At 40.6% G+C, this 104,414-nt stretch overlaps 4 protein-coding genes and 1 pseudogene across 9 annotated transcripts; 2 read left to right on the top strand and 3 right to left on the bottom strand.

Annotated features, from left to right (window-relative positions):
- Window positions 1-3,372: 3,372 nt before the first annotated feature.
- Window positions 3,373-30,098, bottom strand: TMF1 (TATA element modulatory factor 1). Of its 2 annotated transcripts, none has more exons than XM_080914555.1 (17): window positions 29,854-30,098; window positions 26,732-27,933; window positions 24,348-24,451; window positions 23,281-23,407; window positions 21,369-21,474; window positions 18,441-18,583; window positions 17,783-17,949; window positions 17,206-17,362; window positions 14,289-14,381; window positions 13,821-13,977; window positions 11,816-12,008; window positions 11,107-11,176; window positions 10,836-10,928; window positions 8,688-8,816; window positions 8,298-8,450; window positions 7,016-7,141; window positions 3,373-6,117 (listed from the first exon to the last, which is right to left on the bottom strand). In XM_080914555.1, exons 1-17 carry the CDS (start codon window positions 29,993-29,995, stop codon window positions 5,974-5,976), a joined length of 3,306 nt encoding a protein of 1,101 aa, XP_080770681.1. In that variant the 5' UTR covers window positions 29,996-30,098; the 3' UTR covers window positions 3,373-5,973. The 2 variants fall into 2 exon arrangements, with proteins under 2 accessions (XP_080770681.1, XP_080770682.1); XM_080914556.1 differs by having other exon boundaries at window positions 3,374-6,117; window positions 8,688-8,789.
- LOC308419293 (heterogeneous nuclear ribonucleoprotein A3-like) lies at window positions 19,109-20,152 on the top strand (annotated as a pseudogene). The gene has a single exon. The product of its transcript is annotated as a heterogeneous nuclear ribonucleoprotein A3-like (transcript).
- A 4,012-nt stretch (window positions 30,099-34,110) lies between the features above and the next one.
- Window positions 34,111-54,045, bottom strand: UBA3 (ubiquitin like modifier activating enzyme 3; the record flags this gene model as incomplete). 2 transcript variants are annotated; one of them, XM_080914757.1, is made up of 18 exons in its annotated part: window positions 34,111-34,953; window positions 35,413-35,467; window positions 35,557-35,620; window positions 35,723-35,823; window positions 36,136-36,217; window positions 36,301-36,337; window positions 36,790-36,843; window positions 39,582-39,695; window positions 39,798-39,900; window positions 41,397-41,552; window positions 41,827-41,891; window positions 42,866-42,909; window positions 45,339-45,419; window positions 47,584-47,666; window positions 50,202-50,282; window positions 51,964-52,084; window positions 53,760-53,801; window positions 53,987-54,045. In XM_080914757.1, the coding sequence occupies 18 exons, from the start codon at window positions 54,004-54,006 to the stop codon at window positions 34,868-34,870; spliced, it is 1,389 nt and encodes a 462-aa protein (XP_080770883.1). In that variant the 3' UTR covers window positions 34,111-34,867. The 2 variants fall into 2 exon arrangements, with proteins under 2 accessions (XP_080770883.1, XP_080770882.1); XM_080914756.1 differs by lacking the exon at window positions 53,760-53,801 and having other exon boundaries at window positions 53,987-54,006.
- A 5,631-nt stretch (window positions 54,046-59,676) lies between these two features.
- ARL6IP5 (ARF like GTPase 6 interacting protein 5) lies at window positions 59,677-80,432 on the top strand. The gene is made up of 3 exons (XM_080913949.1): window positions 59,677-59,896; window positions 76,952-77,169; window positions 79,591-80,432. Exons 1-3 carry the CDS (start codon window positions 59,721-59,723, stop codon window positions 79,761-79,763), a joined length of 567 nt encoding a protein of 188 aa, XP_080770075.1. The 5' UTR covers window positions 59,677-59,720; the 3' UTR covers window positions 79,764-80,432.
- Window positions 80,433-86,265: 5,833 nt separating this feature from the next.
- LMOD3 (leiomodin 3) lies at window positions 86,266-98,434 on the bottom strand. Of its 3 annotated transcripts, none has more exons than XM_080914788.1 (4): window positions 98,281-98,434; window positions 97,525-97,840; window positions 92,667-94,061; window positions 86,266-86,593 (listed from the first exon to the last, which is right to left on the bottom strand). In XM_080914788.1, exons 2-4 carry the CDS (start codon window positions 97,816-97,818, stop codon window positions 86,567-86,569), a joined length of 1,716 nt encoding a protein of 571 aa, XP_080770914.1. In that variant the 5' UTR covers window positions 97,819-97,840; window positions 98,281-98,434; the 3' UTR covers window positions 86,266-86,566. The 3 variants fall into 3 exon arrangements, with proteins under 3 accessions (XP_080770914.1, XP_080770915.1, XP_080770913.1); XM_080914789.1 differs by lacking the exon at window positions 98,281-98,434 and adding an exon at window positions 97,942-97,994; XM_080914787.1 differs by lacking the exon at window positions 98,281-98,434 and having other exon boundaries at window positions 97,525-97,991.
- Between the last annotated feature and the right edge of the window lie 5,980 nt (window positions 98,435-104,414).

Here is a 104,414-nt window from a genome sequence, read left to right as displayed (position 1 = left end):
TTTTTCATTCTGAGCAGTTGCTGCCCTGATTTTCAAATGAAACTGAATGAGACACTTTCTGGTAGTGAAAATTCTGTAGATTCCGTAAACTGTTCAAGTTCACGGCTACTCTTGTTTAATTTTTATGATTTTACTATTTCATGATTACTTCTACTCTGCTTGTTCAGGTGATCATGATTACGTGTATGCGCATCTGCCATTCTTTTCCACTCTTGGCACCTTGCAGTTCCAGCATGCCTCCTGGAGCATGGTAGAGAGAATCATTAAATTCTGGTTCAAGAGCTGACAAAGAGATGCCTCAGAGTTTTCAAAGCACTTGCAGATGGATCCCAGGAACCTACCACAGGAGAGAACCTACTCACTCACCTTGTTCTCACGCCCTCCTATATAATACTAATAAAGACCCAGCTTATATTGATTAATGGTGCCAAAATTAACATGCTCAGATGCATAGGGTTCACAAGGCTTGTGTGTCTTATAAAATTTAAGAAGCTATTACAAGAACTGAAACCAGAACTGGTGGTTCCGGCATGCATTTCAGCTACTCCACAGGCCGAAGCAGAAGAAAGTTCAGGACACCAGAGATGGAGATGAATGCTTGGCTGACATGTGTAAGAGCCCCAGGGTCAATCCCAGTAACAAACAACACACACGGACAGGGCATGTCAGGGAAGGCCTTTCTTTAATCCCAGCTAGCACTTTGGAGGCAAAGGCATGTGGATCTCTAAGTTTGAAGCCAGCTTGATGTAGCAAGTTCCAGACCAGCGAAGAGACACTGTGTTTTATGTGTGTGTGTATAATTTATATTTAATATGTATATTCATAGTTTAATAATTTAATGTTTATAATTGGTTTAATATATATCCTAGTCAGTATGTTAATGTGTTAACATGTTATTTACATGTGCCAAACATACATTAAAAAACAACACAGTGGTTTTTTAATGAATTTTTACTTTTTTATGTATGGGTATTTTGCACACATGAACACACACACAGCCAAAAGAGGGCATCATATCTGTAGAACTGCAGTTAGTTATCAGTTGCTATATGTGTACTAAGACTTGAACTCAGTCCTCTAAAAGAGGGCCAGTGCTCGTAACTCAAGCTACTAACCACACTAGTAAGCACTAGTAAGCCCACACTAGTAAGCACTAGTAAGCATAGCAAAGGCCACAGAGCCAGGGCATTGTGCAATGGGACCATAGCAGCAACTTTAGAAGGCTTTCACCTTATTTGGTACCATCCTGGTTTTGTTGTTTTTCAGGAAATAGTTTTGTCCTGTTGCTGTAAAACATGTAATTATGGTTATTTTAAGTCAACTCTAAAAGGAGCTTGAGGTGCAATGATACACAGTTAAAAAGGTACATGGACGGAGTAGGTGAAATGTTAGCTAAACACAGACTAGCCTAACTGTAAAGATCAACTAATCACACAGGCATGCTATCTACATGGGGCTTCAAATTCACAGATCCGCATGCAGGGATTAAAGGCAGGTGCCATCACCACCTGGCATAAATTAATATTAACATAAACTCAAATCCCACCAACAGAAAATTGAGTAAAAAAGTCAGCTTTCAGTTTCTGTAACAAACCCCTTCTTGAGCTCCATCTTGATTTTCCTCCTCTCCTCCGTCTCTCCTTCCACTCCTGGACTTTTTTCCCTGCCTATCTATCTTTCCCCTGTCCAATCATGTATCACCTTAACATAAATCTACAAAGAATAACATAAGCGATGTGTTATCTTTTTAAAATCTTTTTATTGTATATTTACATTTCGAATGTTATCCCCTTCCCCTCCTGCACCCCTCCCCCAACCCAGTGATTTGTTTTCTTAGCTCGGTTCCAAAGTGTTAGTTCATAGACTACAAAGATGTCCGTGGCCCAACCAAATGTAAAACTTTGCACTTACAAAAAGTAATCGATGGATGGTGCCTTTCTACACTCCACATTACTGAGTGGAAAACAATGCTATCACTTACCGAAGGGGTACACACAATCTACAGGCACATGGATGTTCATGCACACATACACTGGCACAAATAAACACCCTAAATACTCAGACACACACCAAACACATACAGACACTGTGCACACATACACATCACACCACATTTACAAATACTCATACACATACTTCACAGATGAAATAATATTTAAAATGTTTACCAGAAGGAAGGAATATTAGTGTAAGGGGAAAAGAGATTTTGAACAAAATTTTTAAGATATGAATCAATCCTTGAAAACTGAAATGGGTCTAAACATTCTCCAAATGCTGCACATAACACAAAGGAGCTACTCAAACAACTTTAAAGCACATTTTGTGTCTCCTTAGCAAGAGCTACTTTCAAAGATGGGGAAAATTTAAAAAGGCTATTCTCAGCAGCTGGACAGTGACAATCCTGGCTCTGTGTGACAAACCAAAGTGATGCAGCTACAATGAACAGCTACAGCTGACGCTGTGAGGAAAGAAAGTCTTGGGAAGTCATAAGGAAATTCTGCAGGTCTGAGTGTTCTTGGAAGTTTCAACATCTCTCTTGCACATCTCACCACACAGGTCTGTGTACAAAGGCGTGTGTCTGTGAATTACGGTGAAATGAAATGTATGGGAGGACTTTACATCTTTATTTAAATCAGATCCATGCTTATTTACATTACCTTTCATGTGGAATTAAAGTATCAATCTATAGTTTAAATCATACTTTAAGCCCTTTACAAAATATGTAGTTTTTTAGTTTAAAACTGACCAAGGATAAGAAAACTTGGACCAGCTTTTTTTGTAATGAGAGTGATAAACAATCTCTAGAACATTCTTGTCTGTAATACTAAACAGTAGTAAAATAAGACATGTTACACCCATTTTTTCTTAATTTGGTGGCTTTCTTTTAAATACTACAAATTGTGTGCATCTAAAACATTTTTCTTTTAACTTTATGTGTACGGGTGTTTTGTCTACATCTCTGCCTATGTGCCACTGTGTGCCTGGTGTCTGGGGCACCAGAAGAGGTGCTAGATCCCCTGGGCCTGGAGATTCAGATGGTTGTAAGCCACCACATGGGTTCTAAGCAAGTGCTCTCTGGACCAAAATCATGTGCTTTTTACTAAACATTCAAATAAAACTTTCAATTGACGAAATATTTGATGGAAAAAATACTTCCTAAATATTCTTTACATTTACTTAATTACAAAAACTCAAATTCTTCTAAGTCAGAAATCATCCACACGTAGAATATGTTGAACTGTAACGTCATGTACTTGTACATCCCACATGCTAAATGCTAGTGTTCTCAAGGACGGCCCAGAGGCAGCAGCCTTCACTTGCCTCCCAGGAGGCACAGGGAATGACACCGACAAACATCGGCTCTCTTCACTCCCAGTACATGAGGTTTTTCTTTTTTTTCCCCCAAGAATGGAAGCATCTAGCTGCAAACTATATTATGCATCAGAATATTCTACTAGTATATGGGTAGATAATCTTCAATGATACATAACAAAGAAAATTAATTAAAGAACAACCAATGTTTAATAAGTCTTCTGCCACTTACTGGGTTATTTACAAGAAAGGTATTCAGTACCCCTCATCAACCTGAAATGTACTGAAAGGTCTACGTATAGTCTAGCCAACAAAAAAGCAGTGTGAACATCAGCTAATTTATAGATGAAGCAGATATACATGGTTGCATGTCATTTTATAAATAAGTAAGTTGGCTGGGCAGTGGTGGCACACAACTTTAACCACAGCACTCAAGGACGCAAAGGCAAGCAGAACTCTGTGAGTTCAAGGCCAGCCTGCTCTACAGAGTGAGCTCCAAAACAGTCAAGACTATCTCTCAAAAAACCAAAAATATCAAATAAATAAGTTGAAAACATTTTAAGATTTTAAGTGTGCTAATTTTATTAATGTTACTAAGGACCAAGAAAAATATTTAATGTTGATATTATAACATTTAGAATTTAATACAGGAAATTTTTATTTCAAAATCTTTTCTCTGCAACATTTCCATACTATTTGTTTAAAAAGTATTTTACATTTCCCAAACTACTGGTTTCAAATGCTTGCCAAGAATTTTGAAATTCGGGTTTCCTGTCTTTTCTAACTAAATATTTATTGCTATCAGACTTATCATCTTGCCCCTGAATATTAAAACATTTTAAAGCTAGCAAAAAGTTATGAGGCTTCTTTCTACCACTAAAATATAGAAACTTAATTTTATGACTGTTACTTTCACCAAAAGAACATTTATTCACGCTACAGATCTGAGCACCCACAACAGAAACACAGTAACATGAGAAAAAAACAAGGTCACTTGAAATACCCCTAAAAATTCTCCATTCTGCAAGATGGCTACTCACAGCTGTGTTCTGAAGTATAATTTAAAATGTAACTAAAATTTACAGTTTTTACTTGAAATCCTACCTTCTCGTGGGGGGAAAGACAGTTTTAAGACCCTCAGTGGATGCCTGAAACAGGAGAAGCTACCAACTTCCAGCAAGATAGCCAATGTTGATGCTCATCTTTCCATTAAAGGAAGCACTTCTGGCTAACCTTTACTTCTTCACTTTGGAGCAATAGAAGAACAAAGGAATTACCTGAACACAAACACATCCATACTATCATAGCACACCCAGTAGCTGAGGTGACTCAGTGACTGACAAGGGGTGGGAATGTACTGGACAAACAGAGTCAACCAGTGAGAGTCCAGCAGGCTACTCTGAGCAGCATACAAATTAACATTTATTAGCTTTCTGGGATTTCCATGTATCACTGTTTTCTTTTTTACCCTAACTAGAATCACAAAAAGCAAAAGAACAGATAAAGAGGGACTGTGATAAAAGCAATTAAATAATTTTAAGTAATAAGATCTATCAAAATATTTTACAGATCTAAAACCTGATTAACTTTTAAACAAAGTAACATTTAGAAGAGGGAAAAACTATATTCTAAAGTTATTTTATATCACTCTTTGCTATATTTTTGTTTGTTGAAGGTTCAAGGAAAAATGTTAAACTACACAAAATTATAGTCCCCAATTCAAATGTACTATTACTTTTCTGTTTTGCTATGGAGATTGTTTTAAAACATTCATTTTTAATGTTCTAAAATATAATTGTATGAAACCAAACAAGTAATTTTTAAAGAGTAAGTTGTCTAATTTTAAGAGTAAATTTTGTTAATGATTTTATTGTTAGGTTCATTTAACAGTATAGTAAGATATTTCAAAATTACCTGCTCCTGATGCTACCTACCACAATTTACCACAACCAACATTTCCCACTCCCTAATTAAGCCTAGTTAATATTGAATATTTATAGTTTTCTTTGGATAACTAACAAAAAGCATCCACATTTGTTCACACTTCATTGTGGAAGATATACAGAATAAATTTTTCAAACAAATGTTTTTAAGTTTAAAGTTACTTTTTAAATTTTAGACATGTCAGTGTGACTTTGGTTTATAAAGGAAAACCTTAGTTTATAATTTAGTAGTCACAGGCTTAATAACCTTTTTACTCAAATGTTTAAAACACTTTTAAGAAATATGTTGAAGATTTCAGTGTGAAAGATTTCAAAATTTCAATGTTGACATGACTCTGTAAATCTCTCAATATGTACAAACACATACAAATTAGATACAATTATAGACCCACAATAATAGGAAAACACCAATCTTCTTTCCTAGCTGTACTGATAGGTGGATAAAGTAATAAATCTCTGTGCTGTTCAAGGCACACACACACACAAAAAAAAAAGCTTTAAAAAATAAAAATTTGAAGAACAATTTTAAAAATAAAATTCAAATATTACATAATATAATTTAACTGTAAATATTACTATATACTGTAAAAGAATTTTTAAAAAGTTTTTTACAATCTACAGCAAATCCCAGTTTCTAATTCTGTAAAAGAATTTATTGGAAGTTTGCATTTATATATTAAGTGTTTACATTTAGTTTGATGGGAACAAACTTCACAAGTTAACTGAGCCTTTGTCTTAGGAGTTCATCTATTTGAGTTTTATACATATTTTTTACATCCTCAAGATCCAAGCGAAGTTCCTCTGCTTCTTCTGCTTTTTCTCCATACATCTGCAGAATAGTGTTGTATCTTTGATCCAAATCCTAAAAAAAAATTTATATTTTTTAATCATCATGCAAACATCTACAGTTGTTATAAGTCATTAGAAAAAAATATCACAAGTTGAACAAAAATATAAACTCATCTCTTTAAAAAGTTAAACTCATGGCCAGTCTATCTAGGAATGCAGAGCAAAAAAGAGGAACTGCTTTTCAAAGCTAGATGGAGGAGGTGCCTCGGTGAGGAGGAGCACTTGCTGAGCAAGCATGAGGACCTTGCTCCTAACCCCCCATAAAATGCCATGTGGCCTGTAACCCCAGAACTGGGAGGAGGCTCACTGGAGCTGCTGGCCAGCCAACCAGCCTACCACAAAACAGCAAGCTCCATGCGGTGAGACTCTGTGTGAAGGGACAGCCATTTCTTCTTGCCTCCTAGTGTACAGCCCAGCACACATGTACATAACACACACACACACACACACACAAAAACACTCCAACCATATTTCTTCACTACATGTAGAATTCTCCCCAAATAAGATTTAATCAGTCTCCCTCCCATTAATTGAAGTATCCTTGATGAGGTTTTTTTTGTCTTTGTGATTAACTTGGCTTAAGTATTGCTTGACATTTATCCCACAGAACAAGTCTCCTCTAACATCCAATTATGTTACAGTAATAATGAAACAAACATCAAGTCAAATACTATAAAGGCATACGTAAAATCTTGCTCTTTTCTTTGATTATAACTAAACATTTTTATCTAAATACTTTAGACAATAACACAGGCAACAGACTCATCTTTAACATTCTTTACTCAACTACTAACTCCTTAATTTTCAAAGAAATTACCAAGTTATCCATATGCATTTTATGTAAATTGAGAGTGGTATTTAATAACTAGTTTAAACTATCTTAGATTTATCCCTACGTGAAGAATACTTACTCGCAGCTGAACTCGAAGCTTGGGTATCTCTTTCACTTTCTCCTCAAGTTCATCATTCTGATTGGTTAATTTAACTAGCTCTTCAGACATTATGGATCGAGTTTTTTCTAGGTTACTAATTTCTAGCTGAGAAACATAATCACAAAATGGTTTCAATAAAAACATGCCTTGTTTAATGCTCTTATTAACATAAAAATATTAAGTATGTCATTTTTTTAAAGATTTATTTATTTATTTTATGTGTATGTTAGTACACTGTCGCTGTCTTCAGACACACAAGAAGAGGGCATCAGATCCCATTACAGATGGTTGTGAGCCACCATGTAGTTGCTGGGAATTGACCTCAGGACCTCTGGAAGAGCAGTCAGTGTTCTTAACCACTGAGCCATCTCTCCAGCCCCAGTGTGTCATTTTTTAAAAGATAAACATGTCAATATTAATCCTGAAGCAGTGGGGAAAAAGAGGGCCCCAACTTTCTTTAGAAGTTTATTAATTAGAGGGTTCACTAAGCATGCAAAAATCCAATAATTTGATGCAAAAATGCAACCAGATTTTTCTCTAACAATACACATTTCCATTATTCTAAGTTACTAGAAGCCAAAAGAATGAGAACATACTTTAATGCTGTCCCACCCAGCTGTGCAGGTTTTACTGCTAAGGTTTTACTGCTATCTGAAAAACCAAATGGCACTCTCAAGGACAGCATCCTGGATGATCCTAAGAAGATTATTCAAATGAGAGTGGGAAAAGCTATTCATTTTCAGTGTATAGTTTATCATGGTAAACTCAAACGGCTTTCCTAATCCTCACTCCATAAGCAACACTTCATACAGCTCCCTCCTTTCTGTGTTGCTTCTCCTACGTGTAGGTCGCTCTCATGTCATTCAATTCTTGCAGGGGCGACTTAGAAACGGCTCCTGTGGCATATCCAGCAAGAATGAAGCAAGCATGCTGTTGTTGAGAAAAGATGCTGGGAAGGAGGGGGCCATTCCTGCTCTTAGATAGCCTTAGTCCTCCCTAGGGAAGGCCATGGCACAGGCTCCCAGCATGTCCTAGGACAGAGCAGATAAATCTACCTAATTCTGGCAGTCAGTCAGGTAGAAGAATCAGTCATTTGACTCTAGCTTTTATTATAAATACATGTAACACACACTGTGTTTTACGTATCACCAATTCATATTATTTTCCAATGTGCTTAAAATTCTGAGGAAATGAAGGCTACTACTTACTGAGACTCATTATTTCATGAACTTCTTACAGCATACTTAATTTGTTTCAATACCTGTAAATGACTAATTTCTCCTTCCCTCAGCTTTAGCTGAGACTGCAGATTTTCAATAATGCTCGACCCAGCTCCCATCCTCATAGCTTCATAAAGATTGCTCCCACTGGCTGATGTAGACAGTGGCCCAAATGAATGGTCATGAGACTCATCCTATTCAGTTAAAGAACACAGACAATTAACAAACATTATGTTCCATTATCAAGTTCAAACAAAGATCCTGTTCATTCTTGCTTCGAAATGTCTATGAGTTTCCTCAAAGGGAGAAAAATCATGTATTTTCTTCATTTTAATTAGCACCACATTCCCCAACAAGGTCATGGTGACGCCAATCCGGCAACTGCATGTTCCCTTTAGCATTAATCAAGGATAAGAAATGTAAGCCATTACCTGAGACAGGAAGGATGTTTGCAGCCCTGCCATATCCACTCCACTGATAGAGCTGGACCGTGACATGCTGGGAGTACTAGAAACAGAAAATGGCTTGTGGTCCTTAGGGGGGGAAAAAACTCCGTAAGACTGGGAAGCAAAAAATAAAGGAAGCAAGAACCATTTCTAAAATTAATGAAAATGAAAGTATTCATTGCAGTCTCCATTACATGTTATAGATAAGATTTCTCAAAGCCACAAGTCTCAGAAGTATAGAAAGCATTTAAAAATTAGGAGCTGAGCTGGCCAGATGATCAGCAGGTAATGATGCTTGCTGTCATACCTGACCGGAGTTCAATCAATCCCATGACCCACGTAGTAAAGGAGAAAGAAACAATTCTAGCCTCTAGTCTTCTGACTTACATGGATGGATGTACACGTACACACTCATGTACACACATACACACACACACACACACACACACACACTAAAGTACACATAATAAAAACATTTTAAATTAAAATTTAAAGCCTGATGAGGGCCTGGAGGGATGGCTGCTCTTCCAGAGGTCCTGAGTTCAATTCCTAGTAACCACATAGAGGCTCACAACCATCTGTAATGGCGCCTGACTCTCTTTTGGTGTACACGCAAACAGAACACTCATATACATAAAATAAATAAATCTTAAAAAGACAATAAAAATAATTTTTAAAAATTTAAAGCCTGTCTTGCTCCATTTATATTATAACACAATTTGCCAGGTTTATTTCTTTATTTTAATGGAATCAGAATGCTTTGTCTGAAAAGCCTGCAGAAGCTAACTACACCAAGTTATATAACATATCATCAATTACTCTTAAAGTTGGTGAATTTCTGACTTATCCATTTTATTTTAATGGATTAAAACCAAAAAATGACCAGGCAGTGGTGGGACATACTTTCAATCCCAGCACTTGGGAGGCAGAAGCAGGCAGATCTCTGAGTTTGAGGCCAGCCTGGTCTACAGAGTGTGTTCCAGGACAGCCAGGGCTACAAAGAATGATCCTAACTTTTAAAACAAAACAAAAACAAAATACTTGGGGGTTAAACAGTTGGACAAGCACTTAAGAGTACTGGCTTAAGACATCCAGGGTTCAATTCCAGGCAAGGACATAGTGATTCACAACACCTCTAACTTATTCCGTGGGATTTGATGCCCTCTTGTGGCTTCTAAGGATACTGTATACATGTGGTATGAAGACATACATGTACTCATACACATAAAAAAAAAAGCCGCCAAATATATTCTAAAGGTAATTTCTATTTTTGTGGATTTATTTTAACTTACTGTGTTAACTCTGAGTACATTACAATTCTTTAAGTAAAGGCAACAAATTTTGAAAAATTATCTTTAGGAGCTAAGGAGGTGGCTTAGTGCATAAAGTATGGAAACCAGAATTCAGATGCCAGAACCCATAGAAAAGCCAGGCAAATGTGGTGGCTCCCTATAAGCCCAGTACCCAGAAGGTTGAGATGGGATCCCCAAGACAAGCTAACTGGTTAGAGTAGCTCTAGGTTCAGCAAGAGACTTGCCTCAGTAAAACAATATAGAGAATAACTAAAACACCCAATATCAACTTTGGGCCTCCACATGCATGTTCACAGACACTCCTGCACATGTGCAAACACACATACACACTGATTATTACTGATATTTACACATACCACACTGATACACATGCAAAAAATAAACAACAACAAAAACCTCACTACATTACTAATCAGAAAGATACAACAAGCCAATTCATTCTCAAGTTGCCTTTGGGCCATTTGCTGCATTAGTTTCAGTGATCTATCACAAAGTTTTTTAAATTTCAAACATTTTTAAGTTTTGCGCAGTGGCAGTGTCGTAGCCAATGAGGTTTATCCGAGGCACGATTATTGCTAATTGAAAACTCAAACATTTTTAAAAGTATAAAAGTTTCTATAATTCAAAACCAATCACAGACCAATTTCAATGCACTCAAATGACTTCCAACCTGCTCTCAGGGGACACTGACAGTGCTCCCACGCTCCAGTCATTTCAGAAGGGGAAAACCATTAAGGCATCAGAACCACTAGACCACAGACCAATCCAGTCACCCACAACAGCTTATTACATATTAGCACAAACCAACACAATTCAGTACCTTTTCTTTTAGTGCTTCTTGAGTAAAAATGGTTTTCTTCCTTTCTTGTTCAACTTTCATTCTTTCCATTTCTAGCTGACTACTCAAAAGTGTCTAAAGGAGAGAGAACATCGACATCTTAGATACAGCCCATGGCAACCCATCAGTCAACTGAAAGCTCAGAGGACCAAGTACAAGCTGCCCCTTCACCACTGAAGACACGGTTGCAACTCGCTGCCGTCCCCAGCCATCTCTAACGCAAGCCCTGGGGGGGGCAAACACTAAGAAATACCTTTTCTTTCCTTGTCTCTTCAAGCGTCCTTACATATTCATCTTTTAGGTTTTCTAATTCAACCTGGTACCTAGTAAACCAGAGGGAATTAAACAAAGCAAAAAAAGGTGACAGGACAGACATTCAAACCTCTCCTCGTGTCAAACCCCAGTTACACAGTCAGTAGTCATTTTGTCACCGGCTCAGCATCGAAGGCTTTCCGGCTGACTGTCCCAGACTCAAAAGTTCTACTCACCCCGTTTTTTAAATCAGTACTCAAAAATGAGACATTTAAAAAGTAATTTTAAGTGCTACCATTCCAAGCTCAAATGTGGTAAGAAAGAAAAAAGAAAAAAAAAAAGCAGGGGTCAAGGGTAAAAGTATATACATTATGACGTTATGCAATTTCATATAGATGATTTTACAGGCCATGGCTTTAGAAAAACTGGAAGACTATGTTACATGGCCACTGCTCCCTCCTTCCTTCCCTCCACTCCCTTTGCTTTTGTTGGTGGCATTACCTCTTTTGACTTTACCTGAAAAAACACAATATATGTAGAACATAGTATGCAGTCTCACAAGACTACCTTAACGCACGTCACTAATGACCCTGACTTTAAATATTTCAAAGTTTTCACTTTCAGAACTCCATGCAATGAAGCTAAGACCCAACAAAAATACTTTCCAAACGTGCTTTAAAATGTCAGGAACCACACATAAATATACTCACCGACTATTTTCATCCTCTAGTTTTCTTAATTTATTTTTCTCTGACTCTAGCTGGGCCTGAAGTCTACTGTTTTCCTGTCGTAATAACGAATTCTGTGATTCCACTGAAGACATCTGGATTTTATTGGCCAGGAGTTCTTCTGTAGCTGCACGTTCTCTTTCTACGGCTGCAGCCAACAAGGTCTGTGATTCACCTGATTATACAGGAAGAGAAACCAAACACATATACCAGAGAAAGATCAGTCACCAGGCTGGTTCTGACCTCAAATCTCTACTGAGTCAAGTTTCCAGATAAAGACAAGAAGCCAGCTTGTTCAATGCACAAGTTAGCATTTTCTCCTCAGCACATCGAATTGAAAACACTGTTATTCAGTAACAGGAGAGTGAGTCAGCAAACAGCACTGGGGCAACCCAGTGTCCACCGACAAACGTGGACTAATAAAAGACAAATACAGTAAGAGAAAGAGCAATGAAATAGAGTTCTTCAAAACGAACTTCTGCAGCAGGTGAAGAATGGAGCTCCACTGGTTGTTTACTAGTATAGTTTCATCCCAGCACTGCATACACCAAGCTTGGTGGTGTACATCTATAATCCCAAGATGTGGCAAAAGCAGGATTAGGAATTCAAGGTCATCCTTGGCTACCTAGAGAGTTTGAGGTCAATTTGAGATCACTCTAAGGTCAGTTTGGCTATATGAGACCCTGTCTTATTTATTTGTTTGTAATATAAAAAAGACAAGCTAGAAACTGGAAAAAAATAAACACAAGACACATGTGTAGGTTTAGTGCTTAAAGTACAGACAGAACTCTCAGAAGTGAAACTGTAGGCAGTCTAGTTAAAAATGAGCAAAAGCCATCCACAGGCAGTTAGTTCATCCTACATATGGAGAAGTGGAAAACAAGCACACAAAACAATGCTCAGCATCCGTTCTCATTGGAAAAAAGAAAACTAAGATGATGATACAAGAATTTATGAATGATAAATTAAAACAAAACGCAGCAGAACAGAGAACCGAAAATGCTACCTAGTTTGTAAACAAACTGGATTACTCCCAACAGCTTTAAGCACTGTGGAATATCATTTTTTCTGAAAACTGAACACAATGTTCATATGGTCCAGCAACTGCATATTTGGCCCTTTATCCAGAGACATGGAAACTTTTACACCCACATTCACTCCAGAACAGACATTTACAGCAGCTTTATTCACAACAGTCCAAATCTGGAACCAAACCAGATATCCTTCCCCGAGTAAATGAGGAAATAACTAAAACTCAACAATCAAAGGACTACACTATTGAAATGTTTAAAACCCTTAAAGCTTGTATTTGTTTGTGTAAGCTAGAAGTATATGAATAGAGTAATACTCTCTACTCAGTAATTCCCCTTAGCCAATTTCAATGTCCCAAAGTTTAATTAACAGAACAGGGAAGCTGCCCTGAACCGAACTCAACACTTTGGAGTGATGTTCATTTCAGAAAATAACACTGAGACAACAGGATCTGAGTTGGGCGTCCAGCACGCAGAAAAAGGCAAGGACAGTACATGCCTGGAATCCAACAGTTAGGCTAGCAGAGACAGCCAATCTACCCAAATCAGTCAGCTCCAGGTTCAGTGAGACCCTGTCTCAAAAAAGAAGGTGGAGAAGCAATTGAGGAAGATACCAGATATCAACCTCTGGCCTCTACACATGTACGTGCACATGGGCACATGAATTTTCACACACACATACACATACAAACAAACACACCATCCCCCCCACAAACACAAATGAAATGGCAGGTAGAAAAGCATGTGGCACACTGTGTAAAAAAAAAAAAAAAACTGTGAAAGTCTAATTGAGGTATCCATGGAAAGGGGAAAAGACACACCTAAAGATGTTAGACATGTCATCATTAAAAATGTCAGCATGACATCAGGTGAATTTCAATGTCATACAACTATTCTACTCCTTCACACAAGACAGAAAGTCTTCTACATCAAACATAAAATACTAAAGATGTTACCAAGCCTATCAGAAAGATTCTTCTCTAGCGTCTCCCACGATGATGTCTGGGATCCTAGAGTTGCCTGTAGATTTTCTATCTGCCGAAGCAAGGGTCTAGTTGTTGATGAAACACTTTGACTCAGCTCTTGGTTTCGATTCTCTGCTTCTTGGAGTCTCTGTATCAAAAAATCCTTACTTTATTACCACTGACCAGCAAACCTAAACTATAAATTTTTCCAAGAAAAAAATTATTAGCTATTTTACTTTAAAAAGAAAAGAAAAACAATATTGAATAAACAACCAGTCTATCATGATAAAATTACTTCCATTAAAACTAAATCAGATATTCTCCTTTTTTTTTTAGGGGATCATTTGGTTCACTTAGGCTTTAAAAATTCATCCACTGATAGCAATGCTTCCTATCCAGGAACACTAGCCTTTAAGTGGTCATACTGTTGACCTTGTGCTCGGGAAAGCATGACAATACCTGCTGAAGTTCACTGATCTCGTGGCGTAAGTAATCCTCTTTTCTGGCAGCTGCTTGCTCTGCCCGTTGCAGCGCTAGCCTAAGGTCCCCCACCTGCCGGATAAACAGCACTGTCAGAACATTAGCTGTAACTTCCTACTGACATTTGTGTTGACTTTTTATGTATGACACTTCATGCTAAACAATGAGCACACATCCTGCTCCTTAAGCAATGCCAAGGCTATAAACATATTCACTGCCTAACCAAAAGCACTTAGCCCATAAAAGTATGCAAATATGTATAGCCTGCATAAGAGGGGAGATCAAAACTAGACTAATGAATAAACAAACTAACAAATAAATAAAACTTAGGTACTAAACTAGGGGTGGTGGCACACACCTGTGAGGTGAGTATGAGCCTTTTGATTCCCAGGCCAGCCTAGGCTGTGCAGACAGCTCTGTGCTATGTAGTAGGCCCTATCCAAACAATAAAACAAAACTAAAAGAGAAAGCATGATGGTGTGTGCTTGTAGTCACACTATTTGTGAGTATGAGGCAAGAGTTGTAGGGGACTTGCACAACACTGTTTCAGTACAAGAGCAAGGAACAGAGTGCCACTCACATATGGCTACATATTGTAACTGCCATAACTTTTTAAAATTCTGTGGCATCGTAATTAAATAGTATTTAAATAATCAGAAAATGGTGTCAGTGTCTATCTGGTGGCTGCAGTTGAAGATTTAGTCTGTGGAGCATATGGAGATGCCCTGAAGCATTAGAGGTGAAGGCAGAGCTCTAAACGGCATCAGCACTGTGGTTTGTTTTCAGATGCTGATACATGAGCACAACATTAAATATTACAATCAAGACATAAAACATTTATTTATCCTAACTAGAAAGATTAGCAATTATTAAAAAAAAAAACCTAGAGGGAGATAATGCTAACTTTGTAACACACAAAATTAGCAGTCCTTATATTCCATGGTGGTTTCAAGAATGGCAATCCCGGGCTAGAGAAATGGCTCAGTAGTTAAGAAAGAGCACTGGCTGCTCTTCCAGGTCCTGAGTTCTATTTCCATGACATGGTGGCTCACAACCATCTGTAATGGGATCTGATGTCCCCTTCTGTCATGTAGGCACACATGCATATAGAACATTTATATATTATATACATAAGTAAATGAATCTTTAAAACTTTAAAATGAAATGACAGTCTCATACCCAATTCCTTACTCCATCAATTTTTATTATAATGTATTTTTAATTTGAAAGAATTTTTAAATATTAAATAAAAAATTAGGGCATTCATGTGTGTGTGTGTGTGTGTGTGTGTGTGTGTGTGTGTGTGTGTGTTATGCCCAAGAAGGAGAGAAGCGGGCACTGAGTTATGAGCAGTGATTACATGGCTATGTGAGATCTGGGAACCAAACCTGGGTTTACAAGAAGAGTAAGTGCTCCTAACTGCTGAGTCATCTCTCTAGCCCATTAAAATTTAAAGTGGTAATGTTCTACATATACATATTTTTTCATATAAGGTAGTCTCTTGAAAGTGGCAGGGTGGCAGAAACTCATGGATATGTGGACCACAGCATAATTTCCAACACAAAATATTGAAAGCAATCCAAACCCATCAAAAATATGTCTGAAAATTACATAGCAAAGGGATATAAAACTAAAACTCTCAAGTTTTACTATTACACAACCAGCAGACTATCCTAGAGATGGCTCAACCGTTAAAGGTTAGATGCAAAATCTAAACCTAGTCTAGGAGAAACATAAAGCCAGTTGTAAAGCAATGCAGTGGCAATCTTTCCTGCAGGAGTGACAGAAATACAATGCGCCTGAGTGATTCTAGCAGAAGGTAGACATCTGCAGCCCTGCATTCACAACAGAAGCACTGAAAAGGTGAGGCCAACACTGAGAAATGGCGATGCTTAGACCAGGAGAAGCAACAGGGAGAGTCACACTAAAAGCCAGGCTTTCATTGGTAACGCTTTATCCACCAAATATGTGGGACAAAACCAAACATTAATTGAGGTTGCTGAGAATAGTTTTGCATGTTTTGAAAAGTGCTTAGAAAACTAGATGTCTGTATACATAAGATCTACAGTGCAATGAAGCTGCAGTTCAGTAGGGCAACATTTCCCTAGCTCATAAAAGGCCCTGGGCTAGACCCCCTATACTAAAGAAATCAAACAAAACAAAGTATAATGAATATTTATAGCAGCATTATTGTTAGCTAAATTATACATTGCAAATGTTCAATATATATATATTTATATAAATAATATAATTTCCTTTTCTTTTTTTCCTTCCTCTTATTTTGTTTGTTTATTTAGAGACAGGATTTCTCTGTGTAGCTCTGGCTGTCCTGGAAACCACTCTGCAGACCAGGCTGGTCTCAAACTGAAATATTCACCTTCCTCTGACTCCCAAGATCTGAGATTAAAGGTATGCACCACCACTGCCTGACAATATTTGACAATTTTGTAACCACAGTATGCCAAAATGTTCTTCCTTCATTAGGTTCATGACTGCCGGAAACGTTATGAAAATGTAGAGTCAATTATATAACAGTCTCTTGAAACTATATGTTTCAATTATATGCACATATGTTGCTCTGGCAACAGGATACCTACTTTCATAAAACTCTCTTTCCGCTGGCAGTGAAGGGTTCAGCTTTATTACTGAGCTACATCCCACAACATCATACACTCATAAACATGTACGAAACTCACAGAAAGCCAAGCAATGACAGCATGTTGTGCTCTTCACACACAAGTGAGTTTATATATCGCATAACGCAGTACTCTAAAACTGTCAGTAACATAGTCACAGAAGCCTCCCAGTACTCATAAAAGAACAGATTCACATTTGTTAGTAGACTTTGCAGAAACATACAAATGTATAAAAGTTGGCTTTGACCACTGTTGCCTACCTGAAGCGCTAATGCCTCTTGCTGCTGACGGGCTTCTTCCTGGGCCTTCTCCAGTGCCCCAGAAAGTTCTTCTTTAGCTTTCATCTCACGCCTCAGAGCAGCTTCCTGTACCTCACTGTCCTTAGCAGCATTGGCTTTGTGAAGATCAGTAAGTTCTCTTTAAAAAGAAAATTGATACTTTTCATTTATTAATAAAAGGCAACTGTAAAAGCATACCCTAAACTGATGCAATTTCTATGTACCACAGTAATTTCAAAAGGACAGCAAGCACATCCATACAATATAGTCATTTAATGATCTTATAATTGACTTGCTTTGTCTAATAACAAATGTACTCAGAAAAATCTGTAACTGTTGCTAGTATGCAGATAATAGACAAAAGACAAGCTTGAGAGATTGCTCCACATTTAAGAGCAACAATCTCTTCTGTCCTCAGGCATGTGGTACACAGATAAGCATGCAGACAAAATACCAATGCACAAAAAATTAAAAAATTAAAAAAAAAAAAAAGAAGAAGAGAGGCTTCTTCAACCTCCTGCTGTGCTAACAGACTCTAAACGCTCTGCATGTTTCCTACCTGTACGCACTGTCCAGGGCAGCCTGAGTGCTTCGGCTCTTCTCTTCAAGTTCATCCATGTCTACCTGAAGTCGGCCAAGATCCTTCTCCTGGCGTTCTACCACAGAATTTAGTTTCTTAATATTATCTCTATGTTGTTTCTCAACCTCTTCTTTGCCATCAAGGACCTAGTTTATCAAAACAGGTAAGAACAGTTTTCAGTAAATGATGCCATGGTAGATAATGTACTCCAGAAATCTCTCCACACTGCTGATAGCCTGAATAGAAAATGACCACTGAACACGGCTCTGCTCAAGGTAAGTTTGGAAAGCTGTTCAAACCCTGGCTGAAGAAATGGGAGAACAGGCCTTCAGGGTAAGCGCAGCCCTCTTCTACTTTCTGTTTGGCACCAAATAACTAACACCTGCCTCTCTCATACCTTCTCCAGTGATGGAGTCTCACCCTCTGGAATCTTGAAGCGAAGAAAACATCGTCTTCATGTTCATGTCAAGTATTTGATCACAGTGATATAAGGTTAACACTATCTATTAAACTAAAACCATTTTCTGGCCTGACACCCTATTAAATCATTTTGAAAATTGATACATGCTGCACACACCATGGCCAATTACAGGAAGTAAGATCAATGCATTTTCAGGGAACAATGACTGCCAGTCACCTGTCTTAAATGGTGTAACTCCTCTTCCAGCTCCTTAGCTTTTCTGTTCAGCTTTGCAATAACATTTTCATTGTCTTTGTCTTTAGCTCTTAATTTCTTGATGATGTTGGAATTATGCAGCTGCTGCTTTGAAAGCTTTTCTCCTAGTGATTGTAAAAAAGCAAACAACAGTGAGTGTCAGACCTGCACAGCGCCAGTGTTAAAGCTCATTTGAACAGGAATTACCAACAATATTAAAATTGTCCCATAACAGGATTCTAGGTAACAAGATACTAACAGTCTCCAAACTCAGACTCAATCTCAGAAGATCCTCCTACTACCCCATCCTGGGATGATAGGAGTGTACCTCCATATCCAGCTTACAGCCATATTTTAGAATTGCCTATGTACCTATACTTCCTGCTTTAAAAAATAGGTTCCTAAAAGACAAGGAAGTATGTCATAGCTAGTATTGCACCAAGTAATATCCAATATACTCACTGTTTAAAGGAATTCTTATGTAAGTGTAAAAAAAAAAAAGGTTGGGTAAAAGTTAACTTCAAATTAAGTGACTGCTTCTAATTGTCCTCAATTCTATACCTGCTCTTAAACACATTTACATTCAGTGACTTAAGAAATGTTCACCCCTATATTGAACTCGAGTTGGAAGAGGCGAGTCCAGTCTCAAAATGGGGGGCCATGATCCAAAGGAACCAGAGTAGCTGAGTTCATTGGTGGGCTGAGCTTCGAAACCACAGATGACAGTTTAAGGGGACATTTTGAGAAATGGGGCACACTTATTGACTGTGTGGTGATGAGAGATCCTCAAACACAACGTTCCAGAGGCTTTGGTTTTGTGACCTACTCTTGTGTTGAAGAGGTGGGTGCTGCAATGTGTGCTCGGCCACACAAGGTTGATGGGTATGTGGTGGAACCAAAGAGAGCTGTTTCTAGAGAGGATTCTATGAAGCCTGGTGCACATTTAATGGTGAAAAAAAATTTTGTTGGTGGTATTAAAGAAGATACTGAAGAATATAATCTGAGAGACTACTTTGAATAGTATGGCAAGATGGAAACCATAGAAGTTATGGAAGACAGGCAGAGTGGGAAAAACAGGGGATTTGCTTTTGTAACTTTTGATGATCATGACAGAGTTGATAAAATTGTTGTACAGAATTAATGGGCATAAATATGAAGTGAAAAAGGCCCTTTCTAAACAAGAGATGCAGTCTGCTGGATCGCAGTGAGGTCAGGGGGTGGATCTGGCAACTTTATGGGTTGTGGAGGAAACTTTGGAGGTGGTGGAGGAAACTTTGGTCATGGAGGAAACTTTGGTGGAAGAGGAGGCGGTGGTGGTGGAGGTGGTGGCAGCAGAGGTGGTTATGGAGGTGGTGATGGTGGATAAAATGGATTTGGAGGATGGTGGCAACTATGGTGGTTGTCCTGGTTACAGCAGTAGAGGAGGTTATGGAGGTGGTGGACCGGGATATGGAAACCAAGGTGGTGGATACGGTGGAGGAGGAGGAGATGATGGTTACAGTGAAGGAGGACATTTTGGTGGGAGTAACTATGGTGGTGGTGGAAACTATAATGACTTTGGAAATGATAGTGAACAGCAACAATCAAATTATGGACTCATGAAGGGGGTAGTTTTGGTGGCAGAAGCTTAGGCCTGTGGAAGTGGCTATGGGTCTGGAGGTGGAAGTGGTGGATACGGTAGCAGAAGGTTTTAAAATAAAACAGAAACGGCTACAGTTCTTAGCAGGAGAGAGTGAGGAGCTGTCAGGAAAGCTACAGGTTATATTGAGACAGTCGTCCTAAATGCATTAGAGGAACTGTAAAAATCTGCCCCAGGAGGAACGATGATCCACAGTCAGAAAAGTTACTGCAGCTTCAACAGGAAACCCTTCTTGTTCAGGACTGTCACAGCCACAGTTCGCACATAGTGCAGCTATTGATTAATGCAATGTAGTGTCAATCAGATGTACATTCCTGAGGTCTTCTATCTGCTATAGCTTTGTCTTTTTCTTTTCCTTTTCATTACATCAGGTGTACTGCCCTGTAAATTGTGGTAGTGGTACCAGGAATAAAAACTTAAGGAATTTTTAACTTTTCAAAGAAGAAAAAATGCCCCCCCATTTGTAATATGAACATTTTAAAAATAAAAGAATATTATCATTAAAATAACTGCAATATTGCCATACAATGAACTTCATACAGCCATCAGTAATAATATACATAATATTTAATACTACAGTGACATATAAGAAAGCCGCACATGAAATATACAATCTTAACTATGCATGAAGATGCAAAGATACACAGAAGAAAAACTAGACCTCCAAGATTTAAGAAAAAAAAGGCCAAATAATTAAAAAAACAAAATACAGACACAGTAAAAGTCATCAAAGGTCAAAACCTCACCCATCATACTCAGAGCAGGAACCTTACAGACCATCAATCACAGACTTCAAATGTCTCTGTTTAGTGATGAGCTCTTTTATGACGTTACAAACTTGTAATGGGCAGCACAAATTTCTGTCCAGTTTTTGGAAACTTTAAAAAAAAAATCTTCTTAGAGCAAAAAGCTACACAGCATGTTTTCTTTCAAGGCATCTCACCCCATTCTTCCACAACCATCAGACACTTCTGTAGTGTCCCTTCCTGTTTTTGTTTCCCACTCTCCTATCCATCCCTTCCTGTTCCTCCACACTTTCCCCTTTTCCTTTATTTATTTATTTTTGGTGGGGGCGGGGGGAGACTGTTGTTGTGTTACTCAAGTTTATTTTCACCCCCTGAGCTCAACAGATCCTCCGGCTTCAGTGTCGCTAGGACTACAGGTGTGTAGCACCATACCCAGCTCAGTATCTGTTATTAGGAAATATATTCTACCTATTGCATAGTATTTTTCCTTTTCTTAGACTACTTTTAATAATCAACACTACCCACCTTCTTCCATTAAGCCTTGAATCTGTTCATCTTTTTCCTTCAATAGGTCTGCAGTTTGACTACTATTTAATCGAGTGGCAAGTTCTTCCTTTATGATCTTCATTTCCTAATTTTAAAAAAGCTGTAGTTATCATAAAGAATTATTTTCATTCTAGGTATATTTTTCCAGCCTTCCCGTGTGAAGAAGCCACTCACCCATAATCTCATTCCAAAGATAAAATCTGTCAGTTTAGTCACCCACTTACATAGTTAACATAAGAAAACAGCTGTGAGTACCACAGAAGTCTACACTCATCATTTCTATAAGCAAGCTTTAATATGGAAATATGAGTGAAAACAACTTCCTATACTGTTGTCCTTCAGAATCTCTACACATGTAATCTATAGGTTAGGCTCTGCATTTAGAACAACACACAATACAGGACAGAAAGAGGTTTGTTGGTTAAGTGTCTCAAGTTATTGCCAGTGTCTAAAATGAGCAAGCTAACTTAAGCAACCAAGCATGAGACTTCATGGAAGAGTTCAGAGAAAAACAATAAATTATCATTAACTAAGTATATAGTTATTTTGGTTACATACTTTAAAGTACCATTAACAACATAACCAAATTACCATTAAAAAAAAAGTAGGAAGGGGTCCTGTGAAATGGATTGGCAGTTAAAAGCACTTGTCACCAAGCTGATGAGCTGTATTTGATGTACGGGATACATCCACATGTTTGAAAAGGAGAATATCTACTGTAAATTCCCCTAATCTTTTATGTGGGCTATGTGTACCAAGTGAGTGCACATGCATATATGCATGCACATACACATGCCCACACAGAGAAATTCAACTATGAGAATAATAATAATAAAGTGGGAAAACATCCTAATCTCAAAAAGTTAAATACAAACAGAAAGTTATTAGTAAAAGCTGGAACTTGCATAATAATTAACAACCATAGTTTTTAACAGCTTAAGCATGTAAGTGCTCCTGATTGGGAGCACAGCAACAACAGCTCTTTAACATGAAAACACAGAACATGGCTTTGCTCCCAAAGGACATAAGGCATTCTCTGCAACTAAGCAGGGAAGGAAGACTGTTGTGAGGAGGAGAGGCTGAGGACATGGCTAAGCATCTAACAGCAGAAGAGCATAGCCCCCATAACAGAATTGGCCTCCTAAATGCCAACAGTATTAAAGATAAGGAATGTCAGTGTAAGTCAGTATTACACACACCAAAGGGAGTCACTAACCACTATCAACCACACTTTCCATTTAGACTTAAAGAAGTATACATGTTTGAAGTGGTAGGAAAATAATTCAGGGTACTAATACTTTTTTTAAATGTTCATAGTACCACTTAGATTTAAATGTTGCTTATTCTGATGGAATTAACATTTTTGGTTACCTTGATGGTTTTTGCAAGGATTCATACATAAATTACAGAAAAACCTGTTTTAAAAAAAAACTTATGTAAGCATGTGCGCATTCACGTACAATGATGGAGGATACAGCAGCCTTCAGGGAACTTCTGATTACTGTTCCACATTATTTGTTTTGATACATGTTCTGAACATGAGTCCATCAATTTGACCAGGCTGGCTGGCTAGAGTTTCTAAAGCAACCACCTATCTATCTCTGACCTCCTCTCCCTAGCACTAGGGTTACTGACACCTGCCATTATGCCTGACTTCAACATGGGTTCTGGAGATCCAAACTCTAGTCCTCATGCTTGACCAATGGGTGTTTCAAAGGCTGCTGAGCCAACTCTCCAGTCTCTAAAAGTATTAAAATCTACCAACTTTAATATATCAGAAATCTACAACTTACTTTAATGTTAATATGCTACATGTTTTGAATATTTACTTTTTTCTAATAGCAAAATATAAGTTCATTCATGGAACTCTAGAGTGTTTAATTTCAATTACCTTCTTAGCAGCATCTCTCTCTTTGCAGGCCAGTTGAACTTTCTTTTCTGCTTCTGCAATTCTCTGGGTAAATTCATCTTTCAGGGAAGAAATACTACTACTTTCTTCTTTTACTCTGAACATTTCACTAGATTCAAAATATGTGAGAATGAAGATACTGTTTAACAGGCTAGAGGTAATGAGGTCAGATTCCAAAGTGCAGATGACATTTTTTTTCAGCATATACCACATTAAAATAGAACTGGGTGAAGTCTAGTACCTTTTATTCTGCTTTGTTTTTAAGACAAGGTCCTACAATATAGCACAAGTGTCCTCTCTAAGATCATCCTCCTATCTCTGCTTCTTTGCTGGGATTATATGATGGCATGTGTGCCACCATGCCTGGCCAGACAGTTACTTCATCAAAGAAAAATTACTTGCAAAATTAACTTCATCATATTTATTAGTGTTGGCCAGGACTGAACCCAGAGCTGGGCATGCTAGGAAAATGCGTGGCTGACCACAAACGCGTATCCTCAGCCCTACTAAATTTAATTTTAAGAAACCCACTGGTGAAAATGTCACGAGTATTAGATGTGCAAATCTAAGACAAATTCTAAATCTTTCGTGTCACACTTCCTCAATCATCTCAAAGTTAACCAATTCAGTGTTTACTATAATATTTCAATTTTTACTAAACACAAGTTTTAAATTGCTAATACTAAAAGAATAAGAAGACATGTATGTATATGTATAATATATACATATGAATATATTTTATAAAACATTGTGTCAAAAGTAATATGATAAAGATGAGAAAAAAGTGAACATTAAATATATTTATAACTTCATAATTGTCAGTGACTATAAACAAGTTCAACTGCAAAACATTTTGTAAAGATTTGAGTTTTTTCATATGAACATGTATATATGCTACATACAACCCTGGTACCCTTGGAGTTATGTGGGTGCTGGGAACCAAACACAGGTCCTCTGCAATAGCAGCAAGTGTTCTTCAATTGTAAAGCATCCAAGTACAATGGCCTGCACAAACTTTGTGACATCACTCGGGTGAGTTGAATACTTACTCCTTCAGGTTATCATAAGCTTCCTCTAGAAGTGCCTTTTCTTTACTAAGGGACAATAACTGAGTCTCCCTCTTTTCTAGCTTCTCATTCAGAAATTCAACTGTCTGAAAAAAGAGAACAAACACAAGTCAATCATTTGTGATGCAGGTAAAGAGCTGTAAGAGTCACCTGTTCACAACTCATAAACCAATGCTGAGGACACAGGAGACAGACGAACTCTAACCAGTAGTTAGGAGAACACAAACCAGAGTAAGCAGGTAACTGTGTAAGTCTGGGAGAACCATCAGGCAGTATTTACTTGATCAGCTACCTGACAATGCAGAAAATTCAGCTTCTAGGTACACCTTACAGGAAGCACATGGTTAATATACCAGGCAACATGCATAAAAACATTTAAAGCAGTTAGTTTCTAACAGAAAGAATCTAGGGTAATTTATTTGTATAGCCACTAAAGGAGGAAAATATATAAAATTTAAGAAAAAAAAAGGGTCAAGTAAGGGTTCCAAATTTCTGGTAATGTTTCACATTTTAATTTAATTGTAGCTAGATAGCCCACTATATTCTTATTATTCTTTAACCCAAGTATAATTGCTTTGTACTATTATACACTATACTTAAAAGTTAAAATTAAAAAAAAGAAAACCCTGAAGCATGAAATTAGAATGTTCTAGGATGTATCAGTACAAAGCTAACAGAAGTAACACTCTGAATAGCTTACATCTTAGGTCTAGCTACAGCAGTGATAAACTTAACTGTAAAAGGGAAAGATCAGACTTCCAGCTTCAAGTCTTGTCTGAGTCAGGACAGATTAAAAATCACTTTCCTTCCTAAAGACGCTGAAAACAAACAGTAACTAGTACTGCCCTTGGGGAATTCAAAATACCAGCACATACTCTATGGTTGCTGCTGCTCATTCAAAGTTAGAGCACAGCATTCTGTTCCGGAATAATATTAAATCCAGGGAACAGAACCTGCTGTTTTCAAAAATGTTAACCAAGGCAAAACTGAGCATTCACAGTATATTTCTCCACGTGTTATATATACATTTCAAAAGCCTATTAAAGATGCTAGCTCCTCTTCAATGTCTAAGACTCAGGAAAAACTGATGCTATGGTTTAACATTAAAGAATCAACACTATTTTCTCTTATATGTATTAGAGAGAAGTCACTGGTCATTCCCAGGTTTGACTTACGCTCCTTGGGCATTTCGTTTTCTTATTCATGTAAGATAAGCTATTAAAAACAGCAAAAGTAACATAAGGAAAAACCAAGCCCGAACACTGTAAGAAGTATACTTGTATGGATGAAACATCAACATTAGAATATTAATCACAGGCTGGAGACATGGCTCAGCAGTTAAAAGCACTGACAGCTCTTCCAGACATCCTGAGTTCAATTCCCAGCAACCACAGGGTGGCTCACAACCATCCGTAACAGGATCTGATGCCCTCTTCTGGTATGTCTAAAGACAACTACAGTGTACTCATCTAAATAAATAAATAAATTTTTAAAAAATATGTAAAGTTTTTATATTAAAAAAATATTAATCACAGGAACACATCAACTGTATTTATATAAAACCAAAAAGATAAAATCTAAAATTTCCCATAAATAGAATATACATGCAAACCACTTTGATATAGAAGTAGTACCATTCAGATTGACATTCCATGTTTATCTTCAGGAGAATACATTGTGACATAAACGGTCCTTTGTAAGCCTGATAAGGATGTCTCAGGAAAGGCTCTGCCAGAGCCTTACTGATTCAGATTAAGATGCTTGCAGCTAACCATCAGACTGAGCATGGGGAACCCAATGGAGGAGTTAAAGAGAAAGGACTGAAGGAGTACACACAGGGGAACCCATTGCTCCAGCCGCATATGTAGCAAAGGACATCTTGTCTGGCAGCACCCCAATGTAGGGGGATGCCAGGGTGTTGAGGTGGGAGTGAGTGGGTGGGAGGGGGAGCATCCTCAGAGAAGCAGGGGGAGGGTGCATGGGAGAGGGAAAACCTGGAAAGGGGATTACATTTGAAATGTAAATACATAAACTATACAAAAACAAAAACAAAAAAAAAAAAATCAAAATCAAACCAGTCCTTTGCGAACTAGCAGAAGGATGAATAGAGCATGAAAGAATGTTAAAGTGATAAGGATACAACAATACAGATCAAAATGGCAACATTAAGCTTTTGTATACTATCTACTTATCTACCATAGTTGCTTTGCAAGAACTTCAAATAATTTAACATAATTGTTCATTTTTAGGTCCTTAACTGCTACAATTAAATGATCAAACATCTACTTTTTCATATCGTCACACAGCCACGAAAATACCTGCAACTCTGAAACATACCCCAAAGCCCCCTTCTGTTTTTTACTTACTTTGCAAACATCTTCTTTCTCCGGCGATGCTTTCGGCTGGTTTTCAGCAGCTTCACAGTGATCAGCAGCCTGTCCAGAGGCAGAGTGCCCACCATTTACTGGGGTAGGAGAAGCCAATGTATCTGGCTGTTCACAGTTAACTGGAGTAGCACTTCGGCCACTTTCCTCTAATTCTGCTTCCTCAGAAGGTGCAATTAATGTCTTGTTTCCTTCCTCCTCTTCAGCATTTTCTTCAGTAGATTCCACTACTTTAGTCTTCGGGGCTGAAGGACCCACTAGCACAGGTGCTAAAGCATAGCCTTTGCCTGGCAGTTCGTCGTCTGAGTTGATCTCACTCACACTCCGGCTATCTAGAGACTGCACACTAAACGAGTCTATTCTTTCAAAAGCATCCGATGAGCAGCAACTCTCATTGAGCTTTTGGAAGTCATCTAAGCGGCTATACTCGGGACAAGCAGATGCAGAGAGAAGCTGAAATGAGGTCTGCATGAGGTGAAGACTTGACTTTGCATCCGAAGTCTCTTGCCTCGAACTAGCTGAGCTCTCACTTATTACACTTTCGTGATCTAAGACTTCAATGTCACTGGTGGTGGAGGTGCCCGACGAGAAGGAGCTAACAGGAGGAGATGGTGTGTTGCTCTGTCTGTCTTCATGTTTTTGTTCTTTAGACTCCAAAGCCAGATCCTTAGTTTCTGCTGTAAGAGACTGAGTGGATGTGGGAGATACATCTTCTGTTGTGTTTACATTAACTATGTTTTCAGACACCTTCAATCTCACAGTGGGCACCTTCACCTCAGACTCTTCACTAACAGGTTCTTCATGTTTGCCTTCAGGTACAGGTGAGGGAGTGCCCACGGCTGGAGTCTCTCCCGAAACACACACAGAGTCTCTCGCTCCAGACTCAGCTGTCCCAGAAGTTCTGGACTGGCCAGGAGACGATGATTCTTGTAAACTGCTTTTCACTTCTTCTTCTGGCCGCTGTGATTTAGCCGGAGGTTTTGATACTACTGGGCTCTTCTGAATGGTCTGGACATCTGATGGAGAGAGAAAGGCACTGAAGAAATGTTCAGACTCATCGACTACAGTCCTTTGAACTGGCTTAGTAATTGCTTGAGAGGCTGCTGGTGGACTCTGAGGTTCGGTGCTTGAGTTCAATCCCCAGGGTGAAGTGTCCCATCCTCCACTCACAGGGGGACTTATTCCTTTCACCAAAAAAAAAAAAAAAAAAAAAATCAGTTCATTAAATAAAGCACATTAGTATTCATATTTCAATCATCATCAGTAAGTGGGAAAAAAGAAAGCTTATGGAATGCATACTCTAACTTGGAAAAGCCAGACTCTTTCCTTACAGCATCACTAATTAATTAGTTTCCAAGTTAACTTTGGGTAGAAAAGATTAAAAACAGTGTGGGCTGACCTAAGAGGGTCTAACAAATACAAGGTCAGTCTAGGCTTTGCCTAGCCAAAGCAAGTATGTTATCCCCTATGAATACATGCTTAAAGTAGTGATAAAGGTCGTATAACCAGTGAGAAATCCCAGATACATGACTCATCTCACAAAAACAGTCCAAATCTCCACTAACAAGCACATGGAGTCACAGTACTATCCAGCTGCACAATCATTTTATTCCTATAACATTAGACAATAAGACTTATTATTAGCTAAACAGACAGCAACACTCAAAATTCAACCTGAGATGATGGAGACAGTCTTTTTATGAAATCTTAAACTGATGTGAACAGTGAGTTCTAGTGAATTAATTCACTTTTATTTACTTAATGACCAGTCTGCAAGTTCCTCTCTCTTACAACTATTTTTTTTTCCGAAATATTTTTTTCATGTTTTTAAGATAGCAAAATCACCAAAACTCTGTGCAATTAGAAGCAGGTGAAGAGGGCACACAACTGGGAACTTCCTGAAGAAAAACAAAGCAAAACAAGAAGCCCTTTAACAAAATCTATCCTTTAATAAGATTCCAAAACTACCAGGAATGAAGAGTGCTGGGGAAACAGCTGGGGACAGTTTTACATTTATGTGTTCAGTGTGTGAAAACCAGAAAACAAAGCTTAAAATAAGACTGGGTCTTCGAGGTAGTTAATTAGCATCCGCACAGATACCAGGGTTTAAATTCGCCTCCTGAAAAATGTGGTACAAAATCATCGTTACCTCAAACCCACTTAAACTATACCCATCCTTCAGACCCATTGTCGTTTTGTAATCGAAAACACAACAGGTGATCAATAAAAATAGCATTCAAGAAAGCATATACCGTTCCAGACAACCTGCCCTCAAAAATAAATTATATAGCACTATTCATGACTCAGATTTCATGTGGGACGGGGAATAATGAGTTTCTTTATATTTGAAACTAAACTCAACTTTAGTAACTCCAACTTTGGGGTCCACAAAAAGGTAAGCTACTTAATAGCACGGTAACACGTGAAATAAGATCACGACGTAACGACAATCATACACAAACTAAGATATTGATTCAACTTAGGTCTCGAGTTTTCAACAATGTACAACTAAAACCAGAAACCGAAGAGTGATGAACTACTGTGTCCGTTGTTACACACGTAAAAATGCTCAAGAATCCCTCAGACTTAAAGACACAAGTAACTAAAAACCCTGGAAAAAAAATCATTTCAGCGTATCTGAAAGACCCGATTCTACCAAAAAAGAAAAAAGAAAAATTAAAGAGCTACAGTTGGGAACTCTCGGAACACAAATTCTCTTGGTACTATACGCAGTAGTCTGTGCCTCACCTGGTGAAAGTTAACTTATGCACTGAGTTTCGATTCTCTCTTCTGTAGAACAGACGGTACTACCATCCCTGACACGGTCGTTCTGAGGACGAGGAAGCTTTTTGTAAAGTCTTTGTGCTCATTAAACGCTGCCCGCAGGGCTCCCTGACTAGGGAATTATGGTTCGGACCTAGGACGCTAAGGCGGAAGACGCATAGCAATTGGGAATCTGAGGCTGTGCTCCGCACTTAGGAAGGGCCTGGGGCCAGGACCAGAGCTGGAGCTGACACCTGAGGTCAGCAGGACCGCACCGGGGCCGAGGCATGCGGGACTGGGGTCGGACGGTAGGCAGGAGCGACACCCCGGGACCCGCTTACCCGGCTCGCCGTACGGGATGGCCTCGGCCCAGGCGCTCGGTTCTTCCTCCTGGATGTCCAGGACCCTGTCGATGGACTTCTGGGCCTGGGACAGGGCCTGCTTGGCGAAGCTGGACAACTGCGAGGCATTGAACCAGCTCATGGCCCCTCCCCAGCGCCGGCTCCGGCCGGCTCCGGCGGCCTCAGCGGTGGCCCCGGCCCACCGCCTCCCGCGGCCGCGCGGCGCTCAGAGCCCAGCGCACAGCTGAGCAGGGCCCCGCCGCGCATGCGCCGCCCTTCCACGTACACAACCACCAGATCCGGGAGCCGAGTTCCGCCCTGGCGGAAGGACGGGGGCGGTGGCGTGAAGCCACATCCGGGAGCGGAGAGCAGCCCTTAGTTACCGGCAGACTCTAGTTTCGTGGGTGCTCTCCACGGACGGGCGCGGCGTGCGCTCAGACCTCTGGGAGCGAACGGAGCCGTGCGTGCCTCGCTGTAAACACGGCGACTAGGCCTCACATTTATTTCTCTTGGCACTCAAAGAAGTTGACCAGCTCTCACCTGGCCTGGATGTCTTTGCCTGACTTTATAGGCACCGGTCCCAGGTCCTGGAACATTTACAAATGAAACAACCTTCCCCACATCTGACATCTGAATGACGTTCATCAGATTCCTACGTTAAGAGGTGGGGTCTTTAGGCACTTAGGGGGTCAGGGGTCAAGAGATGATGGCGACACCCCCCCCCCGAAAGAGATAAACACCCTATTAAGAAGTCTGAGTGCCCCCACCTCTCATACCAAGGTCATGCCAGCCACAAACCAGAAATAGGTGCCCCCTCCGCAGCTGTGTTCATCTTCCCAGTCACAAGAACTGTAAAAATCAAGTTTCTGTGTGTGGCCTATGAGCCAGCCAGTTTATGGCAATTTGTAACAGCAATTTCAATGGACTAAGTCACTTGGCAAGCAATAAAATATTAACCCATCAGTTCATACTGTACACCCTGCTTAAAAGATATAGCTTGTATGTTCTCTTGTCCGAACTTGGTCATGGGAGTGAATTTGAAGTCGAAGGCCTTCCCTGTCCAGTCAGCAGCTGTTTGGTTCTAATAATGCTAAAGAAAAAAAAAAAAAAATCTACCAGCATTTAAAGACTAAACATCCAGAGTTTCATCAGCCCATTGTGAAGAAAACCCAACCCTACACAAAGAACCACAGGTACTTAAAGGAATGCTGCAGCTAGGAATGGGAGATATAGTCTTCCCCAGAGAAGATCACACCAATTAGTTACCAACTACCAAATGGTTAGCCCTGAAAACATACAGGCTGATAGGGTTGTACTAATGTACTTGAGAATACATGTGTGTACACATACATTTATATACTTAACAGTTAATTTAAAAAAAAGAAAATTTGAAAGAGAGCAAGAGAAATCTATGAAAAGGTTTAGAGGATGGAAAGGAGAAATGATGTAATTTTATCCCCCCAAAACATTCCCTAGGGCTACCATAGCAACTACCAAAAGGGTGGATTAAAATGACAGAAATGCTTTCATACTTTGGAGCCAGGAGTCTGAAGTTGTTCACCAGAGCTGTCCTCCCTCTGAAAGCTTCATGGAAAATGCACCCTGCTTCTTCTAGTTTCATGTTTGCAGGCAATCCTTTTGTTCCTGGTTACAGATGCACCACTCCATTTTCTGATCTCCCCACCATGTCTCTCACCTCTTCTAATAGGGATGCCTACAATATCAGATTGGTGCCCCTGTATTTGAGAATGATCACACCCTATTTAATTATATCTGCAATGACCCTATTCTCAAGAAGAAAAAGGAAATAAAAGTTATAACCTTAAAGGCTTACGAGCCCTATTCTGGTTCAGGGCTGGCCTCAGTACATTTGTTTTGGAGGGGAATGGCACCCTTAGACCTCTGAATAGGGCACTAAGCCTTTTTCCAAGGGTCACCTAGTGACAAAGAATAACTGAATTAAAATTTCCTTTTGATAATTATTTTCACACATTACAATTTTTCATGTGTCTGACAAGTCATTCTAAGAAGTCTAACACATTATCTGCCTGTTCCCTGAGTGTCTGCTTTTACACTGCAAGCAACTAAGCTTTAAGACCTTTTCTTCTAACAAAAAATCATGACCATGGCAACTTATGCTCTTCCAGGAATTTTATCCCATTGCATTGCCTTTTTTGAACATGTTACTGACCAGCTAGTGGCTAGATGGTGCTTCTGTTGAACCCAGACCCTAGCTCTTCAAAGACCTATGTGTACCTGAGAAGAAAGAAGCATGGGGGTGGGGGGTGATATAGAAAATGACATAGAAAAAGGAACGCCAGAAGACAAAACTGAGCCTGGGGGTGAAACAAAGTCAGGCAAATAAGAAAAGCCAGATCATAAAGCACAGACAAAAGATGAGGAGCCAGAGAGCAGGAAAGCCACAAAATACGGGCACACCAGAACTGCAGCAAGCAGAATTGTGCCTTACGCCAATGTCATGGACTAAGGAGGAGCAAGGAGGTGGTTTTTGTAAAAAAAAAAAAAGTATAGAGTGGGTTGTCACAAGTGGCTGAAGGGGTTGAAGGAGATGCTGGAGGTCTTATATCCTGTAATCTTAATGCTTTTGTCCTTGGACTCTGACTTAGTAGATTTTTGCAGGGCTTGTGTTTTAACCTTAATTTTTCTTATCAATATCATTATCTTTATCAGTCTCTGGTCCAAACATCACTCTGTCAGTTTCAAACGTGTATGTACATTAAAGTATGAAGATCCACAGGAAAAGTATCTTTGCATGTTATACTAATACTTGGTAATTATACAAGTTGTATAATTGTACTAAGGAACCCAATTCTTTTCAAAGAGCTTAGATGAGTATGTAAGGAGAGTTGAGGCCTATTAGAATTCCTGTCACAATACTTCTAAATGCATACTAGGCAGATGACATAAACCTTCCAAAATTATTTTCCAAGCTCTATGATGAAAATATTTTTATGAAGATTATTCCAGCATCTTTATGAAGGAGGCACTCAATGTTAAAAATCTTATCCTTTAAAAAGGCTCAGCTCTTAGAAGGCAAATGCTGGCAGATCTCTGAGTTTCAGGTAAGCCTTGTCTACATAGTACATTCCAGGACAGACAGAGCAACATAGTAAGACCCTGTCTTGAAAAAATAAGGGTGTGGGGGAGGTAGGTTGCTTTGTACACATTTACCTTTTAATGTTTTGGAAAGATTGGGTCTTGTTCGTTCTTCAATAGGAAGGGGAAAAGGGTCACAAGTTAAAACCCGTTTAGACTACAGAATGAGACCATATCTTATTTAAAAAGAAGATGAAGAAGAACAAGAAGGAAGAGGAAGGAGGAGGAGGAGAAAGTGAGGGAAGAAGAGGAAGAAGAGAAAAGGAAGAGGAGGAGGAAGATGAAGGAGAAAGAAGGAAGAAGAAAGAGAAAGAAGGAGGAATAAGGAGGAGGAGGAAGAAGAAAAAGAAAGAAAAAGGAAGGAAGAAAGAAGGAGGAAGGAAGAAGGAAGAAGAGGAGGAAGAGGAGGAGGGGGAGGAGGAGGAGAAAGGAAGAAAGATAAGAGGCTTATTGGAGATACAGCTTAGTGATGGAATATTGCCCTAGTACAAGGCCCTAAATCTGATACTAGAAAGAACCATAAAGAAAAAATTGTGTTAACTCTGTAGCGTTTTGGGTAAAGCATATAAATGTACCCTGTGTGGTTTTATAATGAATTAAGTTTGTCAATAGGGAGCTAGAAACTGGGGTATAGCTCCATGATGAAGCACTTGATTAACATGTGAGAAATCCTAGGTTATATCCCTGTATCATTCCCACACTAGAAAGAAAGCAGACAGATTCCACTCACTAACATTCTGAATAAAAATTGCAACTAAATAAAAACCAAGGAATGAAAATCTGGCACTATTTGTTCCCAAAGTAAAATATTACAACTGCATTTTTTTAGTATTTGTGTTCCACTTTGTTTTAGCATTTTGGAAGGAAAAAATGCATGGTAAGAGAGAGGCTTTACGATAAAAATTAAATCATTCCATTTCATTTACCAATTAGAATGAATGAACCTGGTCTGTACTATGGAAATCACTATAGTAAAATTTTAAAAATTTAACTCAGATACAATAAAAGTCTGGTAATAATAACTCTTAACATTTAAAAATTATTTCTACATGACTATAAAATTATTTACTATTACTGATATACTTTAAAATTTTCAATAAAAAGTAGACAATGTACAATTTTATTAATAAATAGTGCAAAAGCATCAATGATAACTGTTTAAACATTAATTTTCTTTGAACAACCATGTCTTGGTTTAAATTTGTACATACCGGTCTCTGTGGCATTGCAAATAAATACATGAAAATATTTTGTATTTTCATGCACAGGTATGAATCTATAATACTGTTTACAAATTATCATAGACAAGTTAAACTGTAATAATTAATACAGACATGGATAGTCACAATTATATGAGTAGTAATGAAGAAACTGCCTATGTTCGATATACTTCAGATGTTGGGTTGTAAATATTTAATGTTCTTAAGACATAATTCCTCATTTCCATTCAAGGATACAGTTCTATACATGTTGATGCTCAAATGCAAGCTGAGGAATATGCTCTTTGACCATAACAAACTCACAGAAAAGACAGTGTTTGTCCTACTTTAAAGAAGCAATACATTTGTTCATAATCTTTCCTGGAGGCATAGTTTTCCATATTACTAAAATGACAATGCTTACTAGCCCAACCCCCAAGTTCAATCTTCAAGAGAAACTTATAAAGTTAAAAAAGAGTCATTCATTTATATATATATACACACACATACATATATATACATATATATATGTATATATAAAAGTCAAATTCTAGCCACACTAATGCTAACAATGACATCAATTAAATTTCCTTTCTTGGGTGTTCCCCTCTGCCTCATCTTCCCAGCTCTTCAATTCCATACCATTTATAAAGTATATTATTTCTATGAATTTTCCACTGTGTGCAGATTTAGTTTTCTTAAGTAAAATGAAGTTTGAATAGTACAGTTTGTGGTGTGGTGACGTCAGCAACAGCCAGTTCTTGTCCATCAACTAGTCCCAGTTCTAAAATAGAAAAAAATGTCATTAGACCAAGCAAAATTAATACTTTAACAATAACAACAAAAACAAAAAATAAGACATACATGCATATTGTACAAATTATAGCTTTATAGTTCAGAAATGACTTAAAATTTGATTTCTTGGAGTTTTAAATTTGAGATATAAATAATTTCAATTTGGTTGTATTTAATTATGAGTAAATCAAAGTTCAAAGCCAGCCTGGGCTACAAATAAATTCAAGGCCAGCTACACAAAAACATCCTAGCTCCAAACACTAAGGGCTGAGGAAACAGCAGGGATAAGGCACCTGCCAGTCATCAAAGGTTGCCTGATTATGAACCCTGGTACTAGGGACAGACAGACAGACCCCCCCCCACACACACACACACAAAGAGGGGGAGGGAGGGAGGGAGACATAGCAGACATTTACTAAAAAAGAAAATAATTAGTGTATACATTTACCTTTTAATGTTTTGGAAAGATTGGGTCTTGTTCGTTCTTCAATAGACGTTACTGACTGGAAAACAACATTATTTTAATGTATAGCACATTAAGAAAACAATAATATAATTTTCTTGAAAAAAATTAAAAACGAATACTACTGACCTGCAGGTAAAGTGTCCTGTTTTTCCCCTCTAATGTGGCTGTGATAGCTGGGGACTTCATCTGCCTAAATAAAGTAGCAAACACCAGCTATTTAAAGAAATAGTTCTTGCTATTTTAGTGTAAAGTTTAAAAAATGACTTTTACAATATAAACATGCAACACTTACAGAGAAGCACTATTGGTTAGATAATCTAAAACCTCTTGTAGTTTAGCTGACGGGGAAAATTGAATGTTTTGAGGAAGCTGGCTACACGCAGGACAGTTTTCCTACAAACATAAAAGAATAATTTAAGGCACACAAACCAGTCTCGGTCTCTTTTCAAGCAAAGATATGGAAATCAAGTTGTTTTATAATCATGCATATTTCCATGAAAATATTTTTTGCTTTAAAGCCTGTTTTTAATAATTATTTGTTCTAAATTATTAAGCTTTCCAGTATTTACTTACGCTATCCAACAAAAGATACATGTTATTAGCTTTAGTGTCTCAAAGCATAATTATCTTCTAATTCCTAATATTAATATATAAAAGCAAAAACTGTATAGTGAGAAACTTTTTTGTTACGTTTGTGATACTAACCTTTCTCTCTGCCTCAAATGTGTAAGTGTACAGTCCGTCTACATCATTGAATACCAAGTAATTATTAAGGGGAATGTACGCACTGTAATGAAAAAATCATTTTATCTAATTGAGCAAGGTTATAATGTGGATTTATACACACATATTAAAAATCAAACTCATTACCTTGTAGCTATCTTGAAAACCTCAGTGGCACACACAGCTAAAGAAAATAAAGGCATTTGAATTCAGTAAAAATTACATACTTTGAAAGTCAGTGATAAATAACATAAAGTTGTAATTTTATAGAAAAACAGATTTTAAAATACATAATTTTAAAAACATAGGAAGGAACAAGTTTTATATTTATTTTATATGATCCAAACAATACAACTTTCCCTTCATCTCCATTAGATCAATAAAAAGCTAACCCTATGAGTAAAAAGACATGCTAAAACATTCCTTTACTGTGAGCACTTTGTCTAAGAGAAACAGAAGGTCTTGTAAGACATAATGAAACAAGAAATACAGAGGAAACAGGAGCTTTTTTGGTTTTGGGAACCTAACCACGAAGGTATCAAATTCCTAGAACAAAAGTAACTACTGAAACGTCAATTTAGATATTTAGTCAAAATCAAAACAAAAAGTAAACCTGAAAGTCTTTTTTTCCCTTACCTGCAATGACTGCATTTGTAGAAGCTACTGCAGGAATGATTCGTTTTACTACCCCTGAAAAATTTGCCAAATAAAATATGGTCATTTTTTTATTTTCAAGATTTTCAATTAGGTGTAGAGAGACAGGTGTGTGTGTGTGTGTGTGTGTGCATGTGTATATGTGTACATATGTGCAGATGTAGGTGTGGATACATGTGAGTGTAGGTGCCCTCAGAGTCCAGAAGTCTGTCTGATGCCCTGGGGCTGGAGTTAGAGGTGGCTGTGAATAACAAGCACTGTCACCAGCTAAGCCATCTCTCCAGCTCTTTTTAAAGTCCCTTAAGTTAAAATCATGTAATTAAATCATTTAATGTTTTGATTGCAAAATACCATTTTCTGAAACTTGATTTTTCTGGCATTCAAATCAAGAAGTAAAGGTGAGCATAGTTAGGCATGGTGGTGGGAAGCTGACAAAAACACTATCTTTAAAAAAAAAAAAAAAGCAGAAAACTTAAGCATGAACTATCATCTTTCATTCTCAACATTCTGTAGTGTGTGGAATCTTAAGGAACAGTACTGAAATGAAGTCTTTGTAGTCTTCCATAATGACAAAGCAGAAACATAATAACAACAGTGTTTCCTTATACTCCAGGCTTAGTGTGAATACTAAGTATTATTTAATGTTACTGACATGGACATGCTAGTCACACCAAACTTGTTCTAAAAAGAACAAGCTGAGAAATTAAATATGATATCTACAACATTACCCCTAGCAAGTAGAGAAATGGGTTATGCCCACACATGCCCATCCCAGTCTTATATATAGTACTAGACTCTGAAATGCCTGAATAAGTACAAAGTTTCCCAATGATTCTTGATATAGTTAATTCACAAAATGTCACAATGGAAAAACTAAGACAATCTTTTAAAAGTATCTTTCCTTTACCCTACTGTCAATGACCAAATAGAAAAAGCACAGCTCTCTAGCATGACTGACTTTAACTTTCACCTCCATATTCATGTGTGCCATGAACAAACTATCTCCCACAGTACAAAAGGAAGACTTCAAACTGCACTTGAGTTGCTCACTCTAGAGAAAGCACATGAACCTGGAGAATGAGGCAGCACAAGATGTGTTCCCAGCAATCCAGCAGGAGGAGCACAAAGCAGGTTCGGGTAGACGAAGGTGAGAAAACAGGCAGTAGGCATGAACTGAATTGAAGGGATAATACCAGAAAATAGTTGCAGAAAAGAGATGACACATTTGCAGAAAGAATAGACAACTCTTTCTAGAGACTATGGCAAAACTCCAAAAGGGATAAACTGTAACAAGACTGGAACACTGGTCACCAAGGCTGAGCAGGACTGCTCACTGTGAGCCTGTACTAGAGGAGTATATTCAGGAACTATGACTGTGACTGACCCAGCAACCAGGAAGTGGGAACACAGAACAGCCAGGCTTTCGGAGAGCACTTAGAAAGGCCTTTCAGGGTATCTTTGTGAAGACAGTAAAGAAAATCAAGAAGATCTGATAACAGAATGAGACAAATCTAAAAAGGCTGCTAAGGCCCTTGGATTGATCTCTAGGACCAACCCAAAATTAAATAATCAACCTCCAGAATATTACTTCTGTGAGAAAGGGAAGATGGGGAGGGAGAAAGGGGGAAAGAAAGGCATAGCCACTGAACTAGGGAAAAGATATGTAAATTTTAATGAGTAGCAACATCAACAAATGGAAATAGAGTATTAAATGCAAAAAATGAGTGATAAGACATCAGCTCTCCTTTAAGACTATTTCCAGCATCGTATTAGGTATGGCTAACCCTAGAATGCTGTACTGTGGCCTAGGAGATTGCAGGAGGGACAGATAACAGGACTCTGGTCAGAGAAGCACCAATACTTGAAGCCTTGTGACTTACCAAGGGAGTGAGGAATCAGGAAGTTTTGGAGTGGTAAAATAGTAAAATGTGGGGAGAATATGACCACTATGCTCAACCGTTAGAAACTATTAAAGGGGAGCTGGGAGCTGGAGAAATGGCTCATAGTTAAGAGCACTCACTACTCTGCCAGAAGACCCTGGGGTTCATTTCCTAATACCCATATGCAGCTCCCATCTTTCTATAACTCCAGTTCCAGGGAATGCAATGCCTTCTTCTGCACACTGCAGGCACTAGGCATGCATGAAATGCATGCACATACATGCAGAAAAACACTCACATAAAATTTTAAAAATAAAAGAAAACAAAAAGCAATTAGATTATTTAAAATACTAACCAAAACTCAACCTAAGCAAGACACAGTGTAACAGTCTCTGACAGCTCTCAAGAGAGGATAAATTCCTCTTCAGTGAAAGATGAAGTGAATAGTTAGACTTTGAAGGTAAGGGCTCTGTCAATCATACAATTGTATATACAGATGAACCAGTGGCACCCCTCCATCTCCACTAGCTGAGGAGCATGTTTTCTACTGAACAGTTAGCTACTACCTTGGAGTAACTGGAAACACATTGCTTCCACAGTCTTTACTTAAACTTCACATGGATGGCCATCTCTTAATTACTTATCAAGCATTCTTGCCCTAGAACAGTGGTTCTCAACTTTCCTAATCCTGCACCATTTAATACAGTTTTTCATGTTGTGGTGAGCCCCCAACCATAGAATTATTTTGCTGCTACTTCATTCACTGTAATTTAGCTATTATTATGAATCATTACATATGTATCTGGTATACAGACAGCCAAGAACAAGGTTGAAAATCACTGCCATAAAGTATCTCCCTACCAATCCCACAACTATGAGCGTTCACTAACTCACCTTGAGTGAGTCTGTAGGTAACACCTCTAATATTATACTGTGATGCTCGCTCTACAGACTTTTGGAAAATCCACTGAATATGTTCAGGGTCATCTCCGTCTAATGGAACCCCATCTGTTGTGGAGAGACAAATATATAATCACAAAGTAATTTTTAAATGAAATTTCAAAGTGAATAATATATAAAATACTTTTTAAGTCTAGATTGTTAAATTACCTCCAAAAGGCTGTTCTTTAGGCCACTGCAACATCCTCACATACTCGATACAGTGCTCTGGGAGCCTGGGCATAGATGCAATGGTACACATGGGGAAATTGACCTAAAGACAAAATTTGTCTTTCTTAGTAAAATTTAAATTCTGAGCTATTTTAAGATGCAACTTCTAGCTCTGGCTTAGTTCGCAGCATTCATCTCAGCTCTTATATAAGCAAAACACTATAAAGCATTAAGACTTGTATAGTACTAAAAGGAGGTATTAGAGTCTCTCAGGGCTGAGCTGCCTATAAAGACACTTTTGTCCTACATTTTTAGAGCATGTACGTTCAAGTTCTACTGCAGTGAAAAGTACTCAATAAATTCTGAAATGTGAAAAATTTAGTTTTACCTGTATTTAATGTAAAGGTATAATGCAAACCAACACAAAATCATAGAATTAAATTCTAAGTTAGGGCTGGAGAGATGGCTCAGCGGTTAAGAGCACTGACTGCTCTTCCCGAGGTCCTGGGTTCAATTTCCAGCAACCACATGATGGCTCACAACCATCTGTAATGTACTCATAAAAATAAATAAATATTTAAAAAATAATAATAAATTATAAGTTAATATTCATAGAGCTGATAACACTTATAAATCAAAATTGCAACTATTCTTTAAAATAAATACACAGGTTAAAGAGCTCCATCTTTGAAAAGACCATTCTTAATCCTATTTTTAAATTCTTTATTACATTTATTTTGCACATATGTGTATGAGCACATGCTACAATATACATAGGACAGTCAGAAGAAAACTTTTAGCTATACCATGGGGGTCCTAGGAGTGAACTCAGGGTCTTTATCTGCTAAGTCACCTCACCAGCCTTTTTCCTAGTAGTTGTGTTCTCTGTAATAATTACAGTAGACCTTCCCTACTATTTGTGAAAGATATGTGTAAAATTCCAACAAATATCTGAACCCTATGCATATACACTTTGCAGTAAGTTTAACATTAAGGCAAAAAGTATATAAAGAAAACAGACAAAATATAACTTATCTCAACATATAACTTTGTAATTTCTTTTAAATTAAAAAAAAGTAAGAAGCTAGAGCTCAGTGGTTTAAGAGCATTCACTTCTCTTTCAGAAGAACCGAGTTTGGTTCCCAGCACCCATGTTGGGCAGCTAACACCAGCTTGTGACTCTAGCTACAGAGGAATATGTCAACTCTGGTGTCCAGGACCACTGTACTCACATACCTACACACTTACACATATACAGATAATTAAAAGAAAAACACTTAGCAAAATACTAATAAAAAGAAAGTACTAATACAAAACCATAAAAGCAGATCTGATATAAAGTAGCTTCTCTCAAACACAAAAAACTATCATACTTTATACTTCTAAGCAAATTTTATTTTAAATTTTGCTTTTGTTTTGATGCTGAAGTATGTAACTTTTGATCTCAAGCTGTCATCATGGTAAATACTAACCTATACCCTTAATATATATTTAAATATGTTTATTCCCCAATTATAAACCCTAGACACTGACTAGATGTAATAATCAACATTAATTACCACCCAAGATACTAAGAAAGGTAGGAACTTTTCGTATTACCTGTGGTGGGTAAAGTTCCAGAGTGCACTCAATACAAGCAGTCATTCCAGGCAAAATCACTCGGGCATTTCCTTTAAAACCTTCTGTCCCCCCATCTATCAAAGGTACAATGGAGCTTGGATCCAACACACCATCTTCATAATTTAGAAGCGATATCTAGGGAAATGTTTTAAAGGGCTTTAAAAAAGAATAAGAAATGGGAGGGGGAAAAGAAGCAGCAGCAGCTTATTTCCATCAAATTCTAGAAGTCAGTTAGGGACTCAATAGCAATCTATTAGAATGAAGAAATTACATTCCTAACAATAAACACATTTCATTGAAAATCAATGAAAGAAGTAACAATGTGTATATCTAGTTAATTTAAAATTAAACAATTCTGACTTGAAGTTTGTCAAAAGCAACAGCAAAGACCCGACACTGAAGTATTTACCAGCATTCCATTGATCCATCTTCTGGCTATGATAGAGTCTAGGCCACATACAATAATATGAAATTCTACGAGAAGAAAAGAATCCATGTTTAATTTTTGATACAGTCTATGCAGTCTAGGCAAGTCTCAAATCCTCCTGCTTCAGCCTCCCCAGTGCTAGCCCACCATGCCCACCAGGTAACCAGTGCTTACAGACACACTACTGTACCAGGGCTATAGCCGGGACTCACGCACTGTATCAATCTATCACTGTCTGTGGACCACTGCTAGTAAGGAAGGTTTGCCATGGACATTTAGTAGTCATTGTATCTGGTAGAAGCATCAGAATGAAGCAACTGCTTTTAGATGTTCTTGGGCTTCAAAGAAATCACTGAGATAGGAGGTTATTGTCTTCTGTGAATTGTTTTTCTGAAGGAGCTTCATAGCCTCTGCATGATCTTAGTCACAAGGCATTCTTGGGAAATGAGTAAGTCTTGCAGTATTGAGAACTGCCAACAGTGCAGGGGACTGCAGAGGTGATGACCTGTTCCTTCAGGAAACACACACCTTCGACCCTGGGCTCCAGTGTAAGCAACTTGCCTCACTCTAAAAGGTAACAGTCACTAAATATGCTTCTGGGGGCTGCCTGGGGTTCAATTCATTGAGGCTGCTCCCCTGCTTTATCAAGGCTTCATTGTATCTGAATGTCTCTTTCTTCCATCATAACTCAGATTACCAACAAGGGCCGTCTGTGAGACAGGACAGAAAACTTTCTACTTTCTACCCACCTTCGCTGTGACTCTGAAACTGCTTTGAACACACTTTACCAGTTTAAATAAAGGCATGTTTGCACAGTAATTTACCTTGGTTTTTTTTTTTAAGCTAATTTTACTAGAAGCTCCCTACCCTTCTAATCATTCAGTAATTCTTAATTCAAGCAAGCAGCTAGTAGTATCTACTAAGAATCAGTGCTGTGGTGTTTTGGGTACCCAGAATGGGGGGAAACAAAACAACAAACTGGAAGAATTAGCAAGAACTTAGTATCAAGTGAAGAACTTACGTCGGTAGAAAGTGTCATTAAAATCTTGAATCTTGTTGAAATGTCTGAATCCAAAAGTAAAGGAACCTAAGATGCTAAGTTTTAAACTTCTGAAGTGATTTTAACAATGCTATAAGGAACAAACTGTGTTTACTTATCCACACTGATAAGTAAGCAATATGGAATTCAGGAAATCTGACAAAATAAGGTTGTCCCTATTTTCTGACAAAAAAAAAAGAATGTAGGTTATTTTCCTTATTTTATGCATGTGTGTATGTATACAAATGGAGGCAGGTCTGTCTATCTCTGTCTCTCTCACCCACACACTAAATGTGTAAAAAATTTTTTTTATCATTATGGTATTTTTTTGTGAACTTTGTGTTTCTTTTTGCTTTGACATTTTTTGCATTAGGTCTTTTGCTTGTTTAGTTTGTGTTTCAGTGGGGAGAGGCTTTGTTTCTTGGGGTTGGTTTCTTTTTTGAAGAAAGAAAAGGAATATAAAATTGGGTGGTAAGGAAGTGGCAAGGATCTGGGAGTTCAGAGAGGGAAAAACATGGTTAAAATAATATTGTATGAACAGAATTCTTTACAGCAAGAAACACACTACCAAAAAACTTACTTATCTCTTTCCCTCTCCCTCACTCTCTCTATATTCATATACATGTGTATATATGTGTGTGTGTGTGTGTATGTAAATGTATATGTATATATGTAAGCCTTATATAAAAACAATCCAGAAAATTTCAACAGCATTTTCAGCTGCTAATACAATTGGGTGTATTGGGTTTACATACGACATGGATCTCCATTCTGTTAGCTGTGAGAATGAATCAGTCACAAGCACAAGTACTGCACACGTTTAATCTTAGCACTATGGTGTACATGAGAAATTGCAGAACAGCTATGGCTACATACTCTTCCTCAAAAAACAAAAAAGCACAAGTATGTACAAAACGTTTAATTTTTCTAGTAAAAAAAACTTTAATACAAAATGGCACTACTCTAACAATGCAGTATGTTTTCAACAGCAACACAGAGGAACAACATATAATAAGCTTATCTAGACTCCTACTTACAAATGAAGGCATTTAAAAGAGAACAAAACTCATTTCGAACCTCACCCATTAGAACTCTATTCCCTTTGAATGCAGCAACCAGTAACCTAAGAACTGAGAACTAGGTTGAGAAAGAAGCAAAGGAAGCAGTGGAGGAATCCCCACAGGGAAACTAGGAAGCAGCCCAAGATATTCTCTCTTGGGTGCATATCTATAAAACTCCTTTCCCAGGTCTCAACAGTGGGGCCAGATAGAACATGAATAGTTTGAATTGTTTCTTTACAAAGAGGACTGTATTTCTACTTTTAAGCATATTTTCTTCAAATCAATATATATTACCAAAAGCCATAAAAGCAGTACAGAGAAGCTGTACTCTGAATGCTCACCATTTACAAAGTGCACTAGATCAACCCATAGAAAAGCCAACACTGGCATAGTACACAACTACCCATTTTTCTCATTTTTTGTATTTCTGTATGAAGAGTCTTGCCATGTATACCTTGGAGGTCAGAAAAACAACTTTGAGGAATCACTCTCTCCCTCTACCTTGAGGGTCTTGGATCAGGCCACCAGGAAGAGCCTTTAACCACTATCTTGCAAGCCTCGTTCCTTTGAGAGCCTCACTATAAAACTTGGGAAACTGGGACCTATATGTAGAGCAGGCTGATCTTCAACTTGCAGCAATTCTCAAACCATGTGCCACAGCGTGTGACTAAGATCTATCGATGTCCATCTATAATTATACCAACTCCCAGCTTACACCTACTCTTTGGTATATACATTTTAAGTACTTATTTACATATGGCTTCATACATGCCAGGCAAGTGAACTCTCGGTGTGCCCATCTCCAGCATGCTACGTTTTTTGCAGACTTGAAAACCAGTAGTTCTGGATTCCTTGAAAGGATATGGAAAGCAATCTCCCACAGATACCCAGGAATAACTGAACTCTAAATGGGTTCTCTGCTGGCTGCTTTATAAATGTTCTCTCCAGTGTCTAGCCTGTCCTTTAGCCCCATAACAGTCTTTCTCAGACCACAGCCATGAATTTCAATGTGGTCTATGTGCTCTCCATCAAGCCTCAGAACCCAAAGCTGATCTGAACTATTCCCTGATTTTACAGCTTTACAAAATACATCTGAGAATCACCATAAGTACATTTTTGTCCATGAGATAAGGCATAGGTGAAGATGCACTTATGTTTACTTAATACTAAAACTAGAATAAAAGCAGATAATGACATAAGCTATACAAATAAAGTAAAAGTCAAGACATGAGCATAACCATAAGGGAAGACTGGGCTGGAAAGCAAATGATCAGCCTCTCCTCAGTAGAAAGGGGCACGCTGTGGGCACACCTTTTCACCAGATGTGTCCTTTACTAAGCATCTTTTATAATAAGGAGAGTTTTAGAAAAATATTCTTTCCACTGAAAGGATACGGGACCACGTTGCAGTTAGGAACTCTGTCATTTAGGAATTCTGCAGCAACTTCAGCCTTTGGCCTTCCAACATCTTTAGGCCTACAGAAAACATTGTATTAAGTTGTCATCCATAATATGAATTCAGAAAGTCAACATAATCAGTTTCAAAATAAAAAAAATGGACAGCTTATTTATAAAATATTTTGAAAAAATATGAACTAAAAATTTTTTATTATTCTTAAATTTTTATGTGTGGGTGGGTCTGTGTGTGGATGTACAGGTGAGTGAAGATGCTGGTGGGGGCTAGAGTCATCAAACTCATTTCAGCTAGAATTATGGATTCTAGAATCATCAAACACCTGCTACTGAATCTGAATCCTCTGCAAGAACAATCTATTCTCTTAACTGAAGAATCAACTCTCACTCAGCCCCTTAGTAATTTTATATCCGTAATAAATTAACTGCACAGTTACTAAACCCTTGCTGACAGTCTGAATAAATATGTCAGCTCTAATTGTATTTCTTAACTGAAAGTATGAACTATAAGCAGTAGGGTCTCCATCCCCCAAGGTTAAGTATAATAACAGCATGTTCAGTGGCTATTTCCAACCATGACACTTTCTCATAGAGCCTTCCAAGTACACAGCTTGAATTCCAGAACAGCAATCTGCTGTTCGGTTGTTTGAGACAGGATCTTACTGTACAGTTTGGCCTGGTCTTGAGCTTATTTTATAGCCCAGCATGGCCTCTAGAATTTTAAGCAGTTCTCCTGCTTCAGCTTCTCAAATGCTGGTATTATAGTTGGGAACCTCCCTGCCTGCTTCATTGTGTTTATATGCTGGTCTCAGTAACGAGCACACAAAGAAATTCAATCTGGGAAAGAAAGGCCCTTTAAGTGTTACCGGAGCCCGAGGTCCCTAAGCATGGTGGAATTTGTTAGGCTGTTTGTTTTCAGACAGGTATAACTACATAGCCCAACCTCATCCAGATCCTCCTGTCACAGCTTCCTTCTTCCTGAGATTATAAGAATGTACCACTAGCCCCCAACTTCCTTAACCACGTCTTTAAAAACAGAATAAATTTCAAAGACCACAATATTTTCCGGAAACTGAAGTGTGGAAACATCCCTCTTTGATAATAACCAGAAGTTAAGTACAGAAAGACACAAGTGTCTCCTCAAGTATGTGAATATTTTCTATCTCTTCATGGTTCTCAAGGAAAGGAGTCACCCTTCACATATAAGGGTAAGTGCTTCACTGTAACTTCCTGGAACACACATACTCTAAACTTTGAATCCTGTTTCTTTATATCCTTCATACAGGTCAGTATAAGTTTTTTTTTTTTAAGTTAAAAAAAATCAAAATTTTATTTACAATTAGAACTTCAAAGGAAACATTTAATCAGGTCAATTTTTCTCTTCACCGATAGAGAACTTATTCTTTACCTATTTAAAGTTGCTAGAAATTTTATTCCTTGTCCTCATGCATAGAAAAGTACCATAAAATAGAAACCTTGACTGGAATCCCCCATTCAAACACTCTGCACCGACAGCTCTTTACATATGGAAGAGGAAACAGTGAAGTGCCAAGATTCTTATAAATGTATTTTTGTGCTTTTAGGAGTCTCACCCAAAAGAACTCCGGCACGGTTTTAGTGAAGAGTGTTAAATTCATTTACAGGATTAGGGGACTCGACTGCTGCAACTAAGACACTGTGATAAATAACATGGCAAGTCGCCCTTCTAGCATGCCTATGTCAGTTACCTCCGTCAGTATCATTATTATTGGAACCATGTTAGTTATAAACTAAAAGGTGTGGCTTGTTAGCAGTAACCAATCAGTCTATTTCAAAGCTGTAACACATTAAAAACTTGTCAGAAACGAAAAGTACACAAAATGCATATATGTGCTTATAAAACAACCATTGCCTGAATACCCAAATATGTTCTCCAATTTCTAAAGTATTAAAGTAGCACTTTTTGGGGCTGGAGACATGGCTCAGGGGTTAAAAGAACTGTTCTTCCAGAAGACCCAGGTTCAATCCTGAGAACCCACATGGCAGCTCACATCTGTCTGTAACTCCAATCATAGGGTTTCTCTAACACCCTCACACAAACATAAATGCAGACAAAACGCCAATGAAAAAATTTTTTTAAAAAAGCAATTTCTTGTTTTTGTAAAACCCATGTTAGACCCTCAGTAATTATTAAATTGCAAAGAACACATTCAAATGTTTATCAGAATTTTTCAAATAGCACACTTACCTAAATAAAAACTGCCTGTTTAAATTGGAAACATCAATAGTGTCCATGTCTATGACATGGATCTGTCTAAACCCAGACAATGCCTATGGAAAGAAAAGCAGTCTTAATTAGGCAGCAGTCCCCTTTTAAAAGGTAACATAGATTTTGAAAATCTAGGTCCTAAATTCATACATTTTCAGTAATCAATTCTACATAGTTATCCTCTTTGGCTTAAAAAAAAAATCTGTGCAACGTATAAAACATTCAAGAATCTTGCTAAAGAACAGAAGTGCACAAGCACTCAGGTTTAAGACGTCTCTAACAAGCCCTCTGCCTAGAGCCTTTCCTTCCCAATGTTCCTCTAGGACACTGCTCACCCCTTCTGAAAACGGCACCTTTGAAAACCCTGTCCTCACCACCAGGCTTACCCTCGGGCTTTCCTTTCTTCACCCATTTATTACTATCCAACATCCCATATACCCTCCTTCTCTATTTTTCTCCAAAGAAAATCTGAGTTTCATAAACAATCACCTGTTTATATTGTTCCATCTTGAGTCTTTATCACCAAAAATTGTGCATGGCATTTACAAGAGGAAACTCAATAAGCATTTGGTTAACCGGTAATATTAGAGTGGTAGAGTTACAGTTTCTTCTTTTTTTAGAGTGAATCTTTAGGGGGCTTACAGTCAGTGAAAGGGAATTGAGAAAATGCATGTCTTCTATGCTTATATATAAAACAAGCAAAATAATAAATGATAAAATGAAAGGCCAACATTCTGTGTATGTGTCTAAAGGATCAGAATGGAATACAATGGTTCAACCTGTGGGTCATGACCTTCTCACAGGGGTCCCAAGACCATCCTGCATATCAAATATTTACACTGCCATTCTTAACCATAGCAATTTTACAGTTACAAAGTAGTAACAAAAATAATTTTATTCTTGAGATCATGACATGTGAGGAACTGTATCAAAGGGCTGCAACACTGGTTGAGAACCACTGGTGTAATAAACAATCCTCAGATTAATCTGAGTATACTGACATTGCCGTGTACACTGCATTAATAAATCATGGCTTCAAAATGAAAGAAAGCTAAGCCTTAAGGGACCTGTACATGCCTAATGGAAAAAACCAAACAACAAAAACCAATGCCCAAACTCTGCAAACCCTTTCCTTTGGCAATTGTAAGTTTTCACACTAGAACATTCATTTTGGAACACCATACTATTCCATACATACTATTATTGATTTCATTAAGACTTGTCTCCCCAAACTTAAAATTCACTGCAGAGATCACGGTGACTTACAATTCCCATAGAACAGCACTAAACAGTGGCTTAAAACTTTTTTTTAAAACTTCAGTAGGAGCAACACTAGTGTTTCCTAGCAAATCAGTATGATTGTATTGATATCTAAATTTTAATTGCCAGATTGAAGAGATGGCTCAGCAGTTAAGAACATTTACTGCCACTACAGAGGACCTGAGTTTAGTTCTCAAAACCCATATGGCAGCTCAGTCTCTCTAAGGCCAGTTTCAGTCTAACAGCCTCTTCTAACCTCCCTGGGCAGCAGACACCCACGTGGTATACATATAGGCAGGCAAAACACTCATACACATGAAATGAAAATAAACCTTATTTATAAATACATTTAACTCTTGGCAGGACACAGGTGTCTTCCATATGGCTATGATCTCCTTACTATTTTCTACTTTTCTATCCAGTTAGAAACCAGCTATACAGCAACTCTACATTAATTCTTTCCTTCCTAAATCTGTTAAACCAACAGAAATGTATGCAAAGCTATTTCATGGTTATAAGCACTCAATGAAAGCAATTACATCACAACTATGTATTTCTAAATAGCACACAGAAATACTTTTACTAACGGTATCCCAAATCATAGGCATTTATTATCTTATGGTCATCAAAAACAGCCATCTTAGGTCATGCAGGGCTTCTGCGAAAAAGAACACTTCATACAAAGAACTGATGACTTGGGTCAGAGTCTAGAAACCTCACTATATTTCAGGAAAAACAAGGGCGTCTAAATTTTGCTACACCTCAGAGTGTCATTTTGGATAGTGATACAAAAACTCACCTAATTGGGTTATTTGGAGAAGCAAAAGAAAAAAAATAATTTAAAATTACACATTACAAGATAAACTATGGGCTGGAGAGATGGCTCAACAGCTAAGAGCACCGACTGCTCTTCCAGAGGTCCTGAGTTCAATTCCCAGCACCCAATGATGGCTCACAACCATCTATAATGGATCTGATACCCTCTTCTGGTGTGTCTGACAGCTACAGTGTACTCACATACATAAAATAAATAAATGATTTAAAAAAATAAAAATAAAAAAAATAAAAGATAAGCTATTCTGCTATTTAGTTCAGTAAAATAATACTAGGCAAAAGGAAGCAAAAAAAAAAAAAAAAAAAAAAGACTTAATTTTAAGACTTTTAGAGTTCCAAAATAATATTATATATTTTTATTACTGTTTAGACTTTTACTTGCTAAATTTATCCAATAAATGTTCAAGAAAAAAATTAATAACCATGAAATGGAGACATTCTTTATATGACAGAAAACAAAACTTACTTATCTCTAAAAGAATAGAATTATACATATATATTACCAGATTTTTCAGAAGCTCACATCCTAAGCCACCAGCTCCAATGACTAGAACTTTACATGTATCTAACAAGAACTGGAGTGACTGTAACAAATAGAAAGACATATTAAAATCCAGGTGATCACCACAAGAACCATGAATAAAATAACAACCACACAACAGTTGTTGGTGTAGGCACAAAAAAGTCAATTAATGATAAGAAACACACCTGGCATGTTATGAAGATGTAATTACAAATTTTGAAATCCTAATAATTTCAGAGTTTCAATTTTAACACTTTAAATTTACTTCTACTATATGAAATTAAAAGCCTATTTCTAACACAAAAACTACTGTTAGGCCTGGATGACTCAGCAGATAAGGCACTTGCTGCTCTTGCAGAGGACCCAGGTTTGATTCCCAGCACACAGTGGCTCACAACCACCCATAACCCAAGTTCCAGAGAAAAGGACACCCTTTTCTGAACTTTGTGGGCATTTGGCACATGTGGTACACATACAGACGTGAAGGCAAAACACTCATAAAATAAAAATAAATCTAAAAGAATTCTTAAAAACTAGCTCTAGTTATATCTGTTGGTATACCATTTTAAAGGTAATATAGCAAGTTTACTATAATATTCTCTATTTTCCTTCTCCCATTCTTTATGCTTTTTTTTTTAATTTAAAAATTTTTAAAGTGAGAGCTGGAGAGATGGCTCAGTGGTTAAGAGCACTGACTGCTCTTCCAGAGGTCCTGAGTTCAAATCCCAGCAACCACATGATGGCTCACAACCATCTGTAATGTGATCTGATGACCTCCCCTGATGTGTCTGAAGACAGGGAGAATGTATTCATATGCATAAAATAAATAAATATTAAAAAAGTTTTTTAAAGTGTTTGAAGGTCTAGCAAAAACTAGATAAGAGCAATTACACCTTTCTTTAAACAATGAGTGGAGCTTACAAAACTTGAGACATCAGCAAATTCCAGTTCAGCAGAAATAAACCTTGGAAACACTGCTCAACAGAAGTGACAACCTTAAGCTAGTGTTCAGAAACAGTTTCAAAGTACAAGAACATATGTGTAACTATATCCAAAGAAAGAATTACTACTCTGCCTTGTGCTTACCACTAAGGAGGAAAGCATGTATTTGCACAAGCTACTGAACTAAATTTGAGAGTTTATACAACTTTATGAGTAGCCTTTCTGTTTCAAAATCTCTTCAGGGCACAAAAGGTCATATAACACATTACAGTGATTACTTTGTTCCTACTTTGTAATAAGAAAGAAACTTTATCTAATCAAATATTCCCTTCAAGTCACAGTTCAAAATACATATTATACTACATTTTTAATATTCAATTAATTATAGTCAATACTAAGTAAAGATTTCCAAATTAAATTAATTAAGGTATTAAATTTTAATAATGAGTGAGTATATCTTACAGTCTTATTAGAATTAATTTACCACATCAGGGCTGCAATCAGGGAAATGATTCTTAGGAATCATTCTAAACTAGAATTTTAAACATACCAGAATATGATGTCATCAACTTATCCTACTCTTGAAAATGTTTAAACTTATATGAATATAAAAATACATTTCTAGTTATTTACATAAAATCAGTTGTAAAGACTCAACTCAATACTCTTAAGATAAATTAATTTCACAAAACAATTCTATTAATTATCTGTATTATAAAAGCAAATTTAAAAGGAAACGTCTTATTATTTTTGAAATGTAAAACTATTAGAGCAGTTCTTTAAAAATAAATGTTTCTCACTTCAGTGCTTGGTTCGAAATCAGGGTGTGTGAAGGGTCCAGACCGCTCGAGGAACTTCTTTACATGGTTCCAGCGACCTTCCCAGTCTCCAGTGTCCCCACACCCACCATCAACAGCCATTCTGCACAGAACACAGTAAATTCAGCTGCAAAGATCATTATGAAAAAGCCATGCCCTTAACTATTAGGTCTCCCCAAATGTAAAAGTAACCACACACCAGACCTGCTCAAATAAAAAGAAAAACTAAGTTGTGGTTATATTTTTCCAGTTTTGGCTTGTCTGTTATGGGAAAGGACTCTTCGCCTACTTGATGAAATAAATCAGCCTCTACATTCCTAGCTTCCTCAGTACCCAAAGATCAAAGTTGGACTTCCCTCTGTTTGGAATTTAGTCACTCTGAAATTCCATCAACTGTTCCTTCAGTGGAAATAACAAATGCATAGGGTGATGGGGACTTTGAGAACTAATGGTGCTTAAATCTAGTGCTATCTATGGCTCCTTCCAAGTTGGAAAGATGAAATCCACTCAACATTTTAGATGAAATCATCGTTCATATAGTTGTCTCCTCAGAGGGTCCCAGTATTAAAGAAAAACAATAACAACAATAACAAAAACCAAAAACCTCTCTTAATTTGAGGTCCATTTGTTATCACAAAACACACAAAAGAAAATGTTCAGATTAAAATTATGCGACAGACAATCATTACCATCAAGAAATCTTTGAGAACATGAAACTAATAAAATGGGACTCCTCTAAAAATAAAAAACAAAAACTCAAGTGCACTTTGTAATCAGATTCATTCATGTTTGGTTGTGATAAGTTCCCTGTAACCCCAGAGTTTCTACCTTCATATATATTAGTGATATCAAGTTTTTACAAAAGGTTCCTATACACATTGCACAGCTGATGTTCTGATGCACTGATGGCTTCACTCCACAACCAAGCACATTCTAACTTTGAGAAGTTTCCTTAACTGTCAGAAACCTCATCTGTAGATTGCAACTACTTCTGATGGTCATGAGGTAAAGAGATAATCACGAATTGAACTTAGGAACAGTTCTTGGTATACAGCAAACATTCAAACTGTCATTTCATGCAAAAAAAAAAAAAAGGTAGGGAATTAAAAGGTGGAAAAGGACTGTGAACTCTTGCATTTGAAATTCAACCATAGGGAGGGGCATGGAAAAGACCAAAGTATTACTGAGAGGTGACACAGAAATTATTAATTCACCACTCCCATTACAGGAGTATAGATTTTTCCCCTTCCCACGGAGGGAGGGGAGAGAAATCACATAGGCTTGGCCATATGAAAAGAATTTTAAAAACTAAGTATTTGATACAGGTTGTGTGGCAATTGAGAGAGGAAGTGAGTTGCCATCTCCTTTAAGACCCAATTACTTAGCAAAATTGACAAGTTTTAACACAATTCCTGAGTCACAGAGTGTTCATAAAAAGTTTATAATGTGTACTATTGTCTCCGTGTTTACCAAAGACCCAAAACAGGCCTGGTGTCTATTTAGATTTAGATTGGATTCTCTTGCCACAAGGTCACAGCTCTGACAATTTGGGTTGGAGGAAGAGGGGGGGTACCAGGTGGCTTTTGCAAGGAACATAGCTGGGGAGCAGCCGGCCGGTGGCTCGGGCTTGGGACAGGGTCAGAGGTGAGGACGCGCGGCCTGCTCCAGGTACCTCCCCTCCCAGCCCCCCCGGGCCCGCTGCGGCTGGTCCCCTAGGCCTGGGATTAGGGGGAGGCGGGGTTCTCCGGAGAGGACCCCGGCCTCCCAGCAGCACTAACTTCTCAGCCAGCAGCTCCTCTATTCTCCTTCTTTTCTTCTCCCTAAAAGAAAGAGAGAATAAAAGAAGGGTCAGCATCAAGCTCCAAAGAGGGCGCCGCAAGAGTATGGGGGGCGAGGGGACGGGGCGGGGGTTGGGGAACCCCCGGGTTGCAGCGGTGACCGCCCACCGCCGCGCTCTCTCATAACCCAGCCCAACTCGGCGCTCCGGCAAAACCCCGATACTTACGGTTCCTCACCATCCGCCATATTGTTCCCCGCCTCTTCCCAGAGGCCCTCGCGGCGAGCAGGTCCGCCCGGGAAGGGCGGGACTGCAGGTTAATGGCAGGAGGGAGGAGCGGAGCAAGAGCGGAGGGGAGGAGCTCCAGGTAAGAGAGTGAGGGAGGGCGCTGTGAAACCGGACTTTAAGGGGAGAGGCGGAGCTGACGTTTGGGGTGAAGCTTTAAGGAGAAAAAAGCTTAGCAGCGGCAGAGGGACGGTAGACAGGCGCGTTCTTACTAGGCTATTAGAAAGAGCGAGGGGCGGAGCCAGTACTAGAGGCGTGGTTTCAGGAGACCGGAGAGAGGGGTGGGAGTGTCCTCAGAAAGCTAGCTGAACAGCGGAAAGCCGTGGGTAAATTGGCTGCTTAGGCTCCCTTAGGCTTTGCAAGCATTTCGCACTGTAATTAAAATCTTTGATTAATTGTACCTACTTAAATAATGTTATACCATCTATATTGCTGCTATGCCGCATTAACTTAGATATGTTACTATTTATACACTTATATGTGTTGCAAATAATTGCATAAAATGTCCATATATTCTATTTAAAAACTGAAACAACCACCTCAATATGCCAGCGCTTTCCTCCGAGAAAAATGGTGAAAGGAATTTCCGTTTTCCATATATCAGGAAGATTCAAAATCCTTGCCTTTACGGACATGAAGTTTAAAACATTAATTAGGCATAGGGTAAAAAATCTTATTTTCTTTGTGAAAATTCATACTAATACTTTAGTGTCACACCATTCTGCCAGAAAACTATTGTTATACATATATACATCCAGCTAGCTACTATATAGGGAAATAAATGATAGATAAGATAGATGATTAGATATGAAAAATGTAGAGTTTTATTGTATAGCCCATCCATCACCTGAAGGAGTAAAGTATAAACTTTTTAACTGTTCTTCAGGGTCATATATTGTATACAAATGAGTGATTCTGATAGACAAGGAAAGAATAACTTCATATATTTCAAATATATATTTACACAAACATATCTCATTTACTAAAGTGAGATAAAAAAATTTAATATGTAGTCTGAATTGAATTTAAACCCTTACCACTCAGCTATTAACTATGAGACCTTGGGTATTTCCAGATCCTTATTTGTAAAGTGAGAATAACAACATTCATGATTTTAAGATTGAAAATTAAGTGAAATTTTGAGTGGTTCTCAAATATAGTCTTTGATGGGAATCACTTGAAGGTTACATTTGAATGCCAGGTTTGAGTTTTACCACTACTGGTGGTTTGTGGGTGCACTGTTTGAAAACCACTACAGTGCAGCAAATAAAGCTTCCAGGGTGATCATATGACCCCCAGCTATATTCATCAATAGCACACATTAGCTAAAACTTCAGTCAGAGCCAGAAAGTGAGAGAGGGAAACGGAGCCTCAGAAATAGGACAGAAATGGCAGAGGAAGAAGAGAAAGAGAAGGAAGAGGAGGAAGAAGAGTAAGAAAAGAAAATGAAAAAAAGTCTGGAGAGCTAGCTCAGCAGTTAAGAGTACTGCAGCTCTTCTAGGGGACCAAAGTTTAATTCCCAGCAACCACACAGTGCCTCACACTAGCCTGTAACTCCCTGGCACTCAGCACAAAGTGGTACAATGCACATGCAGACAAAACACCCAAAAGAAGATCACAAAGATGTTTGTCCTGTAACTGTGTATCACCATGACTCACCATTTTGACAGCAGACACCAGGTATCATTAGATCTACCTCACTGATTAGAAACAGCTACCGCCATTTGTTAATAATGACAGTGACAGTGGCAAGTGACCAAATCTCCTTACATTTATTTTATTTACAGTGGAGCACATCATAAACTATTAGACATCTGCTATAGTCTATGGCCAGACAGGAATTAGCAGGATGGTGCTTACTAAAATTTAAGTCCCTGTGAAAAAGCCCTAAGAGACTGCTTTTTTACAAAAAGTTTATTTATGTGTATGTATGTATGGTGTGTGTGTGTGTGTGTGTGTGTGTGTGTGTGTGTGTGTGTGTGTTTCCACAGAAGCATTAGCCCCCTTGGAGCTGGAGTTACAGGTAATTGTGAGCCACCTGATGTGATTGCTGGAAATTAACCTCTCATTCTCTGGAAGAGCAGCAAGCATTCTAAATCGCTGAGCCATCTCGGCATTTGTTGCAAGAGATTAATGCACTGAATATCCTCACTCCTACTCCCCCCCACTTAAAAATAGTGACATAGCCACTAATAATAGCTCTTAAACAGAGACTGGAGTAAAGTTGAATCAATGTGTGCTCATTCTCATTTAAAATAGTTGGATGACAAGGTATTCAAATATAGAAAAAACACAACAAATAAAACAGATCAAACCTATCATAGTCCAACCAGAGACAGAAGCATACTCTACAGTTTCAGATAGAAGGGGATGCATCCTCTGAACAGGAAAAACAAAGCAACAACAAATACATACCTCTGTGGATTTTCTTCTTTTATTTGCAGTAATGAGGAATGAACCTGGTGCTCTGTGCATGCTAGAAAAACTCTACCCTTGAGCTATATCCATTTTCTTTTTGTTTTGAAACAGAGTCTCATTAAGTTTGTCCAAACAAGCCTGAATTTGCCATCCTCCTGCCTCAATCTACCAATTCATTTTGACAGCCTTTAGTCCTGAAGTTCTGAGCAGTTGGAAAGAGAAAGTTCTTCATTGTAGCTGTCAGCGATCACAGATTTCTCTAACAGGTGCTGGGCTCTGTGTTCCCTCCCCTCCACTGGACCAAGATGAGTTACTCAGTTTGCCCACACTGATGCCTTTTAAAATTCTTACACTCCCTCCACATTCCCAAATAGAGGCCTGGCATGGCTCTATTTAGCACTCGCCTCACTGTTGAGTAGTTCCTGCACTGCAGGCCCTCAGAAGGCAGAGCAAGGCAAGCACTTCCCCTTTGAGGCTCCCCACAGAGCCTTCTCAGAGGTTGGAAAGGACCTGGAACACCTCCCTGCATGGTACTAAGCAGTCTCAACAGTTTTTTCATTCATTTTATCTATTCAGAGGCAACCACAATGATCAATGGTGTTTTAGTCAGGGTTCTCTAGAGTCACAGAACTTATGGTAGTCTCTATATAGTAAGGCATTTGTTGGTGACTTACAGTCTGTTGTCCAACTCCCCAACAATGGTCAGCAGCAATTGTGAGTGGAAGTCTAAGGATCTAGCAGATGCTCAGTCCCACAAGGCAAGCAGGTGAAGAAAGAGACAGCCTTCCTTCTTCCAGTGTCCTTATGTAGGTCTCTAACAGATGTGTCCCAGATTAAATGTGTGTTCCACCACACCTGGATCTGGGACTTGCTTTGTCCCAGATGACCTTGAGCTCAGAGATCTTCTTGCCTTAGTGTCCTAAGATCCATAGCCTCTATGCCTCAAGATCAGGAGGTGAGCCTCCCAATTCTGGATTGTGGTTCATTCCAGATATAGTCAAGTTGACAACCAGGAATAACCACTACAAATGGTATCATGAAGGAGAAAATTCAGTAGGTGTTTGTTACAAGAGTATAGAAGAGAGTTTTCTGTTTATTTTATTTATATTTATGTTTATTTATTTATTTATAGTTTCGTTAAAACACTATAAATGGGTTGAAGAGATGGCTCAGTGGTTAAGAGCACTGACTGCTCTTCCAGAGGTCCTGAGTTCAATTCCCAGCAACCACATGGTGGCTAGAAACCATCTATAATGAGATCTGATGTCCTCTTCTGGTGTGTCTGAAGACAACTACAGTGTACTTATATGAAATAAATACATTTAAAAAAAAACACTATAAACATCAAGCAGGTAAACTAAGGACTCTGCTAGTTCTTTGTTTTGAGTTTTTTGTTTGGTTGTTGTTGTTGCAATAACGGGATTTGTACAGAGGAGCAGCGTTGCTCCAAAGGCAAGTGTGGATCACTGAACTATATATGTATCTTTCTAGCACTTCTTGCTTTTTATGTTGAACCAAAGTTTTACCAACTTGCTCTGGCTGGCCTTGAATTTACTCCGTAGCCCCTACAAGCCTTCCCCTGCCTCAACCTCTGGAGGAGCTGAGCTTCCAGGTGTACCTTACCTGACGGTTTGTACTGTTTCTGATCACAGTGAGATCGTTAATGCTACATACGTCAAGCACTTCCCAACGATTCCTCATTTAGCCTTTGTGGCAGATTTTCTACCAAGCCCAGTTTACATATGAAGAAAGTAAGGCTGGGGGAAGTTAAGACATTTCTCCACTGGCCTGGAGAGATGACTCAGTGGTTACGAGCATTTGCTGCTCTTTCAGAGGGCCTGGGTTAAAGTCCCACTTCCCACATGGCAGCTGAGAATCATCTGTAACTCCAGTTCCAAGAGTTCTGACACCCTCCTTTTATCTCAACAGGCACAAGGCTTTCAGGTGGGGCGTATACACAAGGCAGGCAAGACATTCATTCACAATAAATACGTACATTTTTTAAAAGGAACAACCTTTCTCCAAAGTACATTGCTGGATTCAGTGACCAGGTTACCCCATACACCAGTGGCAGCAGGAATTTTCATCAAGCCACCATCATGTCCTCAATTGCTTTTCTAGTCAGCAAGGACAACTAAATCTGACTTAGCCTGGAATATGTTTTATTTCTCTTGTTTTAGGGAAAGTTGGTGGTCTTAGTAGGGCACTTTAGGGTTGGTTAAAAATTACCAGCTGCAAATTTAGAAACACTGTACCTTAGGCACCGCTACCTTAGAAGTCTGAGGTCCAGGACACCGAAGAAAACAACCCACAGAATCCACTAAGCAGGGCTCATAGGAGCTCACAGAGACTGAAGCTAGCACAAGGTCTGCATGGGTCTGTGCTAGGTCCTCTGTGGATATGTGGATATGTTACAGTTGTGTAGCTTGGTGTTCTAGTAGAAGTCATAGCTGTGGGAGGTTTGTTTGTTTTAAAGATACTATGTTTTCTTAGGTAAATGTTTTTGGTTTAATATTGATATAAATCGAAGAAACTTTTCTGGCCTGGGAATCCGTGTTTTCACTCAGAAACACAGACCACTTCCAGCAGGTGAAGGTGCAAAGAACCCATTCGGGTAGCAGCAAAGCCATCCGGTACCTATTTGATCGTCAGTCTATAACAGTGGCAACAGCAGCTCAGTAATTTTGCCTCAGAGCAGTAGAAATGGAGAACGAAGAAAACGGCGAGCCAATAATCAGCGGTTTATTTCAGCCAAACCGTCCCTCCCTCCCATTTTTTCCAGATTTCACCCAGTGACTCACGAAAATTGTATGCATGTGTGGGGAGATTAGCAATACTGGACTTTCAGAGACTCTGAGGTATGAGTCTTCCATTCCATTCCACGTAGACTGACAGCTGAGCCTTTTCCCCCTCCCTCCAAGGCAGAGAACACACACAAACGGCGTTTTAAAAGAGATGGTTTGTATTTAAACTGCCAGAGGGAGAACCGACACCACCTTTATTCTAGGTAGGGGATTTCCGCTGGTTACTTCTGGTCAGTACTCTGCTTTACATTTGGTAAAGCCCACAGTTTTCTGTTGCTAACCACTTCCAGCCAATCACAGACAGACCGACACACCCGCCCGCGGCCAATTTCCTGGGCCCTGCGTAGCTCTAACCGCAGAGCCAACCCGAAGGAGCCGCTCTCCGTTTTCATTCAGCTGGTTCCCGTCGCCGCCGCCTCCAGATTCCGAAGGCGAAGCTCGCGAAGCAGAGGAACATGGACGTGAACCTCGCCCCGCTCCGTGCCTGGGATGATTTCTTCCCGGGCTCTGATCGTTTCGCCCGACCTGACTTCAGGGACATTTCCAAATGGAACAACCGGGTAGTGAGCAATCTGCTCTATTACCAGACCAACTACCTGGTGGTGGCTGCCATGATGATTTCGGTCGTTGGGTAAGTGGGGTGTTCCGCCTGGAGCACCTGTCCCGGGTCAGGACATAGGGACCCCAGGATCGCGAGACGCAAGACTGGGTCCATGCGGAACGCCTGCTCTGAGCTCTCGGGAAGTGGCCAACCCAGTGGAAACTTGTTCTCAGGGCGAGGCCGCAGCTGTCTGAGGTCCCTTTCTTTCTCCTTTTTGCTCTAGAGGCTGAGACTTGGCAGGGACCCTGGGAGGGAAAAGGTGAGGGAAACGCTGAGAACTTGGGGCAATGAGAACTATCCCCTCCCACGTCCCCCGCGCTGAGGTCAGCCGCCTGTCAGATGTTTGTAGCACAGTGGCTATTTTAAAAATAAGAGAAAGGTATCGTAACCTTGTCCTGGGGCTGCTTAGAAAAGCCTGGAGTGACAGGGCGTGGGCCCAGGGCTGTGTTTAAGTGACCTCTCTGTCTAATGTCTGTCAATACTGCACCTGGAGTTGAGCCTCAGCTCAAGAGGGAGCGAGTCTTCTGGTGGCGCATCTTCCCCTGTGAGGTGACTCTCAATGATACCCCCTGACATTTTCCCCCAGAAGTTGCCAGATATGGTCGCTTTAGCTTTGCTCCTTAGTCTGGGGTCTTAAACACATCGGAAGGCCCTTTCAATGCTAGTTAAAAATGTCCCTGTGATAAGTAAGGTTATACCTGAACATTCTGCCGCACATACACATTTCTGCACCTGTTTCCCCAGAAGCTGCATTTCCTTGTAGTTTACCCTTTAAAAATGTTTCTCCCACCTTTTAACAAAGTAAATGGTTATATTTGCCATTTTATTATCTTTTATGCAAATTTAAATAGAAGACTTTAGAAAGGACCCTCTTGCCCTAAAAGACGTCCAGTTCTACGGTTTCTCTTTCAGAACAACCCAAAGAAAAAGAAAACGCTGCTGGGGGGGGGGGAACAAAACAAAACAAACAAACAAACAAACAAACCCGAAAAGGAGAGAGGAGAGATTCACACTCTGGTGCTTAGGAAGGGGTGAGTGATAAGGTGCTGTCTTAAGTCTGCCTGAGGTTAGCTGGCTTATTTACTTAGCTACCTCTGGGCACTAGACCCCATGCCAAGCTCTGGGCACACCAAGATGAATCAGACTTGAAGTCTGGCCTAGAGCCACATGGCATTCGCTGAGCCTCAAAAGGAGCAAACTCACGGCCCAGCGGAGACTGGCAAGCTTCCCCATTTCCGGGCGTGGTTCGGAGTGGGCTCCAGTTCTCAAATGCGGGGAGGTCTTTGCTGTGTATGGCTGAAGGAACTGCCAACTCTGGGGATGGCCTAGTATGCAGAGGACACAGGCTCTAGTGGACTCTGACTAAACTCGCAGCTGAGGAACCATTAGTCAGGGAAAGAAAGCCAGAGGCAGCTGTCTCTGAACCTGCCCCAAACTGTGCTTCTTTCTGAGAAAAACTTCAGAGTCACTTCCTTAAAATAAAAGGCTCAGCCAGGTACTGCAGCTGGTGCACCCCTTCAATCCCAGCACTCGGGAGGCAGGCAGTCAGATCTCTGTGAGTTCAAGGCCAGCCTAGTCTGCAGAGCAAGTCTGAGTATAGCCAAGGATACACAGAGAAACCCTATCTTGAAAAACCAACAAAACAAAACAAAAGAACTCCAATAATGGGTTTACATCTCTTGTAAACTTTCATTTTCTTTTCTTCCTCTTTTGTGGTTATGTAGTTTAGGGGTAGGTTATCTTATCTTAAACAAAAAGGTTTGACACAGCAATCAAATAGACAAGGAAAAAATAATTTCCCCTCACCTCACACTCAAAGCACCATGTGTCCATTCTTCACAGTCAGCTCTTAACTAAAGATAGCACACTCATTATGGTCTTAGGCCACTGACCTAGGCAGTCTGGGATCTTCACCTTTCTCATTTCCATTTCTCATAGAACTGTTAAGTGTTAGCCACATCTTTGAAGATAAAGAGAAAAATGCCTGATGTTATATTTACAAAAAGCCAGGCTGGGCACTGTAGCTCATGCATATAAACCCAGCACTCAAGAGGCCGAGGCAGGAGGATTGCATGAGTCCCAGACCAACCAGAAATATGAAGTTTTCTTTATACACTAGGATAAATTGGGCCTCCAAACTTTGGTTTTTTTTCTATGCATCTCTAAACACTTTCTAGCTTTCCCCACAATTTTTTTTCTTTCTTTATAATTGATAATAACGAACTCTTACAGAGGACTCTGTGAACTAAGTACTTTGCAAAGTACTGTGTGTGTTAAGTATTTTATTGCATTGTGTCGTACAGTCCCACGACTACTATTATTATTTTCATTATTAAACCTGACACTCAGAGAAGTTGAATGACATACTTATAGCAACAGACCTGGGCTTGTCCCCTTAACTACTGTGGCATCTCCCTGGTAGTCAGGAGGTTTAGAATTATAGTGCCTGAAAGGTTGAAGGAATCCAATACCTTTGGGATCAGAGAGCATGGCTGGTTCTGGAGCATTCCCCATTCTAAACAGAACTGTCCTTATTGGGTGCTGCAGTGAATGGGTGGGTCTGGGCACTACTGGGAGCTGCTTATCTAGATCTGCTAGTGGGTCAGAGTTTCTCATGATGAAGTGATTCCCATCCCTGTGGCCAGGCGGCCCCTTGGGGACATTGGATTGCTCTTGTGGTCCTCTATTGTTTCGGATTGGCTTGGCTGAGGATAGATGTGGCTGGGTTTTTTGTTTTGTTTTTCAGATCTAAGTATGGGGGAGGGAGTACACGCTGTGGCTCCAGAAGCACTAGGAAACATTAGGCCAAGGTGGAGATTAAAAGGGGTTAAGATATAGATAGATATCGGGTCCAGACCAGACAGGGCTTGGGGGTGGGAAGTTAGATCTTTAGTCAGGGCAAGGCAGAGCATGTTTGTTATCCCAGCAATACGGAGGACAAGGTGGAGAGTTGACATCAGCATGAGCTACATAGTGAGTTTCATGCTGTGTAACAAGACTTCATCTCAAAAGGAAGAGGAAGCTTGGTCTGAGTCCTAAAACCATAGTTTTCTTCAGTACATGACTTCCACTGTGCATCTCAGATACTGTGAACTCCTGCTGGTCCTTTCCTCTTCCCTCTCCTTCTTCCACTACTCCTTCTCCTCCCCTTCCTTTCTCTCCTCCTACTCCTCAGTCCCCTCCTCCTCTTTTTCTTTCTCTTCTTTCTCTTTCTCTCTCCCTCCTCTTCTTTCCCTACCCTCCTTCTCTCGTCTGTCTCTTTAAGTAGTGTAAGTTAGTAGTCACGAGCTAGATGAAGTGTGTCAGAATCCCAGCTGCCAGGCAGTAGCTGTGAGCTCACTGCCTCGTCATCACAGCAGCACCCACCTCACGGGCCTGCCCAAAGACTGGCCCGCATCCCATAGGTAGTGCTTTCAGAAGATTGCCAGCCTCCTCATTTCTGCTGCACAAAATGTTACTTATTTTTTATATCACTGTTAGTGTTGACAACTGGACGGCTCAGAAACACAGCTTCTCTAGACTAGTGACCTCCACCACCAGAGTCCAGTCTGGGTCTGTCCATTTCTGCAAGACTCGGCTTTGGTATCACCTCATGGCAAAACCACTGTCCCAGTGTCCCTCATTGCCAGTGTTAATCTGTGCCTATCACTTTTTGTTACCAAAAGTCTTTTGTGTATACATATATACAAGAAAAGAAAGATGTTTGAGATCCGAGACCAGAAACTATCCTCCCATCCATGACAAGAGCATCCATGCATTAAGATACTATGTTTACATCATGCATGTCAACAGACATCGTCTTAGTCATTGTTTTATTGCTGTGAAGAGACACCATGACCACAGCAACTCTTATAAAAGAAAGTATTTAATTGGGGCTGACGTGTAGTTTCAGAGATTTAGTTCATTATCATCATGGCAGAGAGAGTGGTGTCACACATGACCCTGGAGCAGCAGCTGAGAACTACATCCTGATCCACAGGTCCATGGGGGTGGGGCACAGAGACAGAGGCTGAGCCTGGCCTGAGCTTTTGACACCCCAAAGCCCACCCCCCAGTAACACTTCCTCCAAAAGCATCACACCTTCTAATCCTTTCGAAGGTGTTCACTCCCTATCTGAACATTCCGATATAAGACTATGGGAGCCCCTCCCATTCAGACCACCACAGCAGGCTTTGCCATAGTTTTTGTTTCTCTCTGTTTTGTTTTTCCAAAGTAAAAAACCACAGGCAACAATTAATTACACTTGAAACCTTAGTACTAAGCCTGCTCTACACTTTAGCTGTGGGTGATGATTTATTTCTGTGTACTTGACGCAAAGCCTACAGGTGTGAACTGGAAAAATCTGTTCAAAGACTGGGCCAAGGAGTGATAGCAGTTCATACCTGGGAGTTTATCAGAAACAAAGACTCTCTGCCTCCTTTCTGACCTCTTGGTTTGTATTTTAACAAGGGTCTAGGAGGATTCATCTTCACAATAAAATTTGGTCTCGTCTGACTCAAAAACAAACAAAACGCTGACATTGCATTAATGACATAATTAAATGGCACAGTGACTTATGGCAATGCCACTTTTACAGATTCTAATTGTATTGGTTTGTTGCTAGCTTCAGAAATCTGTTCATTGCCCCCCCCCAACTCTCCAAGTGACTGTGATATATATACCCCAAATCTGAATGAGAGGTAGGAATTCCACTGAGTACCACACTTTTGGAAACATGAAGGTTTGAGGTCATGCAGCCAATTGGAACCCAAACTGCCCATGGTAGCAGAGGTGATTGCTAACAGGTGAAATAGCTTTTCAATCAAACCACATGGTAAATTTGCTACAGTTCCTGTTTAATCAGATTTAACTGACTATTTGAAAATTACATCATTTTACTGATATGGTAACTTATCCTTCCTGTCATGAAAGCTCGAGTTTTGTATTTTCTGGTGTGGCCTCAGACACTAACCACTCACTAAACTTGCAACTTGTAAATGCTTCTTGCCTACAAGGCACAGGCACACATTTCCCCCTCCCCCCTAACACAGAGCTGTGTCACTGCTGGGTGAATGAGCCCAGGTTTTCTTGGCAGGAATCACTCTGTGTCCTGATCATTTGACCCATGTAAGTGTTAAAGGAGGGTGGGATCAACAGCTGCTACTTTATGCTTCTGGCTTGTCAAGATGGTAAGAAGTTTCTAGAAGGCTAGTAATTATAGATTTGGGGGGGGAAAGTATTAAGGTAATTCTCTTCCAAAGAAGTATGATTCTGTACATACTCAAGGCATATAGTGTCCGTATCTGGTATTAAAAATGCTCATACTGTGCTTTTAAATATTACAAGGAGAAGGAACTGGTTGCCAGTTGGTGAGGGAAGAAAGAGCTAAGTCCTGGGTGCCCTGCATGGGGATATATTTACACATTTGTAGGAAGAAAAGGCTTGACATCTGTGTCCTCCCCTGCTGGCCTCCAAATAGCCCTTGAGGTGCATGGGTTTGCTCCCTTGTAGCTCTTGTCCTTTGCCCTGGCTTTGATCAGCTAAACCAGATCACCTTAGGTTTGTTTGTTTGTTTTTTATATAGTGAAAAGTAGACTGTAAGACAAAAGATTCTTGGATTTTTTTTCATAGACCGTGTATTGCCATACATAGACAGTCAGTGTATAGGACCCTCCACCTATTCCTGTTTGACCCAGGGCCTGTGTACTGACCCTGTTTGTAAGTTTATGCTGTAGCTTTGTTTAACTCTTTTTATTCTACTAGTGGAATGAATGGTAAGAATGATATGAAATGGAAACTAATAATAATTATTTTCATGGTTGCTTGCAAATTGAATAAATTGCAGTCTGTTTATGCTTTAAGATTAGTGTGCGTCAGCGGTTTTTCAATGGATTCTTATTGTGTCGCTTCCTTCATTCACTCAGTGGGAGTGGGAAGATCACCAGCCTTTCAGATACTACTGGGAGGAAGTGGAGAATATGATGCCTTTATTAAGATTATGGTCCAAAGGGGTAGTAAGGTAATGCTGAAAAGGTCAGAATTAATTTTTATACACATCAACTAAACCTACAAAAATACATAACTACAGCCAGATGGTGGTGGTGCGTGCCTTTAGTCCCAGCAGTCAGTCAGGAGACAAAGCAGACAGATCCTGAGAGCAGGCTGGTGTTCAGAGTGAGTTCTAGGACAGTTAGTTACACAGAGAAACCCTCTCTGGGGAGAAAAAAAGGAAAAAGAAATACACAATCACATAGACACATGTCTTAACTCCACTCCAGTGTTGGGAACAGGGGAAAGACTGTTAGGTGGATAAGTGAAAGAATTATTACATTTCCATAATATAATATTTCAATCACAACTCACATCACTTCTCGGTTGAACGAATATTAAGTTGGGTGCCTAGCGGAGCCCTGAGGATAAACACCCTGCCTGCCCAACCCTCCCAGTTTCATCTCCATCCACCCCATCGTGCTTCTTAAAATAGACTTCATTGGGGGAAGACAGTGCAGGTGACGTCTTCTTCTGATGGGTCTTGAGATTTTTCTGATTGCAGACCTTTAAGAAATCTGTCAACATTCAGATGTTTAATCTACGATCTTTCTTCTGAGCTGAGGATGTGGCTCAGAGGGAGAGCGAGCTTTGCACACACAGGGCCCTGTGTTCTAGCTCTTGCAGGCAAAATTACTTCTCATGAAATATCCTTGGTGTCATGTATGTCTCTTGTTCTTCCTGGATTCTGTCACCATTTCTTTTCTGTTAAAAGAATTAGTTTCCCACCCTGCCTGGATCAGAGAATGCTTTTGCAGTGCCTGCTGAGAGAGAATGCCTGTAGTTTGGCTCCCATTCACCAGCTGTTTACTGTAAGTAGGTTTCAAGTGCTTGCTGTGGATAGCCACATGTCTCAGCCTTCCCTTCCATTCACTGGCAGGCAGAAAGGCCATTTGATATAGAAAATGGCATTTTTCATTGCTGTATTTTGCTGTCCAGATGTGATGAATAGGTTGGAGGTTAGTGTGAGGTAAATAAGACTCTTTTTTTTTTTCCTTCTTTTTATTTCTTTCATTTGGGGGGAGGGAGGTTTCAAGACAGGGTTTCTTGGTGTAACAGCCTCGCTATTCTGGGACTCACTCTGTAGACCAGGCTGACCTGGAACTCACAAAGATTCTTCTGCCTCTGCCAGACACTCTGTAGAAGCAAATTTCATATCTCCAATCTCATTAGCATGTGTCCAATCCAACTTCCCTCCCTTGCCATGTGAAAGTTATTCTCAGGTTTTCCTTAATGGACAGTACACTGCTAAAGGCATTCAGGAGGACCAGTTTGTCAATAAGCAAGTGTCTTCTCTCACTTTCAAAAGGCTGTGGGAAGGAGCAAGAGCCTAGGCAGTGAGGAGTATATGAGTGCCATTCTTCCATTTTCTCCAGTGTTGTAGATGATGAAGGCACCCTATCATAGGAAGTGTAAAAGGACTTGCTACAGTCTAATAGGAGTTCTGACCCCATTTGAACTGAGCCTGCGGGGAGGACTAGTTATGGTTACTAACTCAGGTTCTACTGACCGCTTATCGAAGGGAAACTTAGCAAGGCTGGGTGTAGAGAATGCCTCGGTGGGTGACGTGCTTGCTGGGGGGAACATGAGGGTCTGAGTTTAGACTCCTAGCATCCACACGAAAAGAGCAGCCTGGGAACACTGAGTGGGATGAACCTTTGACCTCCATGTACACAGACGTGCACACATGTACGCATACACATAAATAATAAATGCATTAATAAGTAAGCAAGTGGCTTAGTAAACATCAGACAAAACACAAGGGTAAGCAACGTACGCTTTGCTAGAAATGCGTTGAGATGCCCACTGCAGGGGCTGCTGGGGGTAGAGTGCTTCGTTAGGTGGTGCAAAGAGTACAGATACCGTGAATTCTGTGGGCCTTGCTAATTGAACCAGGTAGAGAAACCCCAAGGGTATGTTACTTGGACCTTCTGTGTCAAGAGAGACATTCCCACCTAAACTTTCCTTTGTCCTTCTTGAAGTCCCCTTTACCCTGGTGATCCTTAGGTCCAGGAGATGATGGTCACATATACTGAAGACTAATTTGTGTCTAAAGCTCCTAGTGATTCTTCACAGTCAGATATACTTCTCCCAAACTGGCTGGATTGCTCAGTGGTTATGGCACTTGCAGAGAAAACTAATAGCCTGCGTTTGATATCTGGGGTGGGAGGAGAGAACTTACTCCTGAACATTGTCCTCTGACCTCTACAGCAGCACTGTGGTAAGGTCACACAACCAAATAATAATTAAATGTAATTTCAAAAGATTAAGAAGAAGAAGAAAAAAACCAAAACAGAAATAGTCCTTGCCAGGACAGAAGCGATGTTGGAAAAGCTAAACAGTTTCTGAACACTTAGGGTGATCAAGAGAAACAGAAAGGATCCTCAAAGGACAGATCAGCAGCACACTGATCTCCTGCCTTTGTCCCTGATGTCACAGCCTGTGCTGGTCACAGCCTTCAAAGGCACCGCAGAGAGCCCACTGGCTTGCTTCCTCCCCCAGTCTCATTGTATAGGGGCAATCCTCCCTGCCCCCACTGGTGCTTTTCTTACTTGTCCCTTTAACAAGCTCTGTGAAGAAACAAAGGCTAGAACTATTTCCCTGTCCTATTTAGTGTACAATGGGAATAACTGTGGCTTGTCTATGTTAAGTCTCGTGCTTCTTAATAGATGGCCACAGAAATATGCTGAACTTAGTGAAGTGGTATGAAAACCTGTGAGACTCTTACCTCCTCCCCGCCCCCTCCTTTCATTGACACATCTAATGTACTGTGTTAAGTGCTAGGGCCAAAAAACGGGACATCTCTGTTCCTTATGGAGCTTTCTATCTAGGAGGGGCTAGAGATGTGTTCAGTACTCACCCACTTAGATGTAGCTGCCACTGTGGTAAGGCAGGGAGCGGGAGAGAGGCGTATGGTGTTCAGACAGGCTGAGAAAAGGCTGCAGAGATGAGCCTTAAAGAAGGTTGGAGTGAATCAGGCGGCAGAGCAAACAGCTCCAGGGCAGGCCAGCGGCTGCTCAGAAAAACAGTGAACTCTAGCACTGGTTTCAAGAACCTCCTGAAGCCTGTGCATAAGTGCAGAATCGAGGCATCATCAGGAAGCTGGAGGGGAGGGCTGCTGCATGTCAGGTACAAAAAGGGCCCCTTAGCAGATGTAGACTAAGCCAAATTCTGAGGTTCGTGAGTAGAGAGAGCATCCACGCTCCCTGTCCCAGGGACACACCTCAGATAAAACAGCGCATAGTAATGTGTGCAGGCCTTGTAGAATGTGTAGAGTGCTGTCTTTTAAAAGGCCTTGAGAGGTGACAAAGGACCTGGGTGTGTTCATATCTGCCGTGAGCCCCTGGCTGAGTAAAGACCACAGGAAAACCTCATCTTCTCCTCTTCCGATGAGTCAGGCTCCTCTGGAACCACCCGTCTGAAACAGCTTGGGGGTTAGAAGTCTGCGTGAGGCTGTTTCTGCTTTAGGAAACACTTCTGGGCCTTGTGGGTTCTGTTGATGTAACAGAATTTACCAAAATGTTCTTCTTCTGTTCTGAACCCTCTACTTTCTTTAATTGTACTGGCAGCTTTGCAGTTGGTGGCCTTGGGCATGTTTACTGACTTCTTTGGCTCACTTCTTTGTGATCTGAGGGGCTTCCCAAGATACTCCTAGCTCTAGAACTCCACAATTGGGTGGGATTTTTCTCCCCTGACAGTGTATGCCAAATTTGTAGATCTGGCCAGCAGCATTATGAGGACAATGTTGGGCTGTATTTCACCACAGAGCAACCTTCCTTCAGACTCCCCCCCCCCACACACACACTGGGCAACTGTTCTATTGCTGAGCTGCCCCTCAGCCTCTGCCACCTTCTCCCAGAGAGAAATGATCTAGGAGAGGGTTCCCGTAGTGGAGGAACAGCAAATTGGAATGGACTGCATTAATCACACGGAATGGCTGGATTGTGAAGCCCAGCCCCACCATGTCTCCTTTCCCAAGTCTCTGCCATGACTGGGCCTTTTCACTTTTTTTGAACCTCAGTTTCATCTCATACTGCATAGTGGGATTGTTTTCACTCAGTCTTTAAGATGGCTTCAGAAACTCACAGTGGCATTCTGAATGTTTTTACAACCACCTCAGAAAAAGGTTTATTGTTGGGCAGAATGGGCTAAACTATGTGAATATGTTCATCTCAAATGGAAAACATTGAATAGTTTAACCTGCATAATTAGGTTTGTGTTCTACAAAGAACAGAATCTCAAATGCCCTGCCTATTTTTCATCCTCTATCTTCTTCTAGTAAGTAATTTTTTCCCTTCCTTTTCCTCCCTTTCTTATTATTCGTGGATAAACCAGTAAAGAAACCCATACCCCATGAAAGATGAGAGTCTTATTTAAGGAAGCCTCTATTCAGAATGTGGATTTTATCTTGACGGTGTGACTGACAGCCCAACCATTAGCATCTCAGACCATAACTGCTTCCCAGATTCTTGCACTCATTGGAAAATGCAGTTAGTCTTTCTCTCTGTGTTTGTGTGTGTGTGTGTGTGTGTGTGTGTGCGCGCGCACACACACACACACACATTTGCTTACTTCATGTATGCCTGTGTGTTATTGTGTTACAAGAGTAAGTACTACCAGATCATCTTGCAGGTGGTAATTTGACTGATTTTCAGAATGGAGTTGCATGGACTCTGAATATGGAAACAAATAACTTCTCCCAGTAACTTTGTTCTCCCCACCTCCCCCACCCCCAGCTTAAAGCTTGACTGCTTTCTAATTATAGTTTGTGGCTGGCCATGTTGCAAGCTAAAACCCATTCTATAGGAGCCCTGGCTTCTTTTCCCTTGAGCCTGAGCTACAGGAACAGGTGAAGAGCAAATGTGGAATTGCTTGAGTCAGCTCTGGATTTTCCATTGTTCTTCATCCCAGGCTTTATTTAGACATTGGGTTCAGATCTCTACTTTACTTCTCCAAAGTAAAACAGGAAAAAACAAAAACAAAACAAAACAAAAAGCCAACAACTTTATGTGACTTTTATTATACGCCTTACAAATTTAATGAGAAGTCTAGAAAGACTTTGGTACTTTGTTGCAGACTCGCCAAGCAGCTCTTGTTTGTAATTCAATTGTAAGAGTTTTCTCTAGTTGCAGACTTCCATCCTCGTCTGTTTCTCTCCCCACCATTCATCTTGCTTTTGAGACAACATTTCTTTCTGAGACCTGGACAGACGAGGCTAGCTGGTCACTGTGTCCCAGGGACCCACCTACCTCTACCTCCAAGTGCACACTTTCACACTGGCTTTTTTCCGGGTGCTAAGGACCAAGCTCATTTCCTCAGGCACATTCCTCTCTGGCCCCCCATCCTAGTTCTTTCTGTAAAGTTTGATGTTTGCTTTTTCTTTACAGCCCAGAAACATTTGGATAGGTCCTGGGTTACAGAGATGGCTGTGTGAGAGGATACCTCTATTATTTTTAAATGTCGGATATTTTAAGTTATCCAAGTAGCATAACTGAACAATATAAAAATAAGTGCTAGGCTTGGTGGCCCATGCCTGTAATCCCAGCACTTGGAAGGCTGAGGCAGGATTGCTATGAATTTAAGGACAGATGGACTACAGTGGGAGACCCTTTCACAAAAATACACACACAAAAGAAGGAAGGAATGAAGAGAGGAGAGAGGGAAAGAGAGAGAACAACCCATGATATCCCCACCCACTGTAACTACTGAAGTCTTTTGGTCTAATTTCTTCCAGACACTCACTGTACTGTCTGTCTGTCTGTCCTCTCCCTCTTCCTGTCTCTGTCTCTCTCTCTCTCTGTCTGTCTCTCTCTCTCTCTCTCTCTCTCTCTCTCTCTCTCTCTCTCTCTCTCTCTCTCTGTGTGTGTGTGTGTGTGTGTGTGTGTGTGTGTGTACTAAGAATGACAGTTTTTTAATCCATGGAGGTTCCCTGACCTCTGACTTGTTCAGAAGGACATACTTTTTGCATTGCCTGATTCTGCCTTTCTCAGATTAAATCTTGGAGGATGGTGTTATGTGCTCTTAATCCCATCTCTTGGAAGGTAAAGGCAGGAGGGTCAGGAGCTCAAGGTTATCTCCAGCTAGACAGTGAGCTCCAGCTAGACTGTGCTATATGAGCAACAACAAATGAAATCAAAGCTGGGATTGTATCAGGGGACAAGGTGTGACAGATGAAAATATACAGTAAAATAATAATGACACAGAGGCTGGGTTACTCTGGGCGGCTTGGAACCGGGAGGGAGGGCAAGCAGGCAGAAGAGCCTGGGAGCTGTTGAGTTGGTGGAGGAGGTCAGATGGTCCAAACCCACACACAGAGGACAGACAGCAGGAAGCCAAGGTTGAGGTAAAGACAGAAAAGCCTCAAGGTGGTGTATGAACTCAAATCCAGTAATGCAATTGGAGCGATACAAAGAGAACAGTAAGCCTGGGCTGCAAACTGAGAAGCAGTCGATGTGATAAAGATCTTGGATTATACTTTAGTTGGTTAAAGTGCTTGTTTAACAACCACGAAGCCCTGGGTTTGAAACGAAGCACACACGTTAACCAGGCTCAGTGGCCCACTAGTGTGTTTCTGGACTGAGGAGTTAAGGTCGTCCTCATCTGCTCATTAAGTTTGAGACTGTGGTGGGAGGAGGAAGAAGAGGAGGAGGAAGAAAGAAAGGGAGGCAAAAAGAAGATGTCAATGATAGACATTTCTGCTTTAGGTTATGTCACATACATGTTATGCTAAATCTAACAGAAGGAATGTGTCATTATTATTTTCACCCACTCAGTATATTGTCATTATCTTGTTATGCTACTAATTATAAGCCAGATCTAGTAGTGCATGCCTGTGTACTTCAGCTTTCTAATCATACCTGCGTATATCCCATAGGTATATACCACCAGTGTGGACATATCTCAGTACCTCAGTCTTGGCAAGTTTATTTATTACCTTTGTGTTCTCAGGCTTACAGGGTCTCAGTGTTAAGGATTTTGAGTGAAATAGACAACTGTTCTTGTCCTCTGGGGATGGTGGGAATGGATGCTCTGAAGAGAAAAGAAGGAACAAACAGTTTATTAGATCCATTGTGGTACATCGACAGAGGGCAGGCAGTAGGGAGAGCCCATCTGCACACAGCTGTTCTGAGGGGCTGCTTTTATGGTGGAAGGGGGTTGAATTTCACTGCAGGCGGGCAAGCAGTGGTAGTTCAATGTCACTGTGTCCTGGAGTCATTGCAGTTGGAGCTTGTTGTGGTTAGCAACAAACAACCTGGCCTTGAGCCTGTAATGGTCTTGCCCTGAGTCAGAAGTGGCTCTGAGTGACGATTATCCTAAGCTGGCATCCATATTTTGTAGATGGGGCCTGTTGTGTTTCACCTTTTCTGAAAGATAAGAGGCCTTCTTAGAGGCAACCGATTAAAGTAGCCATGTTCTGTGGTGAGACTGGCTCAGAACAGCAGTTGGCCCCAGAATAGCATTCATAAGTGTCATAGTGTACTTAAGCTATAGAGCACCACTATTACCATCGTCTACTTCTCTGCCTGCTCACACTTCCCCTCCCCCTCCACATTTTAAAGCAGGCTCTTACTATGCAGTCCTGGCAGGCTTGTAACTCAAACTGTAGACCAGGCTGTCCTCGCTCACAGAGATGCACTCCTCTCCACTTCCTGAATGCTGAGATGAAAGGTTTGCACCCCCACATGTTTGCACCCCCACATCCAGCAGTTCTTTGCTTTTCCTAAGTGGAGAGCTTCAGCTTTTTCTAGGCAGTTTTACATTAATTCAAGCCCCCTGACAGCAAGGATAAGAAGCTTTCACTTTCTACTCAAGTGGTTGGTGTTTCAGTAGAAACCGAGCTAAAACATAAAGGAATTTTCATTTGGAAGTGGTACCTAGGAGGCTGAGGCAGGAGGATAGTGGGTTACAAGGTGGTGTCTGGTTACTTTTCTACAGTGGGGATGAAACACCATGATAAAGACAACTGCTTTTTAGCTATTTATTGGGCTTTTGTGTTTAAACTCTTCCAACCCATATTCCACCTTGATTCCTTCCAACTTCCAGCACTAGGTAGGAGAGAAAGAAGATTAGAGGGGAAAGGGGGCATTGACCCCAATAGGCTACTTCCTGCTGATTAGGAGAATTGGGTTCCTTGTGGCAAGTCCAATTTGCCATCAAACTGTACCAGCAGTCTAACAAACCAGCAACCCAGTAAGAGCAAATGCTGCAGCAGCAGGATGAGCTGTGGGGTGGGAGCAGAGAGGCCGTGGGGAGGAGCAGCAGCCACACCAGGCCTTCTCTAGCCTTCCCAGAATTAAACTTTCTGCAGCTGGCAAATATCACGCCCCTGCGGCAAACCATAATCACCTGTGAAGCAGCCGGTTCTCTCACACCTGGCAATAAAAACAAAAACATCCACGTAACTGAGAATTTAAAGACATCAAACATCTCACTTCAGGCAACCTACAAAAGACAAAAATTTTAAATTGGGCTTGCAGCTTCAGAAGGTTAGATCCATGGTGGAGAAGCAAAGGCACAGCAGGCACAACAGCTGAGAGCTCCTATTTGGTTTGGCAAGCAGGAAGCAGATGCCCTAAGAATGCCTTGAGTCCTTTGAAAGCTCAAAGCCTACCCCCTGTGACACCCCCTCCTCCAACAAGGCCATACCTCTGAACCCCTTCCCAATGAGTTCTGACAGGTGGGAAACAAGTATTTGAACATGTGAACCTGAGGGGGCCATTCTCATTCAAATCACGATCTTGATATCGGGCTATATAGTGAGAATCTGTCTCCATAAAAAGGAGGGGAAGGTAGAAACTACAGTGCTGAGTCCTTGTCATTTACAAAGTACTTGTGGTAAATTTCTTCATCCTAGGTTTCCTGTGTTATCCAGAGTCAGGGACAGTTGTCCCATGATGAAAACCTTTGTCTCGAGGACCAGTGAATTTAGAGGCTGTATAAACTCAACCAGGAACACAGGTTTAAGATTTATTTATAATCTTTAGACATACACAAGAGAGCATCAGATCCCATTATAGATGGTTGTGAGCCACCATGTGGTTGCTGGAAATTGAACTCAGGACCTCTGGAAAAGCAGTCAGTGCGTTTAACCACTGAGCCCTCTCTCCTGCCCCCACACAGTTTTGTTTTGTTTTTTTAAACACTCACCTCAATCAAAACCCACTACTTGAGAATCAATAGCTTCTTTGAAGCCACAGTAACACTTAAATACCGTTAAGACTCGATTGCAGAAATTTGGCTAATTAAGCCTCCAACTTGCTCAAATAGAATTACAAAAAGGTAATTTTTTCACAAAGATGCAGTCCACTGGAATCACCAACACTGGACAGCTGTGAAGAATGTTTAGAGTCCTGAGATTATAAGTAACCCAGGCATCCTTAGACAGTCCTTTCTTCCCAATCAGCGATCTGTGGATGTGGGATGACACCACTGCCAGCAATGGTAGCCTTCATCAGAGAATCCAGTTCTTCATCTCCACGTATAAGAAGTTGCGAGTGACAAGGGTAATAGGCTTTACCTTCAAGTCTTTTGATGCATTTCCTGCCAGCTCAAGTACCTCTGCGGTGAGGTACTCAAGGATGGCTGCGCTGCACACAGCAGCAGTCACGCCCACATGTCCGTGGCTGGTGGTCCTAGATTTCAGGTGTCATTGAGTACAGCTCTCAGGGAACTGCAAGCTGGCTTTCTGCGAGCCAGAAACTGCCTTTGTCTTGGCCTTTCCAGAGAGAGCTCTTTTCAGCTTTACTGCCAGCCATCTGTGCTGGAGCTTGGACAAGCGAGGAAGAGACGAGGCCAGGGGGACACTCAGTGAGATCCCGGGAGCCCACTGCTCCATCGTACCAGGATTCACATGGCTATATTTGAATTTCTGAAGTTGACAACCTATGTTGAGGATGGTTGGGGCCTCTGGAAAGTTCAATCAAGGTGTGTGTGTGTGTGTGTGTGTGTGTGTGTGTGTGTGTGTGTGTGTGTGTATGAGTGAGTGAGAGAGAGAGAGAGAGGGGAGAGAGAAAAATCATAAACCAATGTTTCTGTGGGGCAGAAAGATTAGATTATATCAGACAGTGGTTTGGATCACTTACTAGAAAAACAGACTCAAACAGCAGCTTGCTTTAGGTTTTCATGTCAAGGAAGCAGTGGTGGGCAGGGAAGATTATGGTCCACAGAAAGCTTCTGTTCAGCCTCAGTAAGAAGGGTTCCAAAACTCAGTGCTGGGTTCCAAAACTGAAGGTGGGTTCAGAGTGATTGGAGTCTCTTATTCCAGAAGAAGCAAGAGTCACCCCCTTGTTTTGTCCCCCCCCCCCCGTAGGATTCAAATGAATACGCTAATGTACACTGCACAGCCCAAACAGAAATATGACTGTAGACAGGATCTTGCTCATGGAGGTCGTTGTATGATTCCCCCTACCCTATATGTATCCATCATGGACAGATGAATTCATTCATCCATCATTTCTACTAAACATGAAACACTCAGTACTAAAAAATAAATAAAAAACAAAGCAACTGCTCTGCAGTAGTGCCTAGGATGTATGAAAGTAAAACCATCTTAAGAAGATGGGGTCTTCAAATTGTGGGGCTTTAGTAAGACACACTGGCAAGTCAGGTGGGCATCGAACTCTAATGGTGATCTTAATATCTTAGTTCCACCTTTTCCTTTGTTGTTGTTGTTGGTCATCCCTTCTTCTCTCTTCCCCCTCCTCCCCTTTCTCACATTCTCTTTTATTTTGGGGGGTTGTTGTTGGGCTTGGTTGTTATTTTTTTTGAGACAGAGTCTTGTTATGTGATGGAAGCCAGCCTTGAACTCATGATCCTCGTACCTCAGCCTCCCAAGTGCTAGGATTGTGTGGGCACCGTGCCCGGCTATAAAAGAGTCTCTGTTTCTAAGGCTGTTTCTCTATTTAGAATTGGTCAGTTCTGCCTACTTCATAGGTTATGAGTTTTACAGTTCTGGTGTTGATGAAGTTCTTAGTGCATTCTCAACAGTTTTCACCCCTCCTCTTCCTCGCCCCCGCTCCACCTGCTACTGAGCTTGTCATTCTTTGTTTCACATCCCAGGTTTCTGAGCCCCTTCAACATGATCCTTGGAGGAATCATTGTGGTGCTGGTGTTTACAGGGTTTGTGTGGGCAGCACACAATAAAGACATCCTCCGCCGGATGAAGAAGCAGTACCCAACGGCCTTCGTGATGGTGGTCATGCTAGCCAGCTACTTCCTCATTTCCATGTTCGGGGGTGTCATGGTCTTTGTGTTTGGCATCACTTTCCCCTTGTTGTGTAAGTAAACCTGCATTCCTTGACTCCCTTCATTAAAGTAAATGTAGGCCAGTGAGCATTGCATAACCTCTCAGTATATCTAAAACAGTGTCAGAGTCTGCTAAGACAGCACATGAGAGCCTCGAAGTTGCTTATTTCCACAGATATATGCGAGCACTTGCAGTGTTTCCTGTGGCTCTTCTTACACAGATACCACCAACATAACAAATGCAAATCCACTCACATGGCTAGAACTGGTACAACCTGCATGGTATCTGCATGGCGGCTCACAGCCATCCATAACTCTAGCTGCAGGGGACCTGATACCTTCCTCTCATCTCTGCAGGCAGCAGTCATGCGTGAGGTATGCATGCATGCATATGTATATGCATACATACAGGTAAAAGTCTCATACTCCTAGAAAAGTAAATATGTCTGAAAAAAAAAATGACTGCACCACAGTATAAACACTAAATACCATGAATCTGGTAAACTGGATATTTTCCAAATACCTTTTTTTCTAAGTCCTCCAACAGCATGAAATGAAACAAAGATCTGGTTCCAGGTCTCAGCAACAGAGGTCTGGCTGAAACGCCAATGTAGTTGCTGACAAGAGAATGTCCCTTACACTTGAAAGTATTTCACCCACGCATGTGTTAAAGCAAAGAAAATCATTTGCTTTTCTGAGATCTTGTCAGGAGTTAGCGATGGAATGATTCCATTTAAACACACTGCTTGTCAACTGTAGTCCCTTCTCTGCCTGAGACACACCAGAGCAATGAAGTACATCACAGAGTCAAGAGTGTCCATTTCTCTTGCCAGATTTACAGGAAACCAGAGCATCATGGGTCATCCTAAGTGGGCTGTGTTCACTCATCTCTAAGACGAGGAAATTAAGATCAGTTATTCTCAAACTCTGATACATGAGGATCATCTGTCCAAGAACTGTTTGAAAACACGTATTTCTAAGCCTGATTCTGTATGTCAACAGTGGTACCCCAAGTGCCTTATGCTTAAAATGTAGCCCATATCTCTAAAGGTCAGAGTAGTCTAGGAACGTCTAGTTTTCCTCCAAATCTTGCATAGTGTAGCATGGGAATTTGCCTATAGTAAGCTTTTTTGTTTATGTGTTTATTCGTAGTACATATGCATACATGTGCTTCCCCATGTGTGTAAGAATGAGCATGTAGGCCGGGAGTTCACATCAGGTGTCCTCCACCATTGCTCTCCCTTTTATTGATCAAGGCAGAGTCTCTTGATGAGCCACTTGGCTACTCTATCTGGCTGGCTTGCCCTGAGGCTCCCGTTTCTTCCTTCTAAGTGCTGGGGTTGCAGGCTGGCTGCCATGCTTACCTGGCTTTTAGGTTGGTCCTGCAGACTCCAGTCTCACACATTGTACACTGAGTCATCTTCTGGCTTATTTTTAATTTTTAAAATTGCATTTATTTATCATTTGTCCATCCATTGATCCATCCATCGATCTATCCATCCATCTTACCCAAGAAAATGTGGAGGTAAGAGGACAACTTCTTTCAGCATGTGATTCCTGGGGATTAAACTCAGGTCACCAAGCTTAGAGGCAGGCACTTCACCCACTGAGCCATCTCATCAACTGCCCAGCCCTATTAAACAGGCTCTATGGTTGCTTTGTATGTACATGGAACAAATAACTATTATAGATCTCAAAGTGCCTTAAAATACAGAGTCTCTACCCCATTCCCTTAAGGTCTTGGAACAAGAGGTCCATGAAGACGGATCATGGAATCTATTTCACAGTAAACAAGGCTAGGTCATTCCCAGTGACACCTTTAGAAAACATGCCTGGATTCTGGCATTTGGGGACAAAGTACAGATAAACCCAGAATGCAAAAAATGTCCTCCTGGGAAATTGCAGGTAAGTAGATTCATATACAGGTTGGAATCACGTCAGTGGACAGTTATGTCAAATGTCATGTTGCTTAAGTAACATTTGCAAGGTAGGGATTTCAGTAGGAAAAAAGAATGTGACTGCCACATCACAATGGTCTTCACAATTAGTACTGTGTTTCCTTCCACATACACACCAATCTATGTGTGGCTTGGTAAGAAGCTTTATGTAAAGTCTATGTAGCCATCTGGAGATCAGCAAGGCCTGACATCTAAAAGACACAGGTTACTATAAGTGTGAGGGGTGAAAAGAGAAATTATTGGGCTGGAGAGATGGCACAGCGTTTGGTTCTCCACATCTGTATTGGATGTTGGTTCTCCATATCTGTATTAGGTGGCTCACAACCACCTAGAGCTCCAGCTCCAGGAACCACCTCCAGAGGGACCTGATGCTGTTCATAAACCCACAGACACAGACATACACACACGCATGATTAAAAAAAATAGAAATCTTATTTATCTTACATATCTAAAAAATAAAGGGAATTCTTACTTTGATGTTGTCATTTCTTTCAGTAATGTTCATCCATGCATCCCTGAGACTTCGAAACCTCAAGAACAAACTGGAAAATAAAATGGAGGGAATAGGCTTGAAGAAAACTCCGATGGGCATTATCCTGGATGCCTTAGAACAGCAGGAAGACAGCATCAACAAATTTGCTGACTACATCAGCAAAGCGAGGGAGTAGGCACAGCTCGCCCAGTGGCGGGGCCGCCGCGGGAATCCGGTTGCACTTTCCCCTTGTCCAGACCCGTTTTCTGTGTGTGGTTTTGGAACAGAAGGTGCACGTCTCACCACCCAGATATCCAAGACATCATGCATGCACAGGCCCATTGTTAGATCAACGATATGACCCAAGAAGGCCTCAGAAACTGCAAAAATACAGACCCACTCTCCCGTTATGTCTGAAGTGTCCAGTGTTTTTGAAAGAATGTGGATTGGACAGTCATGGTACCATGTATTGTAGGGAATAAATCACTGTAGAACCTGGAAGCAATTTGGAGGACATGAAAATCAGTTAAAGTATAGGATGCAGTGTGTCAGCCTGTTTCTAATGCTGTCTCCTCCAAAATCCCCTAAGACTCTGTTGTGTTGGGTATGTTAGTTTAGGGGTATTATCTTTGTTGTTTGAAAACCAGAGGTGATCTCTGTCACTTTGGCGCCTGTTTGATGTGCAGTGGAAACTGGATCAGCCAGTTTATATTTTGTTTACGAATATGAAGGTAGCTGTTTAGGACAATGTTTTGTTCAATTTTGTAAAATTTTTAAAAGGGTAGTAATATGCTTTCACCAGCAGGTGTTTCTTGCAATCTAAATGTCAACCGCCTGGGGTAGGGTTGGGGGTGGGGTGGTTACAATTCTGTAACTTCTGCTATTCTTGTTAAAAATAAATGAAAATAGAACCAAACTTGAGTTCTGTTTATATAACACACTTTTGTTACTGCAACAAAGAAAAGGTGTCCAAGATAATGATGTTTACATGGTTTAGGTCTTTTACAGAAATTTTTATTTGTGTGTGTGTGTGTGGTGTGTGTGTGAAAGAGAGAGAGAGAGAGAGAGAGAGAGAGAGAGAGAGAGAGATGAGACCAGAAGAGGACATTGGTCTCCTGGAGCTGGTGTTACAGGTGGTTGAGAGCTCTCTGAGGGTTCTGGGAACTGAAGTCAAGACCTCTGGGAGAGCAGGAAGTGCTCTTAACCTCTGAGCCACCTCTCCAGCCCTAGTTGTTTGGGTTTTTTTTTTTTTTTAAGTAGATGAGAGCATTTGAAAAGGAAGAAATGAGAGTGTAGTGTATTAATTCCTCTGGCTCTCAGAGAGGACAGCCACAGTTGATCTTTTGAGTTGCAAAGCTTTCCTAGAAGAACATGCCAAAGGAGTTTAAACGGCTCAGCTAACTCATTGTTGACAGCAAGCATGGCGGCCACATCCTGCATGAGTAGCAGTGGAGTCAGGACGGCGGGAGCATATGTGTTTCACTCCGGTTACCCCTTCAGGGCTCACGTATTTAGAAACAGATGATGCATGGCTGTTGATCTGTTTAGTGATTTCACAGGTGAAATAGAAAACATGTTGGTTTTCCTAACACTGAAAAGATAACTGGTGAGACCTTTTGAAAAGCCCCTGTGTTGTCCCATAACCACCTTGGCAGCTACAACGCCTTATGTTTGAGGCTCCCAGCCAATCTGAAGTCTTGCCTTTAGCCCAGAGCTGCAAATGGCTTTTAGGATCTGTACCATTATCCAAATAGGGAGAATAAAATCAGAAGCATTTTAGTGAGACTTTATTCAGTGAAAACTGTTTTATTAAACCTTTTATAGGTACTTACTTGAAGCTAGAAAAACTGAAGTTTGGAAGAATCCTTTAAACTTACTGTGAGTCTATTATACTTTTAAACCCCGTGATGGTTTGTATATGCTCTGCCCAGGGATTAGCACTATTTGGAGGTGTGGCCTTGTTGGAGTGGGTGTGTCACTGTGGGCATGGGCTTTAAGACCCTGATCCTAGCTGCCTGGAAGTCAGTTCTACTAGCAGCCTTCAGATGAAGATGTAGAACTCTCAGCTCTGCACCATGCCTGCCTGGATGCTGCCATGCTTATGCCTTGATAATGGACTGAACCTCTGAACCTGTGAGCCAGCCCCAATTAAATGTTGTCCTTATAAGACTTGCCTTGGTCATGGTGTCTGTTCACAGCAGTAAAGCCCTAAGACAACCCCTTCTCCCATCTTTTATTCATGCTTTTTGGTTTTTCAAGATGTTTTCTCTGTGTAACAGATCTGGCTGTCCTGGAACTCACCTTGTAGACCAGGCTGGCCTTAAACTCACAGACATCCACCTGCCTCTGCCTCGGGAGTGCTAGGATTAAAGGTGCATGTCACCATGCCTAGCTCATAAACCTCTTCTTTTTTAATGTGATATATCCTGACACAAGTGTCATGAGTTTGTAGGAAGTGATAGCTTGAATTTTAAAAAAGATAGTCACTGCAAAACAGTCAGTAATCAGTTCCGGAGAGGTGACATCTTAGTCTCCTTCCTGGGGCTGTGATAAAATACTCTGACAAATGGAGCAGGATGAGGTAGAAAGGACCAATTATTAGGTCCTGATTTATTGATCTATTTAGTGATTCTTACATCACTGCCTATTTGCTGACAGGATTCTGCTGCTTGAAACAGAATGACCTGGAAAGACAATTGAAACAAGGGATCATTGTCCTTACCAGCCTGCTGACTGGCACTTCTGTAAAATATCCCTTGCTTGCCCTATCCCTCCTGTGGTTTAAGCGCTTCCAAATGCTGTGACCCTTTAATATAGTTCCTAAAGTCAGAGTCACTGTTTTAGAGACTAAAATGAAAATACAAACTGGACCCAGGACTGAGGTGTTTCACGACATGTCCTGGTTTCTGTTCACTGGTGACATCTCCTTTCTTCCACTCCCATTGGTATTAGAGGGATTATTCCACAAAGATTCCTGCAACATTCCTGTAAGTTAAGAGACAAAGGTTTGTGCTAGCTTACAGTTCAAGGAAGGTACCATCATAGTAGGCAAGTCAACACAATAGGAGCCTGACATCACTGGATGTACTACACCCACAATCAGAAAACAGGAAGTGCTATTGTCCAGCTCCCTGTTTCATCTAGGGAATGGTACCACCCACAGTGGGTGGGTCTTCCCACTTTAATTGTACGTGATGTAATCTTCCATGGGTGTGCTCAGAAGTCCATCTCCCAGGTGATTTTAGATTCTATCAAGTTGGTAATTTAACACTATCAATCACATAAAATAACAGAAAAAAACATGGTATATAAATACTGTATTTTTCAATTTTTTAAATTGGTCAGAACACAATGTATGGTAACCACTTCTCTTCTACTGTGTGCTTTCTGGAGACTGGTTGTGAGCCCTTGGTAGCAAGCATGCTTACTTGTTGAGCCATCTCACTGATCCTAATATTATCTCTTAACACAAGTTAAAATCTCTAGTTAAGACTGTAGATAGACAAAAAGCACAGTGAGAACTGCTTCCTCTCTTTGTGTCTCTCTCAACCTTGATTTGATCTCTGGGGTCCATATAAAGGTGAAGGGAAATCTGACTCCACTGAGGGGTCCTCTGACATTTCCATATGCCATGACGTGGATGTTCTCACACATGAAGCCAAAAATAACATTTTAAAAGGGGATAACAAAGCTGTTATTGGATGGCTATTTGATGACTTCATGAAATTCTTAGGCAAATGGATGGAACTAGAAAATATCATCCTGAGTGAGGTAACCCAGTCACAAAAGAACACACATGCTATGCTCTCTCTGATAAGTGGATACTAGCCCCAAAAGCTTGGAATACCCAAGAAACAAGTCACAGACCTTATGAAGCTCAAAAGAAGGAAGGCCAGAAGGTGGATGCCTCAGTCCATCTTAGAAGGGAGAACAAAATACTCATGAGAGAAAATACAGGGACAAATAGAGAATCAGGGACTGAAGAAAAGGTTATCTAGAGACTGCCTCACCTTGGGATCTACCCCATATGCAGCCACCAAACCCTGTCACTATCGCTGATGCCAAGAAATGCTTACTGGTAGAAGCCTGATATGGATGCCTCCTCAGAGGCTTTTCCAGAGCCATACTGATGCAGATAAGGATGCTTGCAGCTAACCACTGGACTGAGCACAGGGATCCCAATGGAGGAGCTAGAGGAAGAACTCAAGGAGCTGAGAGGGTTTGCAACTCAATGGGAAGAACAACAATATCAACTAGCCAAACCTTCCAACGCTCCTAGGGACTAAAACACCAACCAATGAGTTCACATAGAGAGACCCATGGCTCCAGTTGCATATGTAGTGGAGAATGGCATTGTCTGGCATCAGTGGGAGGAGAGACCTTGGGTCCAGTGAAGGCTCATTTCCCCAGTGTAGACAAATGTCAGGACGCTGAGGTGGGAGTGGATGGTTGTGAGTGGGAGCATCTTCGTGGAAGCAAGGGGAGGGAGAGGGGAAAGGGGGAAAGGGGATAACATTTGAAATGTAAATACAAAGAATATTCACTAAAAAGGATAATAATAAAATAATAAAGTTGCTTAATTGAAAACTTCATAAATTTGTACATTTCTGTATTCTTTACAGAAACCGAAAGCCCACGTTTTTTTATAACTTGTTCTCCTATGATATACTGTTTCCAGTTTGTTCTCAATCTGTGGGTCTTGACCTTTGTGGGTCAGACAACCCTTTCACAGGGGTTGTTTAAGACCTTCCAAAAACACAGATTTAACATTACAATTTATAACAGTAGCAAAATTATAGTTATAAAGTAGCAAGAAAACTAATTTTATAGTTGGAGTGTTGTGCCGAGAAGCATTTGTGAACCTCAAAAGAGCACCAAAGAGCTTCACTCTGATGTAAATCAGCCCAAACTCTCATCAGGACAGGGTTTTATGGGAAATGGGGGTAAGTGGGGATGCCCAGCATGGCAAGCATCTAATTGAATGCCGAGTATAAGCCGACAGGTGGGTTCTCTGAAGCAAGCTGTGAGCAATCATGAAGGGTCTGAAAGTACATCTGAAACAATCACACTAATCTTTGATTAGCTGTTGCTAGGAAGTAGCTTGGAGTAACTCTGGCCAAGGACAAGCCTCACTAGTTTAGTGCAGGTTGAGTTCTCAGGCTATTTTTTTCTTTTAAAATGGAGACTGGTTCCAAGATGGAGTAGGTTTGGTCTCAGGGGCAAGGGGGTGTCACAACATGAGGAATTGTGTTAAAGGGTCACACAGCATTAGAAAGAGAACGCTGTATTAGAGAGATTCTCTCCTGGCCCACTTTGCCTGCTCTCTATCACCTGGTTGTTTAAAGGGAAGAGAAGGAAGGTATTGTTTTCTTTCTCTGGTAAAGAAAACAGAAAGTACAACAATACAAAACAAACAAACAAAAAGACAAAAACAAACAAAAAACTTAAAAAAAACATCAAAACATGATTTCCTAATTCCTGTATTCTCATTACTTCAAAAAAAAAAAAAGTTCACTATTTCTGTGCATCTCCTAACTATAACACATAACTAAGGACTGTGGAAACTTGGACGGAGGGAAGGAAAGGACTCGGAGCTGTTGGGAATGTTCCTACAGAGGGGATAGAACCTGGTATGTGGTTGGGAGACTGGGCGGGCCCTTCATAGATGGTGGATGTCTTGGGTTTTTCTATGGAACCGTCAAAGAGGACACACACTGAATGTGTAGGAGGGTGTTCTATCAGGAGCGGTATGAGACTTTCAAGGGAAGAGAATAGATTGGTTCACCAGGGCCAGGTGACAGTGTTCTGAAGCAGAGGATGAGGTGTGTAATCCTGTTAACATGCTTCGTTAAGAGGGGTTTTGAAGAGACTCTGTGTGTGTGTGTGTGTGTAAAAACTGCCAATTACTGTGTTATTTATCACCCCCACATTTTTATCTGTAAAACAGCATGTTGTCTGAAGCCGTCCCTAAGTTTGGAATCACAGCAGGGTATTTGTATGTATGAAAGGTTTGCTTTTCTCCTCACTTTTTCTGATCACACTTTGTTTTCCCCACAGCATGCTGCTTGCACGCTTTGCTTCTAACAGAAATCTGTATCAGAAGAATACCTCAAGACATCACGGAGTCAGCAAGGATGCTGAGCACAGTTCAGGCTGATTAATCTTCTCGGATAGCTTATCTGGATTTTGAACCACCTACGAGACTCACTTGTGGGCACATCTTGGGGGACTTTCCAGAGAGGCTGAACTGAGGAGAGAAGACTGACCCTGAATGTGGATGGAAACACCCCTGGCCTAGGGTCTTAGAGCAAACTTCACAAGAGGATGCCACTGAATACCAAAGCTATCGTCTCCCTCTCCTTCCTGAGATGAATGTGACCAGCTACTTCAGGCTCTGCTGCCACGCCTTGCCCAGGACTCCATGATAAAATACACCTTCAGTCCATGAACCACAGTAAATCCTTCCTCCCTTAAGTTGCTTCTGTTGGGTATTTTGTTACAGCAGTGAGACCAGTGATTAGCAGAGTGAGAAGAGGGGTTTTCACTGGTTCTCCAAGAACTAGCAAAGAGACCTTTATTCCAAAAAGCTGTAGAAGGCCTGCCAGGCACCCACTTCACGTGATTTATTCCCTTTCAGAGGCCATTCATTGAATGACAATTGAGGAGATGGGTGGAGAAAAAAAACTGGGAGTGGGGTAGACAGTTAACATTTCCATCATGTTTATTGTTACTCACTAGAAGAGATCCACAGTAAAGTGTTTACCAAAAGAGCTTAGCTTCTGCTTCTAGAAGCACCTCTACAGTTTTCACCCCAGGCAGTCAAACTCTGAGAGGAAGAATGTGTTGCCTGTGAACATGATCTTCTGTATCCTCGCCCTTCCTCTTGGGCTTGTGTCTTCTCACAGCCCGGTTGGAGTCTCGGTTCCAGTTCCGTCCTCCGCACTGTTAGTGGAACAGCCTCCAGCTCCCATCTTGCTGTTCTAGATGATTCTCTGCCTCTTACTCCAGTTCCTTTGGCAGTTGCACCTGCGGTTTGAGCATTCGAAGAAGAAGAGTAAAAATGAATCCTGGAAATGTAAGAGCTGTAAAACGAAAATCATAAAATGTACATGTCTTGATGCCTGCAGACAGGGTTAGAAATATTGGTTGCAGAGCTCTCAAAGTCACTGTTTGGAAGCAAACGAATCAATGCCACTGTTCTGGGCATTTACCAATCCAGGGCTTGATCAAAGGTCCATGAGCTTGTAGGGAAACGGATCCCAGAAGCAAGGGAAGCTCAAAGCCTGGTGTCTGCCTAGGGTTTACTAGCTGCTTGGTGGGTGCTAAGTATCCTGCTTCTTGGCTGTGAAATGTCAGTAACCCAGTCCATAGTGTAAGAGATCAACTTATATAATGGGAGTGAGTGATAAACAGGGACAATTACTTTAAAAAACAAAAACAAAAAACCAATTCTTTCCCTGTGCCTGTCCTACACCAGCCTTTCCAGGAGAAGGAGGAGGAGGAAGAGAAGGAGGAGGAGGAGGAGGAGGAGGAGGAGGAGGAGGAGGAGGAGGGCTCTGAGCAGACAATGACTTTCCTGAGGTCACAAGGCTAGCACTGCTGGAAAGACAGTTTGGCTGTAAAGAACAGCTCTAGCAGACTACCAGACTTCATTTCCCAGATCTAGAGGATGAGAAACCCTCTTCTGGCCTCTCCAGACACCTACACTCACATGCACATAGCCTCACACAAGCATCTACATATAATTAAAAATGATATGTGTTCTAGGGGCTGAGGAGGAGACAGCTTCGTTGGTAAAGTGCCTGAGTGGCAAACGAGTCAGATCTCTCCAGACAACATCTAAAAAGCCAGGTGTGATGGTGCCTGCTCACAGTCTGAGCCTTTGAGAGATAAACACAGTGACCCAGGAGGCTCCCTGGCCGGCCTCCCTACCTGCATAGCAAACTTGTCAGGCCAGTGAGGGGCCCTGTTTCACAAACCAAGATAAATAGCTCCCAAGGAATGATGGTTGAGATTGACCTCTGACTTAAAAATGTGCTTACACAGGCACAGGCACACGCACACGTGTGCTATCGCACACCGTCTATCCTTCTTGAAGCACATTTCTAAATATTGTTTGGTAACCTTTAAAAATAGAATATATCTCTCAAAACCGAATAAAAACAATCTAGGTAAACACCACAAGGACAAAATAACCACAAAAGAGTCACATCTGTCCAGCTCCAAAATCTACATTCAGTTTCTGTTGCATAGCAACAGCTTCAAGTCTAGTCAGTTCTTAAAGGGTTTTAAGTGGCGCTCTGCCTTAGGAGGTGACTTGTCCATCATGTGTGCATTTTCCAGAAGATGCTGACAGTGCTAAGACGATTGGCGTTTGCTAACAGCTGAGCATATTTTCCTCTTCCCTGCCCATGTGCATCTGTCGGAGTGATGAGCCCTTGTGGGATCTGCTTTCAGTCAGTTCTTTGGAGAGGAATGTTTCACAGTGTCCTGCCCTCCACAAGGGACATTCCATATTCTCTTCAGGCCAAGCAGAGCAAGAAGAAACCAAGGAAAAGATGACTAGATTTGATGTTTTAAAAAAATCAAACTTGAGCTCAGTGTAGTGGCACATACCTGTACCCTCAGGACTTCAGAGATGGAGAGAGGAGAAACAGGAGTTCAAGACCAGCCTTGCTACTCAAAACAACGACAGCAACGAATTTTAATAAAAGGTTAAAATAACATTACAAACAGGAGAAAACCAATTCCTGTTACTAGTAGGAGTTCATTAATTTAGTAATTTTTAAATGTATTTGGGATGTATGAGTACATTCAGCTTTATATAGAGTGCTCGCGCGCACGCGCGCACACACACACACTCACACACACACACACACAGGGATACTGGGAGATGTGGCAGGATTGTAAGATTTATCTTAGATGGTTATTTAAGATGTTATCATGAATCTGGCTATGGACCAACACCACAGTGGGTATCCAGAACACAGAGAACAGACATGCATTAAGGAATTTGAGAGAAGTATGCTGTGTCCAGAAGAGGCTTAACCCTGATTGTGACAGATGATATAAAAGAAATTCCAGATGAAGGTAGTTCCAGATAAAGATATAGGATGGCACTATTGCTGGCCTGATTTTGTGTCTAGGAAGTAGTATTTGAATAAGACTTGGAGCTTGTACCAATTTCAACAGGTAGAAGAAAAGATCGCTCGAGGCTATCATGCCCCAAGGATGCTGTAAGGTTGTCAAACTATGGTCCCTCAAATAAGTAGCATCAATATCACTGGGAACTTGGTCAGAGGGGAAACCCCCAACCTAAGACCCACTGAACCGGAAATTCTAGAGAGGAGCCCAGAAATGTAAAAAAGATTCTGATAATATATTTTAGAAGGATTGCATATTTTTAAAAACCCTTCCCTATGAATATTGGGGGAAGGCATTGGCTTTTGTCTATTCTTCTGGTTCTATTTATTTTTCAAGTAAGTGAAAAGTCATTGGAGGTAAGTCCAAGACTTTTAAAGAAGAATGTGTGAGAGGGTAGACTCTCCATTGAGATGAGGAGCAATGGCGCAAGTCCTACACAGAGGAGCCTGGTCTGAGGACAGGCTGAAGGAAGACACTGAAAACCCTGGATTATCTGAAGAGGACAAAAGTTGGGGAACTGGCCTTGATTAAGTTCTACCCAAACAAGAAGAGAAGGTAGTGAAGAGGCTCAAAAAAGGACAGAAACCAAAGGCCCTGGAGAAAAACAAAGAGTTTTATAAACAAAGCCAAGTGTGGGCAGGGACAGAGATGAGTGCTCAGATCTATCATCTTACACTCTGAAGCTGCTGGTGTGCCACAGGGGCTCTGGTGAGCCGTGGCTGCACGTGATGCTGTCAAACTCAAGTCTTTCTGGAGAGAAAGCTTGGTGATGCTGTTCCATTGCTGACTTGGCTGGGAGCAGTCTACCCGTACAGGTGAGCCCAGCGTGCAGTGGAGTGCATGCTATAGTCCCCTGAATGGCACAAGAACTTGACTTTGCTCCTTATGCACTTAGCTCCAGCGAATTAAGTGGCTGGATCTTATCTCTGCAAAAAGTACAAAGGATTCTCTGTAATGGTAGGTGGTAAGTGAATCATAAACGTTTTAAAGAAAGATTAAAGAAAACGTTCATTTGTGGGGGAGGGGGAACCATGCGATGTTGGCATCAGAGTTATTGACGTCTATTAATGAATAGGGAAATGAGTTGATTCTTATCTAAGAAATGCACTTTCTTGGACAAGACATTAAAAGCAAGAGGGAACTAAAGAATTCTTCAGGAAACAATAAATATGAATGAAGCAAGATGACTGGGGGTTAGTTGTACACAGGAAAAACTGGAGAGGCCATGACCCAGCCCATAGAGAGGCTGTGGTGCAGAAGGAACTAGATGGAGAACATTTGTCTAGCATGTTAAAAGTCTGAGTTCAATTCCCAGTAAAACATGCATACACACACACACACACACACACACACACACACACACACACAGTATTAAAATTGTGTTATTTTTCCCTCATTGTTGCACCTATATTTCAGATCACAATACCTTCCATTTCTCCTCTATAAAGTGAACCTGGTTAGGTCTCCTTTGACTGACCAAAGGCATACCTTTGTGCGGGCACTCATGAAAGTGCCATTGCTAGTGTTTATGGCAGTCGCTGAGTCTAAGATGTAGCTTCCTGATGCTTCAGTCCCTCGGGTATGAGGAAGCGCCTTGCAGCTGAAGGTGTTTACGGAAGCTGGCCACAGGGAAGCACATGCGACCATTACCTCCAATGAGCCACGTGCCTTGGGCTCCCTCAGGGATGTCGGCATTGCATTTTAAATAATGACAGCAAATGCGGGGAAAGGTGATGGGCAGAGGGAAGAAGTCTGTGCTGGTTTTGAGGATCTGTCTCTGTAATATTATTTCAAAAGACAAGATAAAACAATTGAAACACTTTGAAAAGGTTGCTTTATGGTCTGGCCTTACAGCAGACATGTATCCTACGGGAAGAAGACGCGGAGAGGTGGGAGCATTTAGATGTTAGTGAAGCTTGTCTGCGCTGTTCTCAGAGTACTTTCTAGAACTAAATAGAAGTCATGGGGGTGCAGTGAGATAGATATGTGCAAGAAGATACATTGTAGCCTAGGCCAGGCAGGGAAGAGGAGCTGTCAGCAGGCAGAAGAGCAAAGCCTTTCAAAGCACATGTCCATAAGCAAGGCCTGTGGTCTAAAAGTATTCCTCTTTTAGCTTATTATTGCTGATATTGCTAGTAATAGTCGTAGTTGTTGTTGTTGTTTAAAGAATGGCACTGGGGGCTGGCTCAGAGTAAAGTGCTGACTGTGCAAGTATGAGTTCAGATCCCCAGGACCCACATAAAATGTTAGGTGTGGTGGTGCATTGCCTGTAGCCTCCATGGTTTGTGCCTTCCAGAGTCAGATGTTTGCTCGATGGTCACTTGATCTCCTCTCCCTTTACCTTGGATTTTTAAAACTCTCGTTGCTTTTAGTGTATGATTTTCTGAGTATGTAGTACCAAGACAGCTTGACTATTGTCCACCCATGACTTCAAAGTGACAGTTTTTACAGACAGTGCCTTACCTACCCCAGCAGAGGTCTGGCTTATGTCCCGTCCAAAGGCAAGCAGAGGATGGCTGTCTGACCTCATGTGATTCTACGATGACACCTGTCCTAGGACCAATCTAGCTCTCTCCAAACTACAGATGAAAAACATCTTTGATGCAGGAAATGGGACAATGACAATACATTTCTAGGCAATGGGAATTCATGACATTCCTACACGCATATGTGAATAATAGCAGTTACCTTAAGATTAGATAGCTCAGTAAAGCTGGGGAAAAAATATCACAAACTCACATGGGTATTTATTTTCCATATCCTGGAAAAATGGAAATCTCCATGATGACATAATAATATATTGACTATGTTGTCAACACAATCTTAGCTCAATTATATATATAATTATATATATATTTAATATATACTTATATATTTGCATAATTATATATACTTTATACATTTAATAGAATGCATTATATTATGAGTTGCATATCATCTTATATAAAATAATATATATTTAATGATGTCAAGTGTGAATCAATATGACCTATGGACATCGATTCTTAGACTGTACTAATGACCACAGAAAAATCATTTCTGCAACCTAAGCTCAGGTAGTAAAACCAGCTCTCTAATCAGCTTTATCACAGACTTTTATAGGGACACTATAAATATTAAAACCGAAATAATAGTCAAATATTTTAAACTCCATTGGCTCATGAAAATAATAACCTGAGGTTTGCCATTTGGCTGGCTACCTAAAAGGCAAACAGAAATGCATTTGCAGGTGATCCAGCTTCTTCTGCTGATGAAGAACCAAGTCCCTGGAACCCTTATTCCAGATACTTACAAATATGTTTAATTTTCCCCCCTCATTTGCTCCTTCAAGGAGGCTCTGGGGGTCTCTAATCCTCAGCTCTAGGTGCCTAGAATGGTTTGGTTTTTACATATGCACATCAAAGATTCAAATCGGCATGCTAAGTAAAAGTGTGACACCTCAAAACTGAGTTTTAATATCAGCAATACCGCTCCCTAGTGGCGCCTGCTAGACATGCTATTAATTTCCCCAAATGGGGAGAAGTGCTAACCTTCTAGAATTCCTATGATTAAATGAGTCAGCTTATTACATGTATGCACTCCACAGAACTTAGCTGCAGGTATTACCATCACAGGGCATATAAGGGTCTGTCCCTAAGAGTAACTAGTAATTTAACTGTCTTGGTGTTACACCTCTGCTTACCAACAATCAAGACCCCAGGGTGTTAAACTAATGGGGTTGGGGCAGGGGATATAGCTTATTTGGTAGTGTCCCTGCGTCGCATGCACTTGCCTAGCCCTGGGCTCAGTCTCCACATAAACCAGGCATGGTGGGTACACCACCCTCAGCTACCTAGCAGTTCAGGTCAGCCTGAAATACATGAGAGCCTGTCTCAAAAATAAAATATAACATCAACAAGAGGGAGGAGATGAAGGAGAACTGGGAAGTTCATCATTTCTCCCTCCTGTTACTTACAGGTTTTAGGTAGGCGACGTTGCTGTGTCGGATGTCATTCAAGAGCTGGTCTCTGGGAGTGATTTCCACCAGTGGCGGCGGCCGATTTCTCGGCACTGGCTTGAGCGTTTTTATTACATCTTTGAGGTTGGTTTTCTCCTGTGCCTCTCTGGCTTCAGGCATTCGAGATTTGCGCTGAATTCTCTTCAGCTTCACCACCCGGAAGGAGTCGGGGTCCGCCTTGCACTGTGGAGGTTGGGGCGGATTTTTGATCATTTCCTTTCTTGCACCAAAGGGGACTTCTTGAGCAGAGAGGGGTCGCCCAGGCGTAGGCTGGAAGAGCTCCTGCATTCTGGGATCGGGCATGGGTCCTCCCAACCTCTCCCACATCCCAGGGGGCAGCCCCAACCCGTTCTCCAACATAGCTATCAGCTTTCTCTGTTCTTTTAGTTGCTGCTGCTGCTGTTCCTCCTGCCTTTTCTGTCTCCGTTTATCCTGGTTCCTGGTAAGCAGATTCGTCACCACCATCCTGGGACCCGGAAGCTCGAAATGGTAGCCCATCTTCAACAGGGTGTTGTTGGCCTTCAGAAGCCTCGATATTTCCATTTCGGCGTGGTGGCCCAGCATATGCCTCTGGTTGTGAAACCGAAGTTCAGTCAGAGTTTCATTGAACTGGAGGCACCTCATGATGGCCACGATGCCCTTCCCGGTAATGAAGTTGGACTCAACGTTGAGGGTGGTGATGCTCCTGTTTTCACGCAGCATGTTGGCCAAGGCGAAAGCTACACTCTCATCTGCGCCAACGTTGGCTAGACTGAAGCTTTTGATGTGCTTGTTTTTCTTCATTGCGTTGACAAAGTCCAGTAACATTTCTTTGGGGATATTTTCAATGTTGTTCAGGTTGAGTTCCGTCATGTCAGGGTCGTTCTGTCGGACTCGTCTCAAGCTTCCGTCCAGGTCTGTCTGGTTCCCTGAAGGCCGTGCACTTACCTTCAGAAAACTGGTATCTAGAGCTAACTTCTTAGGGTCTAATTTGGCTATTTTCTTCTCACTTTTTTCTTTGGTCTCTGGTGTGTCTCTTTGTTCTGCTGCTGCTCTAGTGACTGGCTGCTGGCAGATGCTCGTATTGTTGCGGACTTGTTCCTTTGCTTCAATTTTTTCTCTGTTGGATTGTTCGCCACCTTCATCCTCTTCATCTTCATCCTCTTCATCTTCATCCTCTTCATCTTCATCCTCTTCATCTTCATCCTCATCCTCCTCTTCATCTTCATTGTCACCTTCTGTTTCTTGTACGTTGCTACTCCCATTTGATTCTCTTTTCTTTGCAAGGATTTCACTATTGAGTTTTTCTTTTAAAAACTGGGGCATGTTTTTAATGGCTTTGTCTCTTACTTCATCCTGTTTTTGAGTGTTTTCCTAAAAGATAGATTCACAACAATTAAAATTCATAGCAGTGAAGAAGTACAAAATGCAGAAATGTCTACTGGAGTTTAAAATATTTTTAGGGGCTGGAGAGATGGCTCAGCAGTTAAGAAATGATTGCTGCTTTCAAACCAGAGTTTGTTTCACCTCACTGGCTGCTTACAACTGCTTTTAATTCCAGCTCAAGGGATCTGTCGCCGTCCTCTGGCCTCCTTAGGCACTGCATTCAAATAAACTAAGGCTAATCTCGCACAGCAAAGCACGTGCTCGAAGACACACACACACACACACACACACACACACACACACACACATGATTAAAAATAAACAAGTCTTTCAAGAATATTTTTAGGGCTGGGGAAATGGTTCAGTGGGTAAAGTACTGGCTGCACAAGCGTAAGAATCTGAGGACCCACGTTCAAACTTCCATCACCCACATGAAATAAAAGGGAAGACAAAAGATGGAGACAGAAGAATCTCTGAAGGCTCAGGGCAGTTAAGCCTGGCACACAGTGGACATTTAGTGACTAAGAGACTGACTCAAAGAAGTGAATGCTGTGACTGACATTTGAGGTTGTCCCCCCCCATTTCCACCCCCCTCACACACACACAGGCACACATGCACACTCATACAAGATTTTGTAAAAACTTAAAGCCAGGCATGGTGGCCCCCGCCTTTAACTTCACCACTCTAGAGGCAGAGGCAGGTAGATTTCTGGGTTCTGGGCCAGCATATGGTCTAAATAATGTGTCTCTTACTCCCCAGACCCACAGAGAGAGACCCTGTCTCAAAACCAAACCAAACAAAAACTTAAGTGAAAACCATTTTAAAGGCTGGAGAGATGGCTCAGTGGTTAAGAACACTGACTGCTCTTCCAGGGGTCCTGAGTTCAATTCCCAGCAACTACATGGTGGCTCACAACCATCTGTAAATGTGATCTGATGCCCTCTTCTGGTGTACAGGAAGACAGCTACAATGTACTCATTAAATAAATAAAATATTTAAAATTAAAAAAAACTTTAAACCATTTAAAACAATTTTAAGAGAAATAACTCAATTTAATAAACCTTATGTGTAATATTATCCCACATATGTATACATACACATTTATATATGTATAGGAAAAAAACTTCTAAAATTACTCTCAAATTCCTGTTTCTGTTTTTGTTTTTCTGAGTCAGGAAGGTAACCCCTGGAAGAAGTAAAGGGTCTGCCAGGTGTCTGTACTTGTGCTGTGTGGCTTTCGGTTTTAAGTTTGCCTTGTGTTGCTGATACAGAGGACCCCGCAGTGAGCAAAACAACCAGGTAAGGAGGGACTTTTGCAGAGACACACTTGGGGTTGTGCCCAAACATACATACATATGTATACACACATTTCTATCCTACACACCCAACTGCCCGTACTAGGGCATTTTACATTGTCTCTAGATCACCTAGTGGCTACTACATGTAATGTAAACAGGGACACTGCTTTGTTTATAAAAAGAAAAAGAAAAGTTTGTTCAAATCCAGTCCACGTGGCAAATAAGTACATCTTTCTTAGTGTTTTCAGTTCATAATTCATTGAATTCAAGGATGGAGAGTCCCTGAGGATTCACAAGACCAAGGTGTATTAAAAATAAAAGCCAGTCAATTTTGCTTTCAGATTCTATATTTTTAAAAGCTGGCTCTTAAAACATATTTGGAAATGATACAGATGTTTTAACCCCTGTATCAAAGCCTTTGCTTCATGTGTAGTTGAAAGGGGGAGCGTTTGTACTCCACAGAGCTCTGTTAGAAAAGAGCTCCCTGCTGGGTGGTGGGACACTCCTTTAATCTCAGCAGTGGGAGGCAGAGGCAGGTGGATCTCTGTTTCAGGCCAGACTTGTCTACAGAGCTAGTTCCAGGACAGCCAGCTACAGAGAGAAACCCTTGTCTCAAAAAACAAAACAAAAAAGGTTCCTTATACCCTTCCTAAAGTATCCTCTGCTCTCGTAGACATGCATGACGTCGCCTTTCCTGGGACTATGAGATCTGACATGCTGCGGGCGAATGAGAGCACGCTGATAATCCGGAGTGTTGAAACCTTGTTTTTAAAACCCCGGTCTGGATCCTGGCTCTGGGAAAAGCACCTTCATTACTCACTAGTCCCTGAAGCAAAGCACCTTGAGGGAGGATGCCAGCCTTAAAATGGAACAGGATTAGGGTGAGATTTACAGCTCTGCCCCGTCTGGGAAGGGGAAAGGCAGTCTTTCCCGCAGCAATGACTCTACCTAGTGTACATCTGGTCATCTTGCAGGTGTGATCCCCAAAGCTGGTGGAGACCTCGAACTCAGTTCTCTGAGCAAGGACTTAGTGCTGCTGATACGTGGCAGGTTGGAGCTGACAGTTGACGACGTGGTCCTTGACTACCTATCTCCTAAAACCTCTAACAGTCCATGCCTCATCTGCCCCAGCAGGGGGAGCCAATCAGCAAGCTGTTTAATGCACACCAAGGAAGGAAACAAAAGTGCTGCTTCTGCAGTCCCCCTAAAATTGGTCTTCGTGTGGAACTGTCCTCGAACCCACGGACCTGCAATTGTAAGAAGTCTGCAAAGGACACGGTAAGCACTACCATGATCAAACCAGAGATTTATTTCCTGGACTTCGGTTCCTGCTTAGCGTTCCCTACTCCCTTTCGTCACACCGTGTGATAAGATACACCTGTATGTGGCAGGTGGCCCCTGGGAGAAACCAGACTTGGGAAATCTGTCTTCTTTTTTCCAGTCCTTTTTAAGTGCATCATTACGATTTTTCCTTTAGGGCCATCAAGACGGCTTATCAGATACCTGACTTACACACACACCACTCACACATGCACGCACATAAACACAAGCATGCACACACATGCATGCACAACTAGTAATAAAATGTAATTGTCATTTATACATAGGTTTGCAAAGCTCATGCCAGCTCTAGTTTTTAGATTGAAGTGTCTCAAGAGAGGACTATGTTGAACCCAGTTCTTAGCCATCATTTCCAGATGTCACCACCGATGCCCAATGTACAGTGTGCCCACATTTTCAGTCTTGGATTTGGTTCAGTGTGTATGGCCTGATTTCCTCAGAAGTGAAGAATCTTTGACATTATATATAAAATATTGGATGTGCATAAATAGGCTGGAGACACGGGAATAGAGTTTGGATGAGCTTCTCAAAAGGAGAAGAAAAAAAAAAGCCAGAAGAGCTGTTTCTGAGTTAAATCATTACATATCAGGGCTACAGACCACAGACTCCACACAGAGACCCCAGGGCCAATGTTGAAAGAGAAACATTGAGAAGAACTTACCAACGTTCCCCGCTTACAATTATACCATTTTTGGAAAGTTACTTATTATTATGATGTAATTTAGAAGTGGCAAATAAATCACAATTGCAAAACAGTCCCTGCCAGCCCTGTCCCCGCAGCCATTTGTGTCCCACACAGATCCCTGGTTACCTCAGACTGCACAAAACTGACAGGAACGCGTTCCTCTTCCAGCAGGCGTCTAGATGCCTTTTGCAAATACATGTAATCCACGAGAGACTTATGGTCAAAGTTTCCTGTAGGAACCTTGTCAGTTTGATCTTTTTGGATCATCCCCACAGGAAGGTGGGGGTCAGGGGCCATGACTTCCATCTCTGACTGCAGTTCCTTCAGCTCTTCAGGGGATAAGTTGGCCAAGATTTCATCTTCATCAAGCTCCTCACTAAGGGTGTCTTCTTGCTCTGAATTCCCGCGGTACTCCGACATTGTTTACTTTTTCTATCTGTTTCTAGATCACCAGAAAACAAAAAATAATCCAATATGATTTAAAAAATCAGTATGCAAACACCTCAATGTGTTCTAATTAACAAATATCTTAGGCCAACCCACCCTTGAGAGATTTCTCACTCAGTGGTGTTGGTTGAGCTGCTGGGAGTGAGTATAGTTCAGCTCATGTGGGATCTATATTAAGCAAGGTTTTCTGGGCAGAGTCAAGTCGTGGAGCTACTACATGACTCCCTTTTTGGCAACTTGAGTCATCTGTACAAATCCATCTGACATTTCAGTACAGCTGCTGTGGCGAACAGCGAGTAGCGGGTCTACGGAATGTCTGCTGGAATAAAACACATTCTTTTCCAAAGCCCCTCCCACCTCAGGTTCCACGCACCCCACCCCCACGCGCTCTACATCTTCAGGGGGAGCCTGCTGCTGCTCATTTAAAGAACTCACAAAACGTCAGAATGAAAATGCCGGTAAAAGTGGCTTCTCCTGGGACAGAAGCGGCCCTGGAAGGTGGAAGGCGAGCTGGGCTTTGCCGGTTCTCTCCAGCGAGCTCTGGAAGCCGTGCCACTGGAGGGGACAGCTCAGGTCTTGCTATGGCGGTCACCCCTGTGTAAGTGAAACTGTGCAAGCTGCTCTTATCTGCATCTAGATCTTGTGACCTGACGGATGGGGGTAACAAGGCCCCTAATTTCCATGAAAGAGGGAGGGACTGAACGTTTTAAACTATTTATGTCTTTAGTAAGTGCTTATCGAAGCTAGCTAAATTAAGATGGATCTGAAGAGAACTTTTTTTTTTTTTTTTTTTTTTTTTTTTAAATCGTACTGTTGAAATACTTCGCAAAAAGGGCTGTGAAAAGATTTTTTTTTTTTTTTTTTTGCAACCTGCCAGGGAGGGACACTATTTTTCTTTTTTTCAAATTGCTAACATACATTTATGTTGACCCAGCAACTCTACTTTTTGAGATGCATCCCTCAGATGTGTTCCCAGGAAGACGAAAGCACAATTGTATACGTTAATTGGCTACAGAAAGCTCTGAAACACTGTGCATGATAGGATATTTTCTGAGACAATAAGTTAAATGAATGCGTTTAATAGATATAAGAGCGGAGCCAGGTTCTGCACGCCTTTAGACTTAGCTCTCAGGAGGCAGAGGCAGGCAGATCTTTATGAGTTCAAGGTCAGGCTGGTTTACATAGCAAGTTCCAGGACATCAAGGGCTACATAGAGAGACCCTGATCCAAATACAACCAACCCCCTGAATATAAAAATATAAATATAAAAATATCAGTGAGATAGATTATTGGAAAATAAAGAAGAGGAACTCAGAGGTTAAGAACACTGACTGCTCTTCCAGAGGTCTCGAGTTCAATTCCCAGCAACCACATGGTGGCTCACAACCATCTGTAATGGGATCCAATGCCCTCTTCTGGTGTGTCTGAAGACAGCAACAGTGTACTCATAAATAAATAAACAAACAGACAAACAAACAAACAAATAAATAAATCTTTAAAAATAATAAATAAGAAACCAAACACTTCAAGTGCTTTTAGGGAGGGACCTGGGTGTCTGAAAGGCTGGGCTGGGGGAAAGGCTTCACTATTCTATTTTTATATATTTTAGATATCTTTTTATGATTTTTCCAGAGATGGAATCTTTCTGTGTAGCTCTGGCTGTCCGGAAACTCACTCTGTAGTCCAGGCTGGCCTCGAACTCTGCAATCTGCTTGCCTTTGCCTCCCGAGTGCTGGCTTTAAAGGCCACCACAGGCTAGCTATTGTCAAATTCTGAATTTTGCAATGCTTTTCTCAGAAATTTAGGTATTTTTGTACAAACCAGAACATAACATATGGAGACAGAGAGAGAGAAAATTAATTTTTCACCATATTTTTCTGTTGAGAGCAACTGCAGTGAGTGCTCTGGTTCACTTCCGTCATCTCTTTAGAAACAGGAACCTAAGATCATTGTGCCATCTTTATAGCCTTCGGCGGTTTGATCATGAAAGTCAACTCTGCCCTTGGCCGCATCTCTAGCCTTGTGTTCTTTGGTTTATTGTTTGTTTTTAAAGATTTATTTATTTACCTATCTATTTATTGTATACAAGAACACTGTAGTTGTCTTCAGACACACCAGAAGAGGGCATCAGATCTCATTAGATGGTTATGAGCCACCATGTGGTTGCTGGGATTTGAATTCAGGACCTCTGAAAGAGAAGTCAGTGCTCTTAACCACTGAGCCATCTCTCCAGCCCTATTGTTTGTTTTTGATACAGAGTTTTGTTATGTAGCTTTGGAACTCACTTTATGGTATGGCTGGTCTTGAACTTGCAGCTGTCCTCATGCCAAAGTATCATGATTACAGGCAAGCACCTTCATATCCAGTCTGCTCTCTGTGTTTTCTTGTTGACCAAATCAGATTACTTTTGAGGCAATTATATATTTCTAGAACCACATAATTTTTAAGATCTCCCTGTAAAGAGCTATAAGTCATAAAGTGCATAGTTCGTGTAACCAATCCTTAATTGTTACATATATAGACTATTTTAATTTTTCAAAAGTACAAACAGTTCTTCAATGAACATCTTACTAGCTATATATTTATATGTACCTAAGTTTATTTGCTTAGGTTAAGTTGGATAAATTCTAAGAAGTCAAATGGCAGGGTCAAACAAAAAAACAAACAAACAAACAAAAAAAAAAAAAACCAACAAAAAAAAAACCAAAAAAAAAAACAAAAAAAAAACTAAATGCATTTCATATGAATGTCTAACTGGTTCTTTTAATGTTATTCCATGGTAAATTATATCCATATGTTACTATGCCTCTTACATATGTGTGTGTACACACACAGAGACACATATATACATACACACACAGACACACATGCATATGCAGGCATGTTGTGGTGGTTTGAATATGCTTGGCCTATAGGAAGTGGAACTATCAGGCGTGGTCTTGGCGGAGGAAGTGTGTCACTGTGTAGGCGGGTTTTGAAGTCTCCTAAAGCCCAAGCTCCACCCAGTGCAGAGGAAAGTCTCCTTCTGGTTGCCTTCAGATCAAGATAGAGAACTCTTGGCTACTCCATCACCATGCCTGCCTGCACACTGCCATACTTCCCACCATGATGAAAATGGTCTGAACCTCTGAACCTGTAAACCAGCCCCAATTAAATGGTATCCTTTATAAGAGTTGCCTTGGTCACAGCAATAAAACCCTATGACATATATGCACACACACACACACACACACACACACACACACACACACACGCACGCACACACCCCTCCATGCTCCAGAGCTCTTCATCCAGAGCCAACAAATCAATAGATAAGAAAACCTTCAGAGAAACAATGTATCTGAACGTGTATGTGCTTTTTATTCCCCCAGTCATTTTCAAACTCAAACAACACAGTGTGTTATATTTCAGCAACAGTCACAGAAACAATTAAGAAAAAACAAAAACAGGGTATAAAATATAGAACATTAATAGGACATTAAAAATGCTTCCATGAAAGAGAACATTATATTAACTGCCATGAACAAGAGGCTTTAAAAATCCTGGCAATTTTACAGAAAGCAGCCAAGAGCCTTTTAGACGAAATTGCCTATAAAGAACACAGAAGCTTAGCAATGAAATGTAGATATGAAGACCTCTCCAGAAAGATAGTCTGAATTCTTTCAGATTATCATTTGGTTGTGAGGTATGCCACTTGTTTTCACATGCCTCTGATGCCCAAGCTGACTGAGGATTATTCCCACAAGGTGCCCTGATTCCCCTGACAGCATCTCCCATGATCAGGAAGTGACTAATCCTCTGCCAGGTGCTTCCCAGAGCACCTTCCCCTCCTGCTGGCAGAGAGGGTTTTGCCATTTGGTTAGTTTGACACTGTAATGAGTTAGCTGTGTTTGCTCTACATGGTGCTTTACAGCCGTCACTTCAGCATCCAACATAGGCACAAAAGCAAGCTGTAGGGATGTCACCTGCAAGGCCCACAGGTCACAGATCAGCTGACTCTAGATCAGAGTCTAGAGAAGGAAATGAACTTGACTCCCTGCTAGATGCTGCTCAATCAGAATTCTCAAAGTTGGGTCTTAGAATCTGTGCTTTTTGGTTGTGGTGTGGTAGGGCATCTGATGTGTAAATCTAGAACAGCCCAACCCAAGATTTTGCCTGCCTCAAAGACTTTGCTCATTCTTCTCCCATTGCTTTTCACAGGTCTGTGCTCATCCTGTGACTTTAATGCAGACAGAAAGGATTGACAGCGCCCTAGGCCTGGAAATCCCAGGGCAAGGGCCAAGCACTCATCTGACAGACCAGGCTTAGGTAGCTCAGGACAGTGTTTGGTGAGGGCCTGCTTTGTGCCATGCACTATGTTAGGTAGCTAGGAATGTGGCAGAAATCAAGGCAGAGAAAGTCACCACATTCTAGTGAGGCAATCATTTCTGGTTCCATGAAATGCTAAGGAAGATGGATTTCATATGCTAGAGAACAGCAGTGGAGAACAATTCCACTTAGGAAGGGGGTCTGAGAGATAAGGGTAGACCTAGGAAATGCAGCGGAATGGTGCATGCAAAGTCATGGAATGTGAGGTGACCTAAGCCTCATATGACTGGACACTGTTGGGCATGGAAGATTTGGGGGCAGGGAGGAAGGCAGAGCCAGGCAGGTTGTATCTTTGTGACCAGGGCTAAGTCATTCATTCTCAGCATCTTTGGGAACCAGCAGAGGGTTTTAATGGTGTATACTATGGTTTATGCTTTCTGAAGGCCCCTTTGGCTACTGCTCAGAAAGCACACTGAACAAATTAGAGGACAGACAAGAATAAAACTTGCCTTCAGATAGTCCTTCATAATGAAGGAATGTGGTGTTGTTAGAGGTGTTGGAGGTCTCGGGTTTTTTGTTGTGTCAGCCACAAATGAAACTTAAAAAATGCCATAGTGTTCCCTCCTGGAGCTCCGACCTTTATTATTTTTTAACTTTATTTTAAAAAACAAAGATAAATGTACAGATTTTTAAGCATTTTTGCATAAAAGTATACAAACACATTTTTTATAAGGTTGTAATTAAGTATTTGTGGGTACCTATACATACACATATGTATATATGTGACAATAATATAGGAAAAGAGGTTATTAATTTGAGGAGATAGGAGAGAAACTGGGACGGGCTGTAGGAAAAAAAGGGGGATGTGATACAGTTCTATTTTAATTAAAATATATTCTTTTTTTCCCCTTTTTTCTTGATCTTCACACAGTTTGTGGGTTGTTTCTGGGGGTGTTCAGGGCTTTCTGGGGTTAGTATCCCATTATCAGTGACTGCATGTTATGTCTGTTCTTTTGTGACTAGGTTATCTCACTCAGGATGATATTCTCTAGATGCATCCATTTTCTTAAGAATTTCGTTAGGCCATTGTTTCTGATGGCTGAGTAGTATTCCATTGTGTAAATGTACCACGATTTTTGTATCCATTCATCTACTGAAGGACATCTGGGTTCTTTCCCGCTCCTGGCTATTATAAATAGGGCTGCTATGAACATTGTGGTGCATATATCTTTGTTGTATGTTGGAGTGTCTCTGGGGTAAATGCCCAGAAGTGGAATAGCTGGGTCTTCAAAAATGGTACTATGTCCATTTTTCTGAGGAACCGCCAGACTGATTTCCAGAGTGGTTGTATCAGTTTACAACCCCACCAACAGTGGAGAAGTTTTCCTCTTTCTCCACATCTTCGCCAGCATCTATTGTCATCTGAGTTTTGGATCTTGGCCAATCTGACTGGTGTGAGGTGGAATTTCAGGGTTGTTTTGATTTGCATTTCCCTGATGGCTAAGGATGTTGAGCACTTTCTTAGATGTTTCTCAGCCATTCGATAGTCCTCAATTGAGAAATTTTTGTTTAGGTCTGTATCCCATTTTTAAATAGGATTGTTTGATTCTCTGGTATCTCGCTTTTTGAGTTCTTTGTACACCTTGGATATTAGGCCTCTATCTGATGTGGTGTTGGTAAATATCTTTTCCCACTCCATTGGCTGCTGTTTTGTTCTCATGATAGTGTCTTTAGCCTTACAGAAACTTTGCAATCTCATTAAGTCCCATTTGTCAATCTTTGACCTTAGAGCTCGAGCTATTGGTGTTCTGTTTTGGAAATTTTCTCCTGTGCCTATGTGTTCTAAGGTTTTCCTGACTTTCTCATCTCATAGTTTCAGTGTACCTGGTTAAATGTGGAGACCTTTGATCCACTTGCACTTGGATCTCTGACCTTTAGTGACCACAGAATTTTGCTATATGTCCCACTGCCTGCCACCCCTTATCCCCCCATCTTTCCTGCCACAGAAAACAAGCACATCTAATTTTAATGGAAGACAGGCAGATTGAGGGAAAGGGAACTGAAATAAGGGAGTAAGGGAGGGAAAACCATACTAAAGAAAGCACTTGCTGTCTATTCTATACATCTCAGATGATTTAATAGTTTTTAAATAAATTAGGAAAAGGGGTTAGATACATGTTGACTTATCTCTGTAAGAGATTAATACACATAATCTATTTTTGTGTGGAAAGATAATAATTTAAATATATATAACACACATT

The sequence above is a fragment of the Micromys minutus genome (genome assembly GCF_963924665.1).
Source record: "Micromys minutus genome assembly, chromosome: 3".
NCBI classification, from domain to species: domain Eukaryota; kingdom Metazoa; phylum Chordata; class Mammalia; order Rodentia; family Muridae; genus Micromys; species Micromys minutus.
The sequence above is the reverse complement of the archived record's forward strand: the minus strand, read 5'-3'. Positions and strand labels throughout refer to the sequence as shown.

Bases quoted from the DNA above. Each gene is read 5' to 3' on its own strand.
- TMF1 (XM_080914555.1), bottom strand. From the start codon at position 29,995: ATGAGCTGGTTCAATGCCTCGCAGTTGTCCAGCTTCGCCAAGCAGGCC. The intron at 13,978-14,288 runs GTATTGTCATGC...TTTTTGATACAG, and splicing joins AGATCAGTGAACTTCAGCAG to AGACTCCAAGAAGCAGAGAA. The intron at 8,451-8,687 runs GTAATGGCTTAC...TTAACTGAATAG, and splicing joins AAACATCCTTCCTGTCTCAG to GATGAGTCTCATGACCATTC.
- ARL6IP5 (XM_080913949.1), top strand. From the start codon at position 59,721: ATGGACGTGAACCTCGCCCCGCTCCGTGCCTGGGATGATTTCTTCCCG. The intron at 59,897-76,951 runs GTAAGTGGGGTG...TTCACATCCCAG, and splicing joins ATGATGATTTCGGTCGTTGG to GTTTCTGAGCCCCTTCAACA. The intron at 77,170-79,590 runs GTAAGTAAACCT...CATTTCTTTCAG, and splicing joins CATCACTTTCCCCTTGTTGT to TAATGTTCATCCATGCATCC.
- LMOD3 (XM_080914788.1), bottom strand. From the start codon at position 97,818: ATGTCGGAGTACCGCGGGAATTCAGAGCAAGAAGACACCCTTAGTGAG. The intron at 94,062-97,524 runs GTAACCAGGGAT...TCTATCTTTTAG, and splicing joins TCAGTTTTGTGCAGTCTGAG to GAAAACACTCAAAAACAGGA. The intron at 86,594-92,666 runs GTAAGTAACAGG...CTCAAACCGCAG, and splicing joins ACGTCGCCTACCTAAAACCT to GTGCAACTGCCAAAGGAACT.